This window comes from Pyrgilauda ruficollis, unplaced genomic scaffold (assembly GCF_017590135.1).
Source record: "Pyrgilauda ruficollis isolate IOZ18807 unplaced genomic scaffold, ASM1759013v1 scaffold16, whole genome shotgun sequence".
In the NCBI taxonomy this organism is placed as follows: Eukaryota; Metazoa; Chordata; class Aves; order Passeriformes; family Passeridae; genus Pyrgilauda; species Pyrgilauda ruficollis.
This window is the reverse complement of record NW_024514764.1, coordinates 3,652,540-3,790,804: the sequence shown is the minus strand read 5'-3', so window position 1 is coordinate 3,790,804 and position 138,265 is coordinate 3,652,540. Positions and strand designations below refer to the sequence as shown.

Here is a 138,265-nt window from a genome sequence, read left to right as displayed (position 1 = left end):
ACAAGTGCCTTTCTTGGTGTTGGATGATCAATCCACCATCTGCTTTTATTTATTCATGATTTCTCAGACTACTACAACAATATTGACATTAAATACAGCTTTGGCTTATTAATTTTTTTCATTCATATGTATTTTAAGTCAATTTTATTGACTTCCCCTTGGCTTGCTCTTTTAGCTGTTTGCTTGTTTTCCTGGCCTGCTACTTTGTGCCTACCCTTACATCCATTTCCAATATTTTCTTTCCAGCTCCTTGCTTTTGTTCCAGGTAGCCACCAGAGAGTAATTTTCTGTTCCAGGCGCTGTGGATGAGCTGGATTCAGACCTGCTGACCAGACTGAACATTTCCCCAGCTCAGCCTGCAGATTTGGGGCAGTCCTGCTCACCCCAGGATCACCGAGGCTCCAGCAAAGATCTCTCAGACCCTGGAGCTGTTCCAAAGGGATGGCATCAGGACATCCACATCCCAAACAAACCATCATTCTCCCCCACACTGGGCATATGCAGATGTGCCACTTGTTCTCAGCAGTGTTTGTGAAACTCAGGACAGACAATTGTTAATTATATTTCATCCCTTTCCTATCTCATTGCCCCCGGGACCCAAGACCAGGCTGGGGCTGCATATTTGATAGCCCACCCCTGACTCTGACCTGTCCCTTCTCTTCCTCATCTCCACACCCTCTTCCTTCACCCCTTCACTGCCTCATCCCAGTTTTAAGCAACACAGATCAAACATCTAAGCCACAAAAGGCTCCCAGCCAAGGACAAAGTCTCCTTTCAGTGATTTCAAGAAAGACTTTGCCTACAAACATTTTCAAGTTTCGGATCTTGCTCTTAAGATGTCATCCTTATGGAAGGGGACAAATCTCATTCTACCCCAGAAATCCACAACCCTACACCCTCCAAAAGCTCCATGTCCATTTTGGGAGTATTATTTCCTGAAAGATGCTTTCCCTGCCTCTCCAATAATCTTCCTTTTCCCTCTGTTTCTGCAGCTTTATTTGCCCGTGTCCCTCACGAGTCTGTTCTCATTCCTCTTTGTGCTCTGCTCTCTGATCACTTCTTCCCCTCTTGTCATATTCTGCACTTGTGGAGTAACAACCTGTCACATTCATAACCTCTTTGCACCAAAAATGTCCTTTGATCTGTGTAAACTACATTTGATGCTGAAATCCTTGATATTAATATCTTTTGTTTGTGTGTCAATGTTCTCTAGAATCTAATTAAGCAATGTTTTGAGAGCATTGTATATGTTTGAACAATTTGGCAGAGCAGACAATATGAGCTATTGACCTGCAAGGATAAATTGTGCTTGCAGATTCTAGGAATTCACACGTGCATGCTTCTTTATGGTGTTTCTTCTGAAATATGTGCATTCAGAACAAGGCCTTGCTTTGTAATAATCTCTGCAAGGCTTAATCAACTATCTGCTCATGCTCTTTACTGTAATTGCAGTGGCAGTTACAGTAGGGCACAACAGAGGTAGATTTAAGCTACCAACACACCCAATATTAAAATACAACAAAGAACAAGTTCTACCCAAGCACTAATAACAGAGATTATTCAATCAATAGCCTCTCGTTATGAATGAATAGGCTAAATTGCCTTTGAATGATGTAAAGATTGACAAGGCAGGGCTCAGCCTGATATAACTACTTAGCCTGGTTTGACTTGGGTGGTTTGAAAGGTGGCACTGAATGGCAGCAGGGTCAGGCCTGTGGGGCTGTGCAGGTGCCAAGCACATCCTCAGAGGGGGCACAGTGGCTCTGGGGGATGCTCAGGACCTGGCAGCAGACACTGCACACCTCTGCTGGATTGGACCTGGAGAGGGGCTTTAAAAGAGGGAGGGAGGGGAAAAGAGAACCACAAATTGTAGTAATGAGAATTGGAGAGAATGCTTGGCTGAGTGAGGAGCTGTGCTCACACTCACTGCTGGCCCCGCTCCCTGGGATGGGTCTGGTGGCTAAAGGCAAGAAAATTGGGAAAATTGGGCCATTCTGAGCTTACCCCACCTTGACACCTGCTCAGATGCAGCTCCCCCGTAAGAGCAGCTCCCAGTCCTGGGTTTGGGGCCAGGCTTCCCCATCCCACACACTTGCTGTTCAGTGGAGGATGCAGTATCGATACAGGGCCTTATCTCATTGCTCAGGCCTCTTGAGGGAGCTGAAATCAAGGAAGACCAGGATATCAGTGATACCCACCAGGTGGGACTGGGAGCACTGGGGAATGGCTCCACAGGACTCCACAATACTGGCCTGGAAATGAGTTAGGGTCAGCTTGGAAGGCAGGCACATTTTGAGTGGTGGGGCTAACTCACCCTAAACCCCCTGCCCAATGCTGCTGCAAGGGCAAACCTGCAGCTGGAGCCATGAATGTGCCTCTGCCCCTGGAGCAGCAAGCACAGACCTCAGGATGTGTGAAATAAAGAGCACTCTCACACAGGGGAGGTTTGATGGAAAAACAGGCAGGGGTTTATTACCAGGAGCCAAACTCACCATCCCTCACCTCTGTTCTGCTGGTGCTGAACTGCCAGAGTCCCCAGGGCTAAAGTCAAACTCCAGACAAGGGCCACCAGCTGACCCAGCCACACTCTTGGGAGCCCTGCCCTCCTGCCAAAATCATCAGCTCCCACAGCTGATTTCCTCAGCTGGGCACTGGCACAGCCCCGAGGCTGCAGGGAGAAAAACATTCCCTGATGAGAATCTGAACTTTTCTAACACTGACCTAGTTTGCTGGAGGGTTTTGCCTCCTTTTTCCTGCTAACAGATAACATCCCACGGCTGTGTACAAATACTCCTGCTTTGCACAGTGCTTTGGCCACGGAGCCTTCTCCACTCTGAGACTTTGCTTGTGCTTCTGCATGGGGAGACACTTCCCTGGAGTGCAAGGCTTTTCCAGCATTCGGGCATCCCATCTCTGGCCTCCAGAAAGGCTGGGCTCCTCCAGAAACAGCACAGTGCCATCTATTGGCTTCCTCACCCTGCCATGGAGCAGAACCCTCAGAAGTCCTGGGAAACCCGAGAAAAGTGGGGGGAAAAAAAGTTATGTGCACCCTGGTTTTCCCCAGGTTTCTGCCTGCCCTTCTCACTGACTCCTGCAGGCAGAGAAAGTGGGAACACTTTGCTTTTCCATCTGATGCCTGGTGTTGTGTTGAGCTGCTCTCCTGGGGCCCTGCTCCCAGGCAGTGACAGCTCAGTCCCCCTGACCTCAGTCCCCCTGGGATAATTCACTACCAGTGAATTATCCAGCAATAATCCAGTTCCTGGATAATTCACCAGGGCTCCTCCAGCACAGCTTCCTAGAGCTCTTTTCCAGGTGGAAATGGGGAATTTATCAGGGATGCCACATGACCCTGCTGGAAATGCTGATGTCCAGAAAGCCTGGACAGAAGTACAGCACAGACAACCATGCACCTGCACAGTAAATCCTAAAAATCTGACTTTGGCACAGCAAACTGAGCAGAAATGGCCATTTCCTGAAAAGGCTTCAGTCCAACATGCTCCTGGGTGTAGGAATGAGTGCTGTTCCCCTGTCCCTGGGCTGGCTTACTGTGTTTTATATGGGAGCACCTACACTGAGGTGGTGGGTAGATTTATCACCGTGCTACACATCAGCTTCAGTGCTCAAGGATGATTCAGGCTGAATGGCTGTGAACAAATGAAGATTATATTGCCACTCTACAGGATTAAGGAACGTGTCTCTGCTCCAAACATTTTTCATTGTATTAAAGAAACAAAGGAAAAAGTGCCAAAAGAAAACTGAAATTCCTAATGAGAGTTAAGAAAGGATTTTTTTCTAATATTTTTTACCCCCTTTTCTTACTAGAGGAGAAGATTTTGTTAGTAAACCTAGACATGGTGTCCCCAGAGAGTCACTGAGGGATGCTGCCTTGGTTTTGAAAGTTCAGCATCCAGTGCTGATCCTGCCCAACCTTCTCTCCTGCCTTGAATTTTCCACCTGAGAATGCAGAAGATAACATTGCATACCCCTCCAGTCCACAGCAGCAACCCAGGCCTTCATTAGTTAATGATGAATTATAATACCTGCAAATGGAATTTGAAGATATAAAGTGTTCCATAAATGTTAAATATTATTATTCTTGCCATAAAGCAAGAAGTGCAAAGAGACAGGGACAGAGTTCAGCTGAAGAGCTCTCTCGTTACTGATAAAACAGGGTCTCAAATGATGGATGGAAGGAAAGTTTACACCATTTCCACAGAAGAATGCAATTGTCACCCGGAGTAGTTTCACTCTCTAAGTTCACTCGTGTCCAGACCAACCACATTTAGTTTGGAGGTGGCCTGAGCAGCAGAGAGGACAGAGAGGGTGAAGTGAAGTGTCCCCATCCACATCTCTACACCCTGGAGCCGAGCTGGGGCTCTCTCCCCATCCCAGGTGTATTTGCAGCAGCAGCTCTTTGCTGCTCTCTACCCAGAAATGGCATTTCTCCACTCTGGAAGGGAGGCTGGGAGATCCCTGCACGGTGTTATTTAACAAGCCAGGCTGGTGAGCTGGGCAGCACGGAGTGAAGGACGGGCACCCTGCAGACCTCAGCCCTGGCACCGCTGCAGTGGGGAAGGGTCCTGAGCCTCACACCCAGCAGATGTCCCTGTGCTGGGACAGCAGCGCTGGGGCTTCAGTGGCCACAGGCCAGACACCAGGGAGCCAGCCAGCCTGAGAGAAAGCTTCTAACGTTTTCTACATTAATATTTTCTAACATTTTCTACATTAATACTAAGTGCAGGGAACATTTGAGCCACTATTTCCAAGCTGAGATGTTGTGCTTGTTTCTGCACTCTCCCAGGGGATGAGCTCCAGCCACCAGGATGTGGCAGAGCCTGTTTCTTTCTGGACTATGCTTAATAATTTTTTTGAACCTAAGTAGACCTAAATTTTAAAGAAAATAACTTCCTCATCTCCTTCTTCACTAAACCCTCAGGTATTTTTGAAATACACAAAGGGCAGCAGTACCAGGGTCCAGGCTGCATTTTGGGAGTGAGGATGCTGCACACCAGGTGAGCCTGAGTGAGGCAGTGGCCAAATCTGTGCCTCAGTTTCCCTTCCCATGAGATGCAGCCAGCACCTACTGACCCATGTGCAAAACACTTCCTAAACCACGCATGAAAGGCCTTACACAAGTAGTTATTAATATTAATAATAATAATTGTTGTTGTTTCTAAGCCAAGTATAAAAATAATTTTTCAGAGAAACAAAGTGCCCTGTCTCATGGTGATAGATTACACGATGCTAGAAATTACTCACAGTATGAAGCTGGTTTCCAGTCTGGTTCTTTTCAATAAATTATAGACGGAGCCCCAAGTGAGTACAGTTTACCAAAGTAAATTCAAAACAGGCAGAAACTATATTCTCCCATCAATTGTGCTCATCACCATTTGGGGTTTGCTCCTGAGAAGAAGTTAAATATCCCCCAGCAGTTTCCTAGAACCTTTTCCTTGGGCTGGTGGGGACATGGTTGGGCAGATGGCCCTGTGCTGTGCAAAGGGAAACGGGGATCCTGCTGGGGATGGGCTCTGTGTGGAAGGGGACATGTCCCATGTCCCATACCCCATATCCTATATCCCATATCCCGCATCCCATGTCCCATATCCCATATCTCATGTCCCATATCCCATGTCCCATATCCCATATCCCATATCCCACATCCCATATCCCATGTCCCATATCCCACATCCCATATCCCATATCCCATGTCCCATATCCCATATCCCACATCCCATATCCCATATCCCATATCCCATGTCCCATATCCCATATCCCATATCCCATATTCCACATCCCACGTCCCATGTCCCATGTCCCACATCCCATATCTCATGTCCCATGTTCCATATCCCATATCCCATGTCCCACATCCCATATCCCAACCACCCCTGGGTGCTACCCTGCCCTCTCCCGCTGCTCCCTGCGACCTCACCGGGGACGCCTGCATCTCCTCTCGCACCACCTCTTTATTTATAATTCCTTTTTTTTTGGGTCCTACGCCCTTCTTTATCACCTCAGCTCCTTCCGGACGGGGCTGCCGCTGCCGCTGCCCGCCCGGGGCCGGTGCCGGTGCCGGTGCCGGTGCCGGTGCCGGTGCCGGTGCCGGTGCCGGTGCCGGGCGGAGCGCAGCATATGCCGCGGCTTTGGCAGCTCCCGCGCGGCTCGCCGGGCAGCGCTCAGCTGGGACCTGGCGGGGATCGCAAACACCATCTGGCCCTGGCAGGCCCGAGGAGCCTTCCCCAGCAGCGCCAGCCCGCTGCCAGCTCGCGGGGGGCAGCGTGCGGGGACGGGAGCGGGCGCTCCGGGGGCTCCGTGCCGCCGGGAGAAGCGGAGCCTTTGGCAGCCCGCAGGTGCGTTCCAGCAGATCGGGCATCGGCTCCTGGCCCCGCAGGAGCGGCCAAGTCCCTCCAGCATCAGGCGATGGGGAGGTGGCACACGGCGGGGAGATCCTTGGGGCTCCTGAGCATCGCAGCAGCCGCTGCTTCCAGCACCTGAACCTGCTGGTGCGGGCAGGACAAGAGCCACGAACGGGAATTATTTACGGCAAAATGAATCTCTCTGCCTGGCGGGTCTGCCCTGGAAAGCTGCCCGTGCCTCTGACTGGCACAGCACACCTGGGATAGGTGGCTGTGTGTGTTGTATCCTATCTCCTCCTCCCTGAGGAAGTAGCGGCGCTAAAACCATTTCTGGGTGGCTGGAGTAAGGTCAAAGGGAATTCAAACAAAATCAAAACCAAAACAAAAAAGATAAACAAAATAAAAACAAACAAACAACCCACCAAAAAACCCCACCCCACACCTGAAGCCTGCCTGGCATTCTAACAAAGTCCCTGACGGCATAATCCATAGCTAGCACAAATCTGTGCAGGATATGTCCGCTCAAGGACTTTAGGATGAACCTAAGTCCGTTTGGTTTGCTTTCCATGATGCGCACACATTTTGACTGTACTGTGATCACAGATCCTGAAATCTCACTCACCCTCCAGGAAAGCCCTTCTCCTGCCATCACTCCCAATCCCTTCCCACTGAGGACTGGCAGCAAAAGGGTGGCACGACCTCACATGTGCAATGCCAAACTCTGGCACCAGCTCTGGCCTGGAAATACCCGAGCTGTGGTGAGAGATGCTTCTGCTCTCTCTGAACTGTCCAGAGCTCCCAGCTCTCTGCTAAAATGTGGTCACAACTTATAAAAACACATTTGCAAAGGAAAAGGGCACAGGGAGGCTGCAGGGACAAGGGCTTCCCTCCCTCCTGTGCACAGTGAGGGGCCATCCCCACAGGCTGCAACAGCCTCTGCAAAGCCTGACAGGAGACAAAACTTTCTAGAATGAGCTGTGCTTGCAAACATCTGGTCTTCCCCTGGGAAAAAGGGCTTCCCCCACCTCCTCAGCTACAGCAGCAGCAGCAGTTGTGAGTCAGCAGGGAGATGTGTATTTTGGGTCCTGGAGGGATTCTTTCTGACCTGCTCACCCTTGTGAATGGTCCCACTGCAGCAAAGCAGCCCCTGAGCAGTGGGTGCTGGCCACGAGGGCAATCCTCACCTCCTCTGTCCAGGCACCTCTCCCAACTCACATCAAAATTCTCATGTCTTCCTAGCCAGTTCCACCAGAAACTGGCCCATCCCCAAAAGCAACTTGCACCCACAGAAAGTGTCAGTGTGGCATCAGCACGTGCAAGTGACTTCTTTTGTGTGTTCAGAGTCAGAGAACACAGCTAAGTGCCTTGGACCCCGGGACCCTGCGGTCCTGGGCAAAGCTGTGCATCATCTGTGCAACTGCACAGAAAATAAGCATGCAAAGTCACGGCTGCAGTGGAGCAGAGCATCTCACAGGGTCCATTTCCTGCTATTTGCCAGCAATTCTGGCTGCACTTGCACTGACATAAACCCACTGCAAGACAAGTGTCAGCGACACTACACCAGACCTCAGCAGTGCGCCTCCAGGACCCATCAGTACAAACCCAAAGCTGACCCCTCTTTCCCCCTCTCTTGAGAAGGAAATGATTTGATTTCTTCCTTGCCAGATACTGATCCCCAAATGTGAACAAAACTCAAGTTTTGCCAGACCCTTGTGTGCCAGAAGCTGTGACCCCTAAACAGCAAGGTGCTGCCTGTCCTGCAGACTTTGTGTAGCATAGCTATATCTACCTATACCTAAAAAATCTATATTTGTATATATATGTACTACACAACTGGCAATTTTGCATGTAGAGCAGCTTAAAGAATGGCTAACCCCAAAGTTACTTGAAGCCCTTTACCTCCCAGGCCTCTCTAACAGCATGGCCATCCCTCTGGGGTCTGTCTAGCCTGGGAGGATGCTGACAAAGGAGAAAGAAGAATGACAGATGCTCCCTGTGCACAGAGGCAAATAGAGATGGGATGAGGGGAAAATGGGAGCCTAAAGGGAAAGAAAATGAGTGTGCACACACACACATATGCACACAAAGACAGGCAAGACAAAGGCAAGGGGGACAAGCAAAAGGAGGGGAGCTGGAAGAACCACCCAACGTGCTTGGCGAGGGCCCTTCATGAGATCCATCCAGGACATATCTGCATTGGTGAGCCACAATCCTGACACTGGTCCCTTTGATAAATATTTATCGTGCCTGGCTCTCTATCACTTCAGTTTTCACCAGATTAACCTTGATTCTTCCAACAAAAAATGCCCTGATGTTCTGCCTGACACACACACGCCACACTGACCTCCTCTGTCTGGATTCCCCAAGGCCCTCGCTCCCGTTCAGCTCAGGGAAAAATTTGCTCTCATCAATCAGGACCGGATTTCTCCCATGCCATGTAAATAATTTAGAGGCACAAGCATCCATGGCACTGCTTATGTGAAGCCCAAACCCAGTGCCAGGAATCTTGGGAAAAGGGCCCAATAATATTGTACCAGTCCAAAGTAATTAAAGTGCATCATTACATATAAATTTGTAATTAAACACTTTAACGTAATCATCCCGCACAGCACGATTCCTGATGAATTAATTAAAAGAACTCCAGAAATTAATGTTTTACTTGTCACCATTGTTGTGCTAGCTGTAGCCGTCTCCCTGACTATTCCTGCAGCATGTTGTGAAGTAATTATATAATTACTGGGGAACGGGAAGGCCCAAAGTCCCAACAGAGGAGAAACCTGAAACAAAGTGGAAACAGCAACCACAAAAGGCAGAAGCAGTGCCAGTCTCCCCTCATCCAGCCCCAGCAGAGGGGAGTTTGCAAGAGGAGGGGAATGATGAGGTTTCCATCAGCTCTGCAGCACAGATGTGCTCTCCCAGGTGGGAACATCTTGCTTGCACCCATATGTGCATGTGTAGGGATGGCTCCTGCACTCTCCTGCTGTCGCAGCCTGGATTCCTTCTCCCCACACAGAACTCCTTGTTGAGCAGAAGCAGGGTGGTCACACCAACAACTGTCCCTCTCCATATGTGTCCATCTATTTCCCTGCCTCAGTTTCCCCCCCTTCCACACCCTCCTTCTCCAGCTCAGGGTTGGTGCCTGAAAGGGGCTGTTCTTCCAACCCCACTTTCCATCCAACCCTCCTTCCACCCAGACCTCCTAAAATCCTTCCTTTGTGCCTTACATTACACTGGCCTTCAACTTCCTTTCTCCATCCACTACTTTGGATACAGCTGAACAACCCGAACCCCCCAAGAACCAGCCACGTTCTTCCCCTCTCGATGGCTGTAAGTACCACCAGGTGCGTGTCCCCCACTCCTGGCAGCACTGAGCGCCAGGATTTGCCTCCTGCAGCAGTGAAGGGGTTAAGGCTGGGCTCAGACTGAGTCCTTGGATGCAGCAGGGGTTTGTGCCAGGCCATCCCTCTGTGTGTGTGTGTGTGCATACATCTACACACAGCGTGAGCCCTGCTGCACAGCAGCTCCCCGGGAAGCACTGGGGCATTCCTGCAACACCAGAGCCCCGGGCTCTCCCTGCTCTGCACGGAAAATGCACAGAGAGGAAAGGAGGAGCCCAGAGGTGCCCTGCCCTGCCAGAGCTGGTGCCAACCAGCTGTGTGTGAGGAAGGGCTGCCCAGCAGCTCAGTGCCCCAGCCCAGGGCACGGGTGGCACAGAGTTCAGTGTCCCTCAGCACGGTGCCCTTGTTTGAGCAGGATTTCCAGCACTGTGCAGACACAGTGGCTTCACATCCCTCTTTGCTGCTGGGGCTGCCAACAGCTCCAGCCACGGGAGCTGTTTGATGGGGTCTGCCCAAGAGGGGACCCCAAGGTAGACCTCCCTCTTCTGCCACCCCACAAGCTGGGTGGGGAGCAGCAGGGGTGGCAGAGTGACCATGTGGGGTGCTGGCCCACATGCTCCCTAACAGCAATGACTGTTAGTCCAGAGCTGGAAGTCCCCAGTAGGGCAAAGGATCTCCTGTTCTGCATTTTCCATGAATGATATTCCCAATACAGTTTCCTACTGTGATCCAGGAATATCCCTTATTATCCTGGGCACTATCCCTGGTCTCACCTGGTTGCACCAAGCTGCCACATGGTGAGAAGTCTCTGCTACCAGCCTGTGCCTTGGCATGGCAGCAATCTGTGGCTTTGGGTTTTCCCTTTTTGTTATTTTCTGCGCAGCCAAAAACTATTAAATACAGCTTGGTTTTACAGCAGCAAGGCAAGGGGATCAGGCAGAGCAGGGAAGGCTTGGAAGAGATGACAGTGCCTTCTGGATGAAGCATGGGACAAGGACCCAGCAACTCCCCATCCAGGCTGAGGCACTCATGCAGTGTGTGACTCTGTTTCCCCATCTAGAGATTATGCTTAACCGGGGATGTATTAGTTAACATTTGTACAGCTCTTTGAAAAAGTAGAGTGTTTGAGGCTTTAAATCCTGCCAGTGGGAACAGATCAACAAGATTTCTAACCCTTCTGAAAAATTAAAGCTTTTGCCAATTAAGCTGGCAAATGCATGGATGTGAATCTAAAAACCTCTCAAGCTCGAGACCAAGACTGGAGCCTCCTGAGAACAGCCTCTCCTGGCTGCTCCTTGCTCTCCTCCTGCTCCCCGTGTCAGAAATACATCAAGTAACCAAGCTCTAAGCCCTTTCAGCAGACACATACCTGAAACATAACCAGGCTCCAGGAAGAACAGTGGTGGGGCCACAGCTCTGGACATTGAAAATGGACAATATGGATGTACAGATAAGATCTTCTCCTGCATCACCTGATCTGGCATTACAAAAATGTCATAGTAAAGAATAACTGACTTTAATTTTGAAATTAGCTCTGTAATTCGAGTTGCAGCTTTGATGCTACAAGCTATGGATGACCTCCATGCACACATCTGTACCAGCATTGCCTGTGCCTGGGTGATGTTCTGGGGGTTAAGTCACTGCTAGAAGGTTACATCCTCCTGGATGACTCTGAGATTTAAGTACTACATTTTATGCAAATACAACATAAAGCAATTTTGCACATGCTGTCTGTACATAATTTTTTGGGCAGATTTGCACCTTTGCAGGCAGAGCTGATGAGCAACAGCACCAAGACAAAGATGTGGGGAAAACCCCAGCTTGCAAAAAGGGAAGGGCACTGCCCATCATCACACACACACTTGGAGAGGGACATGGACTTACCTGGAGTCATGCAGCCAGAGGAAAACCACATAGGACAGTGGCAGTACCACAGTGAGGGATGGTGAAGCAAATCACTCAGTAACTGAATGTCCCCTTCCCTTCCAGGCTAACTTCCAATGTGGCTTGTCCCCACCAGCATTGGTCCAGCTTGTGGTAGTTCACCAGCAAAAAGCAAACCCCTGAACTTGCTGTAGCTGCCCAGAGTGTCCGTGACGATGGATGGATGGATGGATGGATGGATGGATGGATGGATGGATGGATGGATGGATGGATGGATGGATGGATGGATGGATGGATGGATGGATGGATGGATGGATATGACGATGGATGATGGATGGATGAGGGGATGGATGAGTGGATGGATGAGTAATGGATGGATGGATGGATGGAACAGGCACGTGGGTTGCAATGCTCGTGTGCCCAAGCTGGGGCACCTGAAGCAAAGCCAAGGGACACTTGGGCAGCAGTTGTTGGTGAAGCCATTTGTGGCTCAGACCTCAGTGCCTGCCCAGCACTGTGCTGGGGAAAAATGCCTGGCAGAGCCCAGGGGAGGGTGGCTCTGGGTCCAAAGGAGCTTGGAGACACCAGTTCAGACTTCTGCTCTCTGACCAACCCATGCAACCTGAAATAAGTCACTCGGTGTCCCTGTGGGGGTGGGAATAACCCTGACATTGTACCCTCAGAGCCAGGGCTGGGGGGCAGCCTGGGGGAGTGCCCTGTCCTCCCCACCATGCTAACCCTGGGAAAGGTCTGGCTCACAGAGCCAGGGGCCCCTTCTTCACCCTTCCCCAGTCCCCAGTGGAACAATTTACCTTTCGGAGCAAGTCCAAGATATTAATTAAGATAAATCTACCTCAATTTTGAGATTCTCTTATCATGTAATTTATCAAAATTATGTTAATTATTTCTGTAGGGCAGCAAAATTATTACCTCTTCCGTGTCTGATTTGTATTAATATTCATAATTTAATAATTCAGCATCCAAGCCATCTGGTTTGGGGAGCCATGCTCCTTCCCCTCCCTCTGCCAGAGCCAAAATGTTCCCCCCCTCCCCACTCCAGCACCCATCCAGGCCGCCCCCACCGGCTCCCAACTAAAACTGTGCCACCGGCTCCTGTCGGCATCGGTGCTGGTGTCCCCGCGGTGTCACTGAGGCTGCCGTGGCAGGATGCTGATCCCCGGGGAGGAGGAGCAGCCCTTCCCCTGCGCCAGGCTGAGCCTCTGTCACCGGCACTGGCTCAGCCCGGCAGGTGAGCGCAGCTGAATTGACATTTTCCACACTTTGTGATTTTTACACTGTAATTTGACATAATTAATGCCTACATTACTGCTGATAATTTAGCTAGTTAATTAAACTCGGAGGAGATAATTAAGGAGAGGCTACTGCTTGGACTGCTAATTGTTTTTGTCATTATTTTAGGGGCCCGACAGCTGCCGGCTGAGTCATCCTCCCCATCAGCTGATGGCCACACGTGACGGCGGTGCCGTGGGCAGCGGGTGCCCGGTGGAGCGGCCGAGGATGCGGGGCTGGCCGGGGGCCAGCGGAGCCGCGCAGATGGCGAGCGGGGTCCGGCGGACGGCGCTGCTCCGGCCCGGGGTGAGAGCGCCCGGCATGGGGTTGGGAGAGACGTGCAGAGATGCAAAGAGGGTTTTGTAGAGGAAGAGTTGAGTGGTGGGCAGGAAATCAGCCCCCAGCGTGCCGGGGAGGGCAGAGAGGGAGGATGCTCGGGGATGCCCGTGAACGGCTCGGGGGCTGCCGGCTCCTGCAGCAAAGGGGATCCCGGTAGAAGCAGAGATCCTGCCCGCCCAGCCTGTTGGAGAGGAGAGCGAGACCTGCAATTCCCTGAGCGGCAGTGCCAAGTGCTCGCCCTGGCACTGGGGAAAGCCCATCTGCCTGCAGCCCCCAGAGCAGCAGGGGAAGGAGGGCAGAGGAGGGTCCCTCGTCCCCTGCGAGTGGCTTTCCCCTCAACCCCACCCCAGCTGCCCTGGGCTGTGCTGCTGCAGTGTGCCTTCTCCTTCTCAGGTGCTTTGGCTTCATCTTTAACTGGGAATATCACCAAGCACTCACTGAACAGAAAAGCAGGTGGGCAAAAACCCAGCTGGTCCCTGAAGGGAAAAGCACGTCACCGAGCCAAACCCCCTGCTTCCCACTGTGTTTCTCATCTCCTGGAGCCTTCTGCCAGCCTGGTCCCACACCGCCCACCCTGCACCATTCCCAACAAAAGCCCCAGCTCCCCATAGCACCTGACATGGGCACCAAGTTCAAAATGACTCGGTCAGTGCCTGTATCCTTTCCACACCAGGCCACTTGTTCCTCCATCCTGCTCAGCCACAACCTAAACTGACATGGGAGCAGAGAATCCCTCCTCATCCTGTGGCCAGTTGGGAGGTGCAGGAACTGTGCACATCCCCACCATTCCCACTTCTTCCCCGCAGCCTGGTGGGAGGAAGGCAGCATGAGGCACAGCCATCACCTTGTTCCTGCTCCATCACAGCTGGAGGAGCTTTGTCCAGCCTTGCTGACACACAAAGCCCCCCAGCCTCCCCCTGCCCACTGGGCAGCACCAGCATGGCCAGCTTCCCTCCCCACCACGGGCAGCCCTGCCAGGCTCTTTGCTGCCGGAGATTTCTTTCCACCCTCTGCCTCCTGGCGAGCTCAGTGCTCCGAGCTGGAGGCCGGTTTGACATCTCAATCCAGAGATTAGGACAGAGACTGGTCACTGCCCAGTTCTGGCGAACGCCCTTCAAATAATTTGATTAATCATCTTAGCTTCACTCGGTGCAGTTGGCATCCTCCAGAATCAAAGCCTCTCCTGAAATGCTGTGCTGAAAAACCATAAAGCTGCTGTAAAGGTTCAACCAAGCATGGACCAAAGCAGAAGCCGGGACTCCAGAGGCTGTGCAGTGGGTTGGCTAAATATTCCCTCTAAATATCTCTGCAGCTAGCAGTCAGAGACATATGAGATGTGTAACAAATTGCACAGGGGCTGCTTTTTCTTCTCTTGCTCTTAGGAGAAGATTTTTTTTTTTTCCCTCCTGCATTTCTATTTATCACAACACAAAACAAAAACGTGCCAAAAGGGTTTTATATTTTCACTTGGAACAACAGTATTTGGACAGCCCCAAGGATAGCAACTGCAGCAATCATGAAAAAGTAATACTTTGCTCTTCTGTGGTCTCTTTCATCCAAGCATCTCACAGCACTTGGCAAATGTTGGCCGTGATCCCACGGAGGCCCATGCACATGGATCATCCAGTGCAGGCATTCATTCCACTGGGTTCAGCAAATCAGGACTGTGGGGCTCTGTGGGGCTCCTGAGTCGCTCACCTCCACGCTCACCGAGTCAGCTGCTCCATCAGCACTCGCACCGCATCCTGAGTTATTTGTTGATATTTAAGTCTGAGCTCCTGGAGTCAGGGGATTGTGTTTCCATTTTGAAAATTCTCTAAGTTTGTCATCTTGGTGCAATCCCTGCAACAGGAATCCTAAAATCCCAGAAAGCAAAAGAAAAATAAGACAAACCAAACATACTCCCTTTCCAGCTCAGTGCTCTTTTTTTTGCAAGCTCATCTCTCTTTGGAGTCGTGCTTCAGGATTTTTGTATTTATTTTCACCAGAAGACAGCAATTCCTGCACTCCAGTACTCATAAAAGAATAAACCCAGCTGATCTCAAACTGCTCAGGGAAAACTATGGCAGGGAGAGCGATTTGCCAAAATCTGCAGCAGAGAAAAGAATAAACCTCAGATGTCCTGGTTCCCAGTGCCTACAGACAATCACAGTCCAAACGCTCGAGGGTTTGGTGTTGGAGTTTCTACTGTCATCATTTTCTTGCATAAAATCAAAAAAGTTTTCTTTCTTGCTATATCCAACGCCCCACCAGGGATGGGAGGCCAAGAGCTCCCACTGACATCATCCCTCCTTCTCCCACTCATGTTCCAGTGCCAAAGTGGCCAATGTTCAAGACAAAGCTCAAGCCACAGCCCTCTTGCAGGGCTCCTGAGGGTCATCCCCCCTCAAATGGAGACCTTGCATGTCACCCCTTAGGCCTTGGGTTGACACCTCCATGATGGACATGCTAATTGTCATTGCTAATGAGCCCCTCTGCCACAGTGCAGCAGTGGGAGATAATCAGGCATTGCTGTGAGTGTGGCTTCCTTTAAGCATGAAAAGGTGGCCCCTTTCTCTCTGTACCCCAGTGCTGGCCATATCAGGTCACCAGATTCCTCATAAGTGTCAGGATGTTTTTGCAAAGATCCCTGGAGAAGCCACTGCCACTGCATCACTGGGACAGCTCAGCTTGGACGTTCCAGGACGTCATCCAGTGCTTCACTGGGCAGCTTGAAGGTAATTATGGCTACCCTGGGAAGTGTGGCCCTAGGTGACCAGCTACCATCTAGAGCCCTTCAGGGCTGTTTTCTGCTCCTGGGGGAACTTCCAGCAAACCATCCAGCCTCTCTGTGTCCCAGCTCCTTCCCCTGCAAGGAGCTGCACTCGGAGAAGTGACGCAGCCTGCTGTTCAAACCCAGCAGAACTTCAAACCACCCTTCCACCTCTCACCTCTGTGCTATCTCCCAGTGAAATGAATCTCTCCCATCTCCCCAGTCTAGCATCTTCATCCCAGCAGAGAGAACCTCAGCCCTGCCTCCCTGGCCCCCTTTCCAGACACGTGTGTGCAAGGGAAGAGCGCCCGTGGCACCGGAGGGGAGCGAGACGCAGAGCGAGAGCATTAGGTGGAATGAGAGATAGCAAAAGCACAGGCATATCAGACATCTCCAGGCAAGATAACACGATAAATAATCAATCAATCCCTACAAAATCCTTAAGTGCTTGATGTATCCTCCTGCAAATTGAATCACTTCTTCTACCAGGAAGTTCTCTCTTGTAAATAAATGAGAGCAGAAATGGCCCATATTGAAAAATAATGTTGTTAAAACCACTGATTAAGTTTTACACAAGCATATGAGAGCAAACTAAAAGGTTTTAGCTTTTTAATTTAAGAAATGAGGAATATGATATAATTTCAATTTGTGATGAGATAAGATGTTCTCGATATTGTGGCTTCAATTGGATTATATCCTAATGTACTTTTATAAAGTGTCAGGCTAGCTGCAGATTAAGGTATGTGTGTAATATTCTTTATTAACAATTTAATGGACTTGCTTTCACTCTATCCATCTTAATCAGTGTTTCCAGTCCACCTGGGAGATCTAGTTAGTGCAGAACCTGAAACTCCAACCTGATGAAAGAGGGAACTCAGTGATCTGTCAGTGTCAAAAAACAAGAGGGAAGTACTGATAAAAGACTGCTGAGGATCATCTTTAACCTCCTGTCATCAGCATCACTCCAAAAGCTCTCAACAACTGCTCTTGGAGTTACTCGAAGAGACATATGCCCTTCCTCAGATCTGCATCCTTCCCCTGCCAGAATAACAAAGGGGCTTTTGGCAACAGGCAGAACTTCCCAGATCACAAAATGTAGTTGCCTGATCTCGAGGGATCTGCTCCTGTAATCCTGTTTTACAGTCAAACGCCAGCGCAAGAGCAGCCTGGTTGTGTGGACTCTCCAGCACTCATCCATAGTCTCTGCTCTGGTGCTTAGGCACTTCCATCTCATTTCCCCATGAAATTTATTCATGACTAGTTTGTATCTGCATGTTCTGTTATCAACATTGGCCTTTAGCTTAACTAGCTCCTCTCCCTCTCTTGTGTTTATCTGCCTGTGCAATCACATCTCTCAGCCTTCTTTTCATTAGGCCAAATAAGCTGTGCTCCTTTAGTCTCTCATAAAGGGGCTTCCTGACACCTTCCCCACTCTTGATGTCCTGGCTCTGCACCTCTTCCAGTTTTCCAGACTTCAGGTAAGTGTGCAGTGGCCCCATGCAAATGCTTCCCGATCCCTTGGAAATGCCTTCTCTCCAGACAGCTCCAAGAACCAAGGTGCTACCCCAGCCAGCTCTTGCTCTCCAAGCACCCACCTCTCCCACCCTCAGGCACCCCAGGAGGGTTAAATCCCCCACCCCATCTGAGAGCTTTCATACTGCAGCTGTTTGGTGAGAAATTGCTATTTCACACACACACCAGCCCACCACAGGGTGACCGGGATGGCTCGTGATGCGCTGCACGAGGTCTCACCGCTGGCTGCTCCCCACCACTCAGACTGCCATGTGCATGCACAAACAGGGACTTGATGCACAGAACTGGGAGCAGCAGTCTTGTAAATAATGGCCAATCAGGGGAGGAAAGGAAAAAGTTTATACATCTCATCTCCTTTAATTCCCTTGCAATGCGATGATTCTGCAAGGGTGGGTCGGTCGTAGCTGCAGGTGCTCCCGGACGGGGGAGGAGCACAAAAATGAAGTTGTTTGCGGCTTTTGATTCCATCCCTGGAATTATTTACAGCTGCAGGCAATATTAAACTATGTAGAGCAAGTGTCCTCATTTACATGCTAATTCATTTATACCCTCTGGATTGATTTCTCCAATTCATTTTCAGCCCACTAACTCTTCTGATATGAATTATATTATCACCTCCAGAACAGCAGCAGGGAAATGTGACGAAGCCACCCCAGCTCTTCTGATCTCTAATTGCCCTCACTGTTCAGAGCCAGCATGGCCAGCTGCAGCTTTGCCTCCTGGCTACCAGCACCCAGCTTCCTTCCATCTCCTGGAGAAAAACCAGCGGTGTGGCTCAGAGAGGGAATCATCCCACTGCCATCGCTCGTCGTATTCTGGGGAAGACCCAGGCAAGAGCAACTTGGGCTTGCTTTGGAAATCATTCCCTCTCTCTGCCCAGGAGGAGGAACCACCTCATTTCAGAGTCCATCTGTGTTCTGCAGAGGGAAGTCCTGGAGTAGTAAAGAAATTGAATTAATCCTCAATTTCCCAAGGGACTTTCTGAGGTTTCTCAGCTTTTCACAGCAGCCTCACACTGCACTGGACAGACAAGACACATTCCCAGTTTTCCCTGCCTTGGAATGAGATACTCACCAGTGGAAAGGACACAGTGCCCAGAGAATGGAGAAGGGCAGGGAAGTCTGTTCACAGGTAGAAGTAGCTGGAAGCAGTAGCAAGGGCAGGGAAGTCTGTTCACTGACAAGGTTTAGGCATCCTTTTCCAGAAGGCACGTCCAAATGTGCAGGTGCCTCTCTGGAATCCCTGGTGGAGGCCTGCCAAGGTAACAGCAAAGACCAATCTCACTACACCTAAGCAAAAGAGTGAGTCTCCAGGACACCAGATGGGCTGGAGGGAGGGGAAAGAAGCCACCAGCAAATGAAGGAGGGCACATGTAATGATGCAGATGCAGGGCTGCCCATCTCCCTCAAAACAACTGTGATGTTGGGCAGGTTAATCCAGGTGCAAACCCAAGTGCAGCACCTGTGTGAGGCAGCAGCTGAGGAACCCATCACCAGGAAGATGCTCAGCTGGACAAAGCACCTGAATCTGTGGTTCATCCTGGCCACACACTTCCCTCTTCCTTTGGCCCAAAGTGTCATTGAGCACAAGAACCCAACTTGTGATGGACACCAACACTGTGGTCCATATAGACACATCCAAATTGGATAGACAGACATGGCACTCAGCATTTCAAAGCCTTCCAGAAGCCTTTCTACAGCCTGACTCATCCCTTCCTCATACCCAGCATCTTGTTTGTCAGAGGGACTGGATGGTCCAGGACTGATGGAAGTTAAATGGGACCACTTCACATCCAAAAAACTGAGGAAAATGAAAGCTGTAGGGAAATAAACAGGTTTTGTGGTTGGTGTTTTTGTTGGGTTGTTTTTTGGTTTTTGTTTTTGTTTTTGCTTTTCTGAATGGCAGGGAAAGGGCAGCTCTGTGCTCCTGATTTACATCATCTTAAACAATTAATTTGTGAAATCTACAGTACCATTCCCCTTGACATCCAGTGTTTATTATGCTTCAGACCACTTCAAATGAGCACTTGAAAAGGAGAGAGAGCCCCTCTGTCTCCTGATCACTGGAGGGAAGAACGTTGTCCTAAACAGAACAACAGACTGTCCCTTCTTAATAGCACTTCAAAGCTCCTCGGACAGGAAAATTGATAATTGTGTCAAGTACAGTTTTTCTAAACTTCATCATTTAGCACTGAAAACTGGGCTATTGAATTCATATAGTTCTTTGATCAAGACCAGTTAATTAAGTTATTCCCTTGATATGACTCTTATCACTTTAGTGCCAGACCTACATCACACTTGTGCAATTTACATCCTGGCTTTGATATGCATCATTTAAGCTTCCCAGACCAAAATCACTGGGTTTCTGTAGATTCCCTGCTACCTAGCCAGCTTCACTACAAGGATGGGCTACAGGTCAGTTATTAACAGAGAGACTGTGCACACCACAAGGCTCCTGGGTTTCTCCACTTTTGGTGACTGCTGTCCTTCCTGTTTCCTTCCCACCTGATTCTTCCTGACCCTTCATCTTCACAGACATCCTCCATTCACCCTGTTTCTGACCAACCATCCAGGGGCCTCTTTCAGCAAATCCTTCTCCTCCTCCTCCACACTTCTTCTTTCCACAGGAGAGTGACAAGCTCCAATTTAGGTCTCCACAGTTTTTCTTGGGCTTATCCCCTTAAACCGGATTAGCTAACGTCTTAATGCCAGTGACACCAGTCACAGCTCACCATCTGATCCTGCCTTTCAGGATTTGCTGCATCTATGCACTTTCCATTGCTAAACCAGATCCTCTGATCTTTCCTTCCAAGCCCCCCAACTCCCCATCACCCACCACCCTGCCACCATGGCCTGCTCGTTTTACTCCTCATATCTAAGAGATGCCCAGATCTCCTCCTTTCTTCAACCAGCACCTCCAGGGTCTGAACTCACTGACAGCCTGTGCACTTACCCTGTTTTCACAGCTAGGACTATCTCTTCCAGACTGTTTGGTTCATTTTGATACACAGCCTTCCTGCAAAACTCACAGCACCCTTTCCTTGTGCCTCTCTTTTCTTCTGTATCAGATACAAGATCTCGAGGCTTTCTTCCCCACCACCATCTACACACAAACCAGCCCACATGCTGATTCCTCTTGTGCCTTTTAGACCTCCTTTACAGGCCCCCATCCTTTCCAAGCATTCCTTCATTCTCCACCCATCTTCACTGCAAGGTGGAGACGCTGCTGCTGTAGCTCTCTCCGTGCAGCTGTGCTGAGCATCAGGAACTCCTTTTCCTCCCACCTCCACCCCTTTGCTCTAGACCAGCTCTTAAACACCTTAGGGTCAAACCAAGTATGCCATCAAGCTGTCTGTCCTGATGATCTCTATGTTCCTGAATTTTAGCTACTCTCCTGCTCTCTAGGTGGAGGTAAGGGACTTTCTGGCTCAGTAAAAGAATTATTAGAGGGCAAGGACCAGCCTGTGTCTCCTAAAGAGGTTCTGCAGCTGACACCCACTTGTGACCAAGAGAGGAGATGGTGTGATCTGCAGCTTTCCATCATGGTTCTTCCTTTCTGGGACGTGATGGAGGAACCACTGAGAGAAGTGTGAAGGAACCACAGGCAGTGGCGAGCCCTGGTGCTTGGCCTGCTCAGTCCCACCACGCCTCTGGGTGCTCCCCAGCATCCCCAGCACGGCTCAGCCTGGTTCCCAGCTCTCGGCATGATGGAAAGAGCAGTCACATTCTCTGTATCGATCAGGCCGTCCCTCCACACACATGTTCCCTTTGTCTCCCCTAAAATAAAACCCCAACTGAGAAGAGTGACCAGCTGGAGTTTAATTTCAGACTCCAAGGCATATCTGGAGCCAATTTGCAATGCGCTTACTCCGAAAATCACCCTCCCCTGTGACGCTTGACAGCTCCAGACCACAGTCCTGCTCTCAGCTCCGAAGGAAAAATGTTTTAATTTGTCACAAACCAATTATAGCGTCTCATCTATCCCTGAATTACTCATCTTGGCTACAGTCTAGGACAAAGGGCCCCTCTGAGAGGAGATTAGACATGGATATTAACAAGAGAAAAAGTGTCCACTGTCTCACCTTGCTGGGGACGCGGCTTCCAACCAGACAGGAAAAGGAAACCCCTCCTGACTGACAGCCAGAGGGAGGGCTCCCATCCCACAGCAAATCCCTCGTTTCACGCGGAAGAATAGTCACGACAAACTCCGTATTCAAACAATATTCATGCATGGCAGATAACAGAGGCACGGCTGGCAGAGCTGCAGCATGAATATAAATAATCTCCGCTCCCCCGGCTGCCGCTGCAGATGCTTTGCCACTGTGCTGGAGCGTGGGCGAAGGAAGGGGCTGTCAGAGCAGGGCAGGGGTAGGGATGCTCCAACAGAGGCACTGCCTGCTCCGAGCTCCACGTGCCACCCCTCTGATGAGCCCTGCGCTAGGTTGGAATGCTCTCCCATCCAGCTAAGCAGTCCTCTCCAGCCACCTCCTCCCTCTGCCAGGTGTGTTTGTGGCTCTCACAGGCCACACCAGTATCCCTGTGAGTTCTTACTTTGGACCAGACTTTGTTTTCTGGGCTCCAAGTTCTCCTGTGTCAGTGTTCCTTCCTTCCCTCCCTGACCCTGCACTCTCTCCATATCAGTGCTCCTTCTTTCCCTCATTAAATCCACGCTGGTCTCAGGTATTACCTTTCAACCCAACAGCCATGACCAGGGTGTTACCTTCCAAGCTGAGACACAGCCTTGAGGATGCTTTTGGACTGTCCCGTCTCCTGAGCAGCCCATGTTCCGACTCATCCAGCTGGAAACAAGAGGTGAACACTCAAAGGCAGCACCCAAAGCTCTCAGGGCAAGAAGCACTTTGCATTTTGCAATGGTGACAAGTCCCAGCCACTCTGCTCAGCAGTGGGGACAAAAAGCTGTGGGCAGAATTGGCCTCAGTCAGCTGGAAAAGCTGGATGTGTTGCTGCTCTGTCTCAAAGAGACTCAAAGCATCGGAGGGCAGCCACAACACCCCCATGCTCACTGCAGATCAGCTTCTTACTTGGATGAAGAGGGAGACGATGAAAGTCGATTTCCCTTTGTGCTCATGGCAAATAATTTGGAGAATTCCCCTTGTTTACTCAGAACTGTTAATGATGCGTCAGAAATTACCTCGGAGATTGTAATTAAAGAAAACAGCAGAAGAGAGAGACACACACACACACACACACACACACAAAGCCTAATCACAGCTTCATCTGCAAGTCTGGAAGTGACAGAGCCCACAGCACCCCAAACCTGCAGAAGGATCCCCAAGAGCCTCCGAAATGGCAGAGGCTCAGGGGTGCAGCCCCCAGGCCCCGTGCAGCCCCCACACTCCTCTTCAGCTACAAAGAAAGCAGCAGCACTCCAGGTACCCAGGAGCTGGTGAGGCCACGAACCCGACTGGAGGCCATCAGGAAATGAGCAGGAAGCTCAGCCCCCTTCAAACCATTTTGGAAGTGGAGCAGCTGACCTAGAAGAGTAATTAAGCCCTCAGTCATCACCGAAATGCAGACACCCACATGCACACAGCAATGTATCTGTCAACCCCCTGCCAGCCTGACCTCGGGGCTCGGCGTCTGGTGGGGCTGGAGCAGAGCACAAACAGCCCTTTCTCATGGAGAAGGGAGAGGAATTTGATTCCCACTCGGTTATAGGAGGGTGCCTGGATTGCCTAATTACTCAGGAGTGACCACTGTGGAGAGGCAGTCGAGAGCTTCCCAACACCTCCCTTGCTGCTCAGTCCGAAGGCCAAATCCTCTTGCTTTGCCTTCTGGAGCACTTCCATGGGGTGAGCAAAGCTGCTTGTGCCAGGAGAGCAAACAGGGGTCAGGCAGGGGAATCAGCTCAGCTAAAAGCAGCCAGCTGGAGAAAAGCCATTCCTTTTCTCCACCTTAGCCAACAGCTTAGTTCTTCTCGGGCTCGTTTAAAGCATTGGATTAGGAGAATGGTGGAATTGCAAATCCTATGAGTCCCAAATTCAAGGGAGAGGAAGGAGGAACCAGTTCTCATGGTCACCATCAGCATTAGTCAGGGTGTGCAGGAGCTGTGGGACAGGCTGTACAGAGCTTGGTTTTGGTATACCCTGGCCACAGCCAGACAGCATTCCATCCATACAGACAAGAGTTTGGACTCTGAGCAGGATGTGTTTGGATCACTGCTCCACTATTTACCCTCCTGTCTTTCCTGTAGAAATAACTGAGGTTAGTCTTGCAATCAGCCTCACACCAGCAGCATGGTGAGGCAGGCTGGGTTCTCTCTCCCCTCCCTCTCAGTATTTTTCTACTTAGAGACCACTTAAACCTAAACCCACACAGCATTTCCAGGTGAACCTCGTACCCCTTAGACCATCTCAAAGAGATTCCAGATGGGAGAAGGAGCAGTTTTCCCTTCAAAACATGTTCTTGGAGCAGGTAGCTAGCAGGTGTACCCCTGTCTGGCAGCAGCCTGGCCTTCTCACAAAAGCAAACCCTACAGCAGGTCCGGCCATTGCCACCACAGGGCTCTGGGGTTGTTGTTTAAGCACTTTGTTATCACATTCCTGCAGAGGTCCATTTCCTGCCTGTTTTCAAGGTGGGTGAAGGCTGGAGAGGGAAGGATTGGATGAGTTTGGATGGTGCTGCCATCATCCTCCAAATCCATGCAGACTAAACTTCTTGAGGCTGGAGAATCAGAGCCTGAAAAGATGAAAGCCCAGCAATAATGACAGCCTGGGACAGCTCATCAGGAAAGGTATTTCTCTCCTTCAGCAGAGATGGTTTCAGCTCCCTTCCTCTCAGCTGGCAGCCCACAAAGGCAGGTTTAGTTCTGGGGATTTGCTGCCACTGCCCAGGTCTGGAGGAAGAGCCCTCCTCCCTCCCCTCATGTTTACACACAGCCCCAGGGAAGAAAGAGCTTCCTGACAAGCAGACAGGATGGCAAGGCACAGCATGCCAGCCCCTGTGGTCAGCATGTCCCCACAGAGCAGTTTGTCTTCCCCCTGGGTGAGCACAGGCCCTCAGGGGCAGTGTGGTGGCAGAGCCTCCGTCAGCTTCCACCGGTGACACCGCGGTTCTGCCACCTGTGTCACCAATGCCACGGTCCAGCTGTGGCAGAACAAGCTCTGCCTCTTTCTCTCCCACATCTGCTGGCCAGGCTGGGACCCCACAGGCTTCGGGACACGTGTGTGATGCTAAAGCAGCAAGGGGGAAATTGCATTTACCTGAGAGCAGGGGTGAGTTTGACACCTAAACAAAGTGGGTGGAAAAGCCCTTGGTGCCACTGCTCCCTCAGGACATGCAGCCCTGCAGGCTGTGGGCAAGGATTGCTCCATCACAGGTACACCAAGCTCCAGAGAGGGACTATCAGTGCTCCCAGGACAGCCAGATCCACAGTATCCCCAAACCACACTGGGATGCCGAGATTTGCTGCAGTAATTCTTTATTGGGCGAAAGCATATGCAGGTTCGGGGTACCCCAGCACTTGCACATAAATGGTCCCCCCGTGGGCTCCAGGAAGCCCCTCGGGCACTGGTCCCACCCCAGCACATCCCTGCCCGGAGAGTCCCAGTGCCACCTCGTGGGAAAGGGACGCATCGCCTCTGCTCTGCCGGCACAGCAAACCTCCTCCGGCAGAATCCCTGCTCCTGCTGGGAGCAGCACCCGGAGAAACCTCGAGGAGCTGGCGTGGAGGGAGGAGGTCCGCACAGACCAGAGGCACCACGAATTAATCGGATCTTTCCGTGGCTGTCTCCATCCCTGCTCCCCAGCTTGACTGGGAACAGAGGGTGCACCCAGGGCAGGGTCTGGCTGCACTGAGGGAAGAGTGGAAAGGCTCCCTGCAACAGCCCAGAACCAGCTCCTGCACTCCTGCTCTCACCAGGGTGACCCACAACACCCCTTGAGGGCACTGGCTGTCCAGGGATGGAGCTCAGGAACTGAAATATTGGTCCCGTGCAGAAAACTCAGGGGTGAGGCAAACCCATGAATTCCCTTGTGCTCCCAGTTAGCACCAGGTTATTAAAATAATAGTTCTGTTCATTTTCATCAGGATAGGCCACACACAACAGAAACACTGCTTCACTGAGCAGTCAGAGAAATAAGGAGGCTACAAATCTCCCCCACAGAGGGAATGAAGCAGTGAGCAACCTCTCATGGCTTTGAGAAATCAGCCTACACAACTTCCAAAAGAGGTCTGGAAACAAATCACTATTGCTGAAACTGCTGTGGGTCGAGAACATCCCACACCAGACACAGAGGAGGTTCTGCTCCCTGCTCCCCCCAGACATGGAGCCTCCAGCTTGCACTGGTGTGGTAAGATGGAAACCATCAATCCCTCTTTCCCTGGAGCATCTCCCTCTCTGCATCTCTGATTCTGGCCAAAGAGCCACAAGCAGAGAGGGAGGAAGGGAGGGACAACAGCCCTTCCACAGCCCAGAGCAGTGTCCTGGGTGCAGCCCTGGGGACAGGTAGGGGACACCATGCAGGGCCATGCTCCTGCCTGCAGGACTGTGCTGACCCAAACACTGGGTGAGCAACCAGAGCTCTGCTCTCCTGAGCTGCCAACAAGGCTGAACCAGCTCTGACCCAGAGGCAAAGAAGGAAAAGAGTTTTAAAGTCCATGTGCTGGGAAATGTATCCCTGGGCCCCATACCAGGGCCAGAGGGGATTCACACTGCCCCTTTGGTCAGCAAACCTGCAGTCTCCACGTCAGGGAGCACAGGAGCTTCTCACAGTCCAGGAGCTCTAGTAAAGCAGCACTCAGGAAGGACCACACCTTTGATAGGCCTCTTGGGGCCTCTCACAGTCCTGCACAGCTCCAAGAAAGCAGCACTGAGGAAGGACCACACCTTTGATGGGTCTCTCTGGACCACTGGGAAAAGGAACATCAAGATCCAGAGCTTTACTCTTGTTTTTTCTGCTTCCATATTTTGGACAAGCGGAACTTGTTCTTCTTCCTCTCTGGCTCCTGGCTCTCAAGAGATCCATCTGCAGGAGAGGGAGCAGACACAGAGCAGGTTGAGACCCACAGCCCCAGTGAGCCCCAGTGCTGCTCTGGAAGAGGAGAAAGGGCCCTTACCCAACCTCTGTATCATGTCTGCCAACATCTGGTCTTCCTCTTTCTCTCTGTAATGGAACAGCATGGCATTAGAAAACTTTGCTGTGCTCATGACAAGCTGGTAGATACCCAAGCCCATGCAAATACTGCTCTTATTCCCCAGTAAGAAATGACCAACCTCCACAGCATATCCTGAGAAGGCTGCAGGAAAAAACCCAACAGTTAGAGTCTTAGACATCAGCAAATTCCATCTGGTTCCCTTGAAAGCAAGGGCCTGTGTGGGGATTTCCAGACCTTCTCCCAGATGGCAGATGAATCATCTGGGTTCATGGAGTGGTGAGACACCAGCACACCCCAGGAGACGAATGAAGCTGAGACACAGTAGCCCGGGGTGCTACAGAGGTGCTCACTGTGCTCACTGCCACCAGGGACAAGCACACTGCTGTCACCACCTTGTCCTGGGCAGTACCAGAATCCACAAGCAGGAGCTGGTGCTCTAAGGTCAAGAAATGGAGGCTGTTTTCAGCATCAGGAGGCACAAATCCAGCTACTTGACACAGCAGTTTTCCATTCAATTTGGGAAGGATCCAGTTCTTGGCTACAGCTGTTCTTCCACTTGCTGCAGCAGACGAGCACATTCCTGACTTCATGTTCCCAGATTCCTCCTGCATCTCCCATACTGCCTTCAGCCTCCCCATCTCCAGCCTCTCCCTCTCCTCCCCTGCATTCCACATGTCCAGAGCCCTGTTCTCCCAGCAGCTTTAACTCGAGAGACAACAGGGCTGTGGTCCTGATCTCTTCCCAACAGCTGCCAAGGATGCAAAGACAGCAGCATTCAGGACAAGATGGCTCATGACAGGTGACCACCCACCTCTCAGGGAGCAGAAGTCTGGACTACATCCACTCATCCATACAGTAGTGCTGGCTCATTTCCCACCATCTGAGCACCCTCACCTGAGTCTGTCCTCATCCAGGCAATCCACAATGTTATTCCGATCATTGACCGTGTTCAGGTACGACTCCAGCAGCTCCTTCTCTTGCTCCTTCTCCCTGGGAGTCTTCAGTTCCTCTGCACAAGACAAGGGAAGCCATCTCACAGCTACAGGCAGTACCTCCCTAGTGTGGCTCCTGCCTCCAGCAGGGCTAATTTTACAATCCTCACACTCAGGGGCACGTCCTACATGCCCTCGCAAAGCACAGGCGGGCTGGATGTCACAGGGAGTCTGCCCCTGCCAGGGGACACCCACAGTGCACCTGCAATCCCTGCAGTGCCGTCAGATCTGGGGGACATCCCAGGGCTGGCACACAAAGTGGAGGCTCCTGGGGCCAGCAGGACTCCCAGCGTGGCCAGTCCTTACCTGGTTTGCTCATGAGGCTTCGCAGCTCCACCTCAATATTCCACTGCTGCTCCTCCAGGTTCTGCTGCTTCATCCTGGAAGGAATGACACAAGTGATGAGTTACTGCCCTGCCATGCCCCAGGGCTGGATCTTTCTCCTGTCAGGCTAAAGCCTCATCTCTGTGTTGCCCACCACCTGGGCAGGGGCTGGTGGCTCAGGGGAAATCTTCCTCCATCACATTTCTGAAGTTTCCCTCCTCACGAGCTCTTCACAGACCCTGGGTGCTCAGAGCCCACCAGCTAATACATCATGATGCTGGCAGTTCTCCCAGAGATACCCTCAACCCTTCTCATCCCACCAACTGGCACATGAGTTTTCTGGGCTGTCACACTCCCTGTCCTTCACTGCTCACAGGAAGTGCACAAGCAGACAGGAGAATTGCTGGTTGTACTCACTTGTACATCAGCTCTGACTCCTGTCTGAGCAGCAGCTGTTTCTCATGGATCAGTTTGAACCAATCCACCATAAGGGCATCCTCAGACTCATCTACAGAGGAGACAAAAGGCAAGAAGCTGCATCAGTTCAGCCCCCCTCGCTCAAACACACAATCTCTTGAGGGAGAGCCTAAGATGACTTATGTGAGCTCCAGGCAACCTCAAGTGAAAATAGGCAATCTTTGGAGCCCCTGGGTACAAGGGATGCAGGTCACTCCCTGTGGATTCAAGGAAGTTGCTTATGGATACTCTGCTACAGGACACTCAAAACTCTGATCCTCAGCCAAATTAACACAAAAAAAAATATATTACAAAACAGCCAGAGAAGGTTCAAAATTCCCCAGGGTTTATCTTTGCATACCAGGTACCTCTGGAAACCTGGAGACTCACATGTGGCCTGAGCTCCTAAAAATGGAGCCAAGAGTGGCCAGGGGTAGGACAGGAGCCCCACACCTCCCCAGCAGAGCAGAGCAGAGCTGGCACCAGGGCTCCCTCACCTCCCTCACAGGCACGCAGCTGCTTCTCCAGATCCACTCCTTTCAGTTCCAGCTCGTCCAGCTGCTTCTCGATCTCACAAACCTTCTCCTGGATCTTCTCCTCAGGAAGGTAGTCTGGGTGCAGCTAGGATAAAAAAATGTGGGATCAAACACAGCTCACCAGCCCTGAGACTGCCCGCTGAGGTCACAGCAGAGATGGGAAAGGGCATAAGGAGCCCAGCCACAGAGCCACAGCCTGGGAGGGCCAGGTCAGCAGAGGGCAGAGCTGGCTGCTCACAACAGAGCAGTGGCCACTGCAAGGCTGTGACACATCTGCTGTCAGTGGCAACTCCCCCCACACCTGTCAGTCTGCAGACATTCTCCCTCCTTCCGTGGGGAATGCAATCTCTACCACAGTTTTGTTTGGCTCTGTCTCATTCCAGCTCTGATTGTCTCCCTGCATGGAAGATAACCAGCAGCTTCTCCACCTGGTCTCTGCCCCAGAGCCTTTCACCCTTTCCCTGGGTATCCAAATAAACCCTCCCAATCAGACAAACTTAGATATATGTGGATAAGCACTCCAGAAGGATATTTAACCACCCCAGCCTGCTCCCCTTACACCTGGTTTCCAGCCATACCTTGGTTGGGGACACCACTTGAAGCTTCCCTTTGCTTTTTGGAACAGGGAGTTTAACTAGAAGGGAGAAAAAAAAGTCACAACAACCTTTAAATAATTTTATGGTGTGGGACAGTGCCTACACCACCAGAGCACAACAGGTCCCAGCTACCCAACAGAGGTCACAGATGATACACATGCACCCAGGTGCCTGAGCAAAGTAAGAGACATATCCTCACAGCCTGATTTACTCCTTGTGGCTTGTCACTCAGGTCACAGGTTGCTGCTTTCAACCCCAGGGTATAAACAGTCAGTTCAGGTGTGACTTTGGAATTTCCACGCAAGAATACTGACCTGCATGTTCATTCACTATCTTGTTAAAACCCAAAGATATTTGTTGTGGCAAAACCCATTCCTTATTAAGGTTCCAGAGGATAGCACAGAAAGACAGGGTTACTGTCACAGCAAACACCAAGACATACTAAAAATGTCCCTCTAGTGCTCTTTCACAAAGGAGTATCAGTAAATACTGATGAAACAAAGATGGTCTAGGGGACCTCAGTGTAGATCTCAGGAAACCAAGGTTCAATTCCTCCCACAAAACACTTCCTAGGTGAGAAGTCCCCTAGGCCCCACTACACAGCATTATTTAGGCTCTGGACACCTATTAAAATCAATCCTTAAGCAATGTGTATTTGTTCCACTGTGCCTCAGCTTCCTCTGCCCAACTGTGCTGCAAGGATAACTACAGAAGAGTGTGAGGTATTTGGATACCCGAGGGGCTGGGCTGGATAATTACCACAGAGAGAGAACAGAGGCGTGAGTGGATGATGTGATAAGGAAGGAAAACTCTGCTATCAAAAAAGCAGGGCTGTAACAAAGGCAGCAGCGATGCAGGTTCAGCACACACAAGCAGAAGGACAGGACAGACAGACTGGGGAGCCTCCTGAGAGTCTCTGGAGATTGGGGAAGAGCTCAAGGACAGCTCTCCAGTGCCCAGCCCTTGCTCTGTTGTGTTTTCTAGAAGGAGTGCAAAGGGAGAAGATGCTGGATGTGGCTGTGTTGTTCCTGCACTGCTGGGCTCTGTCAGGGATCTCTTCCCTCTGGATGCTGCTGCCTGTGCACTGCCTGCAACTCACACTTCTCCTAAAGATTCCTCCAAGAGGGACTTGTCCTGCCTCGAGCTGTCTGCCTAAACAACACTTCCCTCTCCCAGCTCAGTCCTGCATCTGGGCTCCTCCCAGGTGGCCTCTGCAGCACCTCCAACCACGGCAGAAAGCTGCACCCCTGAAGGAGAGAAGGTCAGGGTCACTGCAGGGGAAGAGCCTGCAAAATGACACCCTGTGCCCAGCTCAGGATCTGATATCCCCTGATACCCTCAGGCTTTGGCTTGACAGACACAGGATGGGTTGGCTGCTTGCCAGCAAGCTGGAAGTAGGACAGTTGGCAGGAAAACCCTGGAGCCTCCTTTCTCAACAGAAAACACCACCTACCACCAAAGAAAATGAATGATCTACAGAAATGCTCACCATCCACAGCTCAACACAACCCCAGGACTGAGGGCAGGAACAGCAGCTGACTGTTCACAGCTCTCTCTGAGTGCTGAGGTAAAAATCTGCACAGAGGAGCAGCAGCTCTGTCCCTAACCCACAGCCTGCCCAGTGACAGCAGCAGGAACCAGCCTTTCAGCTGGGGAAAAGTGGGGGAAGACTGCCAGGAAAATTTCCCAATGGCCCTCCCCCATGGCAATCATTAGCCTTTAGAAAGACAGATATAAACCCAGCCTCCCTTATCTTAACAGCTCACTTCTTGGGAGAGACTAGTGCTGAACCCTGGGGCTGAGTCTGAGGAAAGAGGAGGTGGAAAATTTTGGGAAAATGCTGGCAAAGGAGGCACACCAAACTTCTAAAAAAAGACAACACAACTGGAGATTAAATGTTTGGCAGCTGTCAAAGGTGCTGGCTAAGGACAATGCTGGAACCAGCTGACAAAAAATAAAGCATGAGGCCATTGAGCCATCAGGACCCATCCTGCTTGCTCCAAGACAAACATCAGGGGCAGGACTGAGCCCTGCTGTGTGAATCTTCTACCCCAGACAGGTAAGACACAGGAAGATGGGGTAAGGAAAGGGGAGATGAAGCTGAGCAACAGGACAGCAGCAAACTTTAGGTTAGTTCCAGAAAATTTCCTCAGCATTGTGGTGGGATATGTCAGAGAAAGAATAACTGGGCACTGGAGGAGAGGTGCACAGTAAAGCTGTGGCTGAACAAACAGGAGTAAGGAACTGGATTAAGAGCCGGGACAAACTGGACAGGACATCTTTGAAAATCAAAGAAACAGCAGCCTTGGCTCCTGCTCCTGTGGCTCCTGCCAGCTGGATGACACTTCTCTACATTCCTTTTATTTCCTAAAGCCACTCAGCTGAAGAGGAACAGAGACATCATCTAGATCCCAGTTCCCCAAATTAGGAGATGGTCCCCTTCATAGCACTAAGCCTAAACAATGACAGGGCAGTGACCTTGAAAATTCCTATTTCAATTTCTTCCTTTCCCACTGAATTCTCTGGCCTTGCTGCTTCCTGCTCAGGCCAAGCTGGCTAATAAAAACCAATTATACAGCCTCTTCCCCCATGACAGCAGCCACAGGGTTAGTCACAGAAAACTCTGGGACACATAACCCATGCTGACCACTCAGGCTGTTCCTGACAGTGCAGGGAGAGAGTGACTTTGGTAGGCAGAAGAGATCTTACATGTAGCAGTGCTTGTTTTCAACTGGTTGCCATCTTCCTCCTTCTTGGCAGACCCTCCAGGATCTTTCCAGTCTTGCTTTGAATTCTGACAGCTCCTGATAAGATCTGAGCTGGGAATCAACAACTTCTTTGTGAATCCACCAGATGAAGCTGGATTAAGAAACACAGACAGGTTTTGGGTAAGACATTTCAACCCTTACCTCATAAAAATCCCTTTAATGCCCAATCTCTCTGGCAGTCACCACTACCAAACTCCATTTCTAGTCCTAGTTCTCCTCTCTTGATAATAATAAAGGGCATAAGCCCAAAGTAAACAGGGAAAAACACTCATTACAAGGCCAGAGTAAGAGGAGAATAAACATTTGGGAGGAGAATAAACAGCTGGGAACCATCACTAAGATTTCTCAACATTATACAATCATGCAAGAGAGAGTAACTGGAATCTTGCTGGCTGTCTTGCAGAAGAAGGGAACCCTATGGAACTGAGTCCCTCTCCCTGGGGAAGGATGGGAGGCCACCCCCAAAGGCACAAAATAAAGGCACCACATGGCTAAAGCAGATGCAGAAAGCAAACATCCCTGAAAGCAAGGCACATTCTCCACCAACACATTCCTCACATGAGCCTTGCAGTACCAATGCCTGGCCCCTTCCTGATCAGCAAAATGAAGGCAAAGCTTTTATCCTTCATACCAGAGTCCTGCTTTGCTGGTGGGACAACTAATGGGCTTGGCTTTGGCTCCTTGTGTGCTGGGCTCCCTGTTGCCACCTGGGAATTATCAGTAGGTTTCTTAGAGCCATCTTGGTCCCTGCAAAGAAAAAAGACAAAGGTAGGAAAAATCCCTCACGGAGAATGGGCCACAGGAAAAGTTCTGGACATCCTGGTGTGGATCTCCACCTGGGATGGTCACATTTGTGATGGAAATCCACCAGCTGCAAAGACACTCACTTGTTGGCCACAGGCTTCAAGCGAGATCTCCATCCTTCTGGGCTCTCAGACTTGTTGTCAGCAACATTTGTGCTTCCTGAAGAAAAGAACATAGCAAGGCAAATAAAAATACACAAGAACAAAAACATCCAATAAAAAGAAACAAGCCAGATTTGAGTCTCAGGAGAATCCTAGGAGATAAGGCATGCACTGGGGTAGGTACTATGATGTTATTGCAGCAAACCAGCACCAGCTCAACAAGTTTAACATGGACAGATTCAGATACAATAGGTAGTAGGTAATCTCAGTGGCATTTTGTCTTTCAGATGAAATGCTTTAAAACTTACACAGTTACAGAAATTCAGCCACAGAGTACAAGGATAGGCACATTCAACAGCAATATAACACAAACAGCTCAGATCTCAGAGACCAAAGGCTGGGGCAGGAAGAGGAAGAGACAAAAAAGCCCCACAAAGTCACAGCAAACTGCAAACAGACAGTTCTTCTGGCCCAAAAAATACCAGCCACCTGAAAGTGCCTGGGACATTGGGAACCCCAGATATCATTCCCTGCCCTACTGCAAAGTCACCTTGATGGAAGCTTGGTACAAAACAGACAAGGAGGCTGGGTGACGTGAAACTGCAATCAAAAAACCATCCCAAAGCTCTGGCAAGGTCTCCCATCTGAGAAAACCTAAGCCTTTGAAAGCCACCATGATCCCAGTGTTTGATGACAGCAAGTACAACTTCAAATACCTGGAGATCCTCAGAGCAGTAGAACTCACCATGCTAGAGGGAGCAATTGCACAGGGATAGTGCACACAGGGAGGAGTGTTGAGCTCCACAGCTCAGAAAACACTTACAGACACAAAAGACAGGAGTCATGGACACATTTGCTGTACTGGTCCAAGAGGAAGGCATAAAGTTGGAGTGCTGTGTCCAGGCAGAACTGTGTGAATCATTCATCCTCACCTTTGGTGCCTTTTGACTCTGGCTTGTGCAAAGAGTCAACAGGTTTGCTGGCAGCCTGGCCCTTGGGCACAGGGTCTGTAATCTTCTCCTGCTTTGGTGCTGGGTACCCTGTTTTGCTGGACTGTGTTTTTGGAGCTGGACTCTGAGAACTGGTGGGAGAAAACTTGCCACTGCAAAAAAAGAGCAATTGGTGAGTCTTTTTGAAAGGATAGACCTTTTTATTTGCCTCTGTTCCAATGATTTGTATGTGTCCCTCTATATGCCTTTAAAACTGAGCCACAAGAGCAGTCAGGACAAAGCAAAGAAAGAAGCAGGGGCTTCTCAAATGATCCCAAGGAACATCTTGGCAGTAAAAAGGGAAAGAGAAATAGTGCTTACCTGCCAGGTGCTGAGAAGCCAGTGGCACTGAGTCCTCCTGGCCTGCTTGGAGAAGTGCCTGATGCAGACAGAGCCTGTATAATATGGTTACGTGCCTGATCCTTCCCAGCATTCACTCGACTGACCTCAGCAGTGGTTCTGGCAAGGGCACTTTTATCAGGGCCATGAGGAGACTGGACTTGTTTTTGAGTCTCAGAAGATTTATTGCTGGAGGACTCCAAAGACCGAAAAAAGTTTTCTCGGGCTTGCTGTGTTTTTGTTGTGGAGGATGTCCAAGGAGGCTTTGATGGGGTGCCTTCATGGGGATCTGTTTTATTCCCCAACGAGGCACCTTTGCAGTCATCTGATTTATTTACAGCTGAGGAGGACCATGGAGTATTTACAGTTTTGAAGCCAGAGCTTCCAGAAGATGAAACAGATGGCTTGGTTGAATTAGTGAGGCCCTCCTGGCTGGGTTTCTTCAACACCTGTTCTGGTTTCTTGGGTTCTGCTGCTTTCTGGAACACCCTGGCAGCAGCAGGGGCTGGGGTACTGTCAGGCATTTTCCCAGTACTGTGGAGACCAGAGATCTGGACATTGTCTGGCTGCTGGTGGCTGGTACAGATGAACGTACCGGGCTCAGGCCCAGCTTTGTAGCTTCCAGGAAGAAGCAAGTTCCAACACTGCCTGCACCTGTGGATACAAAAGTCTTAGGAAACATCCTCCTGAGTGCTGGGAGACACACAGCTGGGAGTGCAGGCACGACTCCACCATCCACAGGAGGGTGAAGGCACCACACTGGCAGTGAGCAGACCCTGTGTGCACACTCCTCAGGCACCAGTACAAGAGCTGTTGATAGCACAGCCTGAAGCAGGAGAGGTGCAGATGAAAACAGACCTGTAGAGACAGTTTCCCTTACACACAGGTCACGAGCAAACCCAGATTGCCTCCACTCTGAATGAAATGTGCCACACCACTCTCTCCAGCCCCAAAGAAGCAGGCTGGCCCTCTGTGACCCCAGGGCTGTGCCCCTGCCTAGAGCTGCTGTACCTGAAGCAGTTCCTGTGATAGAGCTTCCCATCGACCAAGTAGCGCTGCACCAGGTGCACGTGTTTGCCACAGACCCCACAGCTGCTGCTGGGGACATTCCCACTCTCTGCCAGGACACTTTTCTGTGGGGAGAAGCAGAGGCTGAGCAGACAAGTCCATGGTCCAGGACACAGCTACAAATCTCCCTAGAAGGTGAGTGTTTGGAATGCACAGCCAGGACAGAGAAGTCACATCCAGGAAATCCCCTCTCCCTCTAATCCCTTTGTCATAGAAGTGGAACAGCCCTTGGAAGGACAGAGCATGGGGAATATGTTCCCTCAAAAACAGAGGACCAGGGTGCCCTGTCTGCCTATAGCCAAAGATCTCTGATTTAAATTAGCTGGGAAAGGGCTTCTACCTTGTTTTCATCCCTACTCTGCTTTGAAACTGTATCCAATAATTGGATCAATGTTTTCTAGCAAAAATAACACTACATCCTGTAAAAATCTCCATCCCCACTATCTAGAAACAGCATATCCATGTCCTAAGACACCCACATCCTCTTCACAAAGTATCCAGGCTGACTGATGGTTTTCCAGTGACTCCCACCTCAATCTATGCCAGAATCAGACCTCTGGATTAAATCACTCATAGTGAACAGAAAATTTAGGGACTAAATCCTTACCAGCAGGAGCCTTGAACCAGCCCAGTACTCTCCATCTCACTAGACATATTTAAGGTATAAAGCACACCCAAACCCACATTTCCTACCGTGGAAACTGGGGCGGTTTCCTTTGGCTTAGCTCTGGCTGGTGGGTGGGCAGGAGGCAGTTTTGGTGGCACTGGCTTAGGAGGCTCTGGAGCAGATTTCTTCCCAGGATGCTGCTCTGGAGATTCAGAGGGAGGTCGCTTGATTCCAGCCATGCCTCCAACTGGAAGAATGGAAGAAGGGGATATTTTTAAGGAAACACAAGGAAAACTCACAGGTTTAGCAGTAATTTACAAAGTAAGAATATCCAGAGGTGCCTGATGGGTAACATGAAAAGCACACAAGGAGACACAGACTTCCTTCATGAGCAGTTCTGTACTGGACTGAGGGGCAAGAGGCAACAAGTGAATTGTAACAACATTCTGAAACTGCTGATTTTTCTCTTCTCAGGGAATTTCATGAAGAGAAATGCAAAAGTGAAGAAATGCAAATCACCATCCATCGATGGTGAGAACAAGACCTTGGGTTTTCAATTCCCATGGTTTGGCTGGAACTGATCCCAACTGAAGCAGCCTTGCTGGAACAGGCAGAGGTGTCATGGCTAAGGAGCTGAAGGGTTTGCAAACAGAGGGTTTGCTTCACTCAAGTTCTTGTGCTCCAGACTTCCTACACAGCCTACAGAACATTCACTGCTGCAAGTGTCCACCCCACATCCCAGCTGGGACTCCCACAGAGCCAACAGCCTTGTTGAATGTGGAAATGACCACTAAAAATGGGTAATTCTGCAAAGGCTTGGAGGTGCCATAGAGGTGCTGATGTGGAAACCAAGAGTTGCCACAAGCAGCCTGAAAATGCCCAATTTCCTTTTCTTTGCAGATGAAATAGAACCGCTCAAAATTCACTACAAGTGGAGAAAAGAGAATCTCCAACACACTTCAGTCAAGCAGAGAATGGTGCCCTGTGCCCTGGAAAGTGCAGGGAAACTTCCCTGGGAAATAAGGCTTTGTGCAAAGTTTTTACAGACACAAACCCCAAGTGTCTCACAGGGATGTTATTCTTGCACCACTTCCTATTCTGAACGAGATGTCTCTGTGTTCCTTGTGGGATATTTGAGTCACAGCTTCACTTTCCAAGTGACACTTAAATGGCCACTCATCTGAAAAGAGATTATACCCTGCTCAGTAAACACAGAAAGGGCAGGGAGCAGAGAGGGAGCCCAGTTCCCAGCAGTCTGCCCTCAAGAAAGCCAACTCTCCAAATAAACACCCAGGACTCCACTGCAGGGAGCAGGGGACAGCTGACCCAGCACACAGCTCAGGCTCACACTGCCCCTCACTTCCCACTTGTGCCACTTACTGAGTTCCCAAAGCCCAGCACAAAGAAGGGTGGCTTCAACTCTGCTCGTCCACAGAAGCATGACCTGACTCAAACCTTGCCTGCCCTCCCTCTCTGCCCTCCTGTGTCCTGCTTGTTTCATGGTCCTGCTGGAACCCACTGAAGGGCACGACTGTGAGTCCACGACTCTGCTCGGTGTCAGAGGGCACATTCCAGGCTGGGCTCATTTTCAGACATTCACATTCACCCCAGCAACAGGAATGCAACCAAAGTGTTTTGAGGGACACTTGTGGGAGTATAAAAATGTGCTGTGCTTGGTAGACAAGATGCAGGGGGGAGGGGGCAAAGACCCTAGCCTGACCCAGATTCTCACCACTTGGCATAAACATGATGGGATTTGTTTGATTTCAGTCAGAACAGTTTTAAAATAAGAAATAAAAAGTGAAGAGGGGGAGGGAAGAAGTTGTGGAAGGAGAGAAAAAGCATGCTTAAATGTGTGAAGAGGTGGAGAAGTAGGAAGAGTTTAAACATTAAAGGCAGCTCTGAGTGAATTGTGCTTCCTTTCCAGAATGTAGGACATTTTCAGTACATATCTCTCCATTTACATTCACCTTAACCAGTTAAGTCATTCATGCCCCACTTTAGAAAGTTTCCTCTGGAGGAACCTGTAAAATTAGTTCATCATATCACTTCATTTTGTGTGAGCTTAAAGCCAAATATAAACCAAGACTACAATAATGCTCCTGTGAGCCCAGCTAAACTCTCCAGTACATGAATATAATGCCTTGGCAGCTCTGTTTTATGTTTGACAGAGTTTCTATCACAATTATGTCAGTTAGGGTGATAATTTTCTTCTCCTTCCTTCCCTCAGTGCTGCTGTGCTGTACAAGCCCTGCCACTGATGCTGTCACATTGGCACAGCCTCACAGACAAGCTCAGCCTTGTTCCATGTTCTCACCAGCCCTCAGGAGTGGCAAAGACTGCAACGGGGTGGAGGTGCTCAAGAATGGAAAGCTGAGGTGGGGACCATGGAGAGGAACCTTCAGTGCTTTTCTTTTGCTGGACCATAAAAAATTTCAGAATGTATTTAAAATTTTAAGGCAGTAGTTTCAAAGACAAGACATGGCCCTGTACCCTTCCAAAAGCACTGGTGCAACTGCAGGCTGGTGTGCCAAGAGTTCAGAGCCCCCCAGTGAAACAGTTCTGGTACCAAAAAAGCCTCTGTGCAGTTTATTTTGCTTTTCCCAAGGAGGCAAGGGAAAGCATGAAATGAAGCCCTGATCCTTCCCAGCCCTCCAGGGAATATGGTACTTACTAGGAGACCGTCCATGGAAGTAGTTATAATACTGGGAAACGTAGGTGAGGATGCTCAGCCTGTCTGGTACCTTCAGAGCAACCATATCCTCTGCATCCAGCAAGGCTGGGATCCCCAGCTCCTCCTCTGCCACCCGAAATGCCTGGAGAAGGGGGAAAAAAAATAAAAATAAAAATAGAGGGGTCTTATCCATGCCAGGCAGCAGAGCTGCTCCTCATCATAAGGAAGAAAGTGCACTGCAAACAGTCCCACTCAAATAAAAATAACTCTACTGGGGAACAGCTGCACCAGTTTAACTCCTACATCATAGGAACCAACGGAGTCATGGCTTCCAGCCACTGCCTTGAGAAATCCAGGCAAGAAGCCAAAAATCTGGCCTGGCAAGCTGGCCATAGCTCAGTGCACAGTAACTCACCTGGGCTTGCCTTGCTCTTCCTGCAGCCTGCCTGTGTGTGAGTGCACAGCTGCAGAGAGCCAGGCCTGGCAGAAGGGGATGTGTCAGTCCAGGCTGGCAGAGCTGTTTCCAGGCTCCCAGCCCAACCTGGAGCTCTCCCCAATTAACGGTGGGCTGGTAGGTGCTTGCAGGCAGCTTTCATCTCTGAGTGCTGTGCTAAAGCTTCCTGCCTCCTACTGCCTGCTCTTCTCCATCTGAAAATTGGGCTGCAGGAGGGACCCTGCTCTCCCAGAGCAGAAAGGGGGAAAAGAGGTGTAATGCAGAAAAATTCCTGATACATAGCTCCCTTCCAGTTTAACTGTTTCCATGCTGCCTAACATGTGTTTGAGGTAAATATTTCTCTTTCTGGTGTCCTCTGCTTTGAAACTGCAGGTAAAGGAGGCAAAAGCTATTTTCTCTTGCCTCTGAAAAAAAGACTTCAATAGAATAAGAAAAAAAATGCAACAACCAAACTTCACCCTTGCCCAGCTCAGTTTAGGGCTTTTACAAAGGACCTTCTCCAGCCTTGTTCCTTCCCCACTTATGGGAAAAAAAAATCCTTTTTCTCCCCCGTTGGAGCATCCCTGTTGAAATGCCAATACAGCAAAGGAAAACAGCACTTGCAGGACCAGATGCACAAGGAATGCTACTGCTAAAGTCCACAGTGAAAGGGTTAAAAAAACCCCTTGAATATATTAAACCCCTCCGCATCTGACCTCTGGCACGGACACACACAGTGTTGGTGTACAAGCCAACCATTCCTGCTTAGAAGAAACAAACAGCCACTATTTTTCAGCAAGATAATTACCATTTTTTTCCATTGGGTATCCCAGTAAAAATGTAACAGAGCTGACATTAAAAATGCTTTCAGCCAGTTACCACTGGCTGTGTCACCCCAGCTGCCAGCCCAGCCTGGCACTTTCCTGTCTTGTAAACTGGTACTTAATGCATTCTTTGGAGTGCTCCCCACTGCTGCACAACTGGCCTGACCAGTTGAGTTTTCTTGCTGGACATTCCTGGTGTGAGGTTTAGTGGGAACAGAGGTCATGCCACCTCCTGCCACACTGTGCCACAGGTGACAGCGGGCACGGAACACGAGCGAGGGGTTCCTGGACCACAGAGAGGAGGATGCTCTGGGCACCCACCTGGTTTGGGCAGAGCCAGGTGGGCAATGCAGAGGGCACCATGGTGTCCCCTGTGCCTGCAGCATCCTCGTGCTCCTGGGTGCTGCTCTTGCCTGGAGACGCAACAGGATCAGCACTTAACAGGACCCAGTCACCCTCCTCCTCTGCCTGCCTGCCCAGCCTGCCCTTCAAAGGACCAACATGCTGTTTTTGCATCATGGTTTTCATCAGTGCAGCTCCAAGTGCTTTCCAGGGGAAGAAAGTGCCGCTGCTGCCATGTCCATGCAAAATGGGAAAGTGATATGCTTGAGGCCACCTGAGCTGGCCTGGCACAGGCTGCACCAGCTACACTACACCACCATCCACCAGCACTGACTCCAAGGCCTCTGGAAACTTTCCTCCTCTTTATGTGTTTTTGGAATCTCTAGCAAAAAAATGCCAACTGAAATTTTTCCAGGGTTTGGGGTTGGTCTTGTGGCACATGAGAAGTGACACATTCTTCTTTGAAAGACGACCTTATATGGCAAATTGCAGCTCAAACAAGGCTTTTTTACATGCACAATACAGCCCTTGAACAGAAGCCTCTGACGAGTAAGGCATCAAGGATGGTCTGGACAATAGCAGAGCAATAATGCTGGGAGAAATCAGGCCCTCTTGTATCCCAAGAACAGCCAGAGCAAGGAAGTGTAGGAGCTGGGATGGAGAGCAGCCCGAGGGGGAGGCCAGCCCAGGAGCACAGAGGGGTGGAGGGACAATCCCACAGACAGCACAGCCAAGACAGCAGGACAGCAGCAGGGAAAGGACAACACAGACAAGTCATCCCACAGCAGGTGGAGTAAGGAAGAGAGAGCAAAACAAAGGACATGAAAGAAACTCAAAAAACAGAAAGGGGGAGGAGGGGACACACAGACTGCAACAAAGGAGGGGAGCAACTCTTTATGAGAAGCACAAAGAAGCTTTTCATTAATAAAAGCAGCAGAGGCAGCTCGCAGAGCTCATTTCCCAGACACAAGCAGACACTAGCAGACACCAGCAGCCCAGCTGGACAAGGAGCAACACTCATGGATCCTCAGCACTTCAGCCAAGATATGCTTCCATGGAGAAGAGGCCCCAGCTCCTGCCAAACACCAAACCTCTAGGGCAAAATGCAGGGTCTGAATCTCCCCTTGGGGAGAGGAACACAAGGGGCTGAGCCCCAGAGTGTCACTAACTCCTCACAGGCTGCAGCCCCAGCCTGGGGACAGAGGGTCTGTGATGGGAGCTGTGGACATGCCAGGGATGAAGGGGAGCAGAAGCTAAGGAGCTTCAACGAGGGGACAAGTTGAGCTCTTCCAGAGGCAAGAAGCACTTCAGCCAGCTCACTGCCTGAGAGTGTGTCACTCCTCCAGCCCAGACAAGGGTAAGCTGCCATGGTTCATTCATACCCCAAGCTCCTGTCAAGCAGCCATGAAACTGTGTGGAGCAATGCCAAGGGAAGAGAAGTGTTATAATTCACTGCCTCTCCTTTTGAAAAGGAGAGAGGGAGAGGAAAATCCTTCCTTGGATCACTAAGACCATGCAAGAATCCAGCGCAGGAGGGGGTTGGCCTGCCTAACTTCTATTTTCTTTAGGGAAAGACTCCAATACCAGGCTGAAGTGAAGTGTCCAGGCAGCATCCAGACAGGTTTTAGGATGTATCCACCTTGATCCCCTGCAGCAGGAAGGAACACTTCAGAAGTGGGAGGACACTCCCTGTGCTTCCCCTCACACCAGCTTTTTCCCAGCTCCTGCTCCACCCCTCAGGAGCATCATATACTTAACATGTCCATGTTTTGAGCCCTAGCAGCTCTGTCTGAGCTCCTGCTGCCACAGGACACACTGGGAACAGGCATCATTGTGTGGCCAGCTAAGAAGAGTGAACAGTCTGAAGGTGCTTGCAAGCAGCCAGCCAGGCTGGACATTGCTGTTCAGAGGAGAAGGCTGGAAGGTGCAGAATAAGGCAAGGGATTGGAACACAGCACAATGGGCACACTGTGTCTGCAGGGTTTCTGCTGCTAAATCACATGAGCAAAGTGCCAGGCCACAGACTAGACCAAAAGTAAACATTAAAAGCCACTTACCAACTTGTTGTTCTCGTACACATTTTCTTTTCTGAGGGAGTCAAAGTTTCTGAAATACAAAAAGAGGAAAAATCTCAGGTTGGTGATGTAGAGTGAGCTGCTCCCCTTCCAGCTCTGGCTCAGGGGACAGAGCACCCCATCCACCCCTGGACAGCTCCAGAGAGGGAAGTGTGGCAGATCCCACCTGAGAGTCACAGACCTGCTGTACCCAGGACAGGGATGTGCAGCAGGCACAGCATCTGCCCACAGGCAGCACAAGACAATTTTGGCACATCTGCCTTTGCAGGGCTGACTCCCACAGCTGCCTGTGGACAGGACATGTTGGTGCAAAAACATCCCAGGCACATTGAGAGGCTCTGCTGAGACAGCCAGGAGCAACCTCTAATTCATGGGGTGGTTTCTTGTCCCCCAAAAGCCTTGCTTCCCTCCCACCTCAAAGGTATTAACACTCTCCCTGGAAGTACTTTCCATCTTCTTCTTCTGCCTTGAAAGTTGTCTCCACACAGAGAGAGCTCAGCTCCAAGGAGGTCTCTCATGGATCCCTCACACACTGCACATATCACATGCTTTTCCAACACACCCACATCCTCTGATCTCAGGAGCTCCTGGGTCCAGCAGCACAAGAGTTCTGGCTTCAAATCTTCTTTTTTCCTCTGGCAGAACTCCACAAAACCAGCACCAGGGATCTGCCTGGGAAAACCTCTGCCCACACCATACTGCATCTGATAACACCAAAGTTGCCAGTAGAAATTTTAGTCTGCTTTCCCTAGGGCTGTAACTTTTGATTTGCGCTCATAATCAGTAACTGAAAAGGAAGTGACAATTACTGTTCACAAATCCAAGCCAAAGTCAACAACTCCTTTCTGCTATCTCCAAACATCACTTCCCTCTTCACCTCTCCCCAGATTTGCTTTCCCTCTCCCTGGTCCAACCCAGATGCCACACTCCCTGCACTGTGCTGGGAACTGAGAACCTGGGATGTGCTGGGACAGGGATGAAAGCACAGGGGAGAGTTTGTGCCGCTGCAGGTAGAGCCCTCTGGAAGTGCTCCCTCAGTCCCTTGCTTAGGAAACAGCATCATCAGCTTTGTTTTAAACTGACTGCCACTTGCTAAACAGGGAATACAAAACTGGCTGCTGGCTGGCAGCCCTGCTCTCCAACACTGCTTCCTTCTGCCCAGGCAAGTTGGCAGGGTCAATTCCTTTCTGATAACCCCGTTTCACCTTCCAATCCTTGTGTCTGCTGGCACAGAGCTGAGCGAGAGGCTGACACCTGAGAGGGAATTCTCAATGATAAACAGAAAACAGCACCAACTCTGCATTCCTTGTATGTAGCACCTTTATACCCAGTGTGGACCCACATTCTTAGCCCATCCCTCTCCTCTGGGATGAGCCAGGGTAACTCTGAGAGCCAGGGCAAAGCTGGCTCACAGCACCCTATTCATGAGAGAAACACATGATCTGTATCGCAGCAGGGGAACTTTTTCCACTGCTTGTAACAGCAAGGAGCAAGCCAGGTCCTTTATCTACTCAGCACAGAAAGTGGAGCATTACATCATAAATAAGAGAGGAACCTTAAACAGGCTTGCTCATCATGCCACAGCCTATGCCTCCTCCCTGCTTCCCACATCTGGTATTGCTATGTGGGATAAGGAGAGGAGGAATGACAGATAAGACCCTGAGGTGGTTAAACTCCCCCAAGGAGCACGTAAAGACAAGGCACATCCCACCCCTAAACCACAGAGTCCTTCCTGTGCAAAATCAAAGGGAATTGCAGAGGTTTTTCTTCAAGCAGTGCTCCTGCCCGAAGATTTCCCTTCCCTGAGACAATGGATTAAAAAGAGCAACAAAAATAATCATGTGCCAAAAAAGTCTCAGTGAAACAATAGATACAAGCATCCTTGGGTTAAGTCAGGCCAGAAAACTGGCTTTTTTTTAAGACCCAGCTGAAGGAGGTGATATCAGCACTTTGCCTCACTCCCAGTTCTGCTCCCAAACAATCTCTGTAGCATGGAAATGCAGCAAAACACCGCAAGAACAAAGAGGAGCTCCAGCTTCCTTGGTCATCCTGACATGTAAGACATTGGAATTACTATTTATTGTCAGTCAGTGGCCTTAGCCACACTCAACACTGTTTGCTGTGGTGGTGTGTGCACTCCCTGGTATGCAGCAGAGACCTAAAAACCCCAATCTTTTGATGGTGAATGTCTCAAATCCCCTTCTATTCCTCAAAAGAAAGTGCAAACAACCAGGTTATTTGGTCATTTCAAGAGTCCCCTGACCTCTCAGCATCATTCTTTGGCTAGTCACCCTGGCTAGTCAGGTGAACTGATTACATCTAGTATTTCTTTTGGAAATTGATCTTGCTGGTGCATCTCATATCTTGGAATATCAAAGCTCTCTGGACCAATGTAATCCTAAGACAGCAAAGGTAATACAAACAGAGAAGTAGGAGTTCTCCACTGAGAAAACACAGGCAACTGAATTAATTGGAAAATGTGAAAAATATAAATGTGACCCAAGAGAGGCCTCCAGTGTTGGAAACAAATCAGAGTGGAGTTCACAAGCACAGGAATAGTTTTATTCCTGTTTTAAAACAGGAGAAGTTTTTAGCTCTGAAAAAAAACCCTTCCCTTAGCAAATAAGTAGGTGAGCATTTCTCATGCCCACAAATCTCTGTGACCACCCCCTGCTCCTGCTCACAGACCCAGCACTCACAAACATGCCACAGTCCTCTGCAAACACATGTGCTTCCACAGGAGGAATCTCTGCTGCTGCAAGCACTAACTTGATTGGAAACTTGACCTTGGAGCAGACTGAGCAAAAAAAAAAAATCAAAAAAAAAAAAAAAAAAAAAAATCCCAGAGCCTCAACGGCACCAAAAAAGTTTCTGCTTTTTGGCACTTTTGTGCTACTTTCTCTACAGACAATAAGATGTGCAGTCAAAAGGATGACTGTAAGAGTGAGGCAGCCTTTGCCAGCCCACAGCCTTGGACAGGGGGCTCCAATCCAGCAGGCTCTGCTGGGAACCTTTCAGCTGTGCTCTTTCTGGAGATGAAAAGCCAGGGAGGTGGGACAAGGCTGGGAATTCCAGGAGGGAGATGTGCCCCATGTGCTCATCCTCCTCTCAGGAATGCCTGCTCCACACTGCCATGCTCTGGCTGGCAAGTGACAGAATGCTGCTGAAATGAACCTGAGCCATCCTCCCCTGCCTACGCCTGTCACACAAACCACAAAGCCACCAAGCCAAGCAGGCAGCTCTGCTTCACCCCAGCCTTGTGCTGACAGCCCATCCCCAGCAGGGCCAGCGTGACCTCATCCTGCCCTGCTCAGCCGACACCGACCTGGAAATGCTGCTGGAGGAGAGCACTGCTGCTGCTCAGCTGCCAAGGGGGATTTCACCACCAGCCCATTCCCAGAACACCAGCTTGCAGTCTGGGAAAGAGCAAGATCCTGGATGAAGAGAAGGATCTTAATCAAAACCTTTCCTTGACATCTGGCATTAATATCTGAGTGAGCGTGCACAGCTTCCCTGCCTCTTCTAACTCATTTATCAGGACAAGGCCACTAAAATGCTGGCTGAGGCTTGCACAACCTTCACCACCACATGTGGCAGCTGCTGACCTCAGCCTCCTACCATGCTGCCATGAGGCTTCATGTTCCTCTGACAAGAGATGTCCCCAGGCTCTACAATCATCCCAGAAAAAGGGCTGGAGCCTGCCTGAAACAGCGTGTGTGCCCAGCTGGGACTGACTCTGAAGCACTCTTTATCTGGGACAAAAAAGAAGTGGATTTCCATGGTAATTCAGCACGGATCTTCACCCCTCCAAGCATCCTTGCATGAGTGGGAAGTGAGTGGGAAATGCATTTCTAATTTTACACAGCTTGCCCTGTTCACTGGTAACACACAAGCCAACACTGGCTAAGTTTGAGAGAAGTTATCATATTTTCCATATGTTTTCCAGCAAGAAAACAGGAAGGAAGGAGAGACCCACACCAGCCTGTCCTCTGAGCCACATGCCTCACAAGAGAAGCCTATGTTTATATCCATGTTTTGAGCTTGGAGTTTTCCCGGTAATTTTTCAGGCTCCTGCAGGAGAAATCCCCTGCACTCAGCCCAAGAATGCAATTTGTGTAAACCAAGACAGAAAACACACTGTTGCAAAACTGATGCTGTGATTGAATCATGCTCTGCAAGTGATCTATGCAGCAGAGCTGCTGCAAACACACCAAACATCCCTTTCTAGTTTTACTTTCAGTCTGGTGTTTTTAATCTTTAACTAGGACCCTTGGTAGAAGCAAGGACAGGAGCCCAGGATGGACCCCTGGGAAGCAGAAGTCACAGTCACACATGCACCCAGCTGCACTTCTCCACCTTTGTACCCTGCACCAAGAACACTCAGAGAAGCTTTTTGGGATACATGGAGAATCTGCACAAGTATTCTGCCCCAGGATCTGACACATGGCACCTGGCAACCCTGGCCACCAACCACCCAAAGGCACCATTTCCTTCCGGCAGGACTTTGCCCAGTCAGTAGTACACGTGGTGCTTTCCCGTATTACAGCACTGACACGGATGAAGGAGGTGACAAATAAAGGCTTCTCTTACTTTAACCTTCAGGTAGCCCTTGCTGAGCTGGTCTGAGCCAGAAAGAGCTTCTGTGATGTCCCAAATAAAGTCAGGCAGAATGTCCACCATAAAAGAAAATGAATGGGAACACAGAGATGCCTCAAGGAACATCTTCCCTCTCCAGCACAGGAAAATTTCTTTAAGAGATGTCTATCCACAACCCTTTTTGCACAGTTCAAGGATTATAAACAACTCACTAAACTTGGCCACAGGATTATTCCAGCTCCCACATCGCTGAGCCCCTGTGTACAGCCGTGCTCCGGATGGGCCAGCTGCAGGAAGCAGTCACAGCCCCTCCACAAGAACACCTCAACCCTTCTGCCCCGGTGTTTTGTAGTTTTGGGACTGTGAATCAAAGGAAGGAAAGGAAATATTTGGAGTAGCATGGACATGACAACATATCAGGAAGTCATACATGGCAACACCACGGTGACGGCGCAAGCTCTGGGACAACAAAGCGTGCCTGGAGCTCCTGACCCAACCTCCTGCTGCCCAAGGCTGCTCCAGCTCCTGTCAGGTTTCAAGATAACCGAGGAGAGAAAACAAGAGGTCTTCTCTTGCCTTCAACCAGAAGCAAGACACCTGCAAGAGGGATGGCTGCACACAAACCCATGTGGCAGGCTGTCCTGGGAACAGGAAGAAAAAGGGAGAAGACATGGGACAGGAGGAAAACTGCAGTACAGACCACCCAATCTGCTCCTCACCCAGCTGGGCACATCTGACCAGGAGAGACCTAATGCTTAAATCGATACTCCTGGGCACTCTTTCCAGGGCTCCTTTGCCTTCATCTTTCCCCTCAATCCCACCACCTCAAAGAGCCCAAAAGAAAAAAAAAAATCAAACTCAAAAAACCCCAGCTATGAAGCAGGATCTACGACTCCCTTTGGCCACTCACCTTCCCAAATGTCAGCATTTGGGCAGGGACAGTTTAAAACCCACAGGACACCAGAAATGGCCCCAGCAAGGCAAGAAAAGCACTTAAGCTCCTACAGACGGAGCTCTAGATGGGAAAAACAAGGATGTGCAGGAATCCAGAGGCTGTGGGGCCCTGCCCTTTTACTGCATTTTGTTTAAATAGCCCTTGCCTCACAACTTGTGATCACTGTGCTGCTGTTGGGCTGAGCAAGGAGAGCCCAGCCAGAGCAAACACAACAGCAAAGAAGGAAATGCTGCCCCAAAGATCAGTGCCCGAACTTGTTTTGCAATGGAAAGGACGCATTTGGAACATTTATAATCCGGCTACTGAGGGAAGAAAAGGGAAAAAGGAAAAATGTATGGAAAAAAACAGCACGTAGGCTGGGAGAGCAGAGCTTTTCTCTTGGAGATTCTCAGTGTGGGTGTCAGCAGAATGCTGCTGGTGATGTGCCCACAGGGAGGGCAAGAGCCCAGGGAAGGTGGAACACCAGGGTCCACAGCTCAATGGATGGCAGGACAGCCACAGCCCATCCACAACTCGATGGATGGTGGGATGGCCACAGCCTGGAGAGGGTTCTTGGGTGGATGGAGAACCTGGGGTCTGCAGCTCGACGGATGGCAGGATGGGCACAGCACATCCACAGCTCGATGGATGGCGGGATGGGCACAGCACATCCACAGCTCGATGGATGGCGGGATGGGCACAGCACATCCACAGCTCGATGGATGGCAGGACGGGCACAGCACATCCACAGCTCGATGGATGGCAGGACGGGCACAGCACAGCATGGGTTTTGCAGGGATGGAGAACCCGGGGTCTGCAGCTCAATGGATGGCGGGATGGGCACAGCACATCCACGGCAGGATGGACGGCAGGATGGCTGCAGCCCAGCATGGGTTCTGCGGGGACGGAGGACACGGCATCCGCAGCTCGATGGGCACAGCCCAGCGCGGGTCCCGGCCCCGCCGAGCCGGCAGCCGTGGCGCGGCCCTCGATGCCCGGCACGGTACTCACATGAGGTCGGGGCGGTGTCGGTGCAGGATGGCGCAGAAGGCGAGGCCGTCGCGGAACGAGGTGGTCATGTTGGTGATGCTGACATCGCGGTAGCCCTCGCACTGCTGCCGGCACCACAGCTGCAGGTTCTGGATGGCCGCCATGGCCCGCGGGGGGCCGGAGGGCGCCGGGCCCGGGGCTCGGCAGGGCCGGGCAGGGCCGGGGACCCTCCGCGCCGTGCCGTGCCCAGCCCGGGCCGAGCAGCCCGCGGGTGGCGGCCGGACCGGCGGCGGTAGGCGGGGAAAGGGGCGGCTCAGGGGCGGAGAAGGCGCGGCTGAGGCGCCGCCTCGCCTCGGGCGCCGGGCAGAGGCACTCCCGGCACAAGGGAGCCCGCACGTAGGGTGAGGGAAATTGCCTCTGCTCCCACACAAAAACCTCAAAACGTCCTGCCCGGAGGGGCGGCCAGCAGGGGAGGCGTGGATCATATTCAGTCACTGGGAGGGATGTTTTCTCCTCATTTGGAGGAGAAAAAGTTAAAAAGCACCATAAAGCACCTAAATGTAAGTGTCCGCTGGATAATCCTGAGCTGGGAGGGGCGGGTACATCCCCAGCATCACCAGGTAACACCAGGTGCGAGCGGTGCCGGAGCCGCCAGAGCCCGCTGGAGAGAGGGAACGGGGAGGAGGAGGAGGGAGCTCGGCTGCCAGAACCGGCCCAGAGATCTCGTTGTGGCCAGGGAGGGAGGCCAGCCGGGAGCAGCGGGCTGGGGCAGCGCATCGGCAGTGCCGTGAAATCATGGAATCGTTCAGGCTGGAAAAGACCCGCGGGTTCGTCCCCGCTCTGTCCCCGCAGAGAAGTGCGGGGTGGCCCGGTGCGAGGGGAGGAAGGCGGCCCCGCTGCCCTCCCGGCCCGGTGCGAGGGGAGGAAGGCGGCCCCGCTGCCGTCCTGCCCCGCCGGGCTCGCCCAGCGCTGTGATGGCCAGCCCGCCACAGCTGCCCCGCAGCACACGCGTCCCATAAAATAACTCAGCAGACCTCATGCAGCTGGTAAAACATGAGAAGAGACAAGGTAACACTTAAACAGCTGCCTATAAATTAGGGGAAAATAATCAATAATATATAATATATTAACGGCATTTCTGTGACATGATATGGATAATATACATTAATATATAAATACCTCACAAATAATTCAGAGTGTTTCCATTTCATCAACAATCACTGGCCAATGTATTTACTTTATGGTAAGGATTATACATTTCATTATAAATGGCTTGCTGGGCATGTCAGCAACTTTTACATCTCCATTCACTTTATTATTAATGGTTTCCTGAACAGTAATGGCATAATAATGCACACAATGCAGCATGAATATTTGATGTGGCATCTATAGTCTCCCATTTATCATTTATAACAGGCTACAAAAACATTATAAAACATTTATTACAAATTTATAGATCACTTTATACTGAAAAAAAAGTTGTGTTATAAATACATTATTAATCCTTTATGCCATTTATAGGAATCCCTTGTAATAAGGCCTTAGCATATGTTGCTGCACAACCATAACAAGAGTGGTGTGGTGAGGAGGAAATACGGCACTGTGAGACTGCTCCCAGGTCCTGGGTGTATTCTGTGATGGAAAGCAGAAACATCTGCACTCAAAATTAACCAGACTACCAAGGGACCGATCAAAAGAAATGCTGGATTAACTCAAAGTTGGGTTTTTACCCCTCACTTCTTTCAAAAAAACACTTGCTGGAGCCCTGAAAGATGAGCTGTCCCACATTTCCACAACACCTTTGATAAAATAATATAATTTACAAAAAGCTTGGCTAACAATGAGCAGCCCTTCCCATCCTCAGGTATCTTAGGGCTTGGTAAGAAATAAAGAGGATGTGCTGGGTTTAGGAAATGTGTCTGGAGTTTCTGTTTAGCAGTGTGCATCCCCTGCTGCGCTTCCAATCGACATAGTGCAGCTCTGGGAAAGGAGGAGAAGGAAATGAGGTTTGGAAATGGAGTGGTTGCCAGTTGCCAGTCATGCAAACAGTGAAAATCAGCTCCTGAGTGCAGCTTTGACACAGCTGTACTTACCCCTTTCAGATTTAATGGCCCAGATGGGGCACGGCCCAGGGAATGAGACTTAGGGTTTTTTTTTAATATATTTGTTTAACATGACAATCTGTCTTCTAACAAACGCAGCTCAATGAGTCAATGCAGTCAGTCCCTTCTCATTACCTCGTGCTTTGGGAAGGGGCAGCTGGGGCTGGGTGGCAGGGGACACAGACCCACGGAGTGGAAAGCCAGGCTGGGCTCCGAGCAGCTGTGATTTCCCGTGTGTCACAGGCCACCAGTCTCACCTCCTCCCTCCCTGCACTGAGCCCTGTTTTTCACCAGGATGGGCAGACCACAAATCCAGGCTTGCAGGCACCAGAGGAAGAAACTATTAGTTGCTGGCTCCAAGCTGTGCATCCCAAGAGAGGGTTAGTCTGGAGGTACAGCCCTTGATACACCAGAAGAATCAGGTGCACATTTTCCACTAAGGCGATTAAAATGACATTGCTGAAGGAGTTTGCTAACACAGTAAGGGTATTACTGCTGGCCCAGTAATGGCTTTCCAAAGTACAGGCAGCAGAGACTTCTGCAACCTCTGGAGAAGAGCTCTGTGGGAGTTAGCAGCTATGATGAGCCTTTAATGCACCAACAGGTAAACTTACACACACTGAGAGAGGAAAGGGCAGGAAGGGAGCAGAGCTGCCTGTGCAGCTCCCTATTACCCACAGCTGCTCTTCTCTGAGGATGTTCCTCAGGGGATGATGCTCACAAATCCTTACTCTGGATTGTACCTCTCCTTTCTACATCTTTTCCTTTGAGGGAGCCTTAAAGGTCCTTATCCTGTTTTGCAGACCTTGCCCCTGCTCACTGAGCTTTTCCCAGAGCTGCTGGGTGAGGTTTCCCACCTGTGATGCACTGCTGGCTCATGGAGCAAAGTGTCCTGCAGCACAGGCCTGCTCCCCTAGCTCCCTTCCCAAGGTGTGTTTGGAAGCTTGTTGGAGCAGCAATCCACAGACATGGACTGATTTATTCTTCTCTACTTATAGACACTCTTCTTTCTCTTCCTCAGTCCTTTTCAGTTCTCTTTTTAGATACCAGGCTGTAACAGAGAAATGCTGGTGCTTCCTGACAGTTGCTATGACTATGACTAGTGGGGATTACTCTGCCATCACCTCTTAAATGTATCCTCGTTCCCATATGCAGCAACCAATGGATTTTACCATTAGTGGAGAAAAAACTTAAATATCTGACTAGGCCACCTTAAATCCCAAAAAAACCCAACCAACATTTGTCACCTTGAAGACTCGAGGGGAGAAAGGGCCAATTCCTTGTATCAGGAAATGTGGGGCCTCATGAAGCTGAGAATCAAGTGATGCTATTTTTTTTTTTTTCTCATAAGAGAGCGTAACATCACAGAAAAAAGTCACATCTTTTAACTATTGTGAGAAATCAGCTGATCAAATTGAGCTAGTTCATAATTTTGCCTCAGGCTGTGTGCAGGGCTGTTCACTCCCAACAATAGGAAGTGTGTGTCGTAGCCAAGAGCTCTCATACATCCCCGTGCCAATGGCTTGAATTAAATTGAGGGATTTAAAACAAGAAGGAAAAAGCATTTGTCTCATCAGTAACATGCCTCATCAGCTCCTCCTTCCCAGAAGGCAGCCAGGCTGACTCCACAGAGATGGAAAGGCCCCAAACAGGGAAAAGAAAGCCCCAACAATTTCACAGCTACTCACGCAGAAATGCTTCCACATGATACCTGCCTCCCCTCAGAGTCTGACTAGCTTGACCTGTAAAAGTGGCAGAATAAAAAAGTTATTATGAAATTCAAGTAGGAACAAGAATTTCAGCTTCTTCCATTCTTCCAAGAAGATGAAAGAGAAACCTGGAGTTACAGGAAAAGGCACTTTGGTAAATCTCTCTGCAACACATCCTCCTGAGAAGCTCATAAATGGTAAACCCATTATCCTAAAATCTCAAAGGACCAAAACCAGTGAGCATCAGAAAAAAGAGTGTCCTATCACCTAGGTATAATACAATCTCACATCAAAACAGAAAGAAGTCTCTCTCCCTTGTCCTTCCTACCCACCAGCCAGATGTCCTGCTGGCTTTTCTGTCCCCCAGTGCACTGAAATGAGGGACAGGCCAGAGGGTGATTTCAGAAAGTTGTTTCTAGGCAACAAAGATAAGAGATTACTCACATCCTGCATCCTACACACCAGGTGATGGGAAAAATGAAAAGGGCATAAACAGGAGCTTAGTAAGTCACCAGTCCCAGGGAGCTGAAGGAGCACTCCAAGAGGGTTGGGGTTGGTATTTATTTCATAAGGTGATCTCCCCTTGTCTGACAAGGAGGGGAAAGAGATGATGGTGATCCTCAGTCTTTGCAGTGCCATGGCAGAGCATTCTCTCTAGGAGCTGCAAACAACCCCATTCTTATCAGAAAGCAAAAGCAAAGGTGTGTTTTGCAGACCAAAACTTGTTTGGGTCATGCAACTGGGTGAAGTGACCCCAGGTTTATCAAGGCCCCACCATGGGAGCAGAACACACCCTGGAGCAGGAACTGGCTTGGGCACTTTGAAATGCTGAGTCTTATCAGTAAAGCAGAATTTAAAGCCTGTAAAACCAATAAAATTTGTTAGTGATTAACAGTGTGAATGTGCTGAAGCAAAAAAGCACTTTATATTTTCCAGGCAGATATGAGCAAGTGAAGTTTCCTTTTCCCAACAGTGAGGGAAAGTGAGGTCTTGTTCTTGTTTCAAGGAACACAAAAACACCTGCTCATCATTCAGCTTATTCCTGATCCCTGAAATCCAGCTGGAACCTCATCTGGAGAAGCCTGCTCTTACCTCAGGTTATGAACGTCATAGGAAAAAAATCCTAGAGACAGAGCAACTCTAAAGGCCAGAACTTTCCACTTGTGCACTGAATTGTCAGAAAAACTACAAATTGCCTTGTTTTCACCCAGACCAAACCTGAAGCAGTACGTGCTTTATTAGGGGGAGAGCAGAGACTCCCCTAGAACATCTATGAGAGTATAAAATTGTGACTCTCCAGTCCTGGCCACCCCGTGTCCCTGTGTTCGTGCTTTGGTGGGTGCAGAACCAGGGGATGGCCTCGTGTGGGGCACTACAAGCTTTGCAAGAGAACTCATGGTAGCTGTGTTTTGGGATGCCCCAAAAGGGCTGAGCACCCTTAGAGGTCTCACTCCTCTCCAAAGATACAATACAACCATATGCATCACTTTCAATTTTGAATATCATTAGTGGTTTAAAAAAATAAAAGAGAGAGAGAAAGGGAGGTAATTGTATTACTCTTATGGTATGTTTTCCATTATTTGCATAATTGCTTAATGCTAATAAGACAATTAGCAATTCTTACAGCTTAATAATTACCCAGCAATGACTGGGCTACTGTAGCTTAATTAATTTTTTAATTGTTGCTGGGGGTCTTGACATTTTTTGCCAGTATCTTCTTGTGTTAGAGATGGTGCTCCTGCAAACAGGCTGATACCAAAACACCACCAGCAACACGGGACAGGCAGATATCTTGTTACAGAGGTCTTCTGATTTTAAAATAATGGGAAATTTCAGGCTCTATATTCTGCTACTTTAGGGGCAAATTATCTAAATACAAGGATAGGCAACACAAAGAACAGTTCACCTCAGGCAAATGCTACCCCTAGAGCAGCCAGGCTACTTAGCTGGCATGGTGCTGGCATTGACAATCCTAAAGTTACAAAAGTCTTACCATTTTTAGCTTTTAGTAAACCATTCCTCAAGCTGAGTGTGAACTGTACTGTCCTGAACTGTGGTATGGCCAGAAGGAAGTTAATTGAGGGCAGGCAGGGCTGGGATTGCATTTGTCACTGATGGAGGTCACAGATGAGGCTGGCTGGAGGAAGTGGATGGCAGGACCCAGGGAGCATTCTTGGGAACAGGCTCCACTCACAGACACCAGGTAGAAGGAGAGGTTTCTTCTCTTTGATTTTGCACAAGACTTCTTGCCTGCTGCTCCTTGCAAGGTGAGGCTTCTCTTCACCCTTTCTCATTTCTCATGGCTGGCACAACATCAGCCTTTAGCCATGAAATCCCAGTTGGTGGCTGTTACCTGCACACCTCTCCCTGTGCTTCTGCTGTTGGCGTAGCAGGCTGGGCAGATTTTCCTCTGAGCTCAGTGGTGGGGCTTGTCCAGCTCCCCAATGCCAAGCATGTCCCAGAGGCAGCAGCCACCGAGGCAGGAACAGGCAGGCACCTCCCCGCTGAGTCACACCCTGCTCATGACCAAATTTACGTGCTGCTCCAGGATACCCCTCACAGTTCCTGGGATGCACAACTTTGCCCAGAGCTGTGCCAAAAAGCCACGAACCTCCAGGACATTGGCACATGTGAGGGGCCACAATTCCAGCCACACAGGGCCTGGCAGGTGTGGCCAGCTGCGAGATGCCCAGCCAAGCAGTGGAGGCCCATCACGTGCATGCTGGACAAGAGCCAGCCTTGCCCTGAGCTGGGTGCAGCCACAGGATGAGAAACAAACCTTTTGCCAAAGTTCTTTTCCCCATCAGGCCTCCCCCTACAGCTGGCAAGGAATTCCCAGTGTATCTGAGAAGACAAAAAAGCCTCCCCACGAGTCAGTGTTAAACACATTCCCCAGCCCCAGACACCAGCTCTGGCAGCCCAGTTCTCTTTAGAAAGCTCTTGACTACAGGAGATGATGATAAAAAAGTGTCTAAACAAGCATTTTGCACCAGTTTGGGATGTGCTGCCTGTAAGGCAGATGGGAGCAGTGACTTGCACTGGGTGAGTCATGGGGCCCCATGGGCTTGGCCAGGAAAAACCCTGCAAACCTCCTCACCACTCCTCTTCTGATAAAGGCACCAGCTCCTGAAGACACAGAAGATGGCCCCAGCCCCAGGAGGAGCCTGGGATGAGCTGTGAAGGGTGACACTGTCAGCTCAGCCAGGATGGAATGAGAGGACGTGCTCAGCCAGGCAGAGATGGAAATTAGAGCACAGATTACAGGCAAGCAAGTGTCAGGGCATCAGTACCACTGTCACCAACCATGTGAGAGTTTCACAGCTGCCTTCCCTGACAGCAGGGATGGGACCCTGCCCTGAGCTGTCTCCACCCAGCCAGGCACCCTCTGACAACCCTGTTTTCAGCACTGATCTGGTTTTGATGATGTGCTTCAAGCCAAGGCAACCTGCTTAGCTCCACTGGGTCCAAGCAGAGGATGGCAGCAGAGAAAAAGCATTGTGGGAACCTTAAACACAGCAAAAAGGAGAGATCAATGAATCACAGATGATGATTTTTGTACTGGGAGATCTATGGGAAGTCTCAGTTCTGCAGAGTAACTTCTATCCACATCATCTCCATTTGACTTCATTTCCTGATTTCCCAAAAGGAGATTGCTGCTGCTGCTGCTAAAGAGATGCTCCTTCCACCCTCCCAGACACATCTCTTTCCACACAGCTCTGCAAAGCCTGCCTGCTCTGGACTGGGGGGTCCTGAAGTAGTTCTGCCAACATCCAAGCATGCCTTGCTCCTGTGATCCAGGCATCCTGGAGCAGGTCTGCTCACCACAGGCATTGCAAAACAGACACAGGACAATTTGGGACCAACCACATTGTTTGGTTTTGCCTCTAAATGTTTCTAGTTGCAGTCCCAGAGTGGAATTTCTGGAAAGCCCCAGCTGCAGAGAGGATCTTTACCAAAGCACCACTATCGTGTTTGACTCACTGTCTTTGCACAATAACAGTCTTGAGACATCTTCCTTGCTCCTTGACTCAAAGTCCTTAAAAGCCCTTTTCCAGGAAGTCCCACAAGTTCCCAGCTGCTCTAGGCCCACAGCAGCACCAACAGAACTGCCTCCCTGCCCTGACAAACTGAGCAGTGCCTTAATGATGTGTGATAAGGGACTAAGGTAAGGGTTCCCAGTGAGATTACTGGCTCCCCTTGGACAGGCATTAATCCTGCTGTCACTGAGCCCCTCAGGAAACCCATTCCACTGACTTGATCTCCTTCAGCTGTTCCTCCACATAATTTATATGGAGCTAATTGCCACAGTAGTGGCTCCGGATGCAAAGCAGATGCTGCTGAGGAAAAGAGCATGTTGCATCCATAACTGATGGCTCTAATCTCTATTTAAAGACAAGGCTACTTAAGAGTTGATGGGAGGTTCAGTTCTCCCCCTTTTCTTCTCCATTTCTTAGCAAATCCAGCTGGACATTCATTCATATTTTGACACACCAGCTAAAGTGCTCAGCTGTGGTATTCCTCATGTGCAAGAACAGCCAATATTTCCCCACCCCGCCACCTATGAGGTCACAACTGTCCCTGCCACCAGCAGGGAGATAGAGATAAAATTCCTCCAGGATGTTTTCCACTACCATACTACAGTGTTTCTCTACTAACAAGTGGAGCACCAGAGGAAAAGAGATAAAACACAGGAGAACAAACTGGTGATTAGAATTAAGTGAGGCTGGAGAACAAGCACACGGAGCAGTAATTTCTCTGGAGCAGGGGAAAGGAAGATTTCCTGTTCTCAAATGGCAGCTGGCAAACAAACCATCACCCCTATCAGCAGGCAAGGACCATAGAGTAGTGGTCAGAAGAGTCACAGGGAGGAACTGGCAGATCCCAGTGAGGAAACCCAGCTGCTGGTTCAAAGCCTCCACTGTGACAGTGGCCAGCTGCTGGGAAGTTTGCAGATGTACCAAGAAGTTTGTTTTATTTGTTTTTAAACAGAAGTTTTTCAAGGAATCTCTTAAAAGTTGGTCTGTCAGCAGTTGGTACTGACCCAGCTCATCCATGGTACCTCACTGACCCTTCCAAATCTGCTCCATTTCTTGAATATCTTGCAAAAGGTCTAGACAGCCCTGTGAGCACTTGGCCATGGAGACAGGTCTTCCAGAGATGCTTTGTCTAGAGGAACAAGAGACTGAAGAACAGGGTGAGAGGGATGTCAAGCTACGCCCAAGGGAGCAGAGAAAGGCACAACGGAAACAAAGAGAATTTTAATTATAAAATAAAAAAACCACCCACCCCCAGAAACCAAAGTGGTCTCTCCCCCTGCACAAATCTGCATATTCTCTCCAACACAGAGAGTGCAGACACTTCAATTAAGGGCCATCAGTCACTCCCTTCTGCTCTCCCAGCAGCTCTGCTTTCTTGGAGAGACAAAAAAACCCAAACAACAAACCAACAGCCACTGCCCCAAGACCCCAAGAAGGAAGTGGTCCCTGTTTGGCACAATGTTTAGGAGATTTTTCTCCCACAATAATGGCATCTTAGCCAGCCAATTGATCCTTGCCCCCTTCTGATCTTCAGTCAGCACCTTCTTTTCCAGCCCAGTCTGGCCTGCCACGTCACCTCTTTGATCCTCCAGCACACGGGTTGCAATACAGTGTTCTTCTTAAAGGGCTGAAATGCAGCTGAGGATTCCATTAAATTAATTCCTCTGGAAGTGGAACTTCCAGAACCACATGTTCATATCATGGCCTCCATGTGCAGAATCTTCAAGGCCTCTGAGATCTGAGAGCTGGTGTCGATCTGGCCGTACATGCCCACCAGGAAGGCCCTGTGCAGCAGCACTGCTGCGTGCTCTGGGAAAGGGAAAGGCAGAGTGAGGAATGGCCCCAGGGCTCCTTGTCCAAGAGCAACCCACCAGCAACCACTGGGTGAGCATTTTCAGCTGTACGAGAAACCTCCCCTTCCACAAGAACTTGGCACAATCCCCCCCTCTAACAGCTCTGTGATCATGTGAGAGGTCACAACTCAGAGAAAACTGTAAGGGAGCAAATCTGCTTCAAGGAAGCCCCCCTTGTCTCTATGACGAATTCCCCTTGTGAAGCTCAGCCCAAAGCTACTATTGGTATTGACAGCCTGGTCTAAGCAACAACAATCCATGGTAACTTCCCAGGGGAGCACAGGACCCAGCTTTGACCCTTGTGAGGCCAAGCATGCCCCAAAGGTGGCTGATCTCCTGGTACCTTGGCAAAGCAGGGTGTATTCAGGCAGGTTCCTCAGTGCTGTCTGCACCACCTCGAAGTCTCGGCTGCCCAGGCAGTACATGTAGGTGGGCAGGAAATCTGCAGCAATGCTGGGAATGAAACATGACAGGGTCAGTAAAGCCCCACATCAACCAGCACAGCCTCAGTTGCAGTGGTGCTCACCTGGGGTTGTTCTGGATGGAGCGCAAAGCCAGGCTGAAGGCCAGGTTTCGGCAGGAATCCTCTGATGAACTCATCAGCTTCTGCAGGTTTGTCTGAAAGATGGACAAATGTGGATCACAGGGCCATTCAGGGAGCACAAACTCCTCAGACTGGCATTACTGCCCCTCCACACCAATCCAGCCCAACACAAATCCAGCAGGTACTGGCTGACCCCAGAAAACCCTCTTTGTAAGACAGATTATCCTGGTTTTGAATACTTTAAAATACCCTTCTGTAATCTTATTTCATGTGGGACAGCTGAGTTTTCCCTAGTTTCCAGCTTATTCAACAGAGCTGTTCTGTTCTCTCCTTGCCCTGGGAAGAGGACAGAGGTTTAATTCTTCCTCTGACATACAGTGGCTGATAGTTAAGGCAGTACGCAATGGAGGGAAATACTGTCTGTCCTCAGCAGGACTAACTGAGGACACTTTTCTCCTAAGGTGCTGCAACAACCACCCAAAAAGCAGAAGAAGGGTAGTGCTTAAGCTGGCTGTGCAACAGACTCTGGTGAAAAGAATCTCTTTCTTCCAGTGGCAGTTTGAGATACCAATACTCACAGCAAAAAAGGCAAGAATTTCTGGCCTCCGTCTGGACATCTCATCAATGTCTGTCAGCACCTCCAGGATGTCTGGGAGAAGACACAGGTTGAAAAGGTGACTGAAATTCACTGATCCAGCAAAGAATCCTTTTCCCCACAAAACAAATCTCCCAAGCCATCAAGTTTTCCCACTCGCACACAGAGGCAGTGTAATAAAGGCAGTTCTTCATAAAGGAGGAGACCAGGGATGTGCCAGATCTACACATCCCAACCTGCCCAGGCAAAGGAAGGAATGCAATGGGGTGAGAGGTTTCAGTTTCAGAACACCTTCTTCTGTAACTAAAGACCTTCAGAGTTTCTCTTTAAAACACGGGGTACAGGCAGGACTTTTTTGTCCTATTCTACATTGGAAGGAAAACTGTCACAACTTAGGTTTGAACACAGGACACCTGTAATTTCAGAAGACCTTTGGAGATTATTGTTCTCATATGCCAGATTAACATGGTTTTCTTCCATGAAGGCTATTTGGGAATTTCCAGCAAATCCTGCTTCTCATCAGTTTGGTATTTCATTCCTATCAGCACTTCAGACCTGGCTCGAACTGCAGCATTCCTTGATTTACTCATACTATCTCCCAAAATGCTTGAAGATCCTTGAAGAGCCTCAAAGGGGCCATCAAATGGCCCACAAGGGCCAACCTCAAATGGCCTAAAAGGGCCATTGAAGTACTGCTGAGCTAAGTGATAACAGAATCATAGGGAGCCTCTGCCACAGAATCACGAGGCTATAGACAAGTTAATCCAAAAATGGAGCAACATCCTTACTGCTGGTGACTTCCAAACACAGGACTGAAACAGGAAACCAGGCTGCTGCTGACAGATAAGTAACAAGGTTGACAAATGTCTGCATTTGCCCTGTGTCTTTGCACACAGGTCCTCACTCACCCTCCACTGTCTGGCCTCTGGAGAGCCTCTTCATATACGGGGCCATTTCAGCCGGCGTGAGGGGAGTGAAGAGGGACATGCTGACCAGGGGGAGAGAGCCAGCAGCTGCTTCATCTGGGGGGAGAGAGACAGAGCAGGGCACTCCTGACAGCCTGTGCACTGGCCAGTATTCCCCACCAGTGCAGTGGTGTATCATGAGCCACCAGCAATGCTGAGATACAATTGTCTCACACTGCCTCTAATCTCACTGCACCTCCTGTAACGCCCTCAGCTGACAGTGAGGAGGAAGATTTGCAAGCTCTTTTAATACTGAATAATTTTCCCATGCAAGCTGTCAACAGTGCAAGAATGAATGTACCCTTGGAGTCCCCCCAACAGGTCAATCCTTAAGTGTGGATTAAAAGGGCAAAATCCATGACCAGGAAACTCACCCTTGTTAAGAGCTGTTCTGCTCCAGTAGTGATACCACTGGCAGGAAAACAAATTAACCCATCCCAAATACTGGTTCCCAACTGCTGAGCATACAAGTGCCATTCTCCACTCTAAACACATTGAGCTGTTACAAGAACAAGCACAGTATACACCCCACAAAAACACCCATTCTCCAAAACAGAGTGCAGGTTCACCAGCTGGAATAACTCTTCTCCCACCCAGACTCACCATCTTTCTCTTCATCAGAGCCCCTGTCCAAGATGCCAGTCTTACTAGGCAGACTCAGCCCAGCCAGCAGGGACTTCAGCATTGCTAGGTCACTGTTGTCTGATGACAGGTCACTGGGAAAAAGAGGTGGTGTTTGGATTTCAATAGCAATAAGGGCATGAGCACAGATATGTACATTGAAACAAAGAGCTTCTCAGAAGCAGAAACAAGATTTTTCCTTTCTTCGTGACTGGAATTCAAATGCATTTCCCCCACATATCTGTAGGTGGGACCCTGCAGTCACTGCTCTGGGGAACGACTCTCCAGCTGCCTCTCTGGAAAGGTTGCAGGGCACTATAATACCTCAATATAACATTTAGGCCATTATGTGAGTTAAAGTCATTATGTGACTTCCTTGGGCTCAGTTTTCACCTATAAAGAAGAGATATGCTGCTCATTTCAGTGGAGACTTAAGGGAGCCAAGGGTAAAAATGTGCCATATTAGCAGCTACTCTGTCACATCCTCTTGCTGTCTTCTGTCTGATTAGCTTCTGGCAATCTGACTGTGCATGGGCTAACAGGCATAAGGAAGCTTACTGGAGTGGATCCGAGTGCTTCTGCAAGAAGGAGACAGCTGCCTGGGCATTGCACGTGATGTACTTGTGGATAAACTGCACAAACTTGCTGATGAAGGCAGCCAGGTGCCGTGAGGATTTTCTGTAGTTCTGGGAAAGGATGAAGAAGGTGAGAGTTAAGCAAAAAATAGCAGCAATGCACTGCCCCGTCCTGCACCATGGGTACCAGGGAGCAGTTTCTTGGTCTGCTGCCTCCTCTTCAAGCTCTCCAAGGTACTTAATGCACTTTTTTGTTCTTAGGCATTTAGGAAGGCTTTCCCTTCAAATGAGAAGCAGCAAGGTTGGCCCTGTGTTACACGAGCTTCCCCATCTAGTGGCCAGCAGCCGGCACAGGGAGGGAAGCAGGGATTTTCCTACCAGCAGCAGACGGATGAAGGACAGGAGACAGTCCCAGAGTGCCGCCTGGTGCTCGTTCTGGAAGACCTGCGGCTGGAGCAGCTCCAGGATCCCCAGGACATGGATGAAGAAGGTCAAGTGGTTCTGCTGCCTGAATTCCTGGAAATTGAGGTGAACGCGGCCGTGCAGCAGTGCTGCAATCATTGGCAAGTGCCTGAAACACCAAACAAGAAAATCTAGGCCTAGATCTTTCAAAGGTACATGTTACCTCATTTCCTGGAAGGCAAAATCCCTTATCCTCTCTGAGTTCTTGTCTTGATCCCTGTATAGATAGACTCAGCATGCCCCATTTCCCACCCATACTCTGTTCCCTAGTCTCCAGTTCCAAGATTACTTCCTGACAGACACAAGGTGTTGCCTCATTGTAAAAGATGTAACTTTGCTGCCTTTTCTCCTGACTTCTGTACACGAAGGTGAATTCTCTCACCACCACTGTGATTGCTGCAAGTTTGTTCCTTTTCTAGGACAAGGGTGGATGCTTTTCAATAAGCCCCAGCCACACAGAGGGAGAGAGAGGTACCTAAGGAGAAGGATGGGATGAGCCACAGCCAGCTTCCTGCAGGCCATGTTGGCATCCCACACGCGGCTTTCAGATGACTTGGAGTCACTGGTGTCTGCGAGGAGGTTAATGAATCTGTGAACCAGGGCATCAAGCTGGAAGAAAAATAATGAGCAAACTGTTAAGAAGTTTAATGTACAAACCAGCCCCTGGCTCTCCAGCAGTGTTTCCCAATTCTTTTCCAGCTACACAGGGGGGTTAACAGAAATTATTTTCAGGTAGAATCTGTGAGCAGATGCAGTGTTCCAGCTGGCATGGGATCTGAAGTCCACAGTCCCTATAGACATCAAAGCAGGATCAGATGTCTGCACACTTTTGTCTTACAGAAGCCTTTGGCACACAGAAGCTTGTGGAGCTTATATTATTTTATAGAAGGACATTGCAAAATAAACCACACTAGAACTCTCTTCTCTGGAGAGTGCAGGCAGGGATGGGATAACAGAAAAGCAAAATAAAGAAACCAAAGTCACCCAGGAAGCTTTTGCCAGCCCTCACCTTCTAAACTGGGCATCAAGACAGCATCCATTCTGCATACACAACTGAAAAGGGGCCTTCCTATGTCTCTAACGTTACCTTGCAAGTGCTGCTGTCTCTGGCTCCTTCACTGGTAAGAAGCGTCTCAGGCATAGGCACAAGGAGCTCAGGTAGTTGCAGGTATATCTGCAGCAGAAGGTCCTGGCAGCATTTCCCCACAGAGCTAAAGGAAAAAGGGAGAGGTCAGCCACTGAAAACTACATTAGTTCAACCAGCAAACATCCAAGACTCATCAGATTAGTAACAGCCTTCCTGCATGTGGCAAACAGAGCATGTGAAAATAGACATCACTAATATCAGCCTTTTAAGTCTTTGCTTCTTTTGAACAACTCAAATAATTCACTTTCTACAGAGATCCATCCACAGTCTATGGGGATCCATCACAAGGCCATCTGGAGTTAGAAAACTGCAGTTCAAAGGGCATAGGAGAAGAAAGTTCTGCTTACATCTCCAGTGTAGAGTTCCTGCATGTGGTACTCATGGTCAGCCCCATCCCAACTGGAAAATAAGCCAGAACCACAACTATTCAGACTAACCAGCATGTTCTCTACACACCTGAAACCCGTGGAGATCCCTGGCATAGTCTGTACTAAGAGGCAGTAGAAAGCAACAGTTACTTAGAATCTTTCCTAATGTCATCATAAGCAAGGTTGGAATTAGGTCAGTTCCTTTCACTGCCACAAAAACATCATCTTCCTGTTCTTTCCACAGTCTTAAAATAGCTGTTAGGAAACAATTTGGTCTCCATTCAGCTTTGAAAGCAAGTCAGAAGCAGGATGTATTACAAGCAGTGACTCAAGGGATGAGTAGACAAGAAATCCCACATTAGGAACTAGTAATTAAAAATAACCACTGCCTTAAAGAAAAAAAGAAAAAAATCTCAAGCACGTCAAGAATTTCATTCTGAAGTCCTAAAATCAAGAAGGTCCTTAAATTTCACTTTTGAAGTCAGCTTCCTGGGCTGAGTACCACTTAAACCACTTGTTATTTCTCCAAACCTCAGGGAGGATAGTGTGCATTTTCATACACACTCTGGAACATGACATTCTTAATGAAGACATACTGGCAAGTCTCATCATGACCTGCCTGCCTGTGCCCAAGAACTACAATTCCAGCAGACAATGCTCCTAATCTGCACCCTCACCTGCTTCCCCACTGCTGGATGCAGCTGGTCAAATATTCTGTAACTTTTTTGATGTTCTCAAGGTCTCCATGAGAACAACTGAGCAACAACGGCAGTCGAGACTGGATGAGTGTGCAGGAGGCCTCATCAGTGTTCTGGTATCTGGTCTCTGCTTCAGCCAGGATCAGCTCCACCATGCTGATCAGTTCTGATGCCTTCAGGTGGAGCACAAATTCCTCACGGCGCTTCTGCAATGCAAGAGAACACCCCAAATTATTCCACACCAAATCCCAAGATCCTTATTTCCTTCTAGTCACACCTTCCCCAACTGGAATGGAACATCTTAGAAATGGACTTAAGAACAGCCCCATATCTAGAGCTCTGAAAGAAACACAGCCCCAAATAAAATCTCTTTATCCCTCCTCTACTTCTTCATTTACCTCCATCTCAGCATGTGTGATGGGTCAGAAAGCATAATTCAGTCACCAAACCAAAGAAATTCTGGACAAGAGACACAGCCTCCTTTTCTTTGTAAAATGGCAATTATTCCATGCTGAGTTTTAGCTTGCTTGCCACTCTCTTGTGCCTTTACCAGATATTGTGGCAACTGCTGCAGGGGAAATGCCAAGTGGGCAAACTTTTTGTGTTCCTATCAGCTTTCTGGACTCTAAACTGCCACTGTAATATGTAACAGCAGAGCAGCTAAATAATCAGCTGAGGTACAGGCTGCAAACTTGGCACACTGCACCTGAATCACTCCAGCCATCTCTTGGCCATGCAAAAATCAGGCACTGTGAAAACATTGATCCAGATAGTAATCTTGGAAGAACTGAACCAGTACCTGAGGAGTTCTCTGGTCCCTTCCCTGCCAGATCCGAGGAATGTGAATACAGGCCCACAAGAAATCCAAGGATGCAGTTGGGTCAAACCTGCCAGAAGACAAAAGAAGACAGATTTGCAATTAGAGTCAACACAACCCTCGGGCAGCACACAAACACATGGAAGCATCACTAAACATGATGAGTGCTGTGAAGAAAGAAACATCTGCAAATGTAAAAATAGGACCTATTAAGTCCCAAGAAGGGGGTTGGTTCTGTTCCCAGATTATGACTAAATAGTTGTTGCAATAAGCACAGCACAGGGTACAGAACAGAACAAATGGCATTCAGCAAGTGTGGGGGCTACATGGAGCTTTACAAGGCCAAGAGTTGGTCATCAGCACAAACAGTTGGTACAATCAGACCAATGACCTTACTGTCCCTATCACAGCAGTTACCTTGAACTGAGAAAGTAAATTAATTTTGAGCAAGAAATTAAGAATAAAATAATACATGGAAATACTACCCATTTTAGAAGTATTGCTGTTATTAGGTTTTAGCATTTCCTGGTCCATAACTGTAACAATACTACTACACTGTAACTTCAGTATTTGAAAGCTGTGTATAGTAGCTGAGAGCTAGGGCTGCTGCAGAGATCAGAACTGGGAGGCTGATGCCATGAAAGGGTTAGAAAAAAGACTGGAAATGGAGCTTAGTACAACCAAAATATCCATCAGAGCCTGCCCAGGTACAGAGACAGCCCTCAGTTTGCTATCCAAGCCATCCTGCAAACCCTGTGTTCATAAAGACTACCAACAAGGGCAATGCAAGATGGATTACCCACAATTAGCACTTCCTGTTTAGAACACAGCCAAATCTTTATGTGTTGCTTCCATCAAACAGTAGGTAATATTTATATCAAGGTACACAAATCAGCAGGACTGAAATCTGCATCCTTCTCACAAAGTCTATTTTTGTCTGACTTACATCTCCTGGCAGACACATCTTGAACATGGCAGGTCTTGTTCTCTCTCAGACAGAGCTGCCCAACTCAATCCCTTGGCTAGGCCAAACAAGACTCACCTTTGCTCCCTGTTCCTGCCAAGCAGAAGCCTGATGCACTGGTGCAGTGTGGTCCAGCTGGACTGGTGAGTCAGAAGAGCCAAGAGGTAGGGGCGGAAGGAGGGCACCTGGGACCCTGCCTGGAAGCACCAAAAGAGGAAGAGATGTAATGAACAGGTCCTGGTAGCAAGGTGGCTGTAGGAGATGCCATGTGTATTGCAGAAGGATGACCACCCAGGAGGGCAGACAGCACAGACAGCATGAGGATTTAGGGCAGCACTTTCTGAGAGAACATGGCATCAGATGTGAAATTCAGTTTCAGCCTTAACTTTGGCATGGCACTTTGGGCAAGCTATTGATCTGTCTGCAAAAATACCAATGAAAACACAGCTGGCTGGGTTGTTATGGGACCATGCTGTGTCTGTAAAGCACTTTGAAGTCCTTAAAAGAACATAACTAAGGAAATATAAAGATAAGAGGAAACATAAGCCCTGCATTGAGAAATGTGAGCCTTGCACAGAACTGTCCTCCTAGTCAGCACTGCTTCAGAACTCACACAGTAACCTGTGGCAGAACATAAAAGTACCCCTTGCCCTGTTTCCAGGTGCAGGTCACTACCCCAGAAAGTTGTTTCAGCACAGCAGTCCCTCTGCCCAACAACTCTTACTTTGTTCCAGGAGAACAGTAGCTTCTGCTGTAGATCAGGGCAGCTGCTGATGACCTCTGGGTCCAACATCTCCAGCCAGTCATTGAGAAGGCCAGAGGCAGGCCCTGGCCAAGCTGATTCAGCACTGTGGACAAAGCAAGGCCAGTGTCACTGGTGATACCATGCACCCAGACCTACCTGTGAATTCCCATCATTGCCTTGGCTCACCTGCAACTCTCCACCTCCTTCTTTACTGGGGTTTCTTCTTTGTCCTGGAGCAACAAGGAGCACACCACAGCAATTGGTTTCATGGCAGAACACCTGGTCTCAACAGTAGCTGAGAAGAGGATAGCCAGGAGCTCCTCCAGGTACGGAGAGTGGGTTTCAATCAGACCTTGAAGGACTAGCAGAGGGAGAAAGATGCCACTCATTAGCTCCAGGATGTGGTGAAAGGTATGGAACCCTCCAAGTATTATTCCTGATAGCCAGGCTCAGTGAAGAAGAGGGAAGCCATTTTTATCTGGGATAGTAGGCTTCCAGTTCTTTTTGTTAGTGGAAACCAACAGTTTGCTCAGAGATGTAATCTGAGCCCCAGATCACAGTTTATAAACCCATACACAGGGGGTGAAAGGAGATGATACAAGATAGGGCCAAGCTTAGATCAGTTCATATTTTCTGATCCAGGAGAAGGCAGATTCCCACAGCCTGCACACTAGGCACTGCCTTGCTGGGCTGGAAGTTCAAGCTGATGCTACAAAGAAAGAGAGCAGAAGGACATCCATACCTTTGCTGATGAGCTCTGGCTCCACATTACACTTCTCTCCTGATTTCAGGGTTGCAATGATGGCACAGACTGTGGAGCTGATCAAGTCCGGGTCACGACGGAAAGAAAGAGCTTCTGTGAGGTGCAAGAAGCCACCTCGAACTGCAACAAAATCACAGCACTGGCATCACAGGGACAAGCCAGCCCCCACATCAGACTTCCCTCCTACAGATTCCCCATGTGGCTCCAGGGCACAACTATTCAAACATACAAATATACACAAATATGCCATTTATGGCCACCAGAACCCTTGGCAGCTCTCCTGCATGTTACAGGGACACGTGGCTAAGAAGAAGCTCTGTAACCACAAACTCATTTCCATGCCCAAGCTCTTGGTTAGACTCCTGCTCCCAAGGGATGGCAGATGATAAACAACTCTACAAGTCATGATGTGACCCAGTTCCAGAGGCATTCCTGCATGCTCATCTACCAAAATTATAGCTCACACAGAATTCCTGGCCTGAGAAATTATAAGTTTTCCCTGAGAGATCTGCTGTGCTTGGTGAGATGCTACCAGGTGTCTACTGCAAGCTCCCAGAACTAAGGCACTTGTTCACAGCCTCAAAGAGCTTCTGCAGCACAATGTGCTACTTTTGTAACTCCTTATGACACCTGTCTAAAAGGCTGCCCATGACACTTCCTGCTCCAGGTGCAGTTTCGTCTCTTTCTTGTCCCACTTTGTCCCCTCTGAGTCCCATAAGCTGCCCAGTGCCAGTACCATCACTGATCTTGTGCCTTGAGGAGTACTGCACAGCAAAGGCCTTCAGCTGAGCTCGCAGGGGACCATCTTCCACCGCAGGGTTCTCCAGCCACTGCAGCATCTGCATGAGCACTTTGAAGAAGAGCGAGGAGAAGGCAGTGTCCTGTGGCATGGAGCGCTGGGAAGAAATTCTTTACAGTGAGGGTGGTGAGGCATTGGCAGAGGTTGCCCAGAGGTTTTGGACTCCCCATCCCTGGAAGTTTTCAAAGCCAGGTAGGATGGGCTTGGAGCAACCTGGTCTAGTGAAAAGTGCCCCGGCCCATGGCAGGGGAATTGGAGCCAGGTGATCTTTAAGATCCTTTCCAACCCAAACTATTTTATGACTCTGTGAATTAGACTTCAGCTCTCAAACTGTCTGCAAATGCCCTGGCTTGCAAGACACGTCCAGTGCTACAGAACAGCATAGACTACAGATCCCCAAACCAGCAGAGACCTACATCGTAAATCCAGAAGATGGTTACCAGGCTGGATAAGGTGCCCTAACTCCAGGTAATCTCAGCAGTGCCAAGCTAATGCCGCCAGCCTGCATCCAGATACCCATGCCCAGGCAACCTGCGCCGAACATTACAAAGTGTGCACACAGCAGAGCAGATGCCCTGCAGATTTCCCATTTCCTCCTCACCCCTCTTTATGAAATGCTCCCAAACAGATTTCCCATCTCTCCCTCACCACTCTTTATGGAATGCTCCCCAAGGCACTCACGTGGTACTGGTAGAGCTGGCGCATGAGCGGGCAGGAGATGAAGTGGTGGCGGTGCATGGCCATGACCAGGGCGCCACTGTGCGCGGAGTTGAGCAGTGCAGCCACGGCCTGCAGCAGCCGCGCTGCCATCCCGCTGCCTGTGACTCCACTGGCTGTGACCCCGCTGCCTGTGACTCCACTGGCTGTCACCCCAGTGGCCGTGACCCCGCTGGCTGTGACCCCGCTGGCTGTGACCCCGCTGGCTGTGACCCCGCTGGCTGTCACCCCGCTCTCCGGTGCAGCCCCTTGGCGGATGTGGGCCAGCTCCTGCCCCAGCGACTGCTGCAGTGCCAGGGCCAGCGGCCGCAGGCTGGAGTTCTGCCACCGCGGGTCCGGGGTCAGTGGGAAAAGCTGGGGAGATACAACAGGGAGTACATTTATGACAGACAATGAAAGGATTGCTGTACAGTGAGTACCCCGAGGCAGAGGAGCGATGTACCTTGTACAGTTACACTGACTGTAGGCTAACGGGAACCTTCTGATACAGCTTTTGCTATATTCTAGTGCCTGGCACATGAACATAAGCAGCATCTCTGCAACCCCAACATGATTATCAACACTGACACTGCAGGGGAATCCTACTACCCAAACACCAACAACCAACTTGGCCAATTAATTCCCTGTAGGCTCCTTCTGGAGTCAATGGAGGGAGGGAAGCTCTGTAAGCAGACAAGCCAGAGTACAAATGCTGTTTGCACACAGCTTTGCTGCCAGGGCCCTGTGAGCATTTCACAAATCCTGCAACCACTGCTGAGAGGAAAGGCACTATGCACAGAACAAACAAGGTGCAGAGACAGCAACATACTAGTAGGTAGTGACAGTACCAGGCACGATCAAAAGCCACATCACGTTCCAACTACAAGAGAAAATTCCTGCCAGTATCAACTCCACCAGGCTGTAATGGCACAGCCTCATTGCATCAGGGCTTTCATATTTATTGCCTGCAAACACTGCAGGATAAGGAGTCACAAGATGCAACTATAAGAGAAATGGATTTCGTAAAGCTGCTGCAGGGAAGCAGCTACTCAGCTGGAGGTTATAACAGTACCTGCAGCAAGATGCCTGCCAGATCATCTTCTGGGCCCAGAACACGGACCTGGCTCAAGGCCCGGATCCGACTCTGACTTTGAGAGTTTTCAGGACTGGATTTTGACCTTGCAGTCTCAGCACTGTCTGCAAGAGGAATAAAAGGCAAGAAAGGAAAATGCTGTTATGGTAGATAGCATCTGGAGCCCCAACACCAGATCACCTTCAGCTTTATAGTCTCTAACTACTGAATTCAGCAGTTTTTCTCTTAATTCCAAGCAAGACCTACTTTTCCATATGACTCAGAAAAACTCACTGTAATAAACTCCAAAAATACTGGAATTTCTCTCTTTGCCAGCAGCAAAAAAACTCTAGCAAAGGACTGGTGTCTAACTGTAGCTTGCTGGTTTATTACAACACGCCTGCTCTGCCTGTTCCTCTCAACAGCAACAAAGGAGGGAAGTTTGGAAGATGACTTTGATATTTAGGCTATTCTGGGCAGTACCTCGGCGGGCTGGTAAGGAGGCAGTAAGCAGGGAGTGGAAAGTCTGGCCTCCTGTTGCTCCTCTCTCATGTTGAACCTCCACAAGATGAGCCATGTAGTCTGGAAAAAGAAGGAAATAAGAGCATATCATCATCTTGCCCTCTTCATTAAAGCAGGACAGAATTGGCTGTTTGTACAGCTCCCACAGACAAAAGAATTTGCTTTGGATGATGCCTTGAAAGCTTTATTTCTTTTACAAAGTACCTTCCAAAGTTCTTTTTGACTCTGTACATTCCAATCCAAAAATTCCTCCTCTATTTTGGGAAATACAGCCAAGGGCCACCCAGGTGTCTACAGTGACAACAAGCTGCCAAAGCAGCCTGTGCACAAAGTTTGCTGAACTAGCTTGGCTTTTTCCAAGGAAGTCACAGGAGATACTCATGGAAACTGTTCAAGAAAAAGTTAAATGCCTAGTCAGCCTCCTCTGTAACTCTTACTTTTGTCCATGATGTTCTGCTCCAGCGTCTGTGGGTCATGAGATACTGCCTGATCCAGGTACTGCAGGAGTTTGCTCATGCTGGAAACTGGGATTCCAAAGGACTGAACAAAGAGAAGCAGCTGCTGTGGCTCCAGGTCCTGCAGGGCTGCAACAGACAAACACTGAGTCCTCAGACCTCTGAACTGTCCATGGAGGGTCATCTTTATTACCTGATCTTTATGCTTTTGTCTGGACTAACAGTGACACATTAATGACAGAGCTGCAGAGAGCCTAAAGCCAGAAGTCTGACAGCTGCCTACTATATTTTCTTTCCTCTGCAAATCATTGCTGCCTTATTGCATCTTCCAGTTAATTCACTCACTGGCTAATCTGATCTTCTGTTTAATTTTATTAGAACCTCAGTAATGCAATCACTCGTATTAAAAAATAACTTCCACCCTATCTCTTGATGGCTGCAGGCAGGAATTATTGAATAATTCAATCACTGGCTATAGACAGCTGTCATTTAATTAGTAAAATGGGATGAAAGCTCTGAATACCAAGAAGAAAGAGAGCCCTGATAGTGGTATGAGGACCAGAGTAACCAGAGGTTTAGCTTACATTCTTTAGGCACAGCTTTCCACAGTGCTGTGGCTTTTGTCTGGTGATTGCACAGCTTAGTTCCATCTGCATTGTAAAACAGATGGGACCTCAATTCAGAGTCTCCCATTCCTTTAAAATACACAGAAAGGGGAATATCCATTCAGACTCACTCTCCTACTTTAGAAGTAACAGTGACAGATGGCTACATCCAAAGGCATCCAAATAGGATGGCTGGGCACACTTGAGCAAGGAAGCCTCTCTCCTTCCTTCCAGCAGAGTTTGAAACACCAGCAGACATGCCACAGGCTCACCTGCATCCACGAGCCGTGGGACCTCGGAGCGGATCATCCGCAGCTTCAGCCAGTCGGGGAGCAGCAGAGCCTCCTCGGAGGTGTCAACCAGAAAAGCAGTAGGAAGGGGCTTTTTCTCCGGGAACCATATATCCAGTAAGGTGTAAAAATCACCATCCCCTGCTTAAGAGTGGTTAAAAAATTATTTCCCATGTTCACAAGCACCTAGAACGCCCTGCCCTTCTCTATCAATACATCAGAACACACCATTGTTTTGGCATTTCCTGCTGTCTGCAGAAAGAAAAAAAAAAAGAAAATCAGCCTGCAAATCCTTCATTCTCTGCAGCAATATTCTGATAGATCTTTCAGCTACAAACATGTACTGCAAGGGTCAAATCTGTGAGTAGGATTAACACCAGTCTAACCTGTTAGGAGACAGCAGACAGAGAAAAGCCATCCTGTATTGACCATTACCCCCAGAAAAATCTGAGCATACTTCACCGACCTTGAGGTGGCCCCAGTGTCAGGAGAATAACCATGGCATGGACCACAAGGATGTGCATGGTGGCTGTTTCCCCACTAGTCCAACGAAGGAACACCTGATCCTGAGACTCTGACTGGAAAAAGGCAGGATAAGACAGGATGAGCAAAGGTGGGGAGAGAAAGGAGAACATGAGAATGGACAAATTTAGTCAGACCACAGATCCCAACATCTCCAGCAGTGGCCACAAAAGATACTCGGGGAAAAGTTAAAAAGGCATTTTACAAACACATAGGCTTTGCTCTGATACTATGTCAAAATCCAATTATTTTCAGATCAGGGAATTCTTGAGCTGGACTTGGTTTATTCAAATTGAGTAACCCATTAAGGGCTTCTGTTTTGTTAACCTGCCCAGTGTCTGTGCCCTGCTGGAGCAAGGCAGGAGGCACTCACCCAGCTGTACACCTCCTCGCCCTCCTTGCTCTGCCGCATGCGCTTGATGTAGCGGGAGAAGATGGAGAGCAGAGCCACGAGCACTGCATCTGACTCAGCACTGTAGGAGAGCTTGGAGAACAGGTGGGACATGATGGTGGAGCGCTCCACGATCAGTCTGGCAACATCCTGCAGGAGAAAACATCCAGGAGGTCTTTACTGCAAAACACAGCCAGGTCCCACTGTTTCACTGCATCATGTTCTCCAGTTCCCATCATCAGCCCAGTACACACCAATCTGGAGATCAGAACTGACACAAGAGGGAAAAGACCAGTGCTTTGCATGCATCTTACAGTGCCCCAGTGGAGCACAGATGTATTCAGATGCACCCCATACAAAATAAGCATTTACGTAGCATTACTCTGAAGAGAAAGGTCTCCTGACACTTATCATTCAACCTCCTCTGTGTATCCAAACACAGGCACTATCAGCACATGAGCCTTAAAAGCAACAAAAAAAGTACTCAGGGAGAAAAAAAGAAAAAATCATTATATAAAAAAAATCACCAAAAGCTTTTCTAAAAAGAAAAAAAAACTCACACAAACAAATCAACCCAGCAATCTAGTTTTGGTTATGGGGAGTACATAGCTCACCACTGAAGTTCCTGATTTCCCATTCTCTCTGCAAACACATATGACTGTAGGTTTAGCACCTGCTTACTTATGAAACACTGCCAGGTGGTGCGATTTCCATCAAAACACTATCTATTCTTGCATTCCCCATTCCAGCTGATGGGCTGCTGCACCAGAGGTTATTGCTCTGATTACCATTTCATTACATAAACCAAAGACACAGGCCTGCCTTTCAACCCATGCACAGACACAAACATGCAGTTATCAGAGTAACACACTACCCAAAACTCATCCTGATGGTATAGCAAGTCCCATGCCTACCACTGTCCTGGGACATGCCATGTGCTCCCCACACAATCCCTCCTCTCACCAGAGCAAGGTCGTTGTGCTGTCCCTGCTCCTCCACTGGGGCGTGCTGGGAGAGGTACACCAGGTAAGCACTGATGGTCTGGGGATCTGTCTCCATGTGGATGGCCTGGAATGAGAATTCCTTTATTAGAAATCAGGATTTAATGAAAACAAGCAGCAGCATAAGCAAAATTCTTCTGCAAGCACACAAACATGCCAATATCACAGCCAGATCCAGTTTGTTTAGATCTGTTTTGGCACTAGCAGAAAAAGAACAAACCTGACACTCCTCCCTTCAGCTGCTTCCACCCACCTGCTGCAAGGCCAGAGCTGTTGTGGCTCTCACACTGTCAAACAGTGGCAGCCTTGGGAGGTCCCTCAGCAGCCACTGATATCCCTGCAGCAGCTCAGAATCACCAGAGTCTTCTTCCATGGGGTGATCCTTCTCCTCCCCATCACGCATTCCTCCTTCCGACAGCACCAAGGACAGGCCCTGCACAAGTCACACACATACAGCTGTTGCATATGAAGCCACAGCTGGACTGCTAGTTTCATACCAGTGAATATAACAGGAGCATGCTTTAAACACCACAGAATGCTCCAAATGCAGCACACAACAGATTTCATCTGTTGATGAAAATACAATGTGTTTTTTTGACAGATACCCTGCTTGAAGTTTCAGTCTGAGCACGAGGCACTCACTCACACTACTCACAGAGAACAGCCTCTGCCAATTACTCCACATGGCACATGATCTCCTGAGCCTACACCTGAACTCTACAGGAAACACAGTAAAATCCAGCTCTATCTTAAGTACAACTTAGCTGTTGAACAATAACTTCTGAGCAGCAGGGAGCAGAAGTGCATTTGATGGGGTTTGGAGATTGAGACAAGTCACTGAAGGAGGATGACATGGAACAATTTCACTGTGCTGGCTCTGGACTCAAGATAACCAAGGGCTCTGCCCTGGGCTTCAGACAGACCCTAGTCAAGATGATTTTCATTCTGCTCACCTTCATGGCCAGGACCCTGGAAGCCACCTGGGAGGAGCTCAGGCGCCGCAGGAAGTAGTCAAGCACCTCGCAGGTTGTCTGTTCATCTGCTTTGGGTCCCAACAGCAAGTCTTGCAAGCGTCCAAGCAACTGCCTTTGTTTCTGCTGTCTCTGTGGAGTGACAAATTTGTCTGTCCAGTGAAATCAAATCTGGGCTGCACAGAAAGTAAGTGACAGAAGTGATCCTCAAGAGAACGCTCACCTGGCGTTTCTTTGCACGCTGGTCCTTACTCTCACCCTCCTCTTCTTCTTCACCAGAGGTCGATTCATCAGCAGCATCATGAAGCAGGAACTCACAAAGACACTGCACGGGCAGGACGTCCAAGGAGCCCTCACTGGACTGAACCAGATCTGCCAGCCATGGCATTGACTGTGATGAGGCCTGGAAAGGATGAGAGTAACAAGGTCAGCAGAACATAGATGCAGCACACTGATCATTTAATTCCTGAGCAGCAAACCACCTTCCCCTGAATCTCACTTAGCTCCCTTTTGCCCCTCATTCTGCTCAAGTTTCAGAGGCAAGGGATCCAGCCCCACCACAGCCCACCTGTCTCTGGATGATGTTGAGAAGAAAGTCAGGATGGCGACTGCGACACAGAAGGTGGCCCAAGCGAAGAGACTGGTTCAGGCTTTTCACCTGCTCCAGGACATGGGGTGGAGGTCTGCGAGGGGGGCCCCTGCCACAGAAACAGCAAGTTACAGGCTGACAGACCTTCACTCTGATGTGAGGAGGATCAGTAGTTCTGTAGTGCATGAGGGGTTTATAGGAAGGTGGCAGGCAGGTTGGAACCAGATGATTTTCCAACCAAAACCATTCTATGATTCTGTGATACCACAGGCTACCACACCACAGAGTTCTTCTTCCCCACATCAACCACCCTGTGGAGGAGCAGGCTTTCCTCACTAGTGCTGTTAACTAGGATTTCATGATGGTACTAGAATGCACAAGGCTACTTACTGAGGGTCCAGACTTGTCAGCTGGGACAGCAAGAGGCTGCTGCTTTCTGTAATTGTTTGTTTTGTGGATGCAGCTGCCAGATGACCTTCAAATGCAAGAATCTCCTGTTTTTCTCTCTGGGAGATTTGAAGTTCACGATTAATCATCTCCGTGCGTGTCTCCTCATCCGTCAAGGTACATTGAGGATAGGAATAATTACTGAGAAAATAAGTTTAAAAAAAGGAAATTATTACCTTTTTCTATTCAAAATTCATGAACCACAGTCAGAAAGAACACAGGACCTCAGCTCTGACAGACAACGCAGGAAAACCCAAGTAGTTTCTCAGTGGAACCAAGAGGCTGAGACCTTCTCAGCAAGGCATAGCAGTCATCCCCTTCCCCCTTTTTCTCAGCTTTATTCCCTTGCTTATAGTATTTTTGTCAAGGGAAGGCACTTTTCCCACTCCAACTGCAGTGTTGATGCCAGTTTATCTTACACAAGTCCCACTGGAAAGGAAGGAGTTGCATGGCACAAACTTAATTCAGAAATGTGTGTTTTCAGTGGTCTGTTTGATATACATAGGGATTTAACCATACTAACTTGGTCATGACCATTTCCATGAGCATCTTTAGAGAGGGGTACTCCTCCCATGCAGCCAGACCTGCAGCAGAGCAAAGAAGAACAATAAGGAATACAGGAAAAAAATAGAGCCTTTATATATACTCTAACACATTGCAAGGTGGGGAAACACAAACTTGAGAACAGCTCATAACACTCAGAGCACAAACAAGGCAATTCCAGCCACATGCTGGTCCAAACCCCACCTGCACACATTTTTCACCCACAGGAGATAGTTATTTAAGTGCAGTTACCTCACCAACCCAGCACAAGCCTTGCACACAAGCAACCAGACTTCTGCAGAAAACACCTTGGCCACCTTTTGCAGCAGAACTGGTATCCTGAGAAATGTCCAAACTCACCAATATTTTCAGGATTGAATGCAGCCACTACTAGCAGGAGAGGCCAGGCTTTCCAGTATAGAGTAGATATAGCTAGATTTGGAGGCTGGTACCTGCAAAAGCCATCAACAGAGATAAGTGGTCAAGTTGAATTCCTTAAGCCCATCTCAAGTCTGCTTTTCTCCTTAATCATGCACTGTTTAGATTCAGTCATGCCAGTTCAGTGCTTTTCCCAACAAAAAGACAGCCACACCCACACAAAAATCCTTTCAGGAGGGAAAGCAGGATTCAGCTGAAGATTTCTAGGGCAGAAAGGTCAGTGCTTGCAGACCAAAGTACATTCCACAACTCGGGTCTTGGACTGCTCTAGAGAAATACCCACCTGAACACGACCCTGAAAATTCTCATCATTTTGTTATTATAAATTTTAATAGAGAAAAGCATCTTAAAATCTGTTAGCTGGGAATGTTAGACACAAGGTGAAAGCGAGCTAGATCACAGCCAGATTATCTGTGTGATAAGTCTTACCCTGGAGGTAGCTGGATATTCTCTGGATGGTGATAAGTGCACAGATTTAAGACTGCATCGATCAGCTGGATTCTTTCTACCCTCAGGACCTCAACATCTGGAGGAGAAGAAAAGACTGAACAAGTTATTGACCTGCCTACCTGCCTGAAAGTCCTTCAAGAAAAGCAGCACAGTATAAAAAAAATTTTACTTCAAGCAACTATGTTATTGTGGGCTTGTTCTTGTGATATTACAGAAACAAAAAATCAACATTTAAAGAGCAACAACACTTAAAAAATCCTATAAGTCAATATATAAAGATACGGAGCTTTTCAGCAGCAATCTGGTTTAAATTCTTTAGGGTACTTTTTTTCCCAAATGCATCCAATATGATACTTGTAACTTTTTCAGAACTTGGATACACTCCTTCAGGTAAGCAACAAATCTGCTCAGAACTTCTGGGGTTCAGAAGAACTAGAAATGCATTTCAACTTTGTTGCAAGTTTTCAGATTCACTCTGAGTTTTCCAGTACATGAAATGGGACAGGATTTAAAATCCTATATGCGAGGCTGGACACATTTTGAGAGGATACTGAACAGCAACAAAGCAAGCAAAGTCTAGATCCTTCCACAAGCATTGAGCAGTTCAAGATCACTCTTTGCCATTAACCAGTCAGCACTAAGAGCATGTAAGATGCTTTAGAATCAAACTCTGACAACACCCTCAATTCTGCCACAAACACATACAGCTCAGCTGAATGGATGTATTTACCAGCAATGCAGGAATTTAGACAAATGCTAAATGAATTCATAAAAGGAGTAAGAGTAAAGATTGCTTTTGTAACTGCTATTCTGTAAGTGTTCCAATAATGGACTTGGGAAGAGCACACAATTGGTTAATTAATTTAACTTCCAATCCTTCCATTTCTGCATTGCCTACAAATTTCATTTTACAGTACGTACAAAGGACTAAATTGAATTTTAAAATGCTGACTCAAAACTCTGGGTGGTTGTTCACAGTCCTTCATTCTCCACACAACCAATAATTTCCCAAACACTCCACAATACAAAATTAGTAACAGAGAGAAACAGTAAGAAAAAATAAGAAGCTTCTCTAGTGAGAAAGCAACAGCAGCATGTCTGGCTTTGAGCCAAACGTTTAACCATCACGACTAAAATATGCTTTAAGTGATGCAAAGGCTCTTTGGTAGGTGGTAGGAGCTGTCTCAGCCCTGGGTGGCAATAGGAGGCAGACAGAAGCAAGCACTTGCTGGTGGGAGCTGTGTGCAGCCTCACCATCTGCTTGCACAGCTGCAGCCCTCTTCACCAAGTGGTCGGCGAGCTCCATGGCATCGGCGGGGCCCAGGGGCAGGTCCCGCGACAACCCGATCACGAGGATGCGCATCAGCGTGTCCTCCAGGATGGGCACCTCGGAGCACAGGCGAAGGAAGAAGCTGCAGGAGACACGAGACATCAGTCACACCTTGGACAACAGTGTGAGGGCTCCTGGAACCCTCCACACACCCTACAACTCATCTGAGCAGAAGATACATCACAGCTTCTTTCCGATCTCAAATGCAACTATTTGAAACAAATTATTATTTGAGTGTCACTTGCAGTGCCTTGCACCTCTACGCTTCAGCCTCCTTAAGTCTGAGCTCCCCAATGTTACCCCAGTTACCCACACACTGTGGGGCTGCTCTCCTTACAACCACAGTGTCAAGATACAGAACAGCTTGGCACAGGGAACTGGAATGAAGGAGGAAGAGAAACAGATGGAGAGTGGAACAACACCCCCCAGTTTTATGGCAGTGTAACAGATGAAGAAAATCTGAGCACAGTTCCAAGCCTTTCCAACACAGAGCTATATAAGGATCACCAGAAAACACCCATTCCTCTGCCTCCAGCTAGAGCAGCTCCCCACCTGCACCCACCACGGGAGAGGCACACACTCACTTGCGGTCACTCTCAGGGGGCCAGTTGTCCCATTTGTAGTAGGTTTCTGGCTGTTCTGTGAAGAGCACCTTGTGGAGGCTGTAGGGATGAAGAGGACACTAAACACCATCTGTGAGGCTTAAGAATACATACAACAGTGCTAAAGCTTCCCAACCTGCACATGAAGGAGCCCCCTCAGGTAAGTGAGTCTAGCAACAGTAACAACGTGATTCAGAACAGAGAGGACTGTACAATCAGTATGGGCTCTGGGCTTTTATACTTTCAGTAACCTATCTTGCTTACTATTAATTCTGGCCTGAACTGCCTCAGTAATGCCTTGTGTGTGTCAAGACCCCAGAATACCATCTGTCCTCCAGAACACAAAACTATCCGTGGAGCCCTCAGCCATAAAAAGCCTTAAAACGAATATAAAACAAAAAAACAACAAGGAGTCCACAGGGAATTTGTTTGGTAGGATAGCTAAAAATCCCTTACTGAGTGGATCTAAATAATATAAATCAGAAATATTTTCCATTATCATATATTTCTGGTACGAGGATGCATCTGAAGGAATTTCAGAGGGAGACAGTCCCTGCTAAAACTGTTTCTGCACCCTGTCTGAAAATGGGAGAGAAATCTAACCAAACCCTGGAGTATACCTGGCTTTTCATAATATATCAGTGTTGGGGAAGGGACTGGTTATGCACAGACATGACCAGGCTGACTCTCACCAGTGCACATAGTCCTTTGGAGCCAGCTTGCTGATAGATGGAACAACCGTATGCAGCCACCAGACAGCATCACGTTGGATAGCAGCAATTTGGTTTTGGAAAGAGCGCAGCACTTCCAGGTCTGAAAAACAGACAGGGCACAAAATACACACATGGGCCTCATCAGAAGCATGGTGGTTTCAAAATAGTAACCAGGACTCTGAGGCATCAACAGTAAATCATAGAATCACAGAATGGTTTGAGTTGGAAGGAACCTTAAAGATAATTTTGTTTCAATTCCTGCACCACACCTTCCACTAGAGAAGGAACCAGAGGAGTGTATGAGAAAGACTTGAGTCCCCCAGCTCTGACAGAACATGTTCTTTGCTTTCTGACATGTGCTGCAGCAAAACCCCCAACACAAAGCACAGATGGATTCATTTTGTGAGAAGAAGGCACATGGGCAGTCATGTCAGTGCCACACCAAAGGCCTGTCCTCCCAGCCCCTTAATCCTTACAGCTGCTCCTTGGGGCCTGAGGCCCCTCCACCCACAGCTCCCTCCCCCCAGCCTCTCAGCCACTGCTTCCACAGACACAAGAAGCACCCAGCCATGCAAATGCCACATCCCCAATCTCTGTCAGCCCCAGGGTGACAGCAGGCTCCCAACCCTAGCTGATGTTCTCCCAACGTCAGGGGTAGATATCTACTAAGATGCTCATCCTCAGAGAGAATCTAGGTTCTTCTGCTTACTCTTTTTTTCTCCTTTGTCCCAAGCAATTCCAGCCTCCTTCACCTGGGCTGTGATACCAAGCATCATGGAGACAGCTAGCAGGTCAGTTATGTGGATGACAAATCGCTCCTTAAAATAGAAAAGAAAAAAAAAAAGAGTTGAATAGCAACACCCAGAGCTGCCTTGTGAAAGTGTTCTGTCATCAAAAATTATGAACGTGGATGTTTGGAAATGAGATATGGGAGTGCTGCTATGAGACACACAAATAGTGACTCACTCAGACACCAAAGAGCAAAAGGAAGAATGGCCAGGAAAGCAGACACAGAAGAGCTCAGTGCATCACTGGCACATCCAGCAGCACAAGGTCAAAAATGGTACCTTGAATTCCATCTCTGCATACAGGGCCTCCTTCCGTTCCTGCATGAGGCCCAGACAGAAGGCCTGGAAGTTGATCTCATGCTTTGTCTGTTTGATGATCTCTCTCAGCAGAGCCCGTGAAGCTCGCAGGTAATCGTCCTTGGTGGTCAACAGGTCCTGGAACACCATTGCCAGGTACTGGGGCCACACAGAGAGAAAACTTTCAGTGCACTGTAATGGGTCTGCATCCACAGAATGAAGAGACACAAGGAAACCAATGCTGGAGGTATCCTGTCCTTGAGACCCCTGGGAAGCTGTAATAATGTTTCTCTCATTAAACTGCATTATCACCCAGAATGTGGGAGTTGGAAAATGCCCATTTAAGTTTATTCCTACCAAAAATAATTATATAATTTCAAAATAGTATGGTACAGATCAGACAGCTGTGTGTGAAAAGATTTATCTGAGCCTCAAAACAACTGTATCTGTCAGGTGGGGTCCTGGGGTTACCATCAGCCATCCAAGACACTGCACCTACCTTTGGAGCTTGCTCTGAGCTGTGCTGAAGCACTGTATACAGGATCTGCATGTTGTTGGGATTTCTTGCATTTGATAGTTCATTGAAAATCACAAACTTAATGGTGGTGCCCAGGTTATCCCTGTGTGCATTCAGCAGCTCCCTGCAAGGGAAGACCAGGGATACCTGAACTGACATTTCTTTGCAGCTGGACACATTCATTCCATTTCTCCTTGAAGTATTTAGCACACAAAAGTGAAAAGGATAGAACAGCACATATCAAAGGATAACATCCAAGGACTACTGAAAGATTTCTAGGACAATGAAATTCATTTAAATGAACACAAGACACTCCATGCACCAAGCTGGTATTTAAAACCACTGTGCAGAGACATTGAGACTGTCAAGTCCCTGGGCACATCTCCCACAGTGCTTCCCTTTCCTGTCACAGACCCAGTCACTCACCTGACACACAGCATGTAGTGGTTGAGAAGGACTTTTGGCTTGAGACGAATTTTGATCAGGTTGGAGATAACTTCCATGTCCTCTGAGCTGTGGGTGTTACAGTTCATACAGACTGACATCAGCAAGTCCTGAGCTGGCTTGGTCAACTGCAGAAAAAAGAGCAGAAAGACTCCAGCCACTTGCCATCACAGACCAGAAACGTAACTGGAATACAGCATGCAGCCCTCCTGGCTGGATTCCAGACCAGGGCTGTGCTTCAGCAGCTCCTCTCCTTACCTTTGGATTCTGCAGCCACATCTCCAGCCTCTGCACAGCCATCTGACGCACCTCTTTGTAGCCACAGGTTGCTGTCAGCAGCCGCAGGAGGTTCCTGGAGACATTGTCCATGGGCTGCCGCCGGTTCAGCTGGTCCCGAAGCATGTCCAGCACATATTCCTCCACACTCTCTGCAAGGTCTTCATACCTGCACACAAACTGAACTTTACCCATTTCCACAAAAACCAGTCCAGAGATCAGCACTCTTTCTTGTTTGTGGTATGACTTGCAAACCAAGAAAATCCCCTCTTTTCTCCTGGAACCAGTTTTATCTTTATCAACATCCCCCAGCAGATGCCACAGGAGCACAGAGCTCCTGCCACAGCTCTGCAGGGTGGGTGAGCACAGACACATCTACAGACACACCTGCACACAACTGTGTTAGGAGAGGAAGAGGCACTGTACCTGGGCATGAGCTGGCCTGCCTGCTCTGGGCTCATTTTCTCCTCTGCAATCAGCAGCTCACTCTGGCTGTCCTCCTCCTCTGTCATGGAAGGGTGTGGGCTACTCCCTAAGAGAGACCAGGACACAGCACACTCCATCAGACAGCTCCTCTCCCTAGAGATCAATCACTGGACACAGCACACTTCATAGGACAACTCCTCTCTCTAGAGATAATCACTTGTGCTCTGGTTTGTTCAGCTTCTTTCAGGGATCCCTTTCAGAAAGATCATAGCCTGTCACACTGCATCCCATACAGGCCCATTCTTCACTCCCCTCAAACATCCCCTGGACACGAAAGAGCCCCAAAAAGAAGAAAAGCAATGCCTAGAACTCAAAGCCTGGTCTACATGACTCCATCTAATACCAAACTATTCTCACAAGTCAATAAGCACTGCAGGCTCCATCCTCTCCCTAAACCTTTGCTCCTGGTTCCCAAACATCTTCTTACCAGCACTAAGGTCCCCTCCACTACGTCCAACTTCTCCATGCAAGAGCATGGTCTTAGGAGGCATCTTTGTATTAAAAGCTGTCTGGATGTTATCCACAAATGTCTTGCAGTGAGGGCTGTCCACCCAGATGCGCTCCCCAAGGGAGTCCTCGATGTACACCTGCAGCAGGGAGCACAGTCCATTTCCATGGGGTTAATTAAGGAGTATTTGTGAGTTTTTATGAATTTCCAATATACAGAGTAGGAACTAGCATAACCAATGCATGGATGAAAACCAGACCAGATGATCATACAAAAGCAAAAATATACACCACCACACCCCAAGCTCTACTGGGCACCTTCTCAAGAAAGACTTTACAACAACTTCTGCCATCGAAATACAGAAGCTGGTCAATTCTGCCTTTTTAAGTTAATGGGCTGTTTTAATCCCTAAACACTGAAGAGAAAGCAAGGACAGACTCTCAAAGACATCTCAGAAGAGCAGAGTTAAGGCAACAAAAGGCAATGGAGGCTACATTCCAGAAACCCAAGGAGATTCTTTAAAAGGATGGGCCCAGACTCCAATTTCTGCCTCCTTCAGTAGCATTCCCACAGTGGACAAGAGGACACTAGCCATCCCCTTCCCTACATCTGTAATAAATCCCGTGCTGCTCTCCTGCTCCAACACATGCACATTTCCCAGCCCAGTCTGCCCACCACCGATGCCTCAGTGCAGCAGAAGCCCCCTCAGTTCACCAACCTTGACAAAGATCTCTGGCCAGTTCTCATCCTCTTCGTAAGCTGCCATGAGAAGGTTGCATGCCAAGACAGACACAAGACTATTCCCTTTGGCTTTGAAATTGATGGAGGCATCTCTTCGGAGTAGGCTGCACAGTGCCTGGAATAACATCCGCAAAAAATAAAATAATAAACAAATCATCCATCGAGAAAGCATGCAGAGAAGCTGCAGAAAGAGAAATACAAATTGCAGCAGCTTGCCACAGAGCTCTGGTATTTACAAAGCCATGCAAACCACACTCTGGCCTAGAGAAAGTGCAACTCTGCCCACAGTTTGGCAGGAGTGATTTGTCAGTGACTTCACGAGTCCTCACCTCAATAACCCCTTCAGTGGCAAATATGTTGGGTTTGATTTTTGCCAGGTACATGAGGCTCAGGTAGAGAGTGGTGTCAGGTTTGGCTCTGTTCATCTTCAGCTGCTTCACAGCTCCACACAGCACCCCCTCGATACGGTCATCGTTGCCTTCTGCCTCTGCTGCCTCAATCTCATCCAGCAGCACTGTGGGGACGACTGCAACCACCAACACACAGGCATCAGCATTTACCCTCATGCCAAATAACCACCCTCAGATGCTGCAGGACCGGTCACAAAGAACAGCAAAGCACAGACCAGCTCACTTTTAGCCCCTGCAGTAGCTTTCCCCTACTCAATTGCCATTTAAAGTTCTGTTTCACAACTGAAAATGCCCCTTCATTGTTTTTCCATGCTAGCACACTCCTGTGCAAATGTATCCAACATCAGAAACAGAATGACAATTCAAAAGGCAACATCCAGACCAAGAGTTTGCTAAAGAAATATGTGAATGAAATACCACAATCCAGACTTTGAGATTTCCTCAAAGGAGTATTTCACATACAGCTACTAAACAGCTGTCAGACAGAATGAACACAACCCAATGCCAACAGAAGAGAAAACCTTGACTTCAGCCCCATATCCAGGCAAGGAAACCCTCGAGGAGAGCACATAATTGCAGTGTGGGCTTCAAGAAAGGCTCCTGGGATGAGACTCCAGAGCAAGGAGAAGTTTCCCCGAGGCTTCCGTGCGACGGCAGGAGCGCAGCGAGGCCTCACCTTCGATGGGGATGACAGACGGCTCCTTGATGGAGGGCGAGATGGCTCTTTTCTCCGCCACGGCCGCCTCTGCCAGGCGTCCCAGGGCGCTGAGCGGCGGCGTGGAGGAGAGCTTGGGCCGCTTGCTCAGCCCGGGCAGCCCCGCCGGGCCCGCCAAGGCGGCGGCCGCGTCCCGCTTGCGCTCCGAGGGCAGCCCGGGCGGCGCCGGCTTCAGCAGCGTGACGGCGGCCTTGCCCTCGCCGCTCTGCCCCTTGGAGCCCAGCGCGATGAAGTCTCCGGGCGGCGGGTGCGCTGCGAGGGGAGACACGGCCACAGTGAGCGACAGCGACAGCGAGCGACAGCGAGCGACAGCGCCGTTTGCCCCCCGCCCGCCCGGCCGGCCCCGCGGGACTCACCGGAGGGCTTGGGCACGGCGCTGGGCCGCCGCACGGCCGCCGCCTTCGGCCGGTTCATGGCGCCGCCGAGTACCGGCCCAGGGACGGACCGAGCGACGGCCGGGACGGACGGACAAACACCGGGCACCGACGGCCGGACCGACCGACGGCCGCGGCCACACGGAACCGGAACCGCCGCCGCAGCGCACCGCCCGGCCCGGCCCGCCCCGCTGGGCAGCGCCGTCTGGCGGGCGGGAGGGGAACTGCACCGCCGGGAGATCGGGGGGAGCCCGCGGTCAGCGAGGCTGCAAGATGCAGAATATGTGAACATCTTCTTTAAAAAGATGCTCTTTGGTGCTTGATCCGTCTCTTCTCCCACGCCACTAGCAGCAGGACAAGAGGACATAGTCTCAGGCAGCACCAGGGGGTGTTAAGTCTGACATCAGGAGGAATTTCTTCACGGAAAGGGGGATTACAAATTGGAATGGGCTGCCCAGGGTAGTGATCGAGTCTCTGGAGGTGTTCAAGACATGACTGGATGCAGCACTCAGCCCCATGGTGTATGAAAAAGTGATTAGTCCACGACTGGACTTGATTTTGGAGGTCTTTTCCAGCTTAAATGATTCTGTGATTGGGGGATCAGGGATCAGAGGGGAATCAAGGAGGTGGGATTGGAAGCTGGAGTCGGCTGAAATTGGGGAGCTGAAAATAGTGGCTGAAGTTGCAGGGGTGGAATGTGAGGCTGGAATTGGGGGTGTTGGATTGGGGCTAAAACTGAGCAGCTGAAATCAGGGTGATGGAGCCAGGAGAACCGAGGTCGAGGACTAAAATGAGGGGCCCCACAGCAACTGGCTGCCCACCCCCTCTCCCCCATGCCACTCCTTCTGTCCCCATATCACGCTCCCAGGACACGTTCTCCACATGCCTTTATTGCAGTGGGGACCGCAGGGACCCACACCTCCACCCACACCACCCACCACCCAGGACCACGCAGGGGCACCCAGCAGCCAAGCCCCCGTCCCACGCCCCCTGTCCCCAGCTGTGCTGGAGGGGGACGAGCAGCAGCAGGTGACAGTCCCCAATGCTCTCTCCGTGGCAGCATCCCGGCTTCAGGGGCTGGAGCATGGACCATCTCCCAGCAGAGTGTCCTGGTGGGGTGAGGTGACCCCACGGCCCCCTGCTCACAGCCACTGCAGGGAGAAGCCCTGGCTGAGGATCATGCCAAGGTCACTCACGTTGAGAACCTGTGGGGGGGGGAGGAATTTCTTCACGGAAAGGGGGATTACAAATTGGAATGGGCTGCCCAGGGTAGTGATCGAGTCTCTGGAGGTGTTCAAGACATGACTGGATGCAGCACTCAGCCTCATGGTGTATGAAAAAGTGATTAGTCCACGGCTGGACTTGATTTTGGAGGTCTTTTCCAGCTTAAATGATTCTGTGATTGGGGGATCAGGGATCAGAGGGGAATCAAGGAGGTGGGATTGGAAGCTGGAGTCGGCTGAAATTGGGGAGCTGAAAATAGTGGCTGAAGTTGCAGGGGTGGAATGTGAGGCTGGAATTGGGGGTGTTGGATTGGGGCTAAAACTGAGCAGCTGAAATCAGGGTGATGGAGCCAGGAGAACCGAGGTCGAGGACTAAAATGAGGGGCCCCACAGCAACTGGCTGCCCACCCCCTCTCCCCCATGCCACTCCTTCTGTCCCCATATCACGCTCCCAGGACACGTTCTCCACATGCCTTTATTGCAGTGGGGACCGCAGGGACCCACACCTCCACCCACACCACCCACCACCCAGGACCACGCAGGGGCACCCAGCAGCCAAGCCCCCGTCCCACGCCCCCTGTCCCCAGCTGTGCTGGAGGGGGACGAGCAGCAGCAGGTGACAGTCCCCAATGCTCTCTCCGTGGCAGCATCCCGGCTTCAGGGGCTGGAGCATGGACCATCTCCCAGCAGAGTGTCCTGGTGGGGTGAGGTGACCCCACGGCCCCCTGCTCACAGCCACTGCAGGGAGAAGCCCTGGCTGAGGATCATGCCAAGGTCACTCACGTTGAGAACCTGTGGGGGGAGACAAGACATTGTGGGGTACAGACTTGACAGGAGGGAAGTGGAGAATGCTTTCCCCTAAACCCTGGCATGGCAGGAGAGCCACACAGAGTCCTCACCCTCTCTTTGGTCACACTGTGACCCTGGAGGAGGAGGGGTGGAGACCCTCAGGATGAGGACCCCCACCCAGCAAAGTGCACCCCGAAATGGGGCCATACCTGGTTGTCCAGGTAGGAAAAGGGCTTCTCCTGGCCATTCAGGAGGACCTTGCTGGGCGGCTTCTGCACCCCAAAGATGCTCAGTGTGCCAATGGTGACCTTGGTGGCCTCAGTGCTGGCATGGAGGACGGTGGAGGTGAAGATGTTCTGTAGGAGGGGACAGCATGACCTCAAGGTGACCAGCTACCATGGGACCCCCCACTCCTGCCCTCCCCACCACATCCCACCTGTGTGACATTGAACACCACATAGGAGTAGTTGCCCTTCTCAAAGGTGTCCAGGCTCTCGCCATCATCCCAGAAAAGGTCACCCCAGGCAGTGGCATGCGAGGACAAGGCCACGATGAGACGCAGGGGATTCCCTCGGGTTGCCTCTGTGGTGGTTCCTGGTTTCTGGGGTTCAAAGAAATGGGCTCTGTAGGGCCATGACCACTGGGTCCAGGAGCTGAGGTGCTGGGGGACACACACGCTGTGGACAGCACCCAGGGAGCTGAGGGGTGGGCACTCACCTGGGTGGGCAGGATGGAACCTTCCCGGATGTGCAGGTTGAGGTGCTCCAGAGGGGCTGACATCTTCAACATCTCCCCACTGCTGTTCACCGAGTTGCCCTGGGCAGGCGGTGAGAGACATGAGTCTGAGGGATCAGGGCTCAGGCACAGGTCTGCAGGGCAGCCATTCCCAACCCCCCTCCATTAGGGCTCCCTGGGCTCAGCCAGGGCTTCCCACCCACAGCCCCAAGAGGGTCAAGCAGGGATCACCCTGGCCAAATGCCATGATGCTCCTCACCGTGTAGAAGTCGTACCACGTGCCTTGGGGGACGTAACCTGTGACTGAGTCCACCCCAGGCTCCAGCACTGGGGTTACCAGCAGGCTCTGGCCCCACAGGAACTGCCTGTCCAGCTCCCAGGTGGCCACATCCCAAGGGAACCTGCAGCGGGATGGAGACGCCACTCGATCTCCCTGATTCAACCCAAGCATCTCCCCAGCTCCCGGTGGGGATGGCCTTACTCAAAGAACAAGGGCCGGGCCACGGTGTCCCCTTGCAGGTGGGCACGGTGGAAAAGAGTGTAGAGGAAGGGCAGGAGGGAATAGCGGGTCAGCAGCACGTCCTTCATGGCTGTCCTGGCTGCGGGGCTGAACGCTGCTGGGTCCTGGGGCTGGGGGAGACACGGGCAGTCAGCAGCTGTCCCACCCCGACCCCCAACCCCAATTCCTGCATCCCCCATTCCACACCCCATATCCTGCATCCCCCCTCCCACATCCCATCTCCTGCATCCCCCATCCCACACCCCATATCCTGCATCCCCCCTCCCACATCCCATCTCCTGCATCCCCCATCCCACATCCCATATCCTGCATCCCCGCTCCCACATCCCACCTCCTGCATCCCCCACTCCACATCCCATATCCTGCATCCCCATCCCATATCCTGCACCCCAGCCCTAGGATGCCGCCCACTGGGCACACTGCCCTCGACCTTCTCGTTCTGGGTGTTGTGGTTGCGAGCGAAGGGGTAGAAGGCACCGAGCTGCATCCAGCGGGTGCACAGCTCCTCCGAGGTGCTGCCGGAGAAGCCGCAGATGTCTGCCCCGACCAGCGGGATGCCAAAGAGGCTGAAGCTCAGCAGCCCTGAGGGCGGGGACAGTCAACAGGGCACAGTTTCGGGGACATCTCCAAACAAGAAGAAAGCTCCAGGAGTGCTGGTAGGGGCTCCGTGCCACCCACCTGGAATCGAGTAACACATGTCCTTCCACTGGCTCTGGTTGTCACCCAGCCAGTGCCCTGAGTACCGGCCCTGGCTGGGGAAGGTGGAGCGGGAGATGAGGAAGGGGCGCTTCCCCCGGATCTTGATCAAGGCGCTGGAAAACAACAGGAGAGCTGGGGGCAGAAGGTAAGAGCAGCCCACCGGGTGTTTGCCTTATCCCACAAAAACTGAGGGAAAATTCCAGCCCCCTGGCAGAGGGGCAAGAGTCAGTCCAAGCAGTATGGCAAAGGCTCCCAGCAGGACCAGCCTCATTCACCCATTCCTCCCAGAGCAGTGTCAGCTCCCCTTTTCTCCTGGATTATTCCCATCCCAGAGGCTGTGAGCAGCCAGAGCTTTTCCGCTTCAGATCCCACTCAAACCCCCATCCTTTTCCTACTCAGCTCTGAGAAGGATTTTGTCCCAGCCCATTCCCAGGCTGTCAGGAAGTGGGATGCTCAGGTACCTTGCTGTGGCTTTGGCTTCCATCAGCCCATAGAGGTTGTGGAGGTTGTAGTGCACTGAGACTTTCTGCTTTGCCGAGGCACACACCGTCTTAGCAGAGAGGGAATCGCCCAGCACGGCTGCCAGGAGGGACAGCCCAGTTGGACTCACCTGGGGTGCAGGGGATATGGACTCCCCACACTTGCTGGCTCTGGGTCAGCCCTCCCACAGCCAGCTGGCACTGCCAACCCAGTGCCAAAAGCTCATGAAAATGGCCCCATCCTGCACCCTGACGTGGCCCTAACAAGTGTGCATGGCTTAGACATGGATACTGGCACATGAAGGAAGCGATGGAGGCATTCAGGGTGTAAAAGAGACACAATGTCTCTTAGAAATGGTTTTCCTTCACCACACTCAGTTGGCAGCCATCTCAAAGCACACAATACCTATGAGCACAGCCTTGTATCTCATCTCCCTCCTTACCTGGAGTGTAGGGTGGGTTGTCCAGCTCTCCTGGGGGGCAGCCATCTTCAGACCCATCCATGAAGTTGGATGGCTCATTCATGTCCTAAGCAAAAAAAATTGTGCTGCAATTTCGGGTGTATGTTTTTGGGATTAGTGGTAGACCTGGAAAATTTGAGGGACAGTCCTGCCAGGACACACACCGGGCATGAGCTGAGCTGCTGGCAGGGAGCAACCCACGGGCAAGGAGGGACTTACGATCCAGAGGCCATCAAAGGGCACGTGGGCATAGAAGTGCTGCAGGTTCTCCAGCCACCACTGGTGTGTATCTGGGTTGGAGAAGTCTGCAAAGGCAGTGAAACCAGGCCAGACCTGTGGGCACACCACAAATCCATGGCTTCAGCGAGCAGCTGATTGTGGGGAGCCACCATGGGGAACAGGGTACCACAGCACGCCAGGGATTTCAGCTGGGGGTGAAAGAGGCAATGAGACAGAAGATAAACCCAGCCAATGCTTCAAGTCCTGGGTGCTACACACACAGCATCCCTTCTACTCCATGGTACCAGGAGGAACCAGGTACCATGAGTAGTCCCCACAGTCTGTGGCAGTGGCAGCTGATGGAGCTGCTCTGTCCCCACTTGCACAAGGCCTGATACCACCTCACTAAGAACATCTCAGGGAAAAGCTATGAATTCTCTGTGCTTTGCCACATTCCAGGAATTTTAGGCAATTCATTCTCTCCCATGTTTTCAGGCTACATCAAAAGCTCCCTCCTTGGAGACAGCGAGAGAGAGCAGGTGGGAGAAAACAGGCAGAGGGGTCAAAGTGGGAGGGAACAGCTGCAAGCAGGTCTCGAGGCACACTGCTCCTCACAACAACCTCCCCTCACCCCAGAAACAGGAAGGGAGAGAAATCAGATGATCAGCCTTAGGCAGCACTGCTGACTCTGTTAAGCTCATATGACTTCCACAGGCTCCTCTGCTGAGCAGGGGCTGGTCCCCAGGCTGGTGAAGACACCAGGAGGTGACACATGAGGACAAGGGCTGAGCCAGGCTCTGGCAATTATCCCAGAGAAGTCCCTTGGCCACTTGGCTTTCCCTCTGTTGTGATGAAATCCCAGCCCTGGTGTTGCACAACCCACTGGGCTGGGATTTCTCCCTGGAGCTCCTCACCTGCCCGATGAGTGGCTGCCCTTGGGTGGTGTTGAGGAACAAGCCCCGTCTCAAGCCTTCATCAAAAGGCCAGTAGGAGCCGTGGGGGCTGGTGCTGCTGATGCCAGGATCCTGGGGATGGAGCAGAGGGTTAGTGCCACTCCAGGCAGACCACGGCTCCTTCTCCTGGCCAGACCATTGTGATTCACAGAAGAGAACCCAGACAGGGTCAGCCAAAGCCCACACACAGCAGTTGTTTCCCCTCAAGGGGAAGAGAAACTTGCATCAACGCCTCCAGGCATGTTTTCTAAAATGCCACTTCTGCAAGTCCCCAGGACCCATTACGGTGTTTTGGGGAGGAGGGGACAAATACAAGAAATCTTGTTCTTATGCAAGAAATGTCAGGTCACGGACAGGGCTACTACAGAGAGTTCAATGAGGAGGAAATCCAACTTCCTCCTGCAAGGACCTGCTGGTCCCCACTGCCTGCAGCAAGCAGAATCCATGCCCCCACTCCTTGCAGAGGGAAGAAGGGACACGTCACAAGATCCCAGCACTTGCAGGGATGTGAGAACACTTGAGCTGAGCATCCACAAGTTACACTGCCTGACCCACAGTTCCTCTATTCCTTCTCTCACAGGGGTCAGGGCCATCCTTGTACCCACAGAAAGACAGGAGCACAGCACAGGAACCTGGCTGTGTCTCCAAGGTCTCTGCATTAGGGGGATTTCCAGTCACAGTTTCCAGCTGCCTGACCAGCACTGGGAACTGGCCTCCTACAAAAATCCCCAGAGCCAGGAATGACCAGCTGGGACCAGGAGCATCCATTATGCCCTTGTCTGACATCCCTGCAGCAAAAACAGCACAGTGGGAGAGGAGGGGGAATACCAAGATCATAACGTAGCGCTGCCCGTGTTTGTGGAGGTCTTCCACCAGGGAGGGGAGGGAGGCAAACTTCTGGGAATCCAAGGTGAAGTCTCGGTACCCATCCATGTAATCGATGTCATTCCACTGCCCATCCTGCAGGAAAGAGGCTCAGGAATGGGTGATGGAGACTGGACTCCCTGCCCCACAGGCCTGGGGGTTACCTGGGGGATCTGGTAGTTCCTCATGGCTCTCACGGTCTGCCAGGTGTCATTGCTGGATCCGTAGCCCCAGCGGCAGAGGTGGAAGCCGAGAGCCCAGATGGGTGGCATGGCTGGGAAACCTGCAGTGGGACAGTGGGAGCATGGATGGGGTTTCCCAAGATGAGAGCAGCATCTCAAAAGGATGGGAAGGTAAGGGCAGAGGGAGGATAAAAGGGGATCACTGAGTGCAGTGTGCTGGAAGGGCTGGGGATGGGACAGCTGGGGGATGCTGATCCCTCCCCAGCTGAGAGGGCCGGGGATGGTGGTGAAGCTGGGGTGAGACACGGATGTGGGCATGAAGGAGGTGCTCGCAGAGAGCTGTGTTGGGATGTGGGCACTTACCTATCACCTGCTGGTACTGCTGGATGACCATGTTGGGATCGGGCCCCAGGAAGATGTAAAAATCCAGTACCCCTCCAATGGTCCTCCAGGTCAGGCCTGGAGCAGGCTGCAGAGCCACCTCTTTCAGTGGGAAGGTAGAAAGGGAAGGAAGAGAAGAGAAGAGAAGAGAAAAAGGTCGTGACAACTGGTGAGCAGTCCCCAGACCTCAGCCCCTATGATGGGGCCCAGGCAGCACCACAGGCAATGCTCAGGGGAATAGAGAAATCCCTGTCTTGCACTCAGCAGATGCTAAATGGGTGTCTGGAAGCTTAAATCATCACAGCCCAGAGAGATCATGGGTTTATGCTATCTTGAAAATCTGCTCTTTAATCTCAAATCTGTGCCAGCTTCCACTGCTGGACCAAGACTAAGCACTTCAGTGCAGTGCTTTCCTTCATGTCCTCCCCTGAAATCCCCTCCTAAGTGAATCGAGAGCCACTTGTACAAGCAAGCACGTGGGAGCCAGGCCTTTCCTGGGAAGGGCTCTTCACATGGAGCAGCCTTTTCACCTCATCTCAGGTGGCTGCATCTCAAAGGAGCTCCTCCTCGGCAGCATCACAGCAACAGAGCTGAGCACAGCTGGAGCCCCGGTGCGAGCAGCATCATTCCAGCTGCAAGAGGCAGCTGCAGGGAGGGACGGGTGGTCCTGGTGCTGCCCCTGGCACGGCAGGAGCTGCTGTGCTATCAGCTGGCACACACGGGCAGACCCCACGGCCGCAGCTGGCGCAGCACAGCTGGGAAGAGCGCAGGTGACAGATGGCACCCCTGGCTGCACCCCACTGCTGCCAGAGCAGGGGAATGGGCATGGAGCTGCATGCAGGGGACTCGCTTTCCTGATGGCAGCTCGGCAGCTGGGCGTGTGGTTAAACTGCTCGGCAGTTGCTAAAGAGCCTCGCCGTAGCCAGGAAACAGATGGCTGCGCTCAATAACGGAGCCATCAAACCACATCTTTCCTTTTTATGGTTTCCTCTCACCCCAAGGTCCCAAAGTGGCCACTCCAGCAGCTCCCATCTGTCCCAATCTGCCAGGTCCTCCACAATGGTCAAGCTGGCCTGGGGTCCCCTGGACACTTACCCATGGCATTGCTGTTGAGTAGGAAAACACCATGAGCATTTCCACCCTCCTCCATCAGCAGGTAGAAGGGGTGAGCACCGTACAGGTTGAATGATTCCTGCAAGGAGAGGTTCCCAGTAAAACAGAAAAGAGGGCAAAGCAGGAGAGCCCCATGTCACTGAAGGTGAATAAATGATCCTGAGCTGTATTTGCTGCCACCACCTAACCAGGCATCTGTCACTCCTCTGGAGCACAAGGCAAGGAACGAGGATAGGTTTGGAGCTTAAGGCCATGGGAGGCTGCTTCTTCCTCCAGCTCAGGGGCTGCTACTGAGTTGGGCTGGGTGAGGGGGAAACCTCCTGCCTCACCACAACACATTGCACCAGGAGCAGGGTGGAGCGGAAACACCCAGAGCCCTTGGAGTGCCAAGAGCATTTTGCAATTGCTCTGAAATCCTCCCTGGCACATACCTGCTCATCAGCCTCAACCATCCCCAGCCTCTCCCAGTGCTGCTGCCCACCCCTGCCATGCTTTCCCAGGGTTTTTCCAAGGCACAGGAGAGGGGCACTCCTGCCCTCAGCCCCTGCACCCCGACGGGGAGAGGGCAGAGGTACCGTGGGAGAGACGTCGCGAGCCCACAGTGTGAGGGTGTTCCAGTCCAGGCTGTGCAGGAGGCTGCCACGGTGCTCCCCCAGCCCATAGAGGAACTTGGATGGGAGTGATGTAGAGATCTGGAGAAACTGGTCAGCAAAGATCAAGGGGGCCACGGTGGTATTTAGCCTGCCAGGGTGACACCAAGAAAGAGAGAGGGTCAAGAGAAGGTTTAGGGACTCATTAGGATGCATTTGCCCTTGAATAACTGATCTCTTCCCTCTCAAATCATCTAGGGGAAGTCTAGCAGCACATCCCACCTTGCATGCAGCCCAACACCCTGGCCCAGGAGCAAATTCAGGTCTGGCTGGACACAAGGCACAGCACAAGCCAGCCTGACCCGGCATAGCACAGCCTTCTCTTTGACACCAGAAGTTTCCACCCAGGTTATTATTAACCACTGAGGTGATATGGCCTTGGGGTTTCTCAGCCTGCTGTCACTGATAAGCAGCTCCCAAGTACAGAATGGACCACAGCCACCAGCAAATGGAAAATAGGAGGAAAGGATGGGATCCCAAAACACCCTGACCAGACATTGTCCAGCTGCTGGTGCTTGCCACCAACTTAGTGTGGGCAAAGCCGTGGAGGTGACAGAAGCTGTACAGCAAAGTCACCCACAGTCCTTTTCCACAAAAAGCCTGGAGCTGTAGGTGTGCCTTGGACAGCCAGGAAAACCCAAAAGCAGGGAGAGGGCAAAGCCACAACTGTTCTCTGACATTTTTCCTGAGCCACCAGATCATTTATTGGTGATGTGCTGGGATCTACACAATGTTTGGCTTCTGTAGGACCCTGAGAGGAATCAGAGCACTGGGAAGTCTTTGGGATGCTGATCCCACACAGGTCTGCCATGCCAGAGCAAGCATGTGGCAGCCCCTGGGGCAAGGAAGCCACCTGCTGCCACATCCCCATGTCAGCACTGCTCAAAAGATACAAGAGAAAGGGCAATAATTGGCTGGAGACCTCACAGCAAGGGTTTTCCTAATGGAAAACCTCTGAGAAGTATGCTGGAGCCTGCCAGGGTGGGAAAAACTTCTCTGCACCTGAGACAGTGTGAGCATGAGGTGAGTCCTTACAGCACTGTCCCTGTTGCCTTGCGCTGCAGCAGCACCCCAAAGGGGTCCCAGGAGAAGTTCAAGCTGTAGATGGGGTTTTCTGCTCTCTTCATCACCCGGGGAACATCGAGGGGAACCTCATAGCGTGGGTTGGCTGCATCTGTTATCTGCAAAAGGGAGAAAAAGGGCTTTAAAGACCAGCAAAGCAAGAGGGTAAAGTGCTGGAGATGGCACCACACAACCAGCACAGCAGATCCCAGACTTGATCCAAGCAAGGGATCCTACAGGATGGCAGGTGCAAGGGTCAGGAGCACAGCCACAGGCACTTGAGGGCAGCCAGCAGGAAGCTCACCTTGATGTGCAGCCGCGTGTCCGTCTCAAACTCCACATCCAGCCTCAGCTTCTCTATGTCCCGGGGGTAATAGGCCTTCTCCCTCCGCAGCAGCAGCCCCACCATGCCCAGCGCTGTCTGGTTGAGGCTCTCCAGGGTGTAGCTGGGGAAGTCAGGGGGGTAGAAGCACCAGGGCACCCCCTGCTTGCCCTCTGCCAGCGGGGGACTCTGGATGAAGCAGCACCCTCGGCTTTCACAGAGCTCCTGGGTCACCACCACGCGCCGCTCTGGGTAGCAGTCAAAGCGATGGCTCTCGGGTACCACGAGACATTTTGGGGGTGCTGTGGGTCCGAGCCAGCCCCCCGACACTTGCCGCAGCACCCAGACAGTGATGGTGCTCAGCAGAACAGCGGCCACCAGCAGCCCGCTGCCCACCCACCATGGGGCCAGCTTCCCATGGCCGGGGGGCATCGGGGCAGCCCCCTCCTCTTCCACCCGGCATGCTGCTGGCTGTGCTGTCGTCAGCTTCTGGTACGACTTCATTGTCCTGGTGCTGGATGGAAGGGGAGACGGTGGCAGGTGTGATAGAGACAGAGGGGGAGAGCTTGCCCAGGCCTCAAGGACAGCTTCCCCCTCTCCTGATGCCTGTGGTTTGGGCAGAGCCTGCTCCCTCAGCACCCTGCAGCATCACATCTTCAGCCAAGATGCACTCAGCAAAGGAAGGCTTTGCCAGGGTCAGGTGGTCCTGACCTGCTAAGTGTGGGGAGACACTGACACCTGACTGTCCACCAATCCCGAGGGACAAAGCACCATTTGCTTTTGGGAGGTGGCAGAGTGGCCCCTCAAGGAGTTTTTCACTGGTCTGAATTAATGGGCTGCAGTGTTTCTGGAAGGTGCAAGCAAAACCGAGCTTGCTCTTCCTGTGGGAACACAGCTGTGATGCTGAGAGCTGCAGCTCCGAGGTGTGGACCATTCTCTGCCCTGAGCATTCTTCTGCTCTGATCATCCTCTTCGAGCATCCTCTGTCATCATTGTCCAAAGCCCTGACTCAGAGGTTTTAGACCCGAGGACGGCTGAGCAAGGGATGGCTGGAAATATGCCATTAGTCCTTGCTTTCCACTGATAAATGCTGATTCTGACAACCTCTCAGGCAAACAACTCCCGGACTCTAAGCAAAGGAGACCCCCATGCTCTAGTTAAGTTTGCAGGCAGCAATCTCAGCGTCTTAAAAAAAGAGACACAATTTTCTTGTCTCCGTCTCCTCACTCTCACTCAGACCCCGCACCCCTCACCCTCCTCCCTGCAAAAGCTCAGAAAACGGTTCCATCCCCCACCAACACCTTCAGTCCCCAGCCCTCTCTCAGCTCGGGCCACCCCGATGTCTGAACCCGCCGGGGCCTGGCCGCGCACCTCCCGGAGCGGCAGCGCCTCCGCCCGCTGCCACCGCCCGCCGCCTCCCCACGCGCGGCCGGCCCCGGGCTGGCAGCGAGCCCCGGGGCCGTGCGCCCGCCACGGCACTCCCGGGGGCACTGCCCGGCCGCTTCGCAGCGGCGACACTGCGGGCGGGCCGGGGGGACACACAGCCGGGGGGACACAGCGCCGCGCCCCGGGAGCCCCTGCCCGCCTGCGGGCCCCGCTCCGGCCGTGCCGGCGCTTACATACACGAGTCTCCTCTTGACATTGTGGCTGCGGGCAGCGGGCAGCGGGCAGCGCTCCCGGCGCTGCGGCTCCGCCGGCCCCGCCGTAAACACCCGACGAGGCGCTCGGCCGGCTCCTACCGCGCCTCTCTAGTAGCAGCGCATCCCCGCACGCCCCTCCTCCGCTCGCTCTTCCGCGTTGGGTGCTTTTTTAAATTTTATTTTTAATATTTGTGTCTACGCTCGGTGCTGTTCAAGGGTGGAGAGTATGGGAGAGCAGCGGGGTTTTTTTTAGGTTTTTCCACAGTTGATGCACGCAGGGTGTCAAAACTCAAAGAATTAACACCTCTGTTTAGGTGACTAAACCTCTGTGCCCCTTTATAGGGTGGCACTTTATCCCTGCTCAGTGGCTTCAGGGAATCGTGATGCTGGGTGTGCTTTGGGCCAGATTCACAAAATCCCAAACATCCCAGAACCTTTCTCCATCCAAATTTTCACCAGACGTCCTGTCTCCCATGCACTCCTCTTCATTTGCTTAACAAGTGTGTGTGCTGCACAGGCTTTCCCACTTTTCAAGGGACTGCAGAGCTGCTCCTTGTTTACTACAGAAGGCCACCACTGTCTAAAGTTCAGCAGCGAATAAAAACAGACCTTTGGAGCACAGGTACTTTCCTCAGGGAATGAAAACAAAAAGTAACTTGTGAATAGCACAATTCATCCAGAAACAGAATTTCAGGTGACACAGCTGCTCCCCTCCTGCTATATGTGATCTGTCAAACCCCATGTTGTTGCAAAAATTGGGGGCAATACTTTAATTCTGGTGAGCCCTATGTGCAGGGCTGTCATCACAGAGGGTGAAACCCCCATTCAGGATGCAGCCAGCCCATTCCTGCTGGTGGTCCTCCTTGAGGATCACCATCTCATGGATGTCTCAGGGATAAATCTTGGATGATTTAGGATGGCTCTGACCACTCTTAGTTACCACCACTCAGAGAGAGCACAAGGAGCAGGTAGCTGTGTTGGGGACATCAGTGGCCCCAAAGGCTCCCACACCCAGCATCCCTCTCCTTGCTTGTCTTGGCTCTCTGAGCCACTAAAACCTTCCTGAATGGAAAGGAGATCTGAAGACAAACCTCAAGGCATCAGTGGAGACCACAGTGAGGGCTGAAATCTGCCCCCTAGCCCTTAGCTCACCCTGCCCCAGCACCCAGTGCAGGATTTCAGTGAGTATCTGCAAATCTGGGAGAGGTGAAGGCCAAAGCTGTTGCAGCTACACTGGACAGCAGCTTCATGCCACCCACCACCTGGGAGCTTTAGCCAACCCCATTAGCTCAGTTCCAATGACAAATAGGGATTTCTTAACATCAGGGAGGTGCATTCACTAAACCTTGCTCTGGCTGCCCAGATCCATGGGGCTGTGCCAGATATGAGGCTCCCTGTGTTTTGCAGCTTGTGTTGTTCAAAGGGAGCAGGGAGAGATGGGATCTTACTCACAGCCTCACTCATGGCCCTTAGAGCTGCTCCAGTATTTGGCCCCAAGGCTGGAAAGCACAAATTGCATGGGGCTGACACAGACTTTCCAACTTTGTTATGGGTGTAAAGAAATCAAAACAAGCCCAGCTGAGATGGAGGCAGTTTGGTTTAGTCAATTGCCTGTGTTACTGCATTTTTTGATGCATTATCGTCGTTGTTGGATGCCCCCAGGGTCTGAAATGCTGCTCACCATTGGGTGCAGGGTGCTGTGTTTAGCAGCTCACAAAACTGCACGAGGAAAGTGCAAAGATTGGGTTGAGGATCCAGCCCTCACAGGATTTGGCCCTGCTGCCACGCTCAGGGGGCTGCAGGACAGGCAGTGCTGGGCACAGGCTGGTCCAGAGCTAGTGGAGGACAAGGCTGGTCAGTGGCCACCTCGAGGAGCCCAGGGAACAAGTGAGTCCTCCCAAGAGCAATGGAGTGCCCAGGACACATTTCCCCACCATCATTTGCCCTGCAACAAGGCCAAGTGCTGGTGCTGCACTTGGGTCAGGGTAACTCCTGCTATCAACCCAGGCTGGGGGATGAAAGGATCAAGAGTAGCCCTTCCAAGGATTTGGGGGTGCTGGTGGATGTGAGGCTAGATATGAGACAACAAAGCACTTTCAGCCTGGAAAGCCTGAAAAGCCTGCATGTCCTGGGCTGCACCAAAAGCTGAGGGGCAAGCAGCTCAAGGGAAGTGATTCTACCCCTCTGCTCTATGAGACCCCACCAGCAGTGCTGTGTCCAACTCTGGGGTTCTCAGCACAGGAAAGACATGGAGCTGTTGGAGTGAGACCAGAGGAGGCAACCAAATTGATTACAGGGATGGAACACCTCTCGCATGAGGAAAGGAGAGAATTGGTACTGCTCAGCCTGGACGAGACAAAGCTTCAGGGAGATCTTATTGTCAGCTTTTCCTGTCTGAAGGGAGCCTGCAAGAAAGCTAAAGAGGGACTTTTGACCGGGCCGTGTGGTGACAGGACAAGGGGTAATGGCTTTAAACTGACAAAGAGCAGGTATAGATTAGATGTCAGGAAGAACTCTTTTCCGTGAGGGTGGTGAGGCACTGGCACAGGTTGCACAGAAAAGTTGTGGATGCCATATCCCTGGAGGTGTTCAAGGCCAATTTAGATGGGGTTTGGAACAACCTCGTCTAGTGGAAGGTGTCCCTGCCCATGGCAGGGGGATTGAAGAGCAAGGTCCCTCCCTAACCAACCATTCTATGACTCTGTAAAAGGCACCCGTGTGTGACCGTGCAAAACCGCGGGCCACGCTGCGCCCCGCCATCCGGACTGATCCGGGTGGTAGGGAGCTGTCGGAGCCGGGTGAGCCCCGCAGCGGGGCGGGGGCACGGGGCGTGGTGTAGAGACGAGGATGAGGATGGGGATGAAGGGGGCATGAAAGAGGAATGAGGATCAGGGTGAGGAAGATGGAGATGAAGGAGGGATGGGGACCAGGATGAGAATAAGGACGGGGATGGGGACGGCGATGAAGATGAAGGGGGACGACTACGTGCCGGCAGCGGCGCCCCGCCCGTCCCGCGCCCTTCCCCATGAATGAACCGCGCGGGCGGTCCCGGCGGTGACGCGGCGGGCGGGGCGGGCCGGGCGGTGACGCGCGCGGTGACGCGCCATGCCGGAAGCGGCGGGGGCGCTGGTTGGTCGGCGGCGCGCCGCCCGCCCCCGCCGAGCGGCCCCGCGGGGCAGGGGCGCGACGGCCCCGCCGTCACAGCTGCCCTGTCACCTCGCACCAGTGCGGAGCCGGCAGCGCTGAACCCCCGTGGGACGGGGCCGGCAGCGCCCCCGCACCCTCGGGGACACGGGGCTGGGGGTCCCCTGGGTGTCTGCCGGGGTGATGCTTTCCCGGTCTCTTGTTGTTATTTTTCTTCCCCCCGAGGATGAGCGCGCTGCCTGCCTCTGCCTTTGAATGGCTCTTAAAATACATGTGAGGAAACCTGTTGTGACGCCGCGCGCTCCGCCGACTAAAAATAGCAGCTTTTGTAGTACGGAGGGAGCCGGGGCGCAGCCCGGGCCGGGCGGCGTGGCCGCGGCGTGCGGCGCTGGCCGGGCGTGGTGGCGGCTTCGTGATCCGCTTGTCCGCCCCGGGTTATCGGGCAGGAGCAGCCGCCGCCACCGGGAAATGCCAGGCGGGCGCGTCGCTGCCCGTCGGATGGGCTGGGGGTCAGCGCTGCGGCGGGTGGGGGGCTTATCTCTGCTGAGCACAGCTGCTGGTTGGGTGGAAAGAGGGAGAGGAGCGTGGTGTGTTCGGGCTGGTCCCGCAGCCTGTGGGGAGGGAGGGATGCGTGTGCATGGGGGGCCGCCCTGGAAACGGGGTGCTCTGCGGCCGCCCGGGGACTGGCCGTGGGAGGAAAGGGGACGGTGACATTCCGGGAGCGGGCACTGCCGCGTGACTGTCTGGTGGGTGCGGGACCGTTTGGGGATTTAATCATTAGTGAGGAGGTGGGTGGGGGGAACCTCTTCAATCCCCCCGTGACGGCAGCGGCATAAGGTGGGGGAAACATCCAGGCTAAGAGCGACGGGAACTGATATCTCCAAACTCTCACAGTGTGTCAGGGTCTGTTTCCTTCCTCCTCTTCCTCGGGCTGAGAGCCCGCTCCCCTCCCTCGTGGGTTTCTCCGTGGAGGATTTATTTTACAGATTCTGCTGAAAGCAGGCCATGAGGTCTCAAATTAGGAACGAGCCCCCTTTGGGCAAAGTTGTTACAGAAAAGGGAAAGGCCTCCATTTTCGCTTTCACCTGGCCGCCCCCTCCTTTGCCAGCGTGCCTAAAGCTGAGCTGGGGCTGCGGAAGGTGGAGGGAGCCAGTGAGAGCAAAGTGTTTCCCTGAAAAGCTGCACGCCTTTTTCTTGCACTTTCATTTTTTTGTGAGCCCCGTGGCGGACGCAGCCCTGCGCCCCAGCCCGGCGCCTCGTGCCGCCGGTGCCGTCGGGGTTTTAGCAGCGAGTGAGTTTACCTGCTGGTTTTTTCTCACTGATGAAAGCAGCGTGCGTCCCTCCGCTTTTTCCCCCCCTTCTCCTTCCGTGTGTGTCCGCGGTGCTGCCTGCGGAGAGCCCTTCCTCGAGCCTTCCTCGTGCAGTCACTTCCTCGGGCTGATGGACGCCGCGGCTGCCCAATGGCTGCGCGGCCCCGCGGCTCGCTCCGCTCCCGCCCGCCCGGGCTGCCGGACCCGGGGCTGGCGGCGAGCACCCACCGGGCACTTGCCGCAAGGTTGGGCACACGGTGGCTCTGGCCGTCGGGACACCCTGCCCGCCTCTGCGGGCTCTGAGCTTGACACGTCTTTGAGCCCTGTTAAATGTTCCTGGCTGTATTATGCCAGCTTCTTGCCTTGCTTCACAACTGTTTCTGAACCAGAGGTAGAAATTTGTTGGCTTTTTTTTTTTTTTTTTCCTGCTTGCCTGTCAAGGACAGCGTGGTTTGTCATGTTTTATGTCATTTCTGCGCCGTCGCCCGTCTCAGCAATCTGTTGCGGCATGGAGTTCAGTACTGCTGTGTGCCTTCTGAAAGGGAAAAATACAGATCAGCTTGATACCCCCTGATTTCCATCAGCATTGGAAGATGATTAATGGCATGGAATGTGCTGCAGGACTTGGTATTGAAAATCTCTAGCTGTGTGAGATGTTTGGGAAGCGAAGAAAGGACAGCTGGGAGCGCTGGCCCCTGCGGCAGTTGGGGTTTGTGGGATAAACTTGCTTGCTGATCATTTTTGTAAACATCCAGCTGTGAAATACTTGAGCGGTGCTAGCACTTTCAATTATCAGGAAGTTTCAGGCTCAGCACCCTGTAGAGATGAACAGGCAATTTCCACTTCTGTCTCAGCTATTGTTTGAGGCTATCTTCAAACTTGGGCAGAGAGTCTTCCGAGCATGAAGCAAGCACAAGCAATGCAGTGCTCTGTGACCATCAGCACAAGGGCTGGGGGAAGGCAGTAATGAGAGCAATTACCCTGGCACTGTGCTCCTGAGTTGAGGGACAGGCTGCATAGTGGATCCCACTGCTTTGCAATATTGCAGGACGCCAAATAGTGATGCTGCTATGTTCCATTATTACAGTTAGTGAAGATCTCTGACTTGATGGCTGGCACTTAGGGTCAGGAGCAGCAAAGTTAGGAATCCCAATTCTACCCCAGGGTCTGGCTGTGCATCCTAGAAAGTTATTTGTTGCTTGTCCGGCTGGGGAGCTGCATCTCTGGGCTGGTGATGCTGAGGTGTAATTCCAGTATATCTCTGTCACCGCGTTTTACAAGCACGTGATGGAAAAAGTGCTGTAAGCTTGTCAGTACCAGGGCTGGCTGTCGCATACCTTTCCCCTTCAGCCTCCTCCTCCATGAAGTTTCAGAGGTGACACACAGATGTACCCGCCTGGTGCTCCATATCCCTGCTCCCTAACCACAGGCTCTCTGCAGCTTCTGACTAGGTTGTTTACCAAACCAGTGAAGACTGTCTGATCCATGTCCAGGCTTCCCCAGAGAGCGCCTCAGAGAGCTGTGTCCTGGCAGCTCTCAAATGTGCTCTGAGGGTTCCTGAATCTCCCCTTTGCTGCTGGATGCTGGTTCCGATCCATAAGGGAAATGGAAAGCTGGCCAGCTGGGCGAGGGCTGCGTGGAGCTCCTCTAGAACAGTAAACAGTGACTCACCCCCTCCTTGTGTCTTCTCTCTCTTCATGTCAAATATATTGCCTCGCATATGCTTCTCTACTCTCTGATTCACACCACCAGCCCGTCCCTCCCCGCTCTCATTACAAATGAGTGACAAGCGTCAGTCTGCCTTACAGGATGTGTGAAGGTTGTCAGAGCAGGAGAATGGCTTTTTGAGTGATGGGGAGAGGGATGGTGCTCTGCCTACCATGCTGCAATGTGCTGGAAATCCGTGTCGTGCCTCCGAGTGGCAGAGACACGGCGATGAGGATTTAAGCATCTGTAGTTGCTTTCACCTGTCAGCTCAGATGTTACCCGTGGTAGGCACATCCATTTGGCTAGCGCTCTGGAGCTGGGAACAACTTGAGGATAAACGAGAAATTTAAACAGCTGCCTAGGATTTAAATGGCTGCGTTTGGGAATGAGTAGAGTATTCCCTGCGTAGCTGTCGGTGCCGAATTGAGACGTGATGGCAGAGATCCCCGTCGCCGCTTGAACCTTGCACTGTTTTTCTGCCCTCGGGAAGTTGTCGCTGGCCTGGCGGAAGGTGAGGCTTGCATGTTTTCAGTTTGCTGTATATGTGTGAGGATGGAAGCTAAACACCAGCAGGGCTGTCTGCCAGGCACTGATGTTGTGGCCGGGGTTGTCTTTCAGTGTAGAAAGAGTTTTAAAATTCAAGTTCATCTGCAGTTGTCGGGTGTCGGCAGTGATTTTATAGTAATTCCTTAATGTGTAATGCGCTTGGAAAGCCCTGTAGCGTGGAAAGTCTGAAATCTCACTCTGGCATGTTTTCTTTCTTAATTGCAAGCCTTGTGTGGAAAGCTCTGTCCTACCTCTGCCTGAGTCAGGCTTTCTGCTGCCTTTCCCTTTCAAAGCAAAGGAACTGGGATCTCTAGATGCTCTGAGACTGTCAGACTTAGGATGTCAGCTGGAGACTTCCAGGTTTTTGGGAGGATGCTGCAGGAGGCATAGGAGCTGTCTGAGAGAGGGAGAGGGCGTTGGCAAGGCTGTCAATGGGTAACTTTATTGCAGAATTACAAGGGCTCTTTATGTAACCCACAGTCAAAACACTTGCTGTAAATACGAGCGTGGAGCAGCTCTGGAAAAGCTTTTTCCCTTCACAGTTGGTGTAATACTACTTGCTGCTTTATTGATGTGGCATTCGGAATGTGTTGTACTGCTTACAGAGCAGAGATGTAGCGCGGTCCTTGTTCCAAAAAGCTGAGCTCCTAATTTTAGATGTGATGCAGCAAATGCAATTAAGGAAAGAAGGGCAGGAGCAGGGTAAAGACTAAAAGGGTTCTAATAATCAAATCGCAGGCAGGGTCCCAGAAGACCCCTGTGCAGCATGTTTAGGGAACGCTGCTGGGTATGACTTGTTTGCAGAGTGGTTTATGATTTCATTGCGGGGTTTTGCTTTGTAAGTAACAAATGTAAGGGAGATGACATGCTGATTTTTAGTGTCTTCTTGCTGGTAGCTGAATAGTCCCAAATAATCCTGATGGGAAGGATTTGGTAGATGAGATGAAGCCCAAGGCCCTGGAGGACTGCTGGTGAAGATTGCGAGTGTTGTATCGGTTTCGAGCGGAGCTGGGACCACACCTGTGCCTTCACCTAGTGCAGAGATAAGACTCACCCTTGCACTCAGATATGAGTGTGAGACTTGAGCCTGTTTGAGTGTTTCTACTTGCTCGATGAAATCTTGCCCTTTGGGTCAGGCCAGCCCACAGTCTCCCACCCTTATTTTAAGAGGGTCTGGCATCACAATTCCTGATGGTGCCTTGAACTTCCTCATTAATCTGTGTCAGCAGCAGTTCTGGCCATGGCCCCTGGTGCAGTAGGGTGGATCCCAGCCCATGTCAGAGGGATGCTGGCCCATCCAGGGTGTTTTGGTGTGGGGGAGACAGGTGTGCAGCAGAAGACGCTGAGCCAAGCGCCTGTGCTGTCCTCTGAGGAATGTGCAGGGTAAGGAGCTGTTGCTTTGGTGACATGGAGCAACAGGTGACCAGCAGGGTTTCATCACTCAGAGCTGGAGCATTGCTCAGGGTGGCAGGTGAGCCCTCACGCTGACCCCCACTGGAGGCAACCTCACCCCTCGGCTCTTGTTTTCCATGATACTTTACATTTCTTTCCATCTCCGCGCGGCCAAGTGGCCGCGTTCAGTTTTTCCATCGGCTGGCGCACAAAACGCTTTGAAGACGCGCTGGGTGAGGATCAAAAGGCTTTTTGTGCAGTCGGTGGGTGTGACGGGGCTGTCGTTGGCCTCCCCCTCCTTTTTGCCTTTCCTTTTCCGGCGTTCGCAGCGCGGCCCGTGGCCAGTGCGCCCCTTCCCTTGTAGGGATGGGGGCGGCGAGGGAGGGGGGATGCCGCCGAGGGAAGGAAGAGTTTCTGATGCTGTGGGAATGTGAGCGCTCAAACTCTGTAAACAGCTGGTGACTCACTGCATAACTATGGCACCAACTGCCTGCGGCCCGGCTGCGCCTCTGCAGGGAGGGGGCTGCCGGCCCTTTCCTCTACGCGCTGGCAGCGCCTCTGCGCTCCTCAACTCCGAGACCTCTTGGCCAGGACAAGGAGCTTTTTCCTTCCCCCCCGGCTGCCAGTGGTCTGCGGCTCCGGCCGGGAGGTAGGGGTGGGCAGCAAATGCCCGGTGTGGAGGGGAAGCGACGGACGGTGGAAGGGCAGTGCTGGGGGCTGGAGAGGTGCCTGTGCTCGCAGGAGATCGGGCTCTGGAGAGCGCGCAGACAGGCTGGGCACATCCCCGTCCGACGGAGGCAGCTGAGGGGGGCTGGCAGTCGCCCCCCTGCCCCGTGCCCTGCCCATTCCTGCTGTCCTGGCGAGACGAGGGGCTGTGGCTGGAGGTGTGCCCGGGGTGGGGCTCAGCGCTGGAGGAGAGCAGGGAAGGACTCGCTGATGCTCTAGAAAATGCAGCACACACCAGTTGCTGTAAGTGGTCCATTCATCACGGAACATCTTGGCTTGTGTGCTGTGCGGCTGTCCTTGTCCCTCCTCCAGACATGGAGAGCTGTGCTGTCTCAGGCTTAAAAATAGAGGAGGCGCCTAAATACACTCCCTAATATCTAGGATAGTATCTTGCAGCTCTGCAATTACAGGATTATATTTTTCCCCCTCCTGCTCTTCATCTTGATTTTTATGTAAGTCGTGTGATGATGAGGTGCCTTGACTGATAAAATTCAAGTGACAGCAGCACAGGCTGAGCCAGCACCTTCACCCACCCAGCTCCCACTGGTCCCCACACCCCACCTTTGCACCCCCCCCAATCCCGCCACCCCTGTTTGCAGATATGAATGAGTTTGTTTACTCTCCGACGACCTCGTGATGTCTTTGCACAGACATGACCTGAAGTCATTATTGCTTTTGGGCTTCTCTGTTTCCATGGTGACTGTCTCCGGGTTGGCTACTTTCCCAAGGTCACCATGGCAACTATCAGAAGGGAATCATGCTTGGGATGCTTTGGCTGGATTTTTCATGAATGATTAGGATGTGTGACACGATGCAGACGTGGAAATGGGGAGGGTTTGGGCTGGGCAGGAGAAGGTGGGGGGAGAGAGAGGACTCCCGCCAGACAGGAGCTCTGCGGTGCCGCGGGTGTGCAGCCCTCGAAGCCGCCCTGTGTCGGGGGCACCGGCGCCTCACCCCTCCCCTCTGGGGAGCCATAGCAGAGGCTGTGATGGTGGCTCGGCTGCCGGTGCCTCTCCCGGGGTAGGTACCATGGGGTGAAGGGGTTGGGTGGAGGTGCGGGCAGGTGGATTTTCTGCAGGGCGCTGGTCGGAGGGGTGTAGCCTTGGCTAAGGTGAGAGTGAAGGGCAGTGTCACGGCAGGGGACGTGCTGGCTGTCGATGGACATGTCTCCACGTCACTAGAAATATCAAGCAGGTTTGGTCTCGCAGTCTGGGGCTGGAGGATTGGGAAGCAACAGTCTTGGTGCTTTGGGAGAGGTGAACTCCTTCCTGGCTTTGTTATTGGGGGGGCTTTTGTTTCTGTTGTTTGGGTTTGCTGGTAGCGTCTCCTTTGGGTGGGGACAGCGCTGGAAGCAGGTTACAAACCAGGCAGCTTCTCTCTGGGTTGCTGGCTCAATTTCGAGCCGAGCTAATAATCATCAAAATGAGAATGAAGGGAGTTGTTGTCTTGTGGCTTTTCATTCCCTTTTATGAGCAGAGGTAACTCTTAATTCAGTCCCTAATAGGCCATTTGGAGCGTCTGGGATGCCTCCAGAGGGAGGTGAGCCGGTGACGGGGCCTTGGAGGCCACGCTCCATTCTCCCCTTGGGAAGGGGTGGCACATGGCAAGGCGGTGCGTGATGCTTAGTGTGACTCTTGTTTACAGATGAATGTGTGTGTCCTTCTTTCCTCCCTGCCCTGTCTTCTCTGCTGCATCTTAGTGTGGTTAACAGCAAAATACGAGGTCTGGGTGTTAAAAAGCAATGCACTTGTCAACACAAATTTCTCTTTCTCTTATCTGAATAGGGTAAATGCTATCTGAATCCATCCCAGTGCTTCAAACAACTGTGTGCTTATTTCTTTTAATGGTGGTTGATTTGGGGATTTGGGCGATGTGTTGGGTATTTTCTTCCTGCCCTCGTCTCTCTGATTAACCTGGAAACCTTGTTTTGTTTTTCCAGTTGCAATTTCTGAGCAGTTTTGTCCGGAAGACTGTGCTCAGGTTATGACGACTAATCCCAAACCGAACAAGGCATTAAAGGTAGGGAAGAAGCTGAGTGGGTGGTGCTGGGTGGCTGGGGAGGCTGTCACAGAACTGTGCTGTGCTGCTCGTACGTGACTGTTCTTTTTCATTCCGAGAGACTCTTAGAAATGGGTGCTGATACAATTTCCCACTGTCTACAGGAAAGGTTAGGGTAGAAGAATACTGGCATTACCCAGAAAGAGGCTTGAAGTCTCTGGGATGCCATGGAGGCTGGCATATCCCAGCAGCTACCCAAGAGACTTCTGACTACCGGAGGTATTGGCAGCATCCTGAAACCAGTGCTCCCAGTCTTGGCAATGAACTACTTTTACTCTCAGGACTGGTAGGCACTGGGGAAGGGACTTGTTCAGCTGGTGTCTCCCAGATCCATGAGACAGTAAATGCTTCAGGCACACCAGCTTGATGGTGGTCTGTGCCTGGGTTGTTCACGCATGGTTGAAATCTCTTTCTAGTGTTTAGGCTCTTCACTCCATATGTCCTGCAGTCTCTGAAAAGACAGAAGGATGGTGTCTTAAAAGTTCTGTGTTCAGTGATATTGAAGGTGTTTTTCAGCCTAAACAATTTTGTGATTCTGAAAATAATGGTGGTGGCAAATGTGCTTGAGGAAAGGGCAAAGCCTTGGTGGTTTTTTTCATGTAACTTAAGTTACTAAATGCTGTGCCCCAGCAAAACCAAATCAGGCTGTCCTTGAAGCCAAGCATGGTTGGTTTTGTTCACGACTCAAATGAGCAATCTTCAACAAAAAACCACAAAATGCTGAATTAAGCCCTGCACAGAAGTAGCTATTCTGCTTTTGAGATACTGCACTGGTGTCCCAGCATAATGCTGGGATAAGGTGTCATCTTTAGCATTCATTATGAATTCCAGGTCCTGACAAAGGACTTCACAAAAAAAGGCTTCAGCTGATTTCACATTCATCCCCTTGAAAATCTTGCTGTTGGGTTCACATTGGCTATATAAAGATCACTGCTTTCTCTGACCTAAGAGGCTAGCCCAAACCCAGACAACTGCAGTGCTCAGATCTCTGCCATGTTTAACCCAGATGTTTTAGTGGAGTTTGTGCTCTCCACAGCACATCAGGAGTATTTTCCAGGTAGGAATGTCACGTTGCTGAGGGGTGTCCTTTTCTCCTTCTGCTGCCCAGAGCATCCGCTCACGTCAGGTTGCTGCTACCCCTGTGCTGTTGGTATTTGCAGGTAAAGGAGGAGTCAGGAGAGAATGCCCCAGTGCTGAGTGATGATGAACTCGTGTCAATGTCCGTACGGGAGCTGAACCAGCACCTGAGGGGTCTCACCAAAGAGGAGGTCATCCGTCTGAAGCAGCGGAGGCGCACGCTGAAGAACCGGGGCTACGCTGCCAGCTGCCGCATCAAGCGTGTGACTCAGAAAGAGGAGCTCGAGAGGCAGCGGGTTGAGCTGCAGCAAGAGGTGGAGAAGCTGGCCAGAGAAAACAGCAGCATGAAGCTAGAGCTGGATGCCTTGCGCTCCAAGTACGAAGCACTCCAGACCTTTGCTCGTACTGTGGCGCGAGGGCCTATTACCCCGACCAAAGTTGCCACCACCAGTGTCATCACCATCGTGAAATCAGCCGAAATCTCATCCAGTTCTGTGCCCTTTTCAGCAGCCTCCTAGTGCCCTCGGTGGGGGGAACTAGCAGCCTTTCAGAGGGGAGGGGATAAGGCTCTTATGCATTGTTCCGGAGTCCTTGGTCACGTCAAGAATTGGCATTTTAAGAAGTCTCTTCCAAAAGTGCAAAAAAACAGAAGAATATAAAAAAAGAAAAGAGAAAAACAAACCCAAAGGGTTCCTACAAAGGGAACTTAACTGGCTGCTTCTGTCTGGACTCAGTGGCTCCATCAACCTCTAGTGTCCAGGATTTGAGCTCTGTATGCAGTACAAATTGCAAGATCTGCTTCCTCCTTCCCTCTGCCTCCACAAACCCCTCTCAGCTTGGGCTGCTTTCCAGCTGGGAGAAGATACCTGAGGAGCCTCCGGAGTCTTCGTGAATGATGCTCAAGAGCCAGGAACATATGGACCGTAGAAATCATCGTGTGAGATGAATGTATGGGAAAAAGAGTTTCCTTTAGTGGCCTCCTACTCCTTGTAAGAAGGGTCTCCCCTACCTTCCCCACTTCCATCTGATATTTTGAGGGCAGGAATATAGGCTTTTTGGGTTTGATTTCATCCTGCTAACAGTGGATGGGAGTGGGAGGATGATGGAGATAAGTGCTTGGGTCTGACCACACCCATTAAGAATAACCTTTTGTTTTCAATCCATGCTGTTAAAATATGGAAAAATATATATTTTACATATTTTAATATGCCCCATTACCTGTGTGGCCTGTAAAAAAACTACATTGCAGCCTCCTTTATTCCAAGCCCAAGTTTCCTTTCCTTCCCAAAGGTGTGCCTGTGAATTGGGTATATTTATGCAGTTTATTTCTTCCAAATGATCCGCAGTCTTGAAGTAGCAGCTTTTTTTTTCCTGGGTTACCTGAAGCTGAAGGGAGGAAGGCACAGTAAATGCTGTGAAGAGCAGTGTGGTGAGGAGGAGAAGGGGAGATGAGGAGGAAAAATGCTGCATGTGTTACTGGTGGAGGCAGAATTGGCTGTGAGAGAAGGTGGGACAGTTCTGCTGGGATCAGCACTATGAGAAGGGGTTTGTGCAGAGGATTTCAGAAGGATGTTTTTAAAGCACTGAAGTGTAACTAGAGGGCAATAGCATTCAGCCAGGAGGAGAGAAGTTTAGAGTCTCCTCTTTGACAAAAGCATTGGTATGTTAGCAATGAGCATCCTTAGCTGGAAAGCTGTGCTCATCAGTCCTCGTTGATCAGAGAAGGGCTCTGGGGAGGTCGGATGGGAGCTTGGAAGAGTCTTTCCCTCTCCATAGCACATCAGATGCTGAATTTGGGATCCAAAGAGTACAGTGAACAACCCTCAGTGTTCAGACAACCTGTGTGAATGTGACCCTGAAATTTGATGCTTTCTCTTGCAAGTGGGTGAGTTATAATAAGGGCAGGATGGAAAATCAATGTGTGTGTAGGGGACAGAAGAATTGGGATCGAGAAGTCGTTTGTTTGGCTCTGAGCAGTGGTTTGGGAGAGGGATTTCTGGCTTGGCAGTGGGCAGGATTTGGGAAGCTGAAAGGAGAGATTCTGCTGTCACGCAGCAGTGATGAAACAATGAATGTTTCCAGGTCACTGTAAAAAAAAATAGCTATGTTGGTGTTTGTGTGTTTTGTTGTTGTTTTTTTTTTTCTTCTTGAAGTAGGAAAGGAAAGGGACTGTGTTTTGTAGGGCAGGTTAGAGACTTATGGAATGGACGATGCCTGTTGTTATGCAGGTGAGAAGAGAATGAGATTGCTGAGGTTTTAAGATGAGGAGAAGAGCTTAGAGAATTTGGGCTCTGGAACAGAGATCACGGAGAATTCATAAGTGGTTTGGACTGAAAGAGAATAATCAAGTGCTACCATTGTTGGAAAGAGGACAGTGAACTGGCATCTGACACCCAGTATAATTTGTTGTTTGAGGCTTTGTCTTGCCTTGAATGGCAGTAAGTTGGTAGAAATTTAGTGAAGCCCTACTTGTCTTTGGAAGAAGTTGTTAGCTTGCTTTTTCTTTTTTTTTTCACCTTGTCATCGGAGTCTCTGGATTTCCCAGGAGGATCCTTTGTGAAATAGGTTAATGAAAAGAAGAAACCTCAGACTTGGTTCTCATTCAGTCCCCAACATCGACATCCGTGACTTTACTGAGCCAGAAAGGGTGTCAGTGAAATGCTTCCTGAAGGCTCGTTCCCCCTGCCAGATCCACATGTTTTGGAGGGGAGCAGGGAGTTTCCTTCAAGTGATTTTCCAACACGTAGAGTTTGGATGGCACTTAGTGTTACCTCATTTCTCCTCCATTCCCTCCCTATCTCCAAACAGGCAGATCGATGTCCTGTGTATCAGTACCAGTTATTGACTCCCACAGCAGAAGCTGAGGAAGAGAAAGATGTTACGGTCATTTCCTGGTCCTCTCATGTTCTCCAGCTCACAGACATTGGACACTTTCCCAGACCTTACAGGTGCCTCCATAAACAGGCAAAATGGAGACTCCTGGCACTGTTGGGGCTTTAAATGAAAACTTTAATGAAAAAGGCCAGTTGACTTGAAAATGCCCAAATGCTTCCAGTCTTTAAAACAGCTCCAGAGCTCCATAACATTCCTGGCTAGATAGGAACACCCTCTGGCTGCCCTTGACACCCCTCCGGGGAAATCAGACCTGTCTCACTGAAGGGGACAGAGGTTGAACTTTGTTCCTGGGGTCTTCTTGCTGTTGGAATGAGTTGAGAAACATATCTTTATGTGGCACTTCCCTTGTGGCCAAGTATTTCTTTTTTTTCCAGTTCTTGGAAGGGTGCCAAAGGCTTGTCCAAGTGATTGCTAGTTTAGTGCTGGTAGGCACTTAAATCTCTGGTCACTCGATAAAGAACAAGAGGCCTGGGTGTTGTTAAAGCTGTTGATACCATAGCCATGGTAGGTAATCCATATTGGATATCCATAAGGACCACGTGGAAATATTTAAAGAGAGAGAAATATATATATAAATATATAATTATATACATTTTATCGTACAGATTTTTCGTAAAAAAGAAAAAAAATAATTTTTTTTCCAAGTTTGATACTGTAAATCTTTATTAAAAGAAATTGCCAGTCCAGGGCTCCCTGGGTGGTGACCTGGAGGAGAATGAAATGTCCTGGCTAAACTTCCACAGAGGGATCAGAATTGCAAGGTAACGTGGAGGGAGGAATGACCCGAAAGCTGTTGATCGCGTTGGAGACCCAGCTCCTCCACCCTCCTCCCTGGAGGGCCCTCCAGCTTGGGGTTGTCGCGTTGCATTCCTCTGGGGTTCGGTTTGTTTCTGTTGTGTTTTATTTTTTTTTCGTTTTGTTTTGTTTGTTTTTTTTCTCTCCGTCCTGCACTTGCCAGCCTGACGCCCAGGGCGAGCGCGGCGCGGGGAGCTGGCGGCGTGGGACGCGTCCCGCAGCCGCACCTCCCGCCTCGCTCTGCTGCAGTACTTTGCATGCCAGGGCTCCCTTCTCTGCCCCTCTTAGTTTGTTCCCCCAACCCCACTGAGGAGGAGCGGGGGATCTGATTTTTTGGGTGCTGGGATCCTCTCGCCTGGGCCTGGCCTTTCTTTGGTTGCTCCCCATCCGCAGTGTGACGTGGGAAGAGAGGGCTGGGTGGGAGGCAGGAGAAGACGAAGGCGTCGGGAAGGGACACCTCTGTTCTCGTAGACTTTGCTGTGCTCTCTGTTGGGAGTGGGGAACCTTTCCCTCCAGGGCAGCTCCAGATCCCTTTGAAACAAGGCAGCGTCTCTGCTCCTGCCCAGCTCTGCATCTGCCAGGAGGAGACCACAAAGTGCAGAGACCTGGGTGCCACGGCAGCTCCGGGACGGCGGGGAGGGACGAGGCGCTGGCGCTGGGCCGGGGCGGAGGCGAGCTGCGCCACAGAATGGCTCAGACCCGGGGAGGAGGAGAAGGTGGCAGTTTTTTCTCTCTCGAATCATTTAAACTTCATTGTCATGATTGTTTTTATTTTAAAAAAAAAAAAAGGAAAAAAAAGAAAAAAAATGGAAAAAAAAAGAAACAAAACAAAACTGAAAAACTTTTGTAATGTGGATTTGTTTTCCTTCGTCTGTATTTCAGTCTGCTGGGGTGTTTCTGTAGATGGTGGATACTTGCTTTCATTTTTTTAATGATAGAAGTCTTCTGTTTTAAGTTGTTTTTTATCACCAGCTCATTCTATCCTCTGTGGTTACTCAGTAATTTCATTTCAATATTTATTTTTGTGCTGCTTTTTTATTATAAAATAAATTATTGATATACCAAGCAATGTGGATTCCTGTTTGTAAGGCGAATAGCCCTGTGTATGTGTCCATTACTTCTCTTGACAGCCACAACGTAATTTATTGCTGTAAATTTAGCTGCAGTGACTGGTTTTTTTGTACCTTTCCAATAAAGCATTTTCTGGTTTCAGACTTGCCCTGGTCTATGGTCAGCGTTTTGGAGCCTGAATTGATCTTCAGTGGAGTGTTTTCCTCGGGTTTTTTTGCTGCCTGTCCCCAGTGCAGCACCCGGCTGGCCGTGGCGCTGCGGTGAGCAATGTGTTTTTTGGAGGCAGGCTGGGCTAAGGCAAGTGGGATGGCAGCTTGGGCTTTTGCAATCATCTGACCCAACCTCCTGGAGCCCATCTCAGCCTTCCTGTGGTGCTTTCTTGGGACACTTGGAATGTGCTCTAGGGATAGCTCTTGTTTGAGCTGTTTGTCAGGTCGATGCTGTGCTCAGACCGTGTGTGTCTGTTCCTGACCCAGGGGCTCTGTCTTTGTGCACAATCAGGGGCTGTCTGTGTTAGCACAAGCAGGACTGACAGCTCAGCAGGCACCTGCCTGTAGTTGTGATGCTGAGCAAAGCCACTTGTGGCTTGGAGACACTGTGACCTGTCTGGAAGTGCTGGAGAGACACACTCCTCTCTCTTCCTTTGGGTTGTGACATATCCCTTCATGGTTTCCCTGTGTGACTGCTTGTGAATAAACTGCTTTAACCCCTTACATCAATACTTCATCTTTTTGCTTTTCCCCGTTGGGGCTTTTGAAAAGGTGGTACCTTGTGCCAGTGAGCTTTCAGGGGCTGTGTTGGCTTTAATTCCGTATTTCAAGGGGTAGAGTTTCTTGAGGGAACAGCTGAAGGGGGTAAAACACTTGGTCTGTGTTGAGGCAGTAGGTTGGAGACAGATGGGTGTGTTGGCCAAAGCTGGAATTAAGAGGTAGGGCAAAGTGAAGAGGAGCAGGGCTGAAAGGCTTTGTGTGTCAGCAGGTAATGGATGGTCATTAGGTGGGGCCAGGCAGGCTTGGCTGAGCAGGCACGTGGGTGAAGCCTGAGGGTGATGGCAGTCTCTGTGCTGAGCAAAAAAAGCATCATCAGCTGCTTTGGCTCCTGCCCGGAGTCACTGCAGCAAGGAGCTGGTGACAACAGAGGGGACAGGGAGGTGGGCCAGTTGTGACTGTTGGAGGGATGGAGGAGCATTAGTTCAGGAGGAAAAGGGCATCAGGAATGGGCCAGGTGAAGGTTCATAAGTGAAAGAAAGCTTAATGTTCACCATGCATAGGGGAGGAGCATAGAAGGTCTCTGAACGGGGTGGTGAAAGCACAAATCCTGCTCTCTGGCACAGGACTGGCAGCCTGCTGCCTGTCAGCAGCTGGGCCTAGGCACTTGTTGGTGAGTGCTAGCACCCAAAAAAAGAAGTGTCTGTCTCTGGGTGCTGTGCAGCGAGCAGCCATGCATGAGAGTGCCAGCAGCTGCCTTCCTTCCCCTCTGCTTTTAGGGAGGTTAGCCTGAGCTCCTGCAGGTGTAGTGGCAGAGTGTGCCTGTGATGATCATCCCTGACACGAGTGGGGTGTAAACCTGCCTGATCCAAGCCCAAAAAGCACCAGGAGATCCAATAGCTGCAGCTCAGCCTTGTCCTTGGGGAAAGCCCGAGGACAAGCGACAACGGGAAAACAAATCTGCCGACCACTGGAGCCTGCTGCTGGCAGTGAGAGACGCCTGTTCCTCCCGGGCTGCCTGCTGGCGTGGCTCCAGGCACAGCAGGCTCCTGTGTAGGTCACCCGTGTGCTCGCCGCCAGCTTTCCCCGTGTCCTTGTTGAGGAGGTGGAGGAGACGCGTTAGCAGAGGAGACCGTGTCCAGCCTACATCAGCGCTGGCATTTCTGTTCCCCATGGATGCCTTTTGACAGCCTAAGGGTTTGAGGGCCGTGACAGTGCCCAGCCTGAGCCATCAGCTCTTGCCTCTCTTCCCTCTCCAAGAAGAAGGACGAGCAGGAGGCCCAGCTCTCGCCGGCTGGAGCAGGGAGGGTGCCTGCTGTTGCCGTCGCGGCAGCCAGCTGGTGTCCAGCCCAGCACGGCTCCTTCAGGCTGGTATCACACTGCTGACTTGCATGAGTCACAGCTGACTTTTTTTTTTTTCTTCCCCCCCTTGTTTGGCTTGCAAGAAAGATCTGTTTTACATATAATACAGTAATCAGGGCTTGACATAAATAGGCAAATGTTATTGTCTGCATTGGGAATTGCACCTGCTGGCAGAGCAATGGAGGCAGCCCATTATGCAGCAGAGTCGATCATTTGTGCAATGAAGTACAACCACGGTTCTTGCTGTGTTCTTGTGCAAGTCTTTATCTCAGCGGCTGTGAGCACGCCAGCAGATGTGCCATCATCACCTTTGCAGTCTGTCCTCGCCCCAGGAGCCAGAGCAGCCTCTGTTCCTGCAGCTGTGGCTGTCCTCTCCCAGAGGGGTGAAGACCAAGATGTTCAGCTGAGATGTCCCTGCTTCTGTGCTGGCTGCATTACAAAGCCAAGCAGCCTTGTCCCTGAGTACTGAGGCTGCACTTTCTATGCAGGACAGTCTTGCTCCCAGGATGTGCAGGATCCTGGATGAATGCCTGGATGTGCACAGCATCTGGCTCTTGTTTATGGACCTTCCTGCAGGAAAAGTGGCAGCAGTCTCACCGGCTGAGCAGGTATGAGCAGCGCTCCTTCGGACCAGAGGGACTTGCAGGACTGGCTGAACTATAGGTTGCTCATGCGGAATCTGGGCTATAGCATGGTAAGATTTCTCCAATAATAATAATAATAATAAACAGAGCTTGTCTTGTTGGTGCTGGATTCTGGGCTTAGCTTAGCTAAACCAGATCCAGCACCTCTGAACACTGCATCCACAGCTTAGGTGAGGGGTGGAGGAGGTGCTGTGCGAGGAGAGGAAGCGGGAGACACGCACGTTCTTTGTGGAGTGAAAAAGATGAGCACAAATCCTGTAGGAATGCCAAAATGTGCAGGATGCTGCGTGTGCAGGTATTTCTGCTGGGCCAGCATTGAGGGGCAGGGAGGACGTTAAGCTTAAGAGCATCAGCATTATAGCAGGAACAGGCAGATCGTGGGCTTTGCTTGCTGAGCTCAGTGAAAATGCATGCTTGCTCTGTACTAGAAAATGCTGTTTATTAGGAAAAAAAATAAATAATTTTGTGTTGTGATTTACATTTTGCAGCTTAAGAGCAGGGAAAAAAAGGATCTAAATTCTATGAGTTGTGTTTAAAAGGGCTCCAAGCCTTATCCATTGGTTTGTTTGCCACATGACTGCAAATCTGAGGCGATAGATTTGCCTTCACCCTTCCACTAGCTAGCTACCTTCCCAGACAACAGCCCAACCAGTGCCTAAGTTCATTCCCAGAGATCATCTCATTAACAGAAGAATAGAAATTAGACTAAGAAATGAGGAAGAAAGGAGAAGTCGTAACAGAAGGATATGAGCTCACCATCACTGATACAAAGATCATCCCTCCATACACAGTCTTCCCTTGCCTGTGGTCTTGCCCCACGTGGCAACATCCCTCAGTACCTCTCTATCCTCACCATGGTCACCCAGCTGGGCTCAGCTCCTGCTTGCCTTCCCACAGGTCAGGCAAAACCCAGGGATGGGGAATAGTGAAGGGTTAGGAGGAACAGACAGTTCCCACTAAGTGAATTCCTACCACCACCAGTCACAGTCTGGTTCCCTAGTAAAGATTCTGATAAGGAATCTGGAATCCCTTTTAACTTCTGATCCGTTCAGAGATAAGCTGGTTTAGACATAAACAAGCACTTCTGTCACCGGCAGCTCTCAGAAATGCAGCTGCAGACCTCTGGTTAGTCCCAGTGAGGTCCTGCCACACTCCCAGGGGAGTTACTTGGACAGCTGCATCCACATCTGGAGGGAGAAGAAGATGACTTACTCTTTCTCCATGGTAAAGGTCTTTTGCACATCTCTATAAGCTTTGCTGTGAGAAGGAGAGGGAGAAAGATGTAAAAATAAGGAATGACGTCTTTCAACCTTTACCGGGTTTTGAGGTGAAGCGAAGTCACCTTCCTGGGCTGGTTTTCTCCACGGAGCCCTTGGAGATCATTTTTTACTCAAATTGGGAGAAACTAGAGCAGAACTGTGCTGAGAAAAGCATTTCTCTCAGGCCTCAGCAGTGCTTGGAGGTAAGAGTAGGGCGAGGGCAGCTGGTCTGTCCTGCACCCCAGCTCCCCTCCCTGCCTGGCATCCCCCAGCATTGGCACAGGGCTGGCAGAGAGACAGCAGCAGTGGGTCAGCAAAGCCCAGGCTGCAACACAGGGTCCAACACAGCTTCATCCATGACATCAGAAGCTGGCACTATTTCATTCAACCTTTTCTGGGTTATTGCATCTTCCCTTTGAGAGACTGGCTTTTTGGATAGAGTTCCTGGCTTCTCAGTATTCTGATTAGCCCAGGCTGTCTCAGCCTCAAGACACCTGCCCTCTGCATGGATTAAAACCTCTTCAGTGTCAGTGTCTCTTCTGATACCTCCTACAGCTCTTCATCTGACAGGATTAGCATTCTCTTTTCAATGTTTTTGCTCTTCCTGCTGCTCTGTCCATCTATCTTGGAGGCCACATGCCCATTCTCCCCTGGTGCTTTGCGCTCTGCCTCCTGCATCGACTGCTGGGTGTAGTGCTGGTACGCAGGTGAGAAGTTGTGGATGGCATCCTGCACGATGTCCTGGGGGCTGATGGTCTCCTTCAGCCCACTCGAGATGCTCTGCATCGGGGCGAGGTTTGCTGCAAAACAGGGACAGCAGGAGGGTGATGGGACAGCAGACAATGAGCCCAAGTGATCCAAGACACTTCCCCTTAGAAACTGAAGATCAGTCACGCCAGCTTGCAGTTCCAAGGAGAAGGAAGGCAATCCCAGCTCCATGTTCCAAAGGATAGATCTTCTCCAAGAGCATGTGGGTAACATCACCATCCCCTAATCCTGCCCAGCCACACCAAGATCTCCTTACCTGCCCCCTTGTTTTAGCTTGTGGGTGTCATGAGGGAAGAGGGAGAAGAAATGCATGGAGTACAGGATAAAGAAATTGCTCTTGTAGCTTTTAGCATCCCACTGGTAATGGGATACTAATAAAATAAGGGAGGTTTCTTCTTTCCTTAGTCATTGAAGAAAGGAAGAAGTGAGGAAGAGTTACCTGTTGAGTTTTCTTTCTTCTCCCTGTACACGTGGCAGGTGAATGCGTAGCGCAGGGCAATGGAAGCGAAGAACATTTCAATGCAGATGATGAAGTTCTGGTAGCCAGCAGCCACTGTCCCAGCTCCTACCTCCTTCCCATCGATGATCTGAACTTCAGGGATCACCCCACATTTCTCCAGGATTGCCAGCAATGTCCCTGTGTGGGGGAAGGGAGAGGGATGAGTTCTGCTCCTGCACCCCGGATCCAGGTGGGGCTATGGGAGGAGAAGCATGGGGCATCCATGGTGGGACCCACCTTGCCAGAAGGAGAGGAAGATGACAGCCTTGATGGTGATGAACTTGAGGACTGGCTCAAACGGGCGCAGCAGGTCCATGGTGGCGAAGTAGAAGAGGAAAAGGGCATAAAGGGCCAGGCTGACAGAGAAGTTGTAGATGATGGTGATGTAGAGGTATCCACTGTGGACACTGCAGGCAGAGAGAGAGAGAGAGAGAGAGAGAGAGCTGCAGCCCTGGGCTGTGGGGAGCAAAGCAAATGCAGCTGGGGGCAAAGAGGGATCAAATGGGGAAGGGGAGGGTGCATAACTTTGCTGTGGGGGAGAACACAGCCCAGGAGGGGGAGGAGGGCAGAGATAACAGCTTCTCCTTTGCTAGTGGGACCTAATTTTATTTATTATTTTATTTATTATGGCTCACAGGAGTTTTGTCCCTTTATTGTTTGGGGGAAGTGAGTCTCTTCCTTGGCACTTTAAGCTCACAATGCTCTATCCATGGAGCAGCTTCCTGGGGAGACTGGAAGGACACACTGGCGATGGAGCAGGGATCCATCCTCTCCCTTTCACCCCACCCAGCCCCACCCAGCATCCTCACTTGAAGTCTCCATCGTGGTACTTCCCGAATGCCTGCAGGATGATGGTGACGATTGCCATGAGGGGTTTCACAATGCAGAACTGCAGCGTGGCCTGCACAGGGGAGAGATGTGGTGTACTATGGGCAGCAGGACATCCCACCCCTCTGCTCCAGGGACACACACAGAGGAGAGAGCAGTGCTCTGGGGTGAAATATGAACCAGCACAAGGTCTACAGATGTGAGGGAGTGGGGCTTCCAGAAGGCAGCTCTTAAAAGGCAGCATAGCCAGTCCAAGGTGAGGGACCAGAGGGCTTGGGGACAAACAGGTGACAGGATTCAGCCCACAGTGCAGTGCTGGAGAGTGAGACAGCGTCCAGGCTAACCTGGGACTGGACAGAGATGGCAATCTGAGCTCTGCAGTGGGAGGAGACCCTGACTCAGCAGTGAGTCAGAAGCAAGGACAGCAAGCAGCCTTGCTGCTGGCCAGGTGCCAGCAAGCTGGTGACCTGCCTCCCTCAGACGAAAAAAGCCTCCAAATCCAGCATCTTAAGTGAATAATGAAGCTAAGCCCCCTTGGCAGGGCAGTGGGGAAGGAACCTGCCCCCCAGAGATGCCTCATCTGAGGGAAGAGGAGTCAGTGCTCCCCATGGGGTACCCACCTGCTTGCAGAAGCGCAGGAACCCAATGGAGTAGGACATACCCTGAAGGCAGCAGGTCCCGTAAAAGCAGCTGGACCTGGAAGCAGAAGGTGAGGGGATGCCATTGGGGGTGCTGGGTGGGAATAGTGGGTGGAGGAGGAACCCACAGGATGCTGGGACTTACGCAATGGGCTTCCCTCGGATCTCTGTCATGATGGTGCTCTCCCCTCCGAGGTACTCGAAGCACAGGCTCAGGAAGCTGTAAATCACAAAAGCTGCCAAGGCAAGGGCAGACATGATCAGCAGGACTGATGGAAGTCCTGGAGGGGGTTGTTTCATCTCACATTCCTTCCTGCTCAGGTGTTTCCAACCTGGCACTGCATCAAGATTTGGGATGCTGGTGGGTGAGAGCCCAATGAGAGGAGCAGCAGGTCAAATCTATCTGACTTCCAAGTGGAGTCAGACACATTGCACTATGTGCACAGAGTTCATTACAGACACAGCAGCTCCTCTGGGCACACACAGTCTATCCAGGGACCATCTGCATGGAAGTACTTCAGAATTACTAAGGGGCAGCACAAATGGCTGGTGGCCAGCAAGCAGCAGATCTTGAAAGTTTTCTTGGACATCCTCACCACTTATTTTTCATATACACCAAACCTGAAGTAATGCAAATGCCCACACAACTTAGTTCCTGAGGAAGAGAGGACCAAGGTAGAAAAACAGCCTTAATCCTGACAAGTTTCCCTTGCACTTCAACACACCCCAACTCCCCAGTTTCTTGGGTACATCTGCCTAGTGTTTTAGAGAAGCTGCACTTCTACCCCACAGGCAGCCAGAAAACCTCTTTTCCAGGAATGTGGTGCTGGGGTCCCTCCAAGCCTGTGTCTGAAAGGCAGCAGCTCTATGTTTGTGTGGGGGGCATTCCCTCCCTGCTGCCGAGAAGGGGAAAACTCCTTCATGGAGGAAGGGAGAGTGGGAAGCGAAAGCAATGGAGATTGCGACGCAAGGTGCTCCAGAGGCAGGTGAGCAGGATGAGAGCCCTGCTTTGCCTTCAGCCTCCCTGCTGAGCAGATGCTGTGCTCACCTTCATAGCAGTCCCGCACCGAGTCGAAGTAGACGTAGTACTGGTGGCTGCCGAGGAGGAGGAGGCTGAGCCAGGAGTCGAAGGCATAGACGGGCACGATGAAGAGGATGCGGATGATGTAGCGCTGCTCCTTGGGGATGGTGTAATTCCTCAGGTGTGTGTAGATCTGCAAAGTGCCCAGCATGCAGAGTTGTGGCTGCCATAGGTCAGGATGGGAACTAGAGGTGCCCTCAAGGCACAGGGGTGCTGTGTCAACCTTCCTCTCTGGGGTGAGAGCTCCGCCAGCTTTCCACCACAGACCCATCACAGTGAACACACACAACAGGCTCCATCCCAGTCCCTGGGCCCATCCCTTGCATGAAAAAATGTGGAAATCAGGTTCTTTCCCTGGGCTGTGTGAGGAATGTGCCTTCCCCTGTGCAGCCCCATCCCAGTGCTTAGAGACAGCTGCTTGCCCCAGGGCTGCCTTCAGCAGCATGGACCTGCACAGCCCCCTAAACCATGCCCACTCGGGGTATGCCTCAAGGCAGCTGGTGCTGGGCACCCCAAATGCCCCACTGGGTGTTGCCTCTGGGCAGTGCCAATGCCCTGCAGCCTCTCCTGGCTCTGGCAACCACCTGGGGAGAGTGTGGGCAAAGTCCATCCTTACGAGCTGCCAGCACCAGGCTCCTGACAGCAGGGATATCTCCTCTGGGCAGCAACAGGAAGAAATACTCACCCAGAGCTGAGTGATTTGCAATGGACTTGGGGGCAATCGATAGTTTTGCTCTCATGTCAACCCCTGTGCTGAGCCCCACCTGTGCTGCAGCCCATACCTGGTGGAAGGTGACGATGAGTGCTGACCACACGAAGATGCCAGAGATGACCTGTGCCGCCGTCGTGGTCAGGAAAAGCTGCTGGCTCTCCTGGGAGTTGTTGTGGGCAGCCGTAAGCAGGGCAACAGCTGAGAATGGCGGGGCTGAGGCCAGCCTGGCTGCTGTGCCAGGCCCCGGCGTGCCAGGTGCCACGGGAGAGGGCACAGCACGTGTGGCATTACTCATCTGCAGGGAGGGAGAGGGAAGGGGAGTGGTGCAGGACAGGGAAGGTCCCAGCAGATTTCCCAGCCCACACAGCATGTACACACCTTCTGTGAGGTTTATCTCCTCCCCAGGGTTTTTCCAGGATGTCCTTCACCCAAACCAGCCCCTTTGCCATGATTGTGTTTGCTTCTCCCAGCAAGAAAATGTAAATATCCTTCAGGAGCAGACCCTCTTTTTCCTGAGGTCTATGCAGTTCCCATGTCTCCCAAAAGACACACTTCTCCTTCCCAGCTTTGCTCCTTGCTTTCTCAGAAATCACTCCCACTTGAAAGGGAATGATCTGTGCATCTTTTTAATCAGAAACCAGAGACTTAAGGGTTAAACCAATCCCTCACCCAGGATAATAAAGAGTTCCTTACCAACAAGCCATCAGGACACTTGTGTCATCTTCCTTGGGAGCCCAGGAAACACCAGGTCCCCCCCAAATTTAGCTCCTTTCATCATGTGTGGCCTGCTGGGGGCAAAGCCTAGGGCTGCCCAAGAAACCAGACATTTGGTGTCACCCACATTCTTCACCCAGTTATTTTGGGATTGTGGGGGTGTCAGTGTGCCAGTAGTGCCAACCTCAAGACCTGAAGGACAGCCAGCAGTCCCTCCTGTACCCCAATTAAGCACAAGGGAGCAAACCTGCCATGGCAGAGGCAGAGCTGCTGCCCTTGGGGATGCAGGAGTGCTCTGGCATCTCGCTGCTCCGTGTGTGCTCCTCAAAGCTGGCTGCCCCAAGGCACTGAGCATTCCTGGTGCAGAGGGTGGCTGGGCATACGGCACCGTGTACCCTGTGGTTACAGACAGCAAGGACCAGCCTAATAATAAGCAATTATTTATAGGGAAGCTTCATATCTCAAGGCCAACAGATGCATAAACTGCCATGTTTGGGTTTTCTTTCTGTTAATCTATGGAAAGCTGCTTTTTCCCAAGTATAACAACAGTGGTTTAAAAACCCAACAACCTGCAAGCTGAACTCTAACAATATAGATGCTTCTCAGTGCACTGTTAATAAACAAATATTTTAGCTGCTGGGTAACTATCACCTGGGGTAAAACTGTAAGCATGAACTGGAGAGGAGCATAAAAATATCTGCCACAGATAAGAGTGGTAGGGAATGACCTCGGTCCAATTAAACAAACCAAAGCAAGAGCTGACCCTGCAGCTCCCTGTTCTGCCCTCTCACCCAACCCCAACCTCACAGGAGAGCAAACTCAGCTGGTGTCAGATCAACAGCCCTAAAAATACCTTTCCCCGGCTCTGCCTGGCAGCAGTCGTGTGTAAGCAGAGATGCCCGGGCAGCTGGCGAGGCCCCAGGAGCTCACCCTGGAGTAGCTGTGCCGCTGGGAGCGGGGCTGGAGCTGGCTGCGGGGACAGCAGCGGGGCCGGTAGTGTTACACAGGCAGCAGGGAGCCGCGCTCTTCCTCCCTGCCACCGTCCTGTGGAAAAAGGATCCCGGGAAAGCCGGGCGGGAGCTGGTCTTTGGACAGACTTAGATGCTGCCGGACCTGCCTTGTAAACATTAACAGGAGGACGGAGATAGCTCGTGGCATAGGGAAGGAGATGAGAGTCCGGCTGCGCCCAGATCTCCAATCACTCCTCTCTCCTGGGGGCTGCCCTGCTGCTGGCTGGGGCTAATCTGGATTTGGCCACGCTTTGCCTCTGCCAGAGCGTCATGACAGAGCAGGATGAAAGCTCACTCTTTCTAGCTGTGTTTTTCTAGCCACTTTTCTAGTGATCCAGCCTACTCCCCAAGACAGGGCAGAGAGCTGTGCTCTTCACAAGATCCATTTATTCTGTTTTCAACCCAGTGCTGTGCCACAAATGCTTGGCCCAAGACATCCCATCTCCTATTAACTTTCCCACCATTGAGCACGGTGGCACCAACAACCAGTCCTGGCAGCCTCCCTGACATTGTCACACTCTGAACATTGCAGAACAAGTCATTAAAAGCAAAAGCCTCTGTGCCGCTCAGAGACAGGGCTCCCAGCTCCACAGGTAATTAGATCCCGGCCCTGCAAGGTAGTCAGGCAATTCAATGCAGTTAGAGAGCCATTTGCTTCCAAAACAAAAGCAGCAAGGAGACACCGGGAATAACACCAGCTGCAAAATTCAGCTCCTTGATGGGACTGAGCCATATTCAATCTGTCTGTTTTCAGACACCTTGCAGGTACCTGCCATACAGTGTTCACCTGTTACACATATTCCCTGGGATATTAGAGATGCTAAGTGAGAACTGAAAAGATAAACTGAGCAGTGAAGCTTGTGTTCAGGCAGACCACCTGCAAATGGGGCTTTTCACCTTGCCAGGGATTCCCCTCCATCTGCCGGCTGCCAGAGCCCAGACCCCCAGCTCACGTCCCTCCCTGTGTCCTGCAGCACATAGAATAAATCCCCACCTCAGTGGCAGCCCCCTGTGGGGTGAAGAAAGTCAGGGAAAGGTGAGCCCTCGCAGCCCCCCAGCAGCGCCTCTGAGATCCCTGACCCACATCCTGGGGAGGGGAGCATGCAGGCTTAGCCCCACCAGAGCAGGAGGCATGCCTTTCCTCCTGACTGCTGTCGGATAAAGCCAGGACACTCGGGTTATTTACGGGACCAGCCTCTCCACACCACCATCAGGCCACTCAGGGGGAAGGACATACAGCACACAGCTACAAATCGCGGCAGGGCAGCACCGAGCCCTCTCTGAAGCCCATCTGGAGGAGTGCATGACGCAGGCACAGGTCTCTTAGAGGAGGCTTTGCCCTCCCAGCGGCTCCCACAGGTGCTCAGAACCAACAGCTGGGTCAACCCTGCTTTGTGAGGTTTCCCCCAGCTGCTGTACACCCCCCAGGGCCCCACTCACCCTTTGGGGCTGCTCCGGGAGGGAGTCTGGCTGCCGTGCACCGGGCTCTGCATCCCCCGTGCCCTCCTCCACCTGCACCCCCGGAGACTCCTCCTCCGGACACCGTCCCGGCCCTGCCTGCCCGCTGGCCGCGGGCCCTGCCGCTGCCCCAGTTACGCTCGCTCTCCCCGACTCCCGCCAGTGCCCCACCGCCCTTAGGCCTCGTCAGCACCCCACTGGCCCTCGCTGCTCCCCTGTCCCACCAGCACCCCGCTTTTCCCACCAGCGCCCCACTCTCCCTGCCAGCCCCCCAGGGGCCTTGCTGCGCCCCGGGCCCGGCCGGGCCCCGCTTACCTTACCAGCACCCCCTCGCTGTGCCCGGCTCACCCTGGCAGCGCCCTCCCTGCGCCCCGGGCCCCGCGGGAGCTGGAGCAGCAGGTCGGGCTTTGTCTCCCGTAGAAAAGCCACCCAACTTACCTTTCCAGTCCGCCGTGCTCGGCACCCACGCCCGGAAAGCAAACACGGATGGAAAGCCGCGGTGCGGCCCGACGCCGCTGCCCCCCGCCCAGCACACGGCCCGCGGCCGGGGGCAAGAGCTCTGCCTGGGTGGCAGAGGCAGCTTTCCCAGCAATTGGGAATTAATCCCTGCCTAGAGGAGAGCGACGACTAAAAGGCAGGCAGCTGGTGGCACCTTGTGCCTGTTGTTTGAGCAGGCCTTCTCCTTGGTTTATTGTGCAGCAGAGAGGAGCAAAGTCGAAGGACCAATTGCTCGTGCTCTAATTTATCGCACATGAAAAGGCAGCAAGGTTAAGTCTGTCCTGGCTCCAAGCATCAAATCAGAGATGTTTCCACATCCTTTCCTCACCCACCACCCTATGCACACCAGGTGGCACATACACAGTCAGGAAATGAAGGTGCTTAACTTGTACCTGGCTTTTAGGTAGTAACACTCAGCTCTTTGGGGCACAGCAGTGGTATGCCACTGTATTGCCACAGTGGAAGATGCAATTTCCATCCAATGTGCTGATTCATGCATGTTCTCCTCAAGCTGCTGGAGCTATGGACACAGTAAGAGCCTCATTTCTGTCAGCAGAGAATCCCTACTAGCAAACCAAGTTTCACAATAACTAATTCCACATGCCTCTCTCAGCCTTCCTAGACAAAAAAAAAAAAAAAGAAGTGTAAAAGAAGAAAAATTTATCGCTCTGACAGATGCGAATCTTTGATTCTTGGAAGCACAGTTTAGAAAATTATTTTTAGATGAAGTTTCTTCATCTAAAGTTAAGGGCAGCTGGAAGCCTGCAGTGTTTGACTGTATTTTTAAAAAATACTTTCATTTCTCATAATCCCTTCAAATGCTGTAAATAACTCTTACTTCAGAGAAAAGAGTCCTTTCAAAATCCATTTTCTGCTTTTCTACTTCTAGGGGATTTTTTAGCAGCAGAATGACCTGGCAGCTGGATCACCATGATGGGGCAGGCACAGGCTCTGTGCTAATTCTGCTGTACCAACTGGTCTTAGCACAATTCCTCCCTGCCCACAATCCAAGACCTGGCCTCTGTCTGGGCTGTCAAGTTCATAAGTGACAAAAGTGTGTAACAGCTCACTTAAAAATTTACTACTTCTTGTTGTTTATTACAAGAAGTGAAAACAAATGTGCTTTCCAAGCAGAAGGCAAAAGTTTGGCTACTAATCTTTTCATCAGATCATACAACATAATCTGACACTTTTTCTAAGTGAATTGGCAGAAACAACCCTGTGCAACCCCTCAAACCATCTGTCCCCATGTCTCCTAAGACAGATGCTCATTGCAGGTGATCAGTCTATGGATGTTCTGTTTCTCCGATGTGTTGGTACCACGTAATCCATTGGCAGAGATGATTTTCTTACCACTATTTTGGGTTCCTGTCTTCCACCCTGACATCAGCTTTCATGAAATTTGCAAAGCGTCATGATCTGCCTCCCTTTAAATTCAGAGTGAAAGCAGAAAATGGAAATGAGACTACATCCAGAAAGGAATGGACATAAGGACAATAGCAGCCACCTAGGACTCATTTCCTAAAAAAAGGCAAGAAAACCTTTCCCATTATACAGCTGTTGATTTTTTACCAAGGCTTGTATTTCAACTGAAGTGATTCTCACAGAGCAAAAAAGAAAACAGGTAAAATTTGATTTGACAATGTTTCTTTTATTCCCTCTGCACTGGGTGTTCCCCCTTTGCGGTATGGCACAGCTACAGAGCTTGGCATCTGCTGCTCCTCAGGACACATGTGCAGAGCCGAGCCCTTTCCCAAAAAAATTACCCACCCACCATGATAAAAGTAGCACTTCTCTCCCATGTTGAGACAACTGCTCTCGTCTCACCACTGTCTATATGGACTTGCAAACCTGTCCCAGTAATAAAACCCACAAATGTTCTACACAGTAGAGAAAAATTCATGAAATTCCTCAGGACGTCCAAAACCACCACAAAGACATTCCACCATTTTCATTTCTAGTCCTTTTTAAATAGGTGGTGATGAGTCATGGCCTCAAGATCATTTCCTTGAATCCAGATGGCACAACTTCACCACACTTGGCAACTTCGGATCACTTCTCGTAGAGCCTGTATTCCTTCCATGGTTTTGTCCTTTAAAGCCATGGCGAGGAGAACGGGTTTGTTCCCAGCTTCCTGCGACACGAATGCCACCAGGTTTTTGGCACAAACATGAACGAGGGGCTGAAAAGCAAAGGGATACAGATGTACACTCCTACAGATGAGAAAGCCCTCCTGCAGGAGTTAGGAGAGGAAGAATCCTGGACTGACGTGGAGAACCTGTTGATCCTGGACTCACATTGAGGAATTCCAACATGGTCAGCAAAGGTAAGCCACGGGACAGGGAACTTCAGAAAGCACTTTCTGAACCAGCTTAAAAGGGAAGAGTTTGGTCCCATGAGTGTGCCAGCCACCCACACCACCCTGAAACAACTTTACTTGAATTGAGTTCAGCACTGTCTGGGAAACTTGGAAACTCAGTACAGAGAATCTTTCCTTCCATAATCCTCCCACCTGAACTATGGCACCAGTGTTAAATTACATGAAATGCTGTGGATCCAAATGTCTTTATTTCCTTCACAGCCAGGTTTCTAAAGAAGTTTGCAAGCACAATTTTTTTTTGTTTAAAAATTTCTTCTGAAGAGGGGATGTTCCACTGACAAGCTCTAGAAAAAAGCTGTTATTTTTGTAATTCCTAGAGATCCCCAAATGGTGTTATATACACAGTTTTTGTATGCCTGGTGTTACAGACAGGTTGCTTTTTATTTTAATAGAATAATGAAAAGCAGAAATAAGTAGTGAGGCTGAAGGAGGCAAAAAAAAAGGGATATAACCTTTTCCATGAGCTTTCTTTAACAATAGATCAGAACAGCATTGACTATTTCATTTGGAAGGCACCTACAATGACATCTAGCCCAACTCAGAGCTGACCAGGTTAACACATTATTCAGGGGATTGTCCAAATGGCTCTTAAACACTGACAGGCACAGAGCCTCAACCACCTCAACCACCTCAAGCCTGTTAGAGCGTCTGACCATGCTCTTGGTGAAGAGGTGTTTCCTCATGCCCAGTCTCAACCTCATCCAGCACAGCTTTGAAGCACCCAGCTTGTCTAGGGTTTATGTGCACCCATAGCTGTGTGTCTGTTGGAAGGATGAGTTTGCTCGATTTTAGCTGCTGTTTGGAAGTGTGCAACGTCCCAAAGAAGGATGTTAGCAGTGACAAGCAGGAAAGCAGCAAACTAGTGAAAGTCTTTTCTTGAACTTTAGATCAGTTAGTTAAAATTATTTAAAAATAGAATGAACAAAGTAAACATAGCACTTCCCATCTCCAAATAAAACCCAAAATAAGCTTGGGGGTGGAGGTGGTCATCATTTGCAGATATCAAAGCAGAGAAAGCAAACTATGTCCCAAAAAAGGAAGGCTATTGCTCAAGAGAAAGAACTCCACAAGGGGAAGTTATGGATAGAATCAGGAACTTGTGCTGCTATAGCTTGTCTAGTTAAAGCTAGCAAGTAATATGTGATAGCTTCAACCCTGGTGGAAAGCCTCATAATCGTGTAGCTCTGTAACTTTCTGTTTTAATGTTTGACCAGTTGATGCTTTGTGAAACACATTTGCTTCTGCTTTCTCTCTAGCTTTGTGAAATGGTCGATAAAAACCTCATTTTGTTGAAGCAAAACAAATTACACTTTATCAGGGAAGGTGCTGGCAGGCACACTTGGGAGTGGGCAACTAAAGTCCATTATGGGGCTGGCATAGATGGGGAGGATGGGGGTGGGAAAACAGACCTGAAAAGGAAAACAAACTCACTGGAACAGAAACCCAAAAAGGTTATCAATGGCTGCATATTTAATCTTGCAACCCTTAAATCAACAGAGCTTTATCAAACTTTCCATAAACATGCAGAAGCAATCCATATCCTGTAGGACACAAAACAACAGATCGGCAAACCACTCACGGTTAGTTAAACTTTTATGTCCAAGAGCAGACGAGCACACATACTTTTCTGATGAGCCCCTCTTTCCTCATTTTAAAATTAATCTTATCACTATTCAAACACTGCTTAACTGCTGTGATTCATCAACTCCCTGGCAACTTGCACAGCCCCACCTACTACATTTCCCCCTTATCCTTGCTGCCTCTGCGTTCCACATCCGCTCTCACCTCACCTCATCCTTGCCCAGCAGCACCTTCGTGGTGAGCGAGGGCCTGCCCACGTTGTCGCCGATGGTGTTGGGGTCCACGTAGACGATGGTCCCCATCTTGCCGTACTGTGTGACCACCACGAGGACCGAGTTGGAGAAGGCCGTGCACACCACCTCCGTCGGCACCCCGTGCACCACCTCCTCTCGCTGCTTGGACGTCACGATGGGACTCGCTTCCATCGCTTCCGAAAAAGAACAAAACGACAACAACAGTATGACAACATTAGATTATAAAAACATGCGCCACGAGCTACAAAAAGACCGAATCCTTTCCATAACTTGAAATGCCCACGGTTAAGTTAATTTCAGTGCAAACCCGCACCCCTGACTGCGGGGGACTTCGCAGCCCCGCAGCGATGGCATCACAGCCCCCGCATGGCCCCGCTGCCTCTGACAGGGGCTCCCCTAGTGCGGATAGCTAGCACCCAGGGGGAAACCTCGAGCTCTGCTTTCCATCCCGGCTCCACCAGGCTTTTCCTGAGGGAGACAGGGAGACAGGCACCCCCATCCCGCCGGGCCGCGGCCCTCACCGCCCCTACCCTTGCCAGCCCCGCCGCGCCGCCGCTCTCCGCCCGGGCCCGCCCCGCCGTGGCGGAAGCGGCGCCTTTCTTTTCCTTTCCCTTCCCATCCCTCCCTCCCTCTCTCCCTCCCGCAGCCGGCGGGGGGCGATGGCGCAGGGCAGCCGCTGCCCTCACGGCCTGTCCCCTCCCCTTCCCTCAGCGCCGCCGCCATTACCCGCCGCGGCAAGGCGCCATCTCCGGCCCCCCCCGCGCGCTCTCCTCACGGCCCTTCGCCGGCCCCGGGCAGAGCTGCCGCACCCGGTCCCTTCTCCGCGGATGGTCCCCGGGGATGAACCCCTTCTCCGGGGCTGGCCCCCCTCTCCGGGGATTACCCCCATCTCCGAGGATGAACCCCTTCTCTGAGGATATCTTTCTCCGGGGATGAACCCCTTCGCCTGGTCCGGTCTCCACGCCCCGATTCACGCCCGGAATTGGGCAGGAATCACAGGGCAGAGCCCCCCTATGCCATGAGGGGTGGCTGTGAGGGGACAGGTGACCCTGGGGACCGAGAATGGCTGTAAATAGTGTTTTTCCCTCCATTTCCCCATGGGGTATGATTGCTTCCAGTACTGAGTTTTGTTAGGCCACACTTTGAGACCCCGTGTGCTTTCCCAAGTGGCTTATAAAGGGGGCTTGTGTAAACGAGGCAACTTTTTACATAAGCAGACAGAGCTAGGACAAGGTGAATGCTTTTAAACTTCAAGAAAAGAAATGTACCTTGGCTATTAGGACTCAGACTTCCCTATAAGGGTGCTGAGGCCGTGGCACAGGGTGCCCAGAGCAGCTGTGGTTGTCCCATCCCTGGAAGTGCCCAAGGCCAGGTTGGACAGGGCTTGGAGCAACCTGAGATAGTGGAAGGTGTCACCCACGACAGGGTGAAACAAGATGGTCTGTAAGGTCCTTTCCAATCCAAACCATTCCGTGATTCTATGAAAACAAGGGGGGTTTTGGTCATGGAAGTGGCCTTGCTATTAGCTGAGTGAGCATTGGCAGATGCCTGATGGAACTGTCCTGGGGGATAAAATAAAGACATCTGTGTGAGGACAGTGAAACCAAATGTGTCCGTCCCAAGTGCAAACATTAGTTTGTATTAATTATACCAAATTAATACAGCGCTATTTTTTCCCTTTGAAATACTGGCAGTCAAGAATAAAAATTTTGTATTCTAATTTATACAAAGCCCTGAAAATTGGCATTTCCCAAAAGTTTGCAGCCTCCCAGACTCCTGCAATTGCTGCATCTAAAATACAGTCAAAACCTGCATTCTCATGTTTTAGCTCTCCTTTATTAGCATCCTCCCCACATCCCAAATATCCTGGCCATGGGTGCAGCAATAGCTACCTGACCTGTGGGTTATCTGTTCAGGTAACATCTCCGAAGGACTTAATGAATGCTTCTTTTGTTTGTTTTGCATTGAAAGTTTTACCAAAACTTGGTTACAGAAGGAACACATAGACTTTGCGCTGAGAATCCTTTAAGGCACCGTTAGAGAGCAGCAGAGGTCCATGGAAAAGCTTTTAATTCAGCAGGTTATTTTTGTGGTTAATTCAAACAGAGACTCGATACCTTTTCGGTACTCTTTGCAGTCTGGCAAATAGTCTGTTTTCCAGCACTGAATAAACAGCATTCCTCTTTCTTGTTACCACAATCACTCGAGGCTTTGCCTGTTTGACAGAGATAATAGCAGCTATTGTCAGTAAAACCTCCTGACTCATAAAGAAGTTTATTCCTGTTCTGCCTTCTCCAGAGAGTAACTTTACTTCAGGACACAAAGGACTGGATTCTTCCTGCCATCCTTGCCAGACTTCATTTTATTTTTTACATGACAGGGGAACAAAGGGAGTCCACTGTAGTTCAGATTTACATGGAAACATGATTCTTTGCTGTTTTGCATTAGTTTGGGACAAAAAAAAAGTTGTCTTTCAGAGTTTCAGTCAATTAGATGTCTCATTTTGTCATGTAGCTGAGGTGGGATATAGCAAGCTGAAGCAACTGAGCACTGAATCCTCATCACTGAAAGTGAATATGTTAAAAAATGAGCTAAGGAGGAGACTCCTGTTTGTGTGATTGAGGCAGGGGATGGGGATTTGAGAATACACACCAGGACAGAATAAACACCAGGACCTTTCCTGAGGGGGACTGTCTGCCTGTCATCTGCTTCTTCTTTCTGCTTGTCACTTCTGGCTGAGAAGGGTCCGTATCCATACTCACACTCCTGGTTGCTATAGCACTTTACCTCCACAGATCCCTGATCACATTGCAAACGTTATTACGTTTAACTTCATAAACTGTCTTTCATCTTAACAGATTGTTAATATAACCCATTTTATGGTTCGAGGGAAATAAAGAACCGAGACCGACAGCAGTTTCAGAGCCATCAAATCCTCAGCTGGAGATTTCACAGGATTTCAAGATCCCTTCTTCCATTCCCATGCACTTGCTGCCAAAGAAACATAAGTCATGCATGTCACTACCTCAATTATAAGAGAAAATCAATGACTGTGCAGCCCCATACTTTGACAAGCAAAACTACTCCTAATATTGCAGCTTAATACCTTTATTATTATTTATTCAAGCAGTTCTGTGCTGCTTTTCTTTTTAAACTGCTTAAGAGCCTCTGTGTGTGTAGACTAGAAGGAGGCTGCTTTTATATTAGTCTTTGCATTTATCTGAACTGATTTTATAAGAGCATATGTGTAAGATCCACAGAGCATCAGAAATATTTCCCACTACTCTCAAACACAGACACACAGTGTTTCAGGACACCCATTAATAATCCCTGCTCTGGGGAGTGCCTCACTATCAAAGTGCTGGGTTGGTTTATTAGTTTACAGGTTATTGCTTCTCTAGTTTAGATTTCTCTCTTGTCTCTTTTATGATGCAGAATATAGACTGTGAGCTGGACCTCGGGTGCAGCTGGACTCTGGGCTGCGCAGCCGAGGAGAGAGGAAAGGAATTAGTTTGCTCCCTGATGCAGGAGCTGCTTGGGAATTATTCTGACCCTTGTTATAAATCAGGTACATGAAGTGGAGCTGCCTGTGAGTCCATTCCTCGGGCCAGACAATATCAGAACTCTCCTCTTCCCGTTATCACTGTCACAGCTAGGTCGAGGTGTGGGTGGTGTGGGGTTGTGTGAGGGCTCTCTCTATGGGGCCATTGTAAAAGGAGTAGAAGAATGGCAGAAATTCACCTCCTGGATTTCTCCTTTCAAACCATCCCCACTGCATTTAATTAGTCTGGAAGAGACCGTGTTCAGAAAATAATAGTGAATTGAGGCCCTGGGGGAGGCAGGGAGCAGAGCACACCTGGGGCTGTTTAGCCTAGCAGTCGGATCTCCCTGGCTGGCTCTCTGCAGTCAGGAGAGAGAGGCTTTTCCCTTTGGTGCAGAGTGGAAACAGCTTTGAACCCAACTGTCCACAGTCAGGAGTCACCCCTGCTGCACCTCGAGTTGGTTGGTTTATCTCTGGGTTTCTAGAGCTCCTCCTGATAGAGGTATGAGCCTGCCAAACATGACCACAGCTCAGCTGCTTCTGCACATGGGACATCAGGTGTGCAGGGGAGCCTGAGGCTGGGGTGTGAGCTGCTGAGGAGTTCAGATGTGTCCAGGATTAGGTGATACCTGAACAGCATCTTGGAATTAAAGCTCTGAGGCTCTCAGTTTATGTGGTCATATTTGGAAGGAAGATGAGGGGATTTTGGCTCTTTTGTGCGTAGGTCCCTTTTCTGTGCTCCCTAGGATAACAAGATTATCAGTTCTTATTCTGAGAGACAATTCTAAGAGGTTTGCTTTGTTCTGAAGTTGTCCCTATGACTCTTATTGTATGGAACATCTCTTATTTCATTGATTGTGTGAGAGGAAGGCTCAGCCAATCCATCAGGCATTGCAGAACCACTCCAACCTACTTTGTTGTTGATGAAACATTTTTTTTCCCAGTGTAGAATTCAGCCAGCAAAAAACATAGTCTTAGAAGAAAAAACAAACACAACACTTAAACCCAAATTGTTCCTTTTCTAAGTGAGCTGCACTCAGCTGCACATCTGAAATAGAAGTGCTGGATGTGCTTACATGCCTGAGACTGTCAGGTCATGCTATTGTTTTGGTTTCTCGCACTTGCAGCTTAGTAAGGAAGCAAGATGGGAATGTTCATTAATATTTGTGTCAATAGTAACAGCCCACATATGAGCACTAGCAGATTTTCCTGAGAAAGCTCAATGCACAGGGTAGGATTTAAAAACATGGCAGTAAGCCAGCATGCCCTGGCTGTGTCTGGAAACATCTAGGTAGCAATTTGACTGGTGCTCTGTGGAAGTTTTTTTTAGTCAGATTTAGCGACCTATAAATAGAGGAGTACTCCAGCCCTTGTAGGACTTTTTTATGCTGTGTCATTGGTGTTTTCTGAGCTGCTCTGCAGGCTGGAGAAGGAGGATTGCAGATCCATGGGGATAAGAGGAGAAAGGAGCAACCTTGGTGTTGGGGGAGAATTTTAGGGAGGGGCTCCTGCTGAGATAGCAGAGCATGGCAAGAGTGAAGCAAGTCACACCTGCTGAAAGACTTTCAGAAAGACTGCTGAAAACAGTTTTTGTGGTGCTTGATCTCAAACAGCAGTGTTTTTCATACATTCAGTACCCTTAAAACCAGCACATCTTAGATTTCTTAGCAAAAATTTCTGCAGAAATTATTTCAACAACCACTGAAATGAAAATTACTTTCTGGAAATGTATGAGATACACCCCCAGAAACACTCCAGACTACCTAAGAGAGCTAAAAGAGCTCCAGCTACCTAAAAGAGTCAGGATTACATCATGCAGACAACCTGGTGCTGTCTGATGATAATTTTATCCTCGATATTTATCATGAGATAACAGCTGGCTGTTCTGGGCACTGTAGGCAGGGGGTATGGAACAGACAGAGTCATCATGAGGCAAGATTGAGTTTGAGTACTGTTTACATAATTTTCATTTGTCAAATAACAGCCCCTCATAGATCACAACCATGACAGCGCCTGTGGATGGTATCATCCATCAGCAGATCTACTCTGTGAGCAGCAGAAGCTTTGTATTGCTGCAGTGGCCAAAGGAATTATTTCCATGGATCAGTAAAGACAACAGTAATTGCCTTAAAGCTCACTATAGTTTATGTAGGAGATTTTCAGGTGCTTGTGGTGATCTGTCAGATGGAAGACAACATGCAAATGGAGTGGATTGTAAAAATTACTGTGGCATAGCTTCTAAGAGTAAAACCCATACCCCTCTGTTCCTGAGAAGTGTGAAAGCTCCGAAAATAACTCCATGGCCCTTGCAGAAGTAACGAGAATGTCAGAGTATTAGTATGATGCTAATAGTATAGCCAGTCCTATAAATCACTTAATTGTGACAGCAAATTAAATAGTGTTGTTGTCTAGAATTCACCCACAGTTGAAATGATATATCTTGATGAGACAAATGCCTTCTGTGCTGCCAGTAATAAATTAGCTCCTCTTTCAAGTGAGAAAACAATTAAAAACTTGGTTGAAAAGGGCATACTTTCTCTGTGGCCACTGATCCCTCAAACTTTGGAAATAATAAAGTAGTTCTAATAGTTGTTCATTATTACACAGTTGAAAGAGGAAAAATCCATTGTCTCATTATGTACAAGACAGTTATGAAATTACATTGGGAATATTTGAAAATGTAAGAGGCATCTAACCAAATGGTTTCAACTTTGACAATGTGTCATCATTTGCAGTTCATAATGCTGCTGTTAACTTTTGGAGATATCAGTCAGTGCACGCAGTGGAAAATGAGAATAAATATTTACCTTGCATTTATATACGGCATAAATAACAGCAAAGTACACAGTAGACAAGTCATGATTCCATTTTGAGGGTTGTGTAACAAAAATTTCAGAATTACAGGAGTATTCATTTTCAACACTCAAATATGTGGAAGCATTTAGGCAGTTCTCAACAAAATGGGCAACAATGCCTTGCCAATGAAACAATAACAAAATGATTTATGAATTACTTCTGAATATTAGGTGAAGATTTGCCTCATCTGATTTTTAAGTTCTTTATGTGTTGAAGATAATGAAGATGGTGGAAATGCCTGGTGTCTGAATGTCTCTTTCCTGACACATTAAATTTGTTTCCCATCTAGTCAAAATTATCATGCTGTCTGATGCTTAAGTTTAGCACATAAAACTGAAGCCACAGTAAAGAATCCCACTCAGCCTTGCATAAAGACATTCCATGGCAAGGCAGGAGAGTGCAGGCAGGTGTCCTTTAGTGGGCCATAGAGACTCTCAGATTTCTGTCTTTATCTGCCTATACTAAGTAGACTCACTGAAAAGAGAGAGATTTTAGGAATCTGGGAAGG

At 50.4% G+C, this 138,265-nt stretch overlaps 6 protein-coding genes across 20 annotated transcripts; 1 reads left to right on the top strand and 5 right to left on the bottom strand.

The window, feature by feature from the left end:
- Positions 1-24,921: 24,921 nt before the first annotated feature.
- On the bottom strand, positions 24,922-49,343 carry MICALL2 (MICAL like 2). Of its 2 annotated transcripts, XM_041462660.1 has the most exons (18): positions 49,079-49,215; positions 45,863-45,971; positions 42,520-42,568; positions 38,864-39,005; positions 36,276-36,436; positions 35,526-35,647; positions 34,497-35,168; positions 34,119-34,288; positions 33,169-33,244; positions 32,913-33,028; positions 32,223-32,372; positions 29,496-29,551; positions 28,879-29,002; positions 28,343-28,433; positions 27,908-27,981; positions 27,504-27,618; positions 26,571-26,617; positions 24,922-26,479 (listed from the first exon to the last, which is right to left on the bottom strand). In XM_041462660.1, the coding sequence occupies exons 4-18, from the start codon at positions 38,946-38,948 to the stop codon at positions 26,394-26,396; spliced, it is 2,145 nt and encodes a 714-aa protein (XP_041318594.1). In that variant the 5' UTR covers positions 38,949-39,005; positions 42,520-42,568; positions 45,863-45,971; positions 49,079-49,215; the 3' UTR covers positions 24,922-26,393. The 2 variants fall into 2 exon arrangements, with proteins under 2 accessions (XP_041318594.1, XP_041318593.1); XM_041462659.1 differs by lacking the exon at positions 45,863-45,971 and having other exon boundaries at positions 49,079-49,343.
- An 8,768-nt stretch (positions 49,344-58,111) lies between these two features.
- INTS1 (integrator complex subunit 1) lies at positions 58,112-86,120 on the bottom strand. Of its 3 annotated transcripts, XM_041462386.1 has the most exons (48): positions 85,937-86,120; positions 85,542-85,832; positions 84,785-84,981; positions 84,433-84,570; positions 83,694-83,853; positions 83,207-83,312; positions 82,763-82,949; positions 82,487-82,632; positions 82,043-82,184; positions 81,526-81,702; positions 81,168-81,276; positions 80,438-80,558; positions 79,728-79,805; positions 79,068-79,225; positions 77,793-77,889; positions 77,286-77,377; positions 76,906-76,966; positions 76,326-76,523; positions 75,915-76,044; positions 75,570-75,749; positions 75,329-75,478; positions 74,629-74,808; positions 74,338-74,442; positions 73,357-73,524; positions 72,928-73,039; positions 72,444-72,605; positions 71,549-71,695; positions 71,073-71,171; positions 70,590-70,714; positions 69,764-69,892; positions 69,503-69,733; positions 68,759-68,918; positions 68,002-68,142; positions 67,446-67,620; positions 67,239-67,362; positions 66,593-66,711; positions 65,533-65,620; positions 64,713-64,939; positions 63,608-63,731; positions 62,996-63,129; positions 62,437-62,629; positions 62,042-62,169; positions 61,466-61,578; positions 60,806-60,919; positions 59,881-59,951; positions 59,285-59,376; positions 59,102-59,211; positions 58,112-58,714 (listed from the first exon to the last, which is right to left on the bottom strand). In XM_041462386.1, the coding sequence occupies exons 1-48, from the start codon at positions 85,992-85,994 to the stop codon at positions 58,599-58,601; spliced, it is 6,663 nt and encodes a 2,220-aa protein (XP_041318320.1). In that variant the 5' UTR covers positions 85,995-86,120; the 3' UTR covers positions 58,112-58,598. The 3 variants fall into 3 exon arrangements, with proteins under 3 accessions (XP_041318320.1, XP_041318318.1, XP_041318319.1); XM_041462384.1 differs by having other exon boundaries at positions 69,503-69,892; XM_041462385.1 differs by having other exon boundaries at positions 69,503-69,892; positions 72,444-72,602.
- Positions 86,121-87,634: 1,514 nt separating this feature from the next.
- LOC121350845 (lysosomal alpha-glucosidase-like) lies at positions 87,635-102,951 on the bottom strand. Of its 3 annotated transcripts, none has more exons than XM_041462566.1 (20): positions 102,692-102,951; positions 96,589-97,120; positions 96,258-96,403; positions 95,148-95,313; positions 94,555-94,651; positions 93,442-93,561; positions 93,061-93,179; positions 92,861-92,992; positions 91,994-92,104; positions 91,080-91,193; positions 90,843-90,927; positions 90,382-90,499; positions 89,900-90,033; positions 89,652-89,803; positions 89,183-89,331; positions 88,961-89,102; positions 88,684-88,782; positions 88,403-88,567; positions 88,176-88,322; positions 87,635-87,969 (listed from the first exon to the last, which is right to left on the bottom strand). In XM_041462566.1, exons 2-20 carry the CDS (start codon positions 97,108-97,110, stop codon positions 87,907-87,909), a joined length of 2,781 nt encoding a protein of 926 aa, XP_041318500.1. In that variant the 5' UTR covers positions 97,111-97,120; positions 102,692-102,951; the 3' UTR covers positions 87,635-87,906. The 3 variants fall into 3 exon arrangements, with proteins under 3 accessions (XP_041318500.1, XP_041318499.1, XP_041318501.1); XM_041462565.1 differs by lacking the exon at positions 102,692-102,951 and adding an exon at positions 98,230-98,379; XM_041462567.1 differs by lacking the exon at positions 102,692-102,951 and adding an exon at positions 97,978-98,144.
- On the top strand, positions 101,424-115,108 carry MAFK (MAF bZIP transcription factor K). 2 transcript variants are annotated; one of them, XM_041462572.1, is made up of 3 exons: positions 101,424-101,663; positions 109,011-109,090; positions 110,290-115,108. In XM_041462572.1, the coding sequence occupies exons 2-3, from the start codon at positions 109,055-109,057 to the stop codon at positions 110,722-110,724; spliced, it is 471 nt and encodes a 156-aa protein (XP_041318506.1). In that variant the 5' UTR covers positions 101,424-101,663; positions 109,011-109,054; the 3' UTR covers positions 110,725-115,108. The 2 variants fall into 2 exon arrangements, with proteins under 2 accessions (XP_041318506.1, XP_041318505.1); XM_041462571.1 differs by lacking the exon at positions 101,424-101,663 and adding an exon at positions 103,171-104,918.
- Positions 109,100-126,809, bottom strand: TMEM184A (transmembrane protein 184A). 3 transcript variants are annotated; one of them, XM_041462570.1, is made up of 9 exons: positions 126,630-126,809; positions 123,536-123,760; positions 122,721-122,886; positions 121,818-121,908; positions 121,655-121,730; positions 121,016-121,107; positions 120,444-120,613; positions 120,147-120,344; positions 109,100-109,580 (listed from the first exon to the last, which is right to left on the bottom strand). In XM_041462570.1, the coding sequence occupies exons 2-9, from the start codon at positions 123,758-123,760 to the stop codon at positions 109,558-109,560; spliced, it is 1,041 nt and encodes a 346-aa protein (XP_041318504.1). In that variant the 5' UTR covers positions 126,630-126,809; the 3' UTR covers positions 109,100-109,557. The 3 variants fall into 3 exon arrangements, with proteins under 3 accessions (XP_041318504.1, XP_041318503.1, XP_041318502.1); XM_041462569.1 differs by lacking the exon at positions 109,100-109,580 and adding an exon at positions 117,750-119,739; XM_041462568.1 differs by lacking the exons at positions 109,100-109,580; positions 126,630-126,809 and adding an exon at positions 117,750-119,739 and having other exon boundaries at positions 123,536-124,289.
- Positions 126,810-128,687: 1,878 nt separating this feature from the next.
- Positions 128,688-132,220, bottom strand: PSMG3 (proteasome assembly chaperone 3). 7 transcript variants are annotated; one of them, XM_041462760.1, is made up of 3 exons: positions 132,087-132,220; positions 131,316-131,533; positions 128,688-129,327 (listed from the first exon to the last, which is right to left on the bottom strand). In XM_041462760.1, exons 2-3 carry the CDS (start codon positions 131,529-131,531, stop codon positions 129,175-129,177), a joined length of 369 nt encoding a protein of 122 aa, XP_041318694.1. In that variant the 5' UTR covers positions 131,532-131,533; positions 132,087-132,220; the 3' UTR covers positions 128,688-129,174. The 7 variants fall into 7 exon arrangements, with proteins under 7 accessions (XP_041318694.1, XP_041318692.1, XP_041318691.1 ...); XM_041462758.1 differs by lacking the exon at positions 132,087-132,220 and adding an exon at positions 131,891-131,968; XM_041462757.1 differs by lacking the exon at positions 132,087-132,220 and adding an exon at positions 131,789-131,870.
- Positions 132,221-138,265: the final 6,045 nt, after the last annotated feature.

Excerpts from the sequence above, each read along its gene's own strand:
- LOC121350845 (XM_041462566.1), bottom strand. The coding sequence starts at position 97,110 with ATGAAGTCGTACCAGAAGCTGACGACAGCACAGCCAGCAGCATGCCGG. Across the intron at positions 94,652-95,147 it reads CTCGCGACGTCTCTCCCACG|GAATCATTCAACCTGTACGG; the intron begins GTACCTCTGCCC and ends CTCTCCTTGCAG. Across the intron at positions 87,970-88,175 it reads TTTCCTACCTGGACAACCAG|GTTCTCAACGTGAGTGACCT; the intron begins GTATGGCCCCAT and ends CTCCCCCCACAG.
- MAFK (XM_041462572.1), top strand. The coding sequence starts at position 109,055 with ATGACGACTAATCCCAAACCGAACAAGGCATTAAAG. Across the intron at positions 109,091-110,289 it reads AACCGAACAAGGCATTAAAG|GTAAAGGAGGAGTCAGGAGA; the intron begins GTAGGGAAGAAG and ends TGGTATTTGCAG.
- TMEM184A (XM_041462568.1), bottom strand. The coding sequence starts at position 123,835 with ATGCTGTGTGGGCTGGGAAATCTGCTGGGACCTTCCCTGTCCTGCACC. Across the intron at positions 121,909-122,720 it reads GGTGCGGGACTGCTATGAAG|CTTTTGTGATTTACAGCTTC; the intron begins GTGAGCACAGCA and ends TTGCCTTGGCAG. Across the intron at positions 120,345-120,443 it reads CTTCCTCTCCTTCTGGCAAG|GGACATTGCTGGCAATCCTG; the intron begins GTGGGTCCCACC and ends TCCCCCACACAG.
- INTS1 (XM_041462384.1), bottom strand. The coding sequence starts at position 85,994 with ATGAACCGGCCGAAGGCGGCGGCCGTGCGGCGGCCCAGCGCCGTGCCC. Across the intron at positions 83,313-83,693 it reads TGGAGGGGACCTTAGTGCTG|GGAGTAGCCCACACCCTTCC; the intron begins GTAAGAAGATGT and ends GGTCTCTCTTAG. Across the intron at positions 75,750-75,914 it reads TCAACATCATCCAGAGACAG|GCCTCATCACAGTCAATGCC; the intron begins GTGGGCTGTGGT and ends CATCCTTTCCAG.
- PSMG3 (XM_041462755.1), bottom strand. The coding sequence starts at position 131,807 with ATGGAAAGCAGAGCTCGAGGTTTCCCCCTGG. Across the intron at positions 131,534-131,776 it reads AGCTCGAGGTTTCCCCCTGG|CGATGGAAGCGAGTCCCATC; the intron begins GTGCTAGCTATC and ends CTTTTTCGGAAG. Across the intron at positions 129,328-131,315 it reads TGCTGCTGGGCAAGGATGAG|CCCCTCGTTCATGTTTGTGC; the intron begins GTGAGGTGAGAG and ends TTTGCTTTTCAG.
- MICALL2 (XM_041462659.1), bottom strand. The coding sequence starts at position 49,221 with ATGGCGGCCATCCAGAACCTGCAGCTGTGGTGCCGGCAGCAGTGCGAG. Across the intron at positions 36,437-38,863 it reads CTTCCATGGACGGTCTCCTA|TTGGAGGCATGGCTGGAATC; the intron begins GTAAGTACCATA and ends CCATTCTTCCAG. Across the intron at positions 27,982-28,342 it reads GAGTCAGAGCTGATGTACAA|GATGAAGCAGCAGAACCTGG; the intron begins GTGAGTACAACC and ends CATTCCTTCCAG.